The 141,657-nt window shown below is 44.1% G+C and overlaps 7 protein-coding genes, 2 long non-coding RNA genes and 3 other non-coding genes across 15 annotated transcripts in view; 7 read left to right on the forward strand and 5 right to left on the reverse strand.

Annotated features, from left to right (window-relative positions):
* Window positions 1-1,832: 1,832 nt before the first annotated feature.
* On the reverse strand, window positions 1,833-17,421 carry LOC115369786 (scavenger receptor cysteine-rich type 1 protein M130-like). The gene is made up of 10 exons (XM_030066453.1): window positions 17,343-17,421; window positions 16,918-16,950; window positions 16,507-16,806; window positions 12,596-12,901; window positions 12,192-12,500; window positions 10,271-10,576; window positions 9,864-10,175; window positions 5,664-5,969; window positions 5,266-5,568; window positions 1,833-2,103 (listed from the first exon to the last, which is right to left on the reverse strand). Exons 1-10 carry the CDS (start codon window positions 17,419-17,421, stop codon window positions 2,051-2,053), a joined length of 2,307 nt encoding a protein of 768 aa, XP_029922313.1. The 3' UTR covers window positions 1,833-2,050.
* Window positions 17,422-35,820: 18,399 nt separating this feature from the next.
* On the reverse strand, window positions 35,821-49,822 carry LOC115369861 (protein MB21D2). The gene is made up of 2 exons (XM_030066561.1): window positions 49,554-49,822; window positions 35,821-43,179 (listed from the first exon to the last, which is right to left on the reverse strand). Exons 1-2 carry the CDS (start codon window positions 49,804-49,806, stop codon window positions 41,915-41,917), a joined length of 1,518 nt encoding a protein of 505 aa, XP_029922421.1. The 5' UTR covers window positions 49,807-49,822; the 3' UTR covers window positions 35,821-41,914.
* Window positions 49,823-52,713: 2,891 nt separating this feature from the next.
* Window positions 52,714-62,474, forward strand: parlb (presenilin associated, rhomboid-like b). Its single transcript, XM_030066566.1, has 10 exons — window positions 52,714-52,848; window positions 55,999-56,197; window positions 56,426-56,566; window positions 56,985-57,033; window positions 57,158-57,253; window positions 57,853-58,002; window positions 58,705-58,775; window positions 60,823-60,924; window positions 61,074-61,171; window positions 61,871-62,474. The coding sequence occupies exons 1-10, from the start codon at window positions 52,781-52,783 to the stop codon at window positions 61,989-61,991; spliced, it is 1,095 nt and encodes a 364-aa protein (XP_029922426.1). The 5' UTR covers window positions 52,714-52,780; the 3' UTR covers window positions 61,992-62,474.
* A 6,196-nt stretch (window positions 62,475-68,670) lies between these two features.
* Window positions 68,671-78,329, forward strand: cldn15lb (claudin 15-like b). The gene is made up of 5 exons (XM_030066580.1): window positions 68,671-68,887; window positions 71,719-71,883; window positions 73,423-73,504; window positions 75,392-75,505; window positions 77,599-78,329. The coding sequence occupies exons 1-5, from the start codon at window positions 68,671-68,673 to the stop codon at window positions 77,693-77,695; spliced, it is 675 nt and encodes a 224-aa protein (XP_029922440.1). The 3' UTR covers window positions 77,696-78,329.
* LOC115369885 (uncharacterized) lies at window positions 72,043-72,525 on the reverse strand. The gene is made up of 3 exons (XR_003929199.1): window positions 72,493-72,525; window positions 72,274-72,341; window positions 72,043-72,190 (listed from the first exon to the last, which is right to left on the reverse strand). It is a non-coding gene; the product is annotated as an uncharacterized LOC115369885 (long non-coding RNA).
* LOC115369887 (uncharacterized) lies at window positions 72,963-79,373 on the reverse strand. The gene is made up of 3 exons (XR_003929200.1): window positions 78,848-79,373; window positions 75,344-75,625; window positions 72,963-73,547 (listed from the first exon to the last, which is right to left on the reverse strand). It is a non-coding gene; the product is annotated as an uncharacterized LOC115369887 (long non-coding RNA).
* Window positions 79,374-79,483: 110 nt separating this feature from the next.
* On the forward strand, window positions 79,484-112,970 carry atg16l1 (ATG16 autophagy related 16-like 1 (S. cerevisiae)). 4 transcript variants are annotated; one of them, XM_030066555.1, is made up of 22 exons: window positions 79,500-79,586; window positions 80,970-81,255; window positions 83,722-83,833; window positions 88,325-88,418; window positions 92,667-92,772; window positions 93,051-93,124; window positions 93,605-93,674; window positions 94,119-94,300; window positions 96,505-96,570; window positions 97,460-97,546; window positions 97,818-97,877; window positions 98,006-98,050; window positions 101,577-101,679; window positions 102,911-103,016; window positions 104,702-104,772; window positions 105,375-105,446; window positions 106,447-106,567; window positions 107,524-107,629; window positions 108,729-108,878; window positions 109,129-109,176; window positions 109,572-109,673; window positions 110,471-112,970. In XM_030066555.1, the coding sequence occupies exons 3-22, from the start codon at window positions 83,728-83,730 to the stop codon at window positions 110,562-110,564; spliced, it is 1,863 nt and encodes a 620-aa protein (XP_029922415.1). In that variant the 5' UTR covers window positions 79,500-79,586; window positions 80,970-81,255; window positions 83,722-83,727; the 3' UTR covers window positions 110,565-112,970. The 4 variants fall into 4 exon arrangements, with proteins under 4 accessions (XP_029922416.1, XP_029922415.1, XP_029922417.1 ...); XM_030066556.1 differs by lacking the exon at window positions 80,970-81,255 and having other exon boundaries at window positions 79,484-79,586; XM_030066557.1 differs by lacking the exon at window positions 98,006-98,050 and having other exon boundaries at window positions 101,574-101,679.
* On the forward strand, window positions 102,506-102,801 carry LOC115370824 (small Cajal body-specific RNA 6). The gene has a single exon (XR_003929303.1).
* Window positions 103,747-104,037, forward strand: LOC115370823 (small Cajal body-specific RNA 6). Its single transcript, XR_003929302.1, has one exon.
* Window positions 105,514-105,787, forward strand: LOC115370825 (small Cajal body-specific RNA 6). The gene has a single exon (XR_003929304.1).
* A 4,245-nt stretch (window positions 112,971-117,215) lies between the features above and the next one.
* Window positions 117,216-136,725, forward strand: LOC115369864 (S-arrestin-like). Its single transcript, XM_030066565.1, has 16 exons — window positions 117,216-117,340; window positions 119,440-119,510; window positions 121,040-121,100; window positions 121,512-121,556; window positions 121,798-121,997; window positions 124,822-124,881; window positions 125,177-125,244; window positions 125,536-125,671; window positions 125,791-125,875; window positions 126,681-126,753; window positions 127,637-127,774; window positions 130,831-130,908; window positions 131,153-131,167; window positions 131,405-131,457; window positions 133,753-133,762; window positions 136,380-136,725. The coding sequence occupies exons 2-16, from the start codon at window positions 119,463-119,465 to the stop codon at window positions 136,468-136,470; spliced, it is 1,161 nt and encodes a 386-aa protein (XP_029922425.1). The 5' UTR covers window positions 117,216-117,340; window positions 119,440-119,462; the 3' UTR covers window positions 136,471-136,725.
* A 4,413-nt stretch (window positions 136,726-141,138) lies between these two features.
* The window catches only part of LOC115369787 (inner ear-specific collagen-like), a 4,101-nt gene continuing 3,582 nt past the window's right edge, over window positions 141,139-141,657 (reverse strand). Inside the window, exon 4 of the mRNA XM_030066454.1 lies at window positions 141,139-141,657. This exon is cut by the window's right edge and continues 395 nt beyond it. Coding sequence (XP_029922314.1) covers window positions 141,139-141,657 — 519 coding nt within the window.

The following is a 141,657-nucleotide window of genomic DNA, read 5'->3' on the forward strand; positions in this document are numbered from 1 at the left end:
TACCTCATGTAGGTGTCGTTCTTCCATGTATGATGATGTTGTTTTTGTGCTACTGTGGCTGCTGCACCGACCTAATTTACCCTTCAGAGGATCAGCAGTTCTCTCTCTCTCTCTCTCTCTCTCTCTCTCTCTCTCTGTCTCTCTCTGACGTCTCTCTGAAGATGTTCAGTCGTCTTAATGTAAAATATCGCATCTTCTCTTTTGCATTACACAGCAAAGCCAGTTAGCTAAACGTTACAGTCACTAAACATCGTGACGCTGTGGTGGTTTCAGTATTTTTCGTGATGCTGGGCAGTTCTCCGTCGTGTCTGCTCAGGACGTTGGACCACACAGTGATGAGCGTCGTGCTGCATGACTAAAATGAAAGCAGATTTTATCATTTCACTCTTTCACATGAGTCGGACAGGACAGGACAGGACTTGACTGGACTGGACAGGACTGCTGGTTTGAGAGGCTCAGGTTCTCCGCTGAGGTGGATCAATGAAGCTGAACCTGAAGTTGAACTGGTGCGTTTGAATGTGCAGGTGGGCGGAGCCTCTTCCAGTGTTGTGGCTCTCATGTGAGTCAGAAATGACAGACCAGATTTAAAAAAAAAAAAAACTAAACTCAGATGATGGTGAAATGAACACACATTCACATTGTAGCCTGTAATATTTCTGTAATATCCCTCTACCAGTATCAGAGTCAGAAACACTTTGTTGATCTAAGAGGGGAAACTGGGTGGTCGCTCAAGTGCGTCTGAGGTTAGAGGGAATATTTAAGAAAGGCTGCTGACTCTGAACTTTATATGGAGAAAAACAACACCTGCATATTGTCAATACACCTTCTAGAGACCTCATAAAATTTCTCACATTTGTAGGGGAGCTCCTGTCTTATGAAGGGCCGCTGAGCTCCTCCTGCTCCCCTGTAGCGCCCCCTGCAGGTGGACAGTTTGTGTTGTTCTTCATGAAGCAGCTGCTTTATAGCCGAGCTGCACTTCACTTTAATTTGATCCATCAGCTGACAGTTCCACAGGAGAGCACAGGAAAGCGTCCCAGGCCTCCAAATGTGTCCTGAGCGATCGGATGTCAAGACGCTTTGAGGACAGGGCCTGGTAGTGATGCTCTGCTGAAGCATGAGAGGCTGAGCAGTAAACTGATGTGTATTCATGCCTGGGTGAAACGTGTACATTTACAGGCAGATGCATGTGCAGTAGCATTCCACTTCCTGTTCTTCTGCCTGCAGGGCTAAAAAAAAAAAAAAAAAAAAAAAATCTGCATGTTCTGCTGATTTGTAGAAATTCACAACGTTCAGTGTTACAAATGTATTTTCCTGTGTTTGGAAAATACAAAATACATGTATTTGACAATTCCCGGCATCAGTATTTTGTATTTTATTTTGATACTGTTGTTTGCATTTTGTATTTTGCAGCAAGATGCACTTTGATGCATCTTCCTTCCACACTGCAGAGAGGCTGCAACATAATGGACTCTTCACTCTCAGCTCAAAGTCAGTCTTTACGTTACGCACCTACTGGTTAAATGTGGTGAGTGATAAAATGGATGGTTTCACCACATGTTGGACGGAGCTTGATTAACACGAGGTGCTTTCACACCCCCAGAATCACACCTGTGACCTTCGCCTCACAGGGACCCACTGAGCTGGTGAGGTTTTTATTTCCCAGAATTTAATTTAACAAAAGCAAAGTTTGAAAAGACAGTGGTCTTAACATAACAATGGATTACTGAATTCTTTTTTTTTTTTTTATAATTCCACTTAAAACACCACACCAGTAATTTTGAATATTTTGACCATTTATTACAGCTTTACATTTCAGCAAAATGTGTTGCAAATCGTGCAGAATTATTAAAGATTTCACAACTTGAAATGAAAATGCGTTGATTTTCAGACAGTGTGAATAAATGGAAACCAGCTGGCTGATACAAGGTAAGAAAAATGCTTTCAGAGTTCTAAAATACAACTGCTTGATCTAGGAAAAGATTAGCAGAAACATTTTGTAGATATTATGTTAAACCTGCAGCATCACTGGCACGGGCCTTTAAATTCTTGGTTATGTGGAAGCCGGGCGACCCGTCTGGACGCTCACTGCTGCCCCCTGCTGACCTGCAGAGACATGGCAACAACCAGCTTTACATGACTGTAACACACCTCTCTTCTAGAAAAAAAAAATATATATTTTTCTTTCTCTTCTAGATAATACACACACACACACACACACACACACACACACACACACATATATATAAATATGTGTGTGTGTGTGTGTGTATATATATATATATATATATATATATATATATATATATACTTTTTTTTTTTTTTTTTTTTTTTTTTGGGTCGACTATCTGCCTCCTTTAAAGCTACTGTCCCAGACCGATATCACAGTGTGTCCCGCTGACATCACTCCACCCCGGCTCTGTGCTTTTTTTCATAAAGGTTGCTTTACATTAATGTATAATAAGATGTTAGTTAGACTTCATGTTCAGAAGTTAAATAGTTCATAATTCTCCCTCTTTTTACTGTGCTGTGAAGACATGAACAAATTTCTCCTTCATTTATCATCCTCCCTCCATTCATCCTTCCTGCATTCATTCAAGTTCTCATTTTTACTGAATCCTCTCTCTCTCTCTCTCTCTCTCTCTCTCTCTCTCTCTCTCTCTCTCTCTCTCTCTCTCTCTCTCTCAGCCCCTCTGGTTGAGGCAGATGACCGGGTTCTGCTCGGGTTCATGGGATTGGCCAAAATCTGTTGGCTCTCTGTAAAGTGCCTTGAGATAACTTCTGTTATGATATGATGCAAAACAAATTGAATTGACTTAAATTGAATTGGATTGGATTGGATTGGATTGAATTGAATTGAAATGGATTGGATTGGACTGGACTGGATTGGATCGGATCAGATTGGACTGAATAGAGCCGGACTGGGAATACGGTGTGGAACAGCAGTGAACCAGCTCTCACTAGCCCTCAGCAGTCAGCAAATATTTTTAGCAGTACCTCCTGACCAGTGCAAAAAAAAAACCTGGTTTGATATTTTGTACTTAAAAAACTGACTAAACTAAAACAAAAACATACAAAGACCGTCTGTGGTGAATAAACTGCTTTCATAAAGTGTTGCGGTTTTATTCTGATACGTATTCTGAATTTCTTGAATGTAGACCCTAGACCTTGACAAACATCCACATCTTATAATAAAAAATAAATAAACAAAATAAATAAAACTTAAACTAATACTGAAAATAATAAAAACTAAACTAAAAGTAAACATTTTTAAATAATAAAAACTAAACTGAAATGAACAAACCCACTCTGGAAAACAAACTGAACGGAAAACAAAAAATAAAAACTAATGAAAAATCAAAACTATAGGCGTGTCATTGATTGTGCTATCTGAGCAGATCCAAGAGGTTGAACTGGACTTGTGTGCAGATGCTTGAAGATGTATCATCTCCCATCCAAGAGACTTCCTCAGCTCTGACTGACTGGCGGGGATTTGAACCTCTGCAGGGACGTTATCCAGCCCACCGGTACCACGGCCCGGTTGGTGCTCCTGGCTGTTGTTGGAGTCACAAGAGGGGTCACCAACCTGAGTCTTTAGTTTCACTGATGTGTAGCCTCAGGATGGTATGGAGAATAAGACAGGACAGCCAGAAAACTGCACCACTTATCTAGACAACCATCAGGTCGGGACTCTATAAAATAGTTGAAAAGAGGAGTGAAGGTAGTGATCTATGTGAAGCCAGAGAAACCATATCCCAACAGAGGAGGAGGTCTCAGACATCATCTACAATACTGTCCTGTCATTCCCTCACAGGAGGTTCAACCATTCGCTCTTGGCCTCTTGTGACACCAACAACTGTCGTTCCCTCCTAAGCCCACCCAGGCTGACATACACTATATTACCAAAAGTATTCGCTCACCTGCCTTTACTCATACTATGAACTGAAGTGCCATCCCATTCCTAACCCATAGAGTTCAATATGATGTCGGTCCACCTTTTGCAGCTATTACAGCTTCAACTCTTCTGGGAAGACTGTCCACAAGGTTTAGGAGAGTGTTTATAGGAATTTTTGACTATTCTTCCAAAAGCGCATTGGTGAGGTCACACACTGATGTTGGTCGAGAAGGCCTGGCTCTCAGTCTCCGCTCTAATTCATCCCAAAGGTGTTCTATCGGGTTCAGGTCAGGACTCTGTGCAGGCCAGTCAAGTTCATCCACACCAGACTCTGTCATCCATGTCTTTATGGACCTTGCTTTGTGCACTGGTGCACAGTCATGTTGGAAGAGGAAGGGGCCCGCTCCAAACTGTTCCCACAAGGTTGGGAGCATGGAATTGTCCAAAATGTTTTGGTATCCTGAAGCATTCAAAGTTCCTTTCACTGGAACTAAGGGGCCAAGCCCAGCTCCTGAAAAACAACCCCACACCATAATTCCTCCTCCACCAAATTTCACAGTCGGCACAATGCAGTCTGAAATGTACCGTTCTCCTGGCAACCTCCAAACCCAGACTCGTCCATCAGATTGCCAGATGGAAAAGCGTGATTCATCACTCCAGAGAACGCGTCTCCACTGCTCTAGAGGCCAGTGGCGGCGTGCTTTACACCATTGCATCCGACGCTTTGCATTGCACTTGGTGATGTGTGGCTTGGCTGCAGCTGCTCGGCCATGGAAACCCATTCCATGAAGCTCTCTGCGTACTGTACTTGGGCTAATCTGAAGGTCACATGAAGTTTGTAGCTCTGTAGCAATTGACTGTGCAGAAAGTCGGCGACCTCTTTGCACTATGCGCTTCAGCATCCGCTGACCCCTCTCCGTCACTTTACGTGGCCTACCACTTCGTGGCTGAGTTGCTGTTGTTCCCAAACGCTTCCATTTTGTTATAATAGAGCTGACAGTTGACTGTGGAATATTTAGGAGCGAGGAAATTTCACGACTGGATTTGTTGCACAGGTGGCATCCTATGACAGTTCCACACTGGAATTCACTGAGCTCCTGAGAGCGGCCCATTCTTTCACAAATGTCTTGTTTCACAGTCTGCATGCCTGAGTGCTTGATTTTATACACCTGTGGCCAGGCCAAGTGATTAGGACACCTGATTCTGATCATTTGAATGGGTGAGCGAATACTTTTGGTAATATAGTGTACCTGGGACTCCCCACCAGTCTGTCAGAACTGAAGAAATCTCTCAGGTGAGAGGTGAAACATCTTCAAGGACCTACACAAACATCCAGTGGCCTGACCTGGATGACTGAGAACCTTCACAGATACCTGAGCAGATGATCTCCAGGTAGAAAAAGGGCTTCAATTCTGGTAAGTAGACACACTCCCTCAGTGTAGATCCAGACAGTAAACAGGAGGAGCTGAGATACCACTTATATTCCTGCGAGGGATCCTTTCTCCTCTCTGCTGAGACAGCAGAGCCACAGCCCAGCTGTCTGCACACTGCAGTGGCTGCCTTTAGGTTCAGCTCAAAACCTGATTCATCCACTGGCCTCCAGACTCCCAGGTGTTTCACCTCCAGTGTACCAGCACAGCGGCTGTCTCCTCCCGCCAACCTGACATGATCAGGCTCTGATCGGAGACAAGACAGTAATTAGTAAAAGCATTAAAGTTCCTTTGATGTGAACATGAATGAAGTCAGATGGGAGCTGCAGCTCCTCTTCTACCTGAGCAGGTGAGTCCAACAGCTTTGCCAGGTGAGCAGGTGTTTCTAGCTGAGCCTGAGCTTCCACAGTCCAGGAGAGAGGACTCACTGCCTTCACACTGGAACTCTTTGGTCCCCATTGGAGCCTCTGCTTCTCCATAGAGCGCCCCCAGGAGGACAGAAGGAGCCCCACAGCCAAGCTCCCTACAGACCACCTGTGCATCCTGCTGGTCAAAGTCAGCTTCACACACTGAGGACCACGACTGGCCAGACTTCACCTCCACTCTGCCTGAGCACAGACTCTTCCCATTCACCAGCCTCACAGACTCTGGAGGGAGAGAGAGAGAGAGAGAGAGAGAGAGAGAGAGAGAGAGAGAGAGAGAGAGAGAGAGATTGGTGACTCCAAATATTCACATAACAGAAGTGGATGGAAAGCACATAAATTTGCATTTTGTTTCAGTAATTTTCTGAAAATTTGTTTAAAATTTGTGATATATTTGGATGGAAACCCGACTATAGGCAGTTTTTTGATGCCACTGTTTTGTTTTTCTGTTTCATTTTTTTTTCATCCATGCCAATGTCTTGTTTCCTAGATCTGAATCCCTGTTTGTTTTCCTCTTGAGTTTCAGCTCTCTGAATCTCAAATGTGTCCTCTCAGGGTTTGACCGGGACAGAAGAGCCTTGGCCTTCCTCACCACAGGCCTCTTCATGATCCCAGTTAGTTGTGTCTGCTTTACACCAGTAACCTCACTGGTTGATTTCACCAAGCTGCCCAGTCTGCTGTTATTCTGCCAGACCAGGTTCAATATAAAATGTCACAACAGATTCAGTGTCACTGGGGATAAAGTAAATCAGAATTTCAATGTAAACCTAAAAACTCCAAAGCAAAGTTTGCAGACCACAACAGCTGTCAGATATTTTCACTTGCCTACCAGTTCAGTTTGCTTGTGTTTTATTACAGCAGGATTGTAAATGAGTCGGAACCTCCTGAAGTCTCTTCCCATGTCCTGAGATCTGACAACATTCAGCTGCAGGAAGAGTTCATCACACCCTGACACAAAGTCATCAACAACATGACTGTCCACTGGATTTTACTGGGAGCTGCACCGCAAAAACTCAATATCTTACCAAGAATATTTGTCTTATTTCAAGTCAAAATATCTCATTAGCCTACACTTAAAAAAAAAATTGACACAATCACCTCAGAAGTAACTTGTTTTTAGACAGTTTTCACTTGTTTCAAGTGAAAATTTGCTTGAAATAATTGAAAATTAGCTTGAAACAAGTGAATATTGTTATTTCTTCGGTGATTGTAAAAACGGCCATCCTACTGTGTGTTTTCCCCCCTGAACTCAGCATTCAGATTTCCTACCCTGCATGGTAATAATAACAATAATAATAATAATAATAATAATAATAATGTATGTTCTGTGTATGTACGACATAAATTTTAAAAAAAATTATTAAAAAAAAAAAAGACAAACACTGTATAACAGGTATTACTGTAACTTTGGAAACATAAATTAAAAATCAACACACTGTCAAAAAAAAATTAAAAAAAAAAGAGATAAGAAGGTTAAATGTAAGTGTCTATGTAATGATGAAACTATATTAGATGGTCATAAAAAAAATAATAATCATAATACATGACATTTGTATAGCGCTTTTCAGGGTACCCAAAGTCGCTTGATGTTCCCCTGAATGCAGCAGAGTGCCTCATGCTGAAGATGGCTGCATGGCAAGATTCTAATTAACTCTGAGTTTGGTGATTCCTTTTCCTTCAGTGTGCGTCCATATTTTTCCATATTTGCTAGCTACAGTTTATCTCTATGCTGTGTATTTTCTTGCCATTTCCTAACGTTTGTACACTTATACACTAGATGACAATTGATTAGTGACTGTTACAGTGTTTGGGATCCACATATTGTGCAGTTTGGAGTTCAGATGTTGGATGCTAGTTGTTAGCAATTCTCGTTTGCCATGGTTGATATGTTATTTGTTAACTGGCTAGCTTCGTATGCTAGCTGTTAGCTGTATATGTCTATGCCTACAAGGGATGTCCCCAATCCGATACTATGATCGGAAATTGGGCCCGATCACGTAATTTTCAAAGGATCGGAATCGGGTGGAAAAGGTCCGGATCACTGATGTAGGCCTATTAATGTAATGTTGCATAATTCGTGATGGGTCGTTCGCGAACAAGTCGATTCTTTTGTACGGCTCTTTGAAGTGAACGAGCCAGTTCCCAATTTCTTTGTTTTTTGCTTTAATTCACTCTGCTTCCATTAATTTCAGTGCATTTGGTCATTTTTGCATGTTGTGAACAAAAAGAAAGAAGAAGGAGTCGTGTGTGATTTTTTTGGCCAGTCCTTACTGGCCAAGAATCTTGTGGAGCTTACAGTTTCGGACAGTCGTGGAGTGGTTGTTCACCAGTTATGTTCAAGGCATTGAGCTCTAGGCCAATCAGAGACAGGTAGGGCGTGTCTAAGACAGGTCTTGCCCTGGTTCTGCTATCCTCACCCTCTTGGCAGGCATAGACCAGTGGTATTTGGGGAAAACTATACTTTATTTTCTAATCAAGCTTTGAACATAATGACACGGATCAGAAATTTAAATCTAGCTGGTGCAAAATTTAGTCCACCTCTTATGGACTTGTGCAGGTTTGTTCTTTTTCTATTTTGCAGTAAAAGTAAAAGCTGTTTTACATGGGACTTCATTGTACCCTGCTTAGCTTTTTTAGGTATTGCATGGATAACATTAATTCAAGGTTTATTTACACACACACACACACACCCATTTAATACAATGGATAAATCCAAAATAGTGATCTTATTGTCAAAGCAGTGGGATGTGGTGCCGCGCCACCCTGTGGAATGTTTACAAATGTCCACACAGACCTTTGCCAAATTAAATTATCATTATTTCAGGATAAGTCAAAATCAGATATCCCACCAATAGAATATACATGGGATATCCAAGTTTGAATGATTCTGATCGATATATTAACCCACACCTTCTTAGCATCCAGTACAGTCTGATACCACCCTGTTAGTCTCATGTGGAATGTTTAGGTCTTAATGGGTTAAAAATAAATAAATATAAAAATGAGCCAGTCTTTTGAACGGCTCTTTGAAAGGAACGGATCCTCAAGATCCGGCTCCCTTCAAAGAGCCATAAATCCCATCTCTATGCGTAATGTCACGTCCATGTTGTAAACACTACACGTGTGGAGAGTGGGCGCATAGAAATACACAGACTAGAGCTAGTCGCGTCAGCCCTATGCCACATATTCAATGTCACGGAGTCGGCAACGAAGCTTCTAGCACTGTGTATTTCTATGAGTGGGCGTGCCTTCATGCGTCAGTGGCAGTGAGCTGAGCCATGAGCTGCTCACAGGTATGAGGCTCAGAAAGCCGTTTTGAAAAACTGACAAGACAAGCGTCTCAAATGTCTGCCGTTTGGAAATATTTTAAAGCGGAAAGCGAAAGCAGTGCTACAGCAACATGCAATGTCTGCAAGATAGAGATTTCGCGCGATGGGAAGGAAAAATGCACCTTCAACACAACAAACATGATTCGCCTACCTGAGAAACATACCGCATTGCCAAAGTATTGGATCGGGACTCGGTATCGGCAGATACTCAAAATCAAAGGACTCGGACTCAGGGGCAAAAAGTGTGATCAGGACATCCCTAATGCCTACCTTAGATTCACAACTACCGTCTGTTCTAGGCTTGAATTATTCATAAGTCTGTATTGTTGTTTTTTCTTGTTTCATAACCACACACATCCGTACTTAATTCAAGATAAATCATCTAAACTCTATCTTCCGGTTCTGCATCTCATTTCCGCACTCCACCTAAACACCAAATAGTGTCCTGACCCGACACCCTGAAGTGATTGCTATCATACATATTGAACCACATTTTTAATCATACAGTGATCATGTCTTTTTTTTTTTTTTTTTAAGTGTAATGAGATATTTTGACTAGAAATAAGACATTTTGACTGGAAACAAGACAAATATTCTTGGTAAGATTTTGAGTTTTTGCAGTGTGACCAGTACAACACAGTCTCTACTGCAGCAGTTAGACTGCTTACTAAAGGACACATCAGGAGAAGACTGTGTGTGTGTGTGTGTGTGTGTGTGCGCGCGCGTGTGTCTGTGTGTGTGTGTGTGTGTGTGTGTGTGTGTGTGTGTGTGACACCATTGATGATATTACCTGAGCAGGTGATGCCAAAGGTGTCAGTGGACTGATACTCCATCTGTAAACAATCATTCAGTGAGGATCCAGACTGATAACATGAATATCTTACATGCCACACAGTTTTTGATAAGGAAACACTTCTCCTCTCTGATGAAACAGGAAAGCCACAGTCCAGCTCTCTGCATATGGCAGCTGTTGTCTTCAGGTCCAACTCAGACTTCACACCCAATGGAATGTATGAGACATCCACTGGCCTCCAGACTCCCAGGTGTTTCATCTCCAGTGTGCCATTACAGCGGCTGTCTCCTCCCGTCAACCTGACAGGCTCTGATCGGAGACAAGACGGTAATTAGTAAAAGCATTAAAGTTCCTTTGATGTGAACATGAATGAAGTCAGATGGGAGCTGCAGCTCCTCTTCTACCTGAGCAGGTGAGTCCAACAGCTTTGCCAGGTGAGCAGGTGTTTCTAGCTGAGCCTGAGCTTCCACAGTCCAGGAGAGAGGACTCACTGCCTTCACACTGGAACTCTTTGGTCCCCATTGGAGCCTCCGCTTCTCCATAGAGCGCCCCCTGGAGGATAGAAGGAGCCCCACAGCCAAGCTCCCTACAGAGCACCTGTGCATCCTGCTGGTCAAAGTCAGCTTCACACACTGAGGACCACGACTGGCCGGACTTCACCTCCACTCTGCCTGAGCACAGACTCTTCCCATCCACCAGCCTCACAGACTCTGGAGGGAGAGAGATTGATGCGCTTAACCACAGTTACAGTGTCAAAAGGCTTCAGAGACCCACAGTTTATAGAAATACCACCCGATACACACACACACATACACACATACACACACACACACGCGCGCATTACTCTGATTTGCAGTGGGACAGTAATGTCAGCTCTAGCTCAGCTAAGTTTCTCTGGTTATAAGATCAGCTGGAAGGTTTTCTGTTCCCTCCTGGGTGCCATGGTCTGCCTCTCCTCCGCTTATCATCCCAGTCTAACGCCCAGACGCAGCGGCTGAATCTGGGGCTGGAAACCACGCTACGCTGTCTCATTTCCCAGAATCCCGGTCACCTGGAGTAAGAACTTCATTTGGGTTGAGTACGCTCACAACTCGCTGTCTACCTCTGCATCTGCTTTGTTTTGTTTTTTTTTTTCAAAGTGTTTTTGGTTGCCAGTCCTGTCATGGGATTACTCCATGCCTGCTAATAAGTAGGTTGCACCCAGGTTAGGGTTAGGGTTAGACCCTAACCCTAACTTAACCCTAACCCTAACCCTAATCCTGGCCCAGATCCTCAGGTCACAGCTCATCACAACAGGGAGGAGCACGAACGATCCAGTGGTTCCAACCACCTGGAGAACGTCCCCGCAGGTTAACCAGCTGGGACTCCCCACCCGTCTGTCAGAGCTGGAGAAGCTTCTTTGAGGAGAAGTGAAACAACTTAAAGAGTGAAACAACTTAAAGAATCTACAAAGAATCCAGTTGATCTTGATTCAACCCTACATGGACAGCAAAAGCTGAAACTCATTCTTGAAACTAATTATATGAGAAAAATGTAAATGTCTGAACACTAGGGTTTGCAATTCTCAACCCAAACCCTGTCAGACTCAACCCGATTGCATCGGTTCAGGCTCAGTTTATTCCATTATTCCTGCAGGGTTGAGAGGGCTGGGCTCTCTGCTGCAGTGGATAAATGAGTTGAACCTGAAATTGAAGTTGAATGTGCAGTTTGGGCAGGCAGGGGCTCTTCCACACTTGTGGGTCTGGTGATATGTGTCAGAAAATAGAGTATGTGGGGAAAAAACGACTTCCACCAAGGATGCACCTGTTCCTCCTCACTCATCGCTCCTCCAGATGCACCTTAGGAATTGAGGCATCCTCAAAGATGGCGATTGAGATTCTGGGCCACAGGCAGGAGGAAAGAGGAGAGAAGGGGCAAGGAACTGCCTCTTGCCTGTTTTCGGTCAGCTGTGTGTGTAGAAAATAAACCAACTAGCCAACAAGGCAGGGGTAGAGATGCATTCACAAAAGAAAAGCCAGGATTTCTGGTCGGACGGAGAAACACACCTGATTTTAAACAATATGAAAGACTCTGGTGTCAACAGGTTTTCAGATTTGCGCAAATATCGCAACGTTGACATTTTCAATAACGTGGTTGAAGGAATGAGGGACGGAGACTATGTTCACACCATCAAGCAAATCGAAGTTTGCATGGCTGCATGTAAACGGGGATATTAGTGGAATATTCACCTTCATTAGCCACATAGACAGCTTGGAGGGAATATTGTGTTTTTCACAATAAGGGTAAATATTTTGCACATGTAAACATAGTCATTGACGATATTACCTGAGCAGGTGATCTCCAGAGTGGAAGAAGCAGTTGAAGACCTCATGTCTATACATTCCCTCATTCTTGATCCAGACTGAAGACAGGAGAATGTGAGCTCCGACACAGGTATAAGCCTAAATGACGGGTCTGTTTTTTTTTTTTTTGAAACAACAGCACCACAGTCCAGATCTCTGCACACTGCAGCTGCTTCCTGCATGCTCTGCTCTGAGCCTGAAAACAACACTGGTTCCCACTCTCCAAGATTTTTCACCTCCAGTGTACCAGCACAGCGGCTGTCTCCTCCCGCCAACCTGACATCATCAGGCTCTGATCAGAGACAAGACATGAATTAGTAAAAGCATTAAAGTTCCTTTGATGTGAACATGAATGAAGTCAGATGGGAGCTGCAGCTCCTCTGCTACCTGAGCAGGTGAGTCCAACAGCTTTGCCAGGTGAGCAGGTGTTTCTAGTTGAGCCTGAGCTTCCACAGTCCAGGAGAGAGGACTCGCTGCCTTCACACTGGAACTCTTTGGTCCCCATTGGAGCCTCCGCTTCTCCATAGAGCGCCCCCAGGAGGACTGAAGGAGCCCCACAGCTGAGCTCCCTACAGAGCACCTGTGCATCCTGCTGGTCAAAGTCAGCTTCACACACTGAGGACCACGACTGGCCAGACTTCACCTCCACTCTGCCTGAGCACAGACTCTTCCCATTCACCAGCCTCACAGACTCTGGAGAGAGAGAGAGAGAGAGAGAGAGAGAGAGAGAGAGAAAGAATACCATATTAGGATACCAAGACCTTGAGGAACACCACAGAAAAATTCATGCTTTGATTTGGTGTCAAAACCTCAGGTAGATTTCTGTAAGAACTGCATTTTTCAGCAGTTGGGTGGCGTGCATTTTGTCCAGGATATGTGTCAGAAACTGATCCTTATTGTCAGTCCAGCTGGAGAGGCAGAGCCTCTCTGAACGGCCTCGCTCTCTAGTTTGTGTCTGTAAAGTTTGATGAGGCTGTGATTCTCCTAGAGGTCACTAGAGGTCATTTTCTACAGGTATCCTAAAGAACGCCTGCAGTTTCTGTATACATTCAGCAGGTGGTTCCATGCCAGCAAACCTCACAGATAGTTAAAACCATTTCTTTTTTTGTGATAAATTCCCTGTCAAGCTTTTAAAAAAACAAAAAAACACCAGTCCTATTTCCAACCGCTAATGCTTCACAATGCTTTTCCAATTCGTCTGCAATGAAAGAAAGAGAGAAGGTGTCTTGCTGCTATTTGTTTGTTCATGAACTGGCTGTATACCCATCAGAGCTGTTGGAGGCAATGAACGACATTCCATTTCAGAAGTTTTTTTTTATTATTTGTCTGCAGCTTTTGATAAATGATTACTTTATGTGTTGTTTGGTAACTGCTGCTTACACAATGTTTGTCTAACTTGTACTTTGTTCTTCTTCAGTGACATTTCAGAATACTCCCTCATGTATTCCCCTGTATTTGTATTTTACACCTTTGCAGAAATCACACCGAATTCATTAAATTCATTATTTAGTTTTTCAACATCTGCTTAACTTCTTTTGACAAAGACAGTTAAATCATCTGCATAAGCTTTCAAATAGGTTTTCTCACACAGTTTGGTAATAGCAATCCCTCAATACAATTCCTAATTTGGTTAAATTGTTTGTTGTATTAACACTGGTTCAATAGAGATTGCATATAACATTTCCGAGAAAGAGCAGCCCTGTGAAATGCCTCTATTTACTTTGCAAAGGGCACTCAGATCTCTGTTAATCTTCAGTACACTCAGTGTTCTGGATACAAAACCTTGATCATGGCAATAAAACCTTTGCCTGAAGCCAAAAAAAAAAACAAACTCCAGAGTCTTCCAGCAGTAGAAGTGTTCAATGCAATCAAATACCCTTTCTTGGTCCAATGAAATGAGACCAATATCTGTCTTGATAATCTGTCAATATCTGTGAACGATAAAGTGAACACACATTTTGACGCGGAAGTATCTGTGATGATCTCCTGTATACATTCTGAGGACAGGGAAAACATTGCAGGTTTGGTGAAGGACCTGCTTGCTGAGGGATTACAACTGGAGAGCTCCTGCAGAGTGTTAGCAGCAGAAAGGCTGAGAGAAAGGGAAGGATGAAGGATGTGATCAAGCTGGAAGTTGGAATTTGGCTCTGTACAGGACAAGGTAAATATGTTAAAACTATGTTTTATGATTGCAATTTTTGAGTTTTGCTCTTTAGAAAATTGCTTTTTAGAAAACTGTAAATACAAGCAACAGATATACTTTCCATACTCGCTCTTCTTTTTTCATAATTGTCACGACTTGGACATAATCAAAATCACTTTCCATACTTTTTCATGCTTTTCCAGACACCATAGGAGGGAACCCCATATGAGTGTCCAGTGGGCCAGATCTTCCTGGGTCTGACACCAGCGGCAGCTGGATGTACAGTACAGGCCAAAAGTTTGGACACACCTTCTCATTCAATGCGTTTTCTTTATTTTCATGACTATTTACATTGTAGATTCTCACTGAAGGCATCAAAACTATGAATGAACACGTGGAGTTATGTACTTAACAAAAAAAGGTGAAATAACTGAAAACATGTTTTATATTCTAGTTTCTCCAAAATAGCCACCCTTTGCTCTGATTACTGCTTTGCACACTCTTGGCATTCTCTCGATGAGCTTCAAGAGGTAGTCACCTGAAATGGTTTTCCAACAGTCTTGAAGGAGTTCCCAGAGGTGTTTAGCACTTGTTGGCCCCTTTGCCTTCACTCTGCGCTCCAGCTCACCCCAAACCATCTGGATTGGGTTCAGGTCCGGTGACTGTGGAGGCCAGGTCATCTGCCGCAGCACTCCATCACTCTCCTTCTTGGACAAATAGCCCTTACACAGCCTGGAGGTGTGTTTGGGCTCATTGTCCTGTTGAAAAATAAATGATGGTCCAACTAAACGCAAACCGGATGGGATGGCATGTCGCTGCAGGATGCTGTGGTAGCCATGCTGGTTCGGTGTGCCTTCAATTTTGAATAAATCCCCAACAGTGTCACCAGCAAAACACCCCCACACCATCACACCTCCTCCTCCATGCTTCACAGTGGGAACCAGGCATGTGGAATCCATCCGTTCACCTTTTCTGCGTCTCACAAAGACACGGCGGTTGGAACCAAAGATCTCAAATTTGGACTCATCAGACCAAAGCACAGATTTCCACTGGTCTAATGTCCATTCCTTGTGTTTCTTGGCCCAAACAAATCTCTTCTGCTTGTTGCCTCTCCTTAGCAGTGGTTTCCTAGCAGCTATTTGACCATGAAGGCCTGATTCGCGCAGTCTCCTCTTAACAGTTGTTCTAGAGATGGGTCTGCTGCTAGAACTCTGTGTGGCATTTATCTGCTCTCTGATCTGAGCTGCTGTTAACTTGCGATTTCTGAGGCTGGTGACTCGGATGAACTTGTCCTCAGAAGCAGAGGTGACTCTTGGTCTTCCTTTCCTGGGTCGGTCCTCATGTGTGCCAGTTTCGTTGTAGCGCTTGATGGTTTTTGCGACTCCAGTTGGGGACACATTTAAAGTTTTTGCAATTTTCCAGACTGACTGACCTTCATTTCTTAAAGTAATGATGGCCACTGGTTTTTCTTTAGTGAGCTGATTGGTTTTTGCTATAATATGAATTTTAACAGTTGTCCAATAGGGCTGTCGGCTGTGTAGTAACCTGACTTCGGCACAACACAACTGATGGTCCCAACCCCATTGATAAAGCAAGAAATTCCACTAATTAACCCTGATAAGGCACACCTGTGAAGTGAAAACCATTTCAGGTGACTACCTCTTGAAGCTCATCGAGAGAATGCCAAGAGTGTGCAAAGCAGTAATCAGAGCAAAGGGTGGCTATTTTGAAGAAACTAGAATATAAAACATGTTTTCAGTTATTTCACCTTTTTTTGTTAAGTACATAACTCCACATGTGTTCATTCATAGTTTTGATTCCTGCAGTGAGAATCTACAATGTAAATAGTCATGAAAATAAAGAAAACGCATTGAATGAGAAGGTGTGTCCAAACTTTTGGCCTGTACTGTACATGCGGATGCTTCTATCGCTAAACGCAGCTCTGTTAAAGGAATGGTCATTGTGAATTCATCCCAAAATATGGAGATTCGATGCAAATGATGCCCCAACCCCTCCCATTTTTCCACAGTTATTCCATATCACTGTCACTACTACAGCAGTTAGACTGCTTATTAAAGGACACATCAGTAGAGGACTGTGTGTGTGTGTGTGTGTGCGTGTGTGTGTGTGTGTGTGACGCTATTGATGATATTACCTGAGCAGATGAGGTCTAGGCTGTTAAGACTAACTTGAAGCTGAGGCTCCAAACATTCCTTCAGAGCGGATCCAGACTGCAAACAAGAAGCTATGATCATCCACACAGCTCTATATGAGGACTGTCTTCTTACTGCTGAGACAGCAGAGCCACAGTCCAGCTGTCTGCACACTGCAGCTGCTGTCTTCAGGTTCCACTGAACTTTTGAGACATCCCCTGGTTTCCAGTCTCCCAGGTGTTTCACCTCCAGTGTACCATTACAGCGGCTGGCTCCTCCCACCAACCTGACATCATCAGCCTCTGAACAGAGACAAGACAGTAATTAGTACAAAAAGAAATATTTTTCTCATTTGGAAAAGACTGCTATTTCTTCTTTTTAATCATGTCAGTCAGTTTGTTTTCTGTGTTTACCTTCTAAACTGTGTTCTCCTTCAGCGTGGAGTCCTGAGGAGAACAAGCAGAAAGTAAAGCAGTGGTAATTACCCCCACAGATATGGGTTGGTACAGTCGTTCTCAAATGTTTTTCAGTAATGTAACCCCTTTGAAATATTTTTTCAGCCAATTCCGCCCGACTAGTGTAACAGACACACACGCACACACACACACACAAACACACACCACACACATATATATAAAATATTTAAATTCCCCACTGGCCCCATTGGGAGGTCTTGTGTCTGTGTCTCCTTCAAGTTCGGGTCCTGGGAGCCTGAGGGTTCTGCGCAGTATCTCAGCTGCTCCAAGGACTGTGCTCTTCTGGACAGAGATCTCAGATGTTTTTCCTGGAATCTACTGGAGCTGCTCTCCCAGTTTGGGGCTTGCAGCCCCGATAGCACCGATCACCTCTGAGACCACTGTAACCTTCACTCCCCACATCTTCTCTAGCTCTTTCCCACGGGATCTTGGCTCTGTCATTCTCAACCACCTTTATAGGTGCTGTCCATTTTAACCCTGGGACTTCCAGTCCCAGTTTGGCACAGATATTCCCCACACTATGCCAGCCACTTAGTTATGGCACTCCATGTGGTCTGTACCTGCCAGCACCTTGTATTCTGCATTACCACTATATACATGTCATAGTTCCAGTAGAGAGAGGCAGGAAGGGCAGGAGAGAGAGAGGAATACATGCAGCAAATGGCCTGGGCCCGGATTCAAACCCAGGACACTGCGATCAGGACTCAGCCTTAAGTGGTGCACAGTCCAGCCCAGCCCCAGCAGTGAAACAACAAACTGATACTGAGGAGATTTGGTTGTTTCTGTTTCTGTTTCTGCTTCTTCTCTTCTTCCTCCTTGTTTTCAGCTTTAACGCTGCTATGTTTCAACCACGGATCCATTTTTTTTTTTTTTTGTCGTCTTCCCGGTCAGAATGAACATCCTCGCTTAACGACCACGGCAGCAGATTTAAACCACAAACACACGCATCTGACACCTTCAGGAAATCCGTAGGGAAAACTGAATATTAAATGTGGTTTATCAAACTGACATTTAGCCCACATTTTTATTGTACTTAGTATAGCATAGGCTGTGATATGGTTTTACAGGAGTGACTCTGCATAAGGAGGTTGGTGGGGTGGAGGATGTGTCAATCAACACAACTTTTTTTGCTGAGTTCAAATCCAAGTAAGGTGATCGATGATCACGACAGCATAAATAAAGCAGAAATGCCAAAAAATAATCTAAAAAAAAAATGGGGACCCCACATTATCTAACATTACATTGACCTATTTCATCATTTCAAGATTGTTGAAGGGTTGGTAATCAATTGAAGGAATTCCAAAGTGCAAATAACATTTTCACCTCATAACTGTCCGGTTTCAGCAAATCACTTAGTACCATCATGGCATCACTAAACCACATCAGCTTGAATCAAGATCAACTGGACTATTTGTAGATTCTTGAAGACTTTCACTTCTCCTCCTAGAACCTTCTTAAGTTCAGAACTGAAGCGTCTTCAAGAATCTATAAATAGTCCAGTAAACCTCAATTCGACCTGGATGACTGAGACCCTATACAGATGGCTTCAGTAACGTTGTTAATGGCATAAGTGATGCATTGGATAACAAGAAAACCTGTGCAGTTCTCTTCACTGATTTTTCAAACTACTTCTCAGAGAGAACTCAGTGCGTTCAATTTGATGGTACCTTGTCTAGTGAAGTACATATTACAGCAGGGGTCCCCCAGGGCTCTGTCTTCGGTCCACTTTTATTTTGTATTCATGTGAACAATCTAGGCCCAGACATTCCAAATGCATGTTTTCATTTCTATGCAGACGATATAGTCATTTACCATTGTGTAACAATCAACCTTTGCGATAGCATTGGGGCTGCAGGGGAGGAGTCGCAAAGTTTTATACAATCCACACAAAACTCTCACTACATGCCCTACCTTCCTAACTAATAACTACCGGCAATATGTAAACAAATAAATAAGGTAAAAAATGTAATTTAAGGTGGATTTTAACTTGTAGGCTATGGTTGAGTATAGCCTTGAAATGAAAAAAAAATTGTAGATTTGTGAATATGAAAAATAGGTAACATAATTCTCCAGTCAGTGTTGTAGTTCCACTGTAGGAACCAGACCGCTCTGCATGAGGAACAAACCACAAGGGGACAAATAAGAACCCGATGGCAAGGGGTGACAAGCCACTGGACCCCGAAAGGTACAAATATGGGCTTTATTTGTAGGAGAGTGTGAGTGGGGAACACTCTCATTTTTCTTTTAGCTGGGACTCTAGAAATGAGACCTTTGAACTGTCCCACCCACTGTGAGACTGACGCATGTTCATTCCTCTGGAGACACGACTGAGATGGACAAACAAATGGACAAAATCTCTCTCGGGTCTGGACTAATGCTCATGCTCGTCTAGGAGATGTAAATGCAACAAAAACGAGATTTCATCTTGATTTTTACATTGCTATGAGCATGCACTGATATTATCTGAGTTTTGTTAAAAATGACCATGTAATAGTATAGCTCTTTACGTTTATGCAAGCAGAATTTGGATGACATGATGATAGCCATCTAACTGTAGTGAGATGATTTGTCCATGCATTTTATTTCAGAGAGGACCCCAGCATTGAACTTGTTTTGCTTCAGTTAGAGTTTTAGATAAGCAAAACCTGAATTGACAACAATCCACAGGAAACCCAACCCTTCCTAGCTGTTACTGGTGTTGGTATGAGATGAAAGTGGTACCTGAGCTGCAGAGCAGCAGCAGCAGCATCAACATGTGATCCATATCCAGTCTGTTTGTCGTCTGAACTCTCTCTGTCTTCTTTGTGTTGGACACTCAGCTCTCCTCTGCTGCTCAGACCTGCTGCTTCCTGTCCATCTAGTTTCTCATCAGCTGGGGAGTCACGCTAACATGTTATAATCATACCAACTGTATAGACTAAGAAATTAAATGGTAACACTTTACAATAACAGTACAACAATTAATGTTACTTAACATTAGTTACTATTAGTTAATGCTGTAATGGTTAATTAACTGTTAGTTAATGATTATTATGGCATTTACTAATGTTAATAATATCTACAATAACCCTTAAATAACATATAAATGAATACCTTAGCATGAACAGCATTAGTTAAGGGTTAGTTAACTGTTACTTAATGTTTATTAACTGTTAGTTAATGTTTATTATGGCATTAACAAACGTTAATTGTTGTACTGTTATTGTAAAGTGTTACCAATTAAATTATACAATAATATTAATAACAATGATAAATAACATCTTTTACCTCAATGCTTCTATTTGTTGGCAAAAGACAAAGTTGTACAATAGAAGAATAACTCAGCAGCTCTGCTCTCCAGGCTGCTGCCTCCTCACCTGCTCCCCTCAAAGGTTTGAATCATCAGCTCAGTGCTCTCCTCTCTCCCTGGTTTCTGCCCCCTGGTGGCCTGAAGAGGCATGGCAGCAAACATCTCTTATTGGATCCAACTTGTACTGAGGCTAAAGAGCTGCAATCTAAGTCCTCCATTAAACCCCTCAGTTAAATAAAGATGTGTGCAGGATATAGTGTTATGACTGGGAGTCATTTATTTGTTGTGTTTACATTTTTTGTGTGCTTACAGCTCTTTCTCTCCCCTCCCTCTCTGCATCAGCAATCAGCTGTCTGTGTGTATGAGCTGCAGGTGTGTGAACCTCTCCAGGCTGACCAGGTGACCGAGCTGCTGCCTGCTGATTGGCTGATCCTCCGGTTCAAATACCAGCTGATCCCAACCGTCACTCTCTCTGTTTTCCTACTCCCAACTGACAGCAGCCGGCTAGTTAGAGTGTGATTTTGTTATCTGGTGCTAGATAGACCTTTGTGTGTAGAATAGTGCTAACAATTTGCCTTTAGCATTGAGGGTTTTGCTGTGACTTTGTCACAGACATTTGTAAATATTGTAAATATTTGTTAAAGCCGCAGTAGCAGACCTCAGTAGGAGGGAGAAGCCATTTTTGTTATCATTCTTTTCTCCTGTTTTACTTGTGTTCAGAGGTAAGTTTCATTGTCTTTTGTTTACATTGTTTTCTTACAGGTAAGACAGGGAGTTTTGGTTAGTGGTTTTTGTTTATTATTTTGGCTGTACTCCCCTCTGAACCAAATAAACTGCTACTTTGATGTCAGATCTGTGTATGTGGGCTGTTGTACTTGGGAGTGGGAAGAGCGGGGGCAAATCATCGTGTGTGACCCTGGTGCCCCTAGGCCAAGGTCATAACAATAGCAGTGGCATATAGAGGAGTAAAAAGGACATTTATGAACATATATGAACACACACACACACACACACACACACATATATATACACTATATTACCAAAAGTATTCGCTCACCTGCCTTTACTCATACTATGAACTGAAGTGCCATCCCATTCCTAACCCATAGAGTTCAATATGATGTCGGTCCACCTTTTGCAGCTATTACAGCTTCAACTCTTCTGGGAAGACTGTCCACAAGGTTGAGGAGAGTGTTTATAGGAATTTTTGACCATTCTTCCAAAAGCGCATTGGTGAGGTCACACACTGATGTTGGTCGAGAAGGCCTGGCTCTCAGTCTCCGCTCTAATTCATCCCAAAGGTGTTCTATCGGGTTCAGGTCAGGACTCTGTGCAGGCCAGTCAAGTTCATCCACACCAGACTCTGTCATCCATGTCTTTATGGACCTTGCTTTGTGCACTGGTGCACAGTCATGTTGGAAGAGGAAGGGGCCCGCTCCAAACTGTTCCCACAAGGTTGGGAGCATGGAATTGTCCAAAATGTTTTGGTATCCTGAAGCATTCAAAGTTCCTTTCACTGGAACTAAGGGGCCAAGCCCAGCTCCTGAAAAACAACCCCACACCATAATTCCTCCTCCACCAAATTTCACAGTCGGCACAATGCAGTCTGAAATGTACCGTTCTCCTGGCAACCTCCAAACCCAGACTCGTCCATCAGATTGCCAGATGGAAAAGCGTGATTCATCACTCCAGAGAACGCGTCTCCACTGCTCTAGAGGCCAGTGGCGGCGTGCTTTACACCATTGCATCCGACGCTTTGCATTGCACTTGGTGATGTGTGGCTTGGCTGCAGCTGCTCGGCCATGGAAACCCATTCCATGAAGCTCTCTGCGTACTGTACTTGGGCTAATCTGAAGGTCACATGAAGTTTGTAGCTCTGTAGCAATTGACTGTGCAGAAAGTCGGCGACCTCTTTGCACTATGCGCTTCAGCATCCGCTGACCCCTCTCCGTCACTTTACGTGGCCTACCACTTCGTGGCTGAGTTGCTGTTGTTCCCAAACGCTTCCATTTTGTTATAATAGAGCTGACAGTTGACTGTGGAATATTTAGGAGCGAGGAAATTTCACGACTGGATTTGTTGCACAGGTGGCATCCTATGACAGTTCCACGCTGGAATTCACTGAGCTCCTGAGAGCGGCCCATTCTTTCACAAATGTCTTGTTTCACAGTCTGCATGCCTGAGTGCTTGATTTTATACACCTGTGGCCAGGCCAAGTGATTAGGACACCTGATTCTGATCATTTGAATGGGTGAGCGAATACTTTGGTAATATAGTGTATATATATATATATACATATATATATATATATATATGTATATATATATATATATATATATATATATGTACAGTACAGGCCAAAAGTTTGGACACACCTTCTCATTCAATGCGTTTTCTTTATTTTCATGACTATTTACATTTTAGATTCTAAAATGTGAGAATCTACAATGTAAATAGTCATGAAAATAAAGAAAATGCATTGAATGAGAAGGTGTGTCCAAACTTTTGGCCTGTACTGTATATATATATGTATGTATATGTGTGTGTGTGTGTGTGTGTGTGTGTGTGTGTGTGTGTGTGTGTGTGTATTGTTCATGATCACTTAAAAACATTAAAGTATAAGTTTAATAATGAGAGTTACAGTTAAATTACAGAGCATGACGTCATTCTGTCTGGAGTCGAGGATAGATCAAGAGATGAAATTACAGAAAACACTGGATTTTCTATTCTATTCTATTGTCTTCTATTCTGCTCTTTGCTTGTTATAATGTCACACCTGTCTACACACAGCACCACAATAAAAGCAATTTAAAAAACAAACTAAAAGACATAGAAAACTTAATGAAGGCGATGGGGATAACAAAGCAGCACATTATTGATTTTTTCTTTCTTTCTTTCTTTCTTTCTTTTTTTAGATGTGGTACAGTGTTAGCAGGTTACTTTATTGTTAAAATAATACTGTGCTGTTACTGAACAGTTTTCCCTCTTTAAATGTGCTTCCCCATCATGACACTTTGTTTTTGACCCCTTGTTACCCTGTAATGTAAATTTCAGTCTAATAGTACCCACATATACCCATTTTTAATAATGGTAATTACATGGTATTACTTTATTATTATTAGGCCTACTTCTTTTCAAACTGTTACTGCACTGATTTGAGATTCCAGAAAACAGATGAACACATTGTGATTTTTTGTTATTTAAAAAAGGTCTCTTTCTTTCACTCATTTTATTTGTCTTTCACAGACACGAAACCACAAACACATACATGACACATAACAGTCAAACAGCGAACAACAACAGCCCGTAGGCCTATAAGTTAAAAAAAAATGACAAGAAAATTAGAATAAAACAAAGACAAACGAGAAAACAAACAGTGAAGTAAAGAGTAAAACACCGGGGCAGAGGGAATTCCAGGTCAGCCTTAATACTGGAATAACAGTTATTATGTGTATGATTTACACTCATATTGAAGGAATATTCTAACATTTTTGCAAAGTATGCTTTTCCTCTACATCCCCAGACTGAGACCTGATGTTGGACACCATGTCCACCTCTGGACATCCAATGGTTAAGTTCCTATGGGTAGCATTTCCTGTTAGCTTAGCATAAAGACTTGAAGTCTATGGGAGTTGTTAGCCTGGCTCTGTCAAAGTGAAAAAATCAACCTCCCAGCAGCTCTGAGGCTGTCTGATTCACACAGAGGATCATGTGGATCTGAAACACACAGCTTGGAAGTGTCTTTTTAAAAACTGCAGTTGGTTTGAGGAGCAGTCAGATGGTGGCGCTGTAGTGTTAGGGTTAGGGTTAGTATAATATAATATAGTATAGTATAGTGATTTTTTAATTTTTAGTGTTTGATCATTAATGCAGAGCGATTTAACACCCAGCTGGGATGAACAGATGAAACGTTGGGGATGTGCGGTCAGGGGGAAGCTCAGCTGACATCACACTCACTGAGAGAGCAGCAACAAATCAATCAGAGCTGGAATAATAATCCAGATTAGTTCCTCTGATAGATATTGCCGTGACAACCACAGGTATTGATCAGCAGGATCAGTCCGAATGGCAAACTGAGCTGAAACGATTCCAGAAGGCCGAGTGTGAGAGCAAACTGGGATCTGAGACTGAGACGGGAAAAACACACGTTGTCATCTCCTCCATGAAGCACTGGCAGCTGGTTTTGTTTAATCTTGCAAAGAAATGACTTTTGTGTCACTTTTTGTTTTCCTAATCCACTTCTCCTTCAGCTCTCCTCCCTCGGTGCAGCCCGGTGGTAAAGTGCAGTCGTGCTTTCAGAATCAAAACAAATAAATGGTAGAAAAAGCAGGAAAAGTCTTCAGTTCAAGATGTTTTCACAGGTTTTCTGTGTGTGTGTGTGTGTGTGTGTGTGTGTGTGTGTAAACCTGCTTAAACAATAAAGAAGACCAAATGTACTTATATAACATTACATCATAAATATTCAGCTTCTCTCATGAATTGTGATGTTTTTGTCATCAGGATCCACCGCTGCTCGTCTCAGACGGAAACTGGACTGACCTGTAACACACACACACACACACACACACAGACACACAGACACACACATGAAGCACTGAAGCTTTCCTATACATTTGTGCCGAAAAAGATTCAAAGCTTCAAGGCTTCAGTGACGGTGACATCTGGTGGACAACTGAGGCCATAGCAACCTCAAGAACACGACTGAAGCACTGACACTGTTTCAATCCCATGTCAACAATAAAAGTTGAGAAAAAACTGCGTGGTCATTCACGTGTTTTGTTCATTCATACCAAATAATGATTACATCGTCATTACACATCAGCACAACTAACATCTTTGCTGTAAGACAACTTTTGTGTACAGAGCAAACACCGCACCTACAAGTAATTGGAATTTTGAGGCCTATTTAGGCCTAAATGAAAAATTAAATTAAAAATGAAAAATACAATTCAATAATGGAAACATAAAATGTGGGCCATAAACTGCATAATTGTACTCGATTTTTGACTAAATTAAATTGTACAAGTAGTGTTGTAGTCAAGACCGCACCAACCGAGACCAAGATATTACTGAGACTAGAGAGTACTGAGACCAAGACGAGACCAAGACATTTGGAGGTCGAGACCGAGACGAGACTAAGATATTAAAGAAAAATCCTAACAAAATAGAACAAAATGACAGGTATCTCTTTTAAACTAAGTTTGCTTTTAAACAAATGCAACAGCAACAAAAACAAAATGCTGTTGTTTTCTAACCAGCACAATGAAACATATCTCAAATCTAAGGAAATTTGTTGTTTGACTTCTTATAAAAAAGTATGCCATCTTTTTAAAACTGCATTGACCTGACAAGCAATGAGAAATATGTCATTTCATAAAGGAAGATTAAAAGAAAAAGGAATAAGACCTACATTAAATGAACTAAGTGGAAAAAAACATTTCTGCAAGGTTTCTTGAACATGGGTCTTTAACTTAAGCACTTTGAGAACATTTTGCATTTTGGTGCTTTGACAGCTATAGTTTGACTCATTTCAGGATGATGAAATTGAATACTGAATATAAAATTCCGTTGATGAACTTCATATTTGAATGAATATTTATTAGGCTAAATAATGATTGTTAAGGAACCTTGCATGGATGCTATTTTTAACATATATTTAAGCATTACTACACAAGGAGGTGTGAAGTTAGAATAATGACGGTCAAAGCACACCCTCCAGTGTAATAATGCGATTATACAACTATTACCAATAAAATAAAGTGTATAATCAAAATGTATTCATACTGTGGGCATTTCGCTCTGAAAATATAAAAGTTTTTTGCTAGTATTCTCTCCGTTTCAGCGGAAATAAATGAGATCTGACGTTAACTAGTCCTTGTCAGCCAGCCAACTTGAGCTTATCGAAACTGAATAAATATCACACATAGCAACATGTTACATCCTCTTTTAAAGCAGCAACACAACAACCAATAATGTAATGAGTCAAAGCAGGAGTGAAGAGTATTAAAGTTATTTATTTACACTAGGTTTTGTTTACGCAAAAAAAAAAACACAAGGTTCTTTAAGTGGGGGGAGGATGGATGGGAAAGGTTGTGCCAAAGCAATGAAATTAAGAAAACAAAACCAGGCCTGTCTCGACTAACTCATACAAATCATAAAAAGAAAAAGGCCTGACTGACTTACCTATGAACAAGAACGTCTCAAAACATACAAAAGTGGCACCAACCGCTAATCCTGGTGTACATAGACAATTTTTCCTACGTGCGTGAATAGTGTACAGGGTACCCCGACTTACCTATGAACCAACCTCCCCACCAAATACTTATTTAACCGAGTCAACCCCTCAAACAATCTGGTTGACAGCAGGACCACAATGGACAAAGAGAAAAAAAGAGCGACTCCTGCAGGAAGGCTCCTTTTATAGAGATCTCCGGAGTTGTGGATTGGCCACAGCAGAGTCTAGATACCCAATAGGCTGCAAGGGCAGGGCATCACAGGTGGAAACCAATTCCCTCGTTGACACCTGGAGAAAGAGAACAGGGGAGGGAGAGAGCAACAAGAGAAAAAAAAACAGCAGGGGGAGCAAAAACCACACCAACTCTCCATGTGCCCAAACCTGGCACATAACACCCCCACCCATCTAAGCCCAAACAAGGTTTGGAACAATAATACCACACTATGCAGCTATACCGCACGTGATAAGGCATCAGCAAGTACATTTTCGGACCCCTTTTTATGGGCAAGTTCAAGGCTGTAATCTTGAACAATCATAGACCAACGCATGAGGCGTTGGTTATGGTTGTACATCCTGGAGAGAAACACAAGAGGATTATGATCTGTGAAGACCTTAATAGGTTTAACACTTGACCCAAGATAAACTTCAAAATGTTGCAGGGCGAGCAATAATGCAAGAGTTTCCTTCTCAATGGTGGAATACATGAGCTGATGTTTGTTAAACTTGCGTGAGAAGTAACTCACAGGATGATCAATGCCCTGTTTGTCCTCTTGCAGAAGAACAGCTCCGGCCCCAACCGCACTAGCATCCACCTCAAGCTTGAAGGGCTTTGAGAAATCTGGAGCAGACAGGATTGGAGAGCAACACAGTATACTTTTGAGACTTTCAAAAGATTGCTGGCACTCTCTAGACCACACAAAGGGTTTAGAGGGACTGGTTAAAGCAGTCAGGGGTTCTGCCACAGAGGAAAAGTTTCTACAGAACCGGCGATAGTATCCAGCCATTCCAAGGAAACGGCGTAGCTCCCTCCTGGTAGTTGGCACAGGAAATGCAGCAATAGCCTTGACCTTGGCATCTACCGGGCACACCCGTCCCTGACCAACCTGCTGACCAAGATAAAGCACAGTGCCTTTTCCAAATTCACATTTGGCCAGATTGAGTGTGAGGGATGCATTCGACAGGCGCCTGAAAACTTCTCTTAATGTAGCTATGTGACTAGCCCAGTCATCAGAGTAAACAACTATGTCGTCCAGATAAGCTCGGCAATTCGGAACATCTCCCAATACTTTATTCACCAGCCTCTGAAAAGTAGCAGGAGCATTGCACATCCCAAAAGGCATGACAGTGTACTGGAGGAAATGATCAGGGGTTACAAAAGCGGAAATTTCAGAAGCGCGAGGGGTCAAAGGAACTTGCCAATATCCCTTTAACATGTCAAGTTTGCTGACATGGGTTGCAGGACCAATTTCATCAATACAGTCATCAATGAGGGGTAAAGGATGTGCATCTGGGACTGTTACAGCATTTACCCTGCGAAAATCCGTACAGAACCTTGCACTCCCATCAGCTTTGGTATCAAGGAGACAGGGGGAACTCCATGCACTAGAGCTTGGTACTGCAAGTCCATTTTCCACAAGATAGGCTACTTCTTTTCTCATGATTTCTCTCTTGACTGGGTTTACCCGATAGGCGTGCTGCTTAATCGGCGTTGTGTTAGTCAGAACTACATCATGAGCTATCACAGAAGTTTGGGAAGGAACATCATTAAATAGATTGGAAAAGTCAGATATGAGTTCCTTCACGTCATTACGCTGGTCTTCAGGAAGATGAGACAAGTACTGGGCCAAGTTGGACAATATTTCACCATTACTCAATCTTGCTCCTTGTTGTGTAGCACCACGCATTGCCAACCCATCATTACCATCACCAGTAGTGCTCACCTTTGATATAGAAGCCATAGGTGAGACAGCCATTTTAACATGGTGAGATGAGTGTGACTCTTCCCTGGAGTGGTATGCCTTCATCCTGTTGATATGACAAACCCTGGTCCGTCGCCTGCGATCAGGAGTTTGGATGACGTAGTTTGTTTCATTGAGTTTCCTCTCTACAACATAAGGACCAGAAAATTTAGTGCAGAGGGTAGAACCAGGTGTTGGCAAAAACAACAAAACTTTGTCACCAGGCTGAAATGAGCGGGCAACTGTTTTCTGGTCATAGTGCTGCTTCATCCTCACTTGGGAAGAGTCTAGAGCATCCCTAGCCAATGAACAGGCTAGATGGAGGCGGTGTTTGAGCTTGGCCATGTATTCTGGGATGCTTTTTACTTTTTGCTCTGGGTTGACCAGTTGCTCCTTGAGGACTTTCAAAGGGCCCCTTACTTCATGTCCAAACACTAGCTCAGCAGGGCTGAATCCTAGTGACTCCTGCACAGCTTCACGGACAGCAAATAACACAAAGGGAACACAATCATCCCAATCCTTCTGAGACTCATGACAGTTTTTGCGTAACACCGACTTCATAGTCTGATGAAACCTCTCAAGTGCCCCCTGGCTTTCTGGATGGTAGGGGCTGGAGGTTACATGTCTAATACCTAGGGTATTAAGGACTTGAGCAAAGACTTTAGATGTGAAATTTGTGCCTTGATCAGTTTGGACTACTTTTGGCAGACCAAAAACTGAAAAGAACTTTACCAAAGCCTTGGTTATGACAGGAGCTGTAACCTTTCGCAGTGGGATGGCTTCTGGAAACCTGGTAGAAGCACACATAATGGTTAATAAAAACTGATTCCCGGCTCTGGTTTTTGGTAATGGCCCCACACAATCAACAATGACCCTCTCAAATGGCTCACCCATCACTGGAATAGGGGAGAGTGGAGCAGGAGGGATTACTTGATTCGGTTTGCCCGAAACCTGACACACATGGCAGGTACGACAATGCTGAACAACATCTGATTTGAGCCCCGGCCAAAAAAAATGTCTGAGGACCCTGTTATAAGTTTTTGTCACTCCCATATGCCCTGACCAAGGGCGGTCATGTGCTAAAGACAACACTTGGGAACGGTAGGCTGTAGGCACAACAACCTGAAAAGTCTCATTCCCCTCCGCATCCTCTGAGACATCACAAGTCCAACGACGCAGCAACAGGCCATCGTCAATAATGTAAGCCATTTTCTTCTTGTTGGCTTCTTCCTGGCCAAGAACAGGGTGCATCACCTTGTTGCGCTGCAATGAATTCTTCACGAGTGGTAGGCAGTTTGACATCCTCAAAACTCAGGGAAGACACAGCACCAGCAGGCAGGAGTTCAGCTTGACTGCTTGACCTGGTCACACCAGTCCCAGGAATCTGCTCGTCAACAAGAAAAGAATCAGATAAATCAAGCCCATGTTTCTTTGATTGTGCCCTTGTAACTGCACAGGCAGGAAAGACACCAGGAACCATTTGGGCTGTGTTGTCACACTCCAAGTTTAAATCAGGACTGTCCAGTACTTCAGGGACTGGAGGCATAACCTTGTCCCCCGCTAGGTCATTGCTTAGAATGAAGTCAACGCCTTTAATGGGTAAGGCAGGACGAACAGCAACCTTAAAGAACCCAGTGACCAGTGAAGACTGAACATGAACATTGTGCAGGGGAGCAGGTACAAAACTCATTTCAACACCCTGAACAACTGCACTGGAGTGACATGATGAATCAGCTGACAACGGTAAAATGCCTTCCCGAATAATGGACTGGCCTCCTCCAGTGTCTCTCAATATCTTTACAGGCTGCTGGTCTTTTGGATCTCCTGTGAGTGAAACAAAGCCACTGAAAATGAAGGGTTTAAAACAAGAATCAGTTTCACAGTCCTCACTAGAGGATTCCGGAGGAGTCAGGGTTATACTCTTAATCAACCCCATGCCTTTTGGTTGAGGTAAATTAGGCGCACTCTGGTGTTTACGTTTCAGTGAAAAACAATCAGCAATAAGGTGACCCTTCTTATGACAGTAGAAGCATTCACGGTCCCCACGTGGGGGTGACGGGGGTCCCTTAGTCTTTTCAAATGAGGGGCCTGGCTCATTTCTCCCAGGGCGTGGAGCTGAAACCCTGTCCAGGCGAGAGGAAGACACAAACACATTTTTGTGTGTTAGAACAAATTCGTCAGCCAAGACGGCTGCCTTAGACAATGTAGTCACCTTTTGTTCATTTAAGAACACCACCATCTTCTCTGGTAAAGAATTCTTGAAATCTTCCAACAGCATTAACTGACGAAGAGATTCAAAACTATCCTTGACCTCACTAGCAGTACACCATTTATCAAAAAGGGCTGCTTTTTCTCGTGCAAATTCAACAAAAGTTTGACCACCAGTCTTTTTATGGTTTCTGAATTTTTGCCTGTAGGCCTCTGGCACCAACTCATATGCACGCAAGATTGTCTCTTTAAGAACATCATATTTCAAGCTCTCCTCTATGGAAAGAGACGACACAACCTCCAGTGCTTTGCCTACAAGCTTACATTGAAGTAAGATGGACCACATGTCCCTAGGCCAGTCTAGTGCGGTAGCAATTCTTTCAAATGCATTGAAATAGGAATCAACCTCTGATTCCCGAAATGCGGGCACTAAAGCAATATTCTTGCTGACATCAAAACCTTGTTTGCAAAAGACTGGCTGTGAAGGTGCAGACTTCTCAAATGAATGTGAAGATTTCTGTTCAGAAGAAATTCTCATGGCTTCTACATCAAGCTGTTTTAACTTGACTTCTTTCTCAGCCTCTATCTCTAGCCTACGAACCTGCAGGCGGAGATCATAATCTGCCCTACGCACCATCTCCTTTTCCTGAGCTTCCAGCTGAAGGCGGGCTAGGCGAACCTTTAATTTGGCATCTACACTAGACCCACGGAGCTCTGATGGAGAGAAGGGCTCAAAACGAGGCAAGGTTGCAGGAGAAGGAGCCATCTTTTTAGCCAAATCCACTCGGGGTGAAATTGGTGTGGCCTGTATAGCCTGCCCCCCTTCATCTTCTAGAACAGAAGAAGCACATGGTCCAACAAGAGGAACATCATCTGAAGAACCCTCATCCTTTGATTGAGTAGGATTGGTAGAGACTACAAGGACCCCTAATTCAACCAATTTCTCCAGCACAGTATTTTTAATTTCCTTTTTGACACTAGACTTTTTAACAGGAATGTCAAAGTGTGCCGCAATACACAATAAATCATCTTTGCGGCATGAATCAATCTTATCACAGCTGGGGTGGTCAATAAAGTCCTGCAAATCAAAACTCATCCTTAACTCTTATGTCAAAACTACAATGACTCATTAATAATGATTGTATTACAGCTCAGGGACAAAAGAGATCCCGGACGAGCCCCCATTTGTGTTACATCCTCTTTTAAAGCAGCAACACAACAACCAATAATGTAATGAGTCAAAGCAGGAGTGAAGAGTATTAAAGTTATTTATTTACACTAGGTTTTGTTTACGCAAAAAAAAACACAAGGTTCTTTAAGTGGGGGGAGGATGGATGGGAAAGGTTGTGCCAAAGCAATGAAATTAAGAAAACAAAACCAGGCCTGTCTCGACTAACTCATACAAATCATAAAAAGAAAAAGGCCTGACTGACTTACCTATGAACAAGAACGTCTCAAAACATACAAAAGTGGCACCAACCGCTAATCCTGGTGTACATAGACAATTTTTCCTACGTGCGTGAATAGTGTACAGGGTACCCCGACTTACCTATGAACCAACCTCCCCACCAAATACTTATTTAACCGAGTCAACCCCTCAAACAATCTGGTTGACAGCAGGACCACAATGGACAAAGAGAAAAAAAGAGCGACTCCTGCAGGAAGGCTCCTTTTATAGAGATCTCCGGAGTTGTGGATTGGCCACAGCAGAGTCTAGATACCCAATAGGCTGCAAGGGCAGGGCATCACAGGTGGAAACCAATTCCCTCGTTGACACCTGGAGAAAGAGAACAGGGGAGGGAGAGAGCAACAAGAGAAAAAAAAACAGCAGGGGGAGCAAAAACCACACCAACTCTCCATGTGCCCAAACCTGGCACATAACACAACACAAAACTGCTCTGCTAGCTCAGTCATGTTGTAACTAGAATATCCGCTGGAAAAAAAACATTTTTTTCATGGGCTGATAGTTATACTTCTGCCGACTTCTCAGTCATTTTTTATCTAACAGTTGCCGTGACAACGACTCAGCAGCACAGCTGATCTTTATCTACAACCAACTTATATTAACAGTTATATTTAAATACAGGCTACTGCTTTCCAGTGTCGGCGCCACAACAAACATCTGTCTTTTCATAAACTCACTGTCAGATGTTTTATTTCAGCTGGGGGTGTGTCACTCCAATTTAACGTCAGCTCCTATTAATGTGGCTAAGCAGCAAAAGTAAGGACAGTAAGCAGTCACATTAAGGCTGAACAGAGTTATAGAATCACCTGAGAGCCGGCCAGTGCTCCCTCACATGTGGTGGTGTGCAGATGTGGAAAGCCAAAGGACAAGTCGTCAAGAGCTTGTTGTCTTCAGGAGATTTTAAAAGGAAATCATCATCACATTTCATTCATTGTGTCAAATTATTTCTTGACGTGTATTCATGCTGTTCATGTGTTTCTTTGCTTTTCATTGGATCGGCGTCTGTCTGGTTGGTTTTTCTACTAATTTTGTGTGTAGTGTTGATTTTTCGGTTGTATTTTCCTAAATTATGTCAGCTTAGTTTTTTTTCCCAAGTTGAAGGGAAGTCTGTTGCATAGGTCTGTTGCATGTGTCATAAGACATATGTTGGAGCTATTTATTATTTTTGTAATACTGTTTAAATCTTCATTCCTTTAGTTTAGTTTCCACATTAGTTTTACACATTAAGTAATTCCATTGGGCCATTAGCACTATTCTGATTTAGATTATTGTTTATGCTTTTATTTTGAAAGTTGTAGGTAACAGGGCACGCCAAGTTAATTTATAAGCGGGCAATCTGGGACAGGTGAGCTAGGCACTGGGAAGGGTCATGGTTTTTTACCAGGCTGAGAGAGAAAGAGAGGTAGCAGAGGCCATTGCTTTTGATTGCCGATGGAAATAAACCACCAAACCCTAATTTTTGCCTGGACAATGGACTCATTTCTCTCTCTGCGTGATTTTACTCCCTTAAGTGCCTCAGTAGCTGTTTGATTGTTTTGATTTATTAGGATACGTTTTCTTATTCTTTTTCATTTGTTTGTTTGTTTGTTTAAGACAAATAGCCACTACAACATATTTTCCCCATGCAATCTTGTGCAAATAAAATAAATGAATAAAAAATAAGTAGAACTGAAAAGTGAAGTGAGGCCACACCTGGTGGTAAGGTACATTTAATACTCAGCATCTTTCAAATGTTAGCATTTACATAACCATCATACAAAATCCCGCTGTGTGATGTTGGTGATGATCTGGTCTCGTCTGCAGTCAAAGTCATATACAGTGATGCTTTGTTGGAGTGTTTTCAGAGGTTAGCTCACATGTAACGCAGAGCCACGCTGCAAATCTTCCATCCTGCATCACTTCTACAGTTTTAGCACTAAATGATGCAACTTCCTCACTAACTGTTGCACGTGGGTCATGTGCACACAACTTCCTCATGATATGGTTCGTTCCCAGGCCGTATTTTGCAGCCTTTTATAATTTTAAAGATGACAGGATTGAACCCCGGTCCTCCCGTGGGGGGGCAGGGCGGTGGCTCACTGATGCAGGATGGAGGACTTCCATCGCGGCCACTGTAGTCAGAAAATGCAGCAGAGAAGAAAATACAATTCAAAAGCGTATCAGGAGTGATGATCGGCGGCCTGACCGTCAGACTGAAGCCCCGCACGTTTCTAACATTCAGAGAGCTGTGAGTGTGTTGGACGAGCCGTGACGTCACCACCCAAACTGCCTTCACACTGTGAGCAGCACCGGAGACAAGTCAGCATCACACCAGCCGCTGTACGCTGAAAGAAAAAAAGCCCACTCGGCTAAAGCTGCACCAAGCAACTTCTGACCACTAGAGGGCGTCAAGGGCTGCTCTGAATGAGCCGTTTCTGACAGAGGTACTCGCACCACCGATCTGGCATTTGGATTGGTTAATCTGCAGAGGGTGACGGTGCGGAGACGCCTTGAATGAAGCTGGCGGTGAGAGGTGGGGGTGCTGTAAGAAAATAATGCATGTCATGTTGCTTAATGTGGCTTTAAGGTTCAGGTAATGGTTGGCTGGGGGATTTATGTATTTCCTGCAAAAAAGTCACAACTTGCTCCCGCACTCACATTAAAGCTCTGCTGTTTATTGGGTCAACGTTTCGGTCTATCAACCTTCGTCAGGACTGCTGCTCCTAGCACCACCCATTCCAGGAGAATGTGCACGTTGATCAAGCTTTAATAGGATTTATGTATTTCACCAATTAATCACCCGGCCACAAATAGCCGCCTGGTTCTTTTAATCGCCTGGGGTCTGCACCCATTTTGCGTATTAAACGCCCACCCGAATAACCGCCGGGCCGATTATTTGCATTATATTGAGGTAACTCAAAATAAGGCTATTCACCTTATTTTTGCAGCAGTAAACAGTTAGCCGCACAATAACTGTGCGGCACTTCCGTTTTCTGTCAAAATAAGAGCGCTAGCTAACGTTAGAACAAAAGGGTGTAGGCTACCGTAATCTTAAATCGACCGACATAAATATGTTGGACAGTAACTGTCATCACAACAATGGCCTGGTGCAGGTCTGTGCAAAAATAAATAAAGGCCTGCAGTGAATAGCCGCCTGGTTCTTTTAAACGCCTGGGGTCCAAGTTGATTTTGCGTATTAAATGCCCGGGCGATTAATTGGGGAAATACAGTATGTCAAGAATGCTCTAGGATAGGCAACGGGCCTGCAGGTTTTCTCACCAATAACAGCGCTTGTGGGCGCATCTAACTCAGAGTGCTGATGGGGTTCATAACAACGCCAACCAACCAGCTCATATTTTCACTGCCACTGTCCTTCAACTGCCAGTCAGATTTCTGGACGGCCTTGCTCAGCTACACATGTGATTTAGTTCAGCGAGCAACAGCTGGAAATGGAGAAGTTGATTACAACATTCAGCACTTCCATGCTTGTTGTTGGACTACCTCTAGTGGAGGGGAAGGCTTTGAAGGTCTCACTGTTACTTACTGACTGGAGACCCCTGGTGGTGACGACTAAACACTGCAGGGACAGAACTCATGGCCACGCGGCTTTATTCCCAAAACCAGATTAGGCTTTTGACCAAACAACTTTCCCTGAAGCAGTTTTCTTCAAGATTCTTCAGAACCTTGATGTTTTCGCTTCTTTCTTAAGGTTACAAGTGGGACATTTCACCAAAAAAAAAAAACAAAACAAAACTGTGACCTCTGGAGCATTCCCAAGCAATGTCTCTGTGGGGTTTTAGTCTTCAGGCAGTGCTGGTGCCTGAACAGAACTTTCCTGAACTGTTGCCATGGCAATGGAAATCAAAAAGGGTTGTGGGCAAAGAGCAGCTTGTGCCTATTGCAAATATTGAGAGAATCTGTCAAAAATTACAGCCTCAGCAGGTTTCCATGAAAATCTCTACAGACGTGGCAGGTGCATGACGATCGCAAATCTATAGTCGCCATCGTACCTAATCCAGAGTGTTGAAGCAACTTTCTGGCGCCCCCTAGTGGTGACAATATTTCTCTGGATGAAGTCCAGCAAGCACTGGCCTGGCTGTGCTCGTATTTTAAATAGGGCGGGAATAAACACCTCAAAAACAAAGCTTGCAGAATGACGTCAAAGCGACCTGTCAACCATGTCGCTCACAGTGTGAACAAGCAGTCACTGGGAGGGAAAAACAACCATGTCATTAAAATTTCACATCCAAAGATAAAAAGGGAATGGAACCGGAGGTGAAGTGTTAACCTGATAACAGTGATCAGTGTGTGAAATCAGAAAAATCTGAGCAAACACACAGCAACACATTCCTTGGGCCGCTGCAGCAAAGTGACTGGTCAGACCGGGTGCTAAGGCAGTGAGAGGACGCATTTCATTTCCTGACCTGGACAGACCCATGAGGCCGCTTTTAAACTAACTTTACTGTCACTGAAGTTGAGACCAATGCTGACAAAGAACCATGATAAAAGACAACATTGAAAAAATCTGTTAAGAACACATCCCTTAGTAAATATTATGGGGTGACTCAGCAGGCCATGGTTCACAGCCCATACCTGTAAAACTGAGGGTCCAAATCATGCACTTTGTTGCATTTACCCACTTTTTCTCCACTGTCCACTGATGAAGGTAATAAAGGTAAAACTTCAAAATATGTTTTTTTAATGGAATGTCTACTGTGTTTTAAGTCTTTGCACCTCATTCACAGCAGCATGTCCTTCCATCTCTGCTGTGTTGATAAGATCAAGTTTAGTTTTCCGTTCCGTCAAGTTGAATTCCTCTCTAATCATCCGTGTTCAGTGGAGAAAGAGGACAGGGGAAACCAATACACATGCAACTCTGGCCATGAGCTAGACCTGAACGCGTGTCATTACAAGTACATGGCCCCGCCCCCAGGACATAAAAGGAAACATGGTTTGATCCCTGCAGACACTGAAGTCACAAGATTGGGCCACTCTGATTGGTCCATGATAGGATTCGTTCAAAGGGTTTTGTCTGACATGGAGGCCAGCCATTGGCTCGAGCCAAAAGGGACAGGGCCAGACCGACTGGTTGGCATAGGAACAAACAGGCGGGGCCAGGATTAATTCACTTACAAGTGATTTCAACGGGCAGAGACTGTCCATCATAACTCATCTGCCAGTGACAGAGCGTTCCTCGACAATTACCATTGAACTGATGTGTAGAACAAGCAGGATCAAGCTTTTTGTAACGTGATTTAGGAAGAAAAACTTCCTGAAATAAGTGAATTGAAAGTGAACAGGACCAAGACCTGGAAAGGATTATCAGGCAGGATCTCATGTTACATAACCAGTGCTATTTACAACAGTAGTTACACATAGATGGAAAATAAAGTCATCAACCTCCAACAAACTGCAGCCCTTCAGGTGGCAGCATCTCTGTTTGAAAGCACAGTATATTCAGAAAACTGCACGTTGATTTGAAGACTGACTGATCAGACTGGTGGGCCTGGTAATACACTGAGCTGAGGAACTGATAACTAGCTGACAGCTGTACTAGGCCGCTTCGCATGATGCTAATTTCATGTATTTTAACAACTTTATCACCCAGAAATCCAGGGGTGAAGCAAGTCCCAATGCTTGTGTGTTTACGTTACCAGCGCACCCTAAGAGCTGAGAACTGCGCAAATTAGGTCATTCGGTGTGACTGATAACAGCCGAACAGTAAACATGGAGAGATGTCAAAGCTGTCGTTATGTTCATGATTATTTACTGCTGTGATGCTGCGTTTGGTTGAAGAAGAGAGGTGGAAGTAGAAAATGAGACTAACTCAGAGTCAGAAAAGCAGGAGCTGAAAAGACAAAACTACTCGCAACTGTGAAATGGTGTGTAGTCAGAAACGGAGTCAAACATGAAGTTTTCCCTTAATTACTAGCAAAATAATCTCCTGCTGGGGTGAAGTTTTTATAATTCCCTCCACCAAAGAGGTGAAACCTCCAGCAGGGGCCATGTAATCACCCCTGTCTGCCCATCTACCAGCAGCATAACTCAAAAAGTTCTGGACAAATTTGCATAAAGCTTGACGTGAAGGTTGGTCACGGGCCAGCAAAGAAGGGGTCAAGTTTTCAGGCCAGTCATTTTCAAGAGGGCATGGCTTCACACAAACAATGCTGTATTTACCTAATGTGTCCATTATGAAACCCTGTGGGACAGGTGCTCAAGCACCCACGGTCATGGGCCGACAAAGAGGCCACTGGCCTTCCTGAATAAGCTGGTTTCAAGAAGCCATGGAAATGGGTGGGTCTTCACATAACAGAGCTGTAGTTTGTGTCATTGCTCTATCCTGGTATATATATATATATATATATATATACAAAACAAAAATTTAAAAAAGGTGTTGGTGATGCTGTTGCACCGCTTTGGGATATTCACCCCCCAGGAATTCCAAGGGTACTGCCTTGATCGCAGGAGTGTTTTGGGGTTAGGAACTAAACTCCCAAGGCGAAAAGAGGCTCTTAAAGAGGCCTTCAAAGAGGCCCAGGATCTGTTAGCCCTGTTTCCACTGCAGGAACCAGTGGACTAGGTCTTCAAAAGGGTTCCTGTGTTTGGTGGACAAGTTCCTCTTGGGGTATTCCTGTGAAGATTACCCACCAGTGACTACACTGACATACTGACACTGACATTCTACAGTCACTTGCTCAAGGACACTGCAGCAGGACGGACAACATGCAATCAAACCTGAGACCTTCTGCTTACAGGACATGAGCCCGCCTTTCCAAGTTAAGACTGTTCCAAAGTTTCCTACGTAGCTACAGACAGAGAGGAGCTGCCACCTGAAAGGGCCAAACCAAGTCAATGGTGCATAACGAAATCGATCAAACGGTTTGATAAAGTAGAGCAGCAGGATCAAAAGGAAAAGTAAGAGTCACAGTTCAAAGGTTCAGAACATAGAGAACAAAGAGAAGGTCAAAGTTCATAGAGTTCAGAAGAACAACACATTGATTACATTTCCACCTAGCAAGATCATGTGTGTGGCACTTTGTATGATGTGATAGTGGTGTCAAAACCTGTGTGTGTGTGTGTGTGTGTGTGTCACATACTACTGAATATTGAAGTTCCAGCAAAAACAGCTGAATTAGTGTTAAATCAAATAGAGTTTTAGTGTCTTATGGCCTAAATGCTGTTAATTTCCTTAATATTGATTCCATTGGAGAGTTTTTGTTTCCCATGGTCTGTATAGTTTGTCTCGTTAGAACTTATTTAAATGTGGAATTTTGTGGAATGCCCCATGGCTTAAATACCATCAGCTCAGGGGAAACATTAGTGTGTATGTGCATGTCCGTGTGTGTGCAGTATGTGTAGTACTTCCACTAATTGCACTTGAGGATGAAGATGTGGAGATCACATTGCCGGTCAGATTTCTGCAAGGTTTTTTTTGGCATTTTTCTGGAAATGTCTGGGACTGATCACAATACAAAACAAGACTAGAGCCAAATCACCTTCAATCCAACCAGCTCAGGCTAGACACAGAGGCAAAAAAGTCCCTTCCACTTACTCTTCAGCATAGCCACAATATGTGAGAAACCCTCCACTGCAGTTCTGCGTACAGCGAGGTGCAGCAGAGGCTTGTCAGCAACGAGCATCACCAAGAGGCTTCAAAACAGACGCAATAAAAAGACAGCAGAATGCAAGAAAGCTCATTGAGTTCCCTGGTTACCTCAACATTTAGCACACCATCAGTGCCGGAACTGAATCTGTCATCGTAAGTTTTGACCAATGAGACTGCTTGTATGAAACGTGCCGTTGTCTAACAGGCTGGATAAGACAAACTTTTCCTATCAAATACTCATGTTCTTCTTTTTTCCCCATGTTCTGAAAGAAAATCCACTTCCTGAGTTGGTTGAATTGAGGGAGAATTTGATCCTTGACACCTAAAAACAAATAAACGAGCTGCACAGAAAATATCAAACAGGTTAGAAAACACATTAGGTCATTAAAATACAGTTAAGCTTATTCAAGTGTGTTCACTTTCGATAAAACAAACAAAAAAAATGGAGGAAAAGTGGTAGGAAAAAGTGGAAAAAGACACCAGTGATATCAGGTCTAGGGGAATACTGTGTAGCCCTTTACTTTTAAATGGTCATAATCCAGCAATTTAGCCTAAATTTAAAACAATGGAAAAGTTGTGGAAGGATATAAGATACCCGAGTCTCTTGGTTCGATCATTAAGGTATATTTACCTTAATAGATCCTCCTACGGGGAAATTCAAGAATGAACGGATGAACTTTTCTTGATCATCAACTGCCTGATGACCGTGACATGGAAAGCATCCAGAATATCTCCAGGTAAAGCTGCACATGCAAAAGTGGCTTTCGCTTTGTCTGGTAAGTACATTATGTAGGGAGATTTATGTTCTTACACAATATTATTGTCTACTAAATACCTTTCCACTGGTTAATTCCCATTCAAAACACTAATATGGCCACTTGTAAGTAAAGAGCTACCAATATTCCACCTCTATAGATATGATACATCACTTCAGAATCCACCTCAGACAAACACAACATCAATGATCAAGAAAAAAAACGAGTGTTTTTACATTCTGTGCAAAATAAGACTAAAGTAGTCCACATACCCGTCACTCTCTCTGTTAAGCTATCGATTAGTCTGTGTTTCACACTTCCCTTCAGTCATTTCTTCATCTATTTACAGTTAGTTCTAGGGTATTAGTACCATCAACCTCCCCTAAAGGGACTAAGACATTCCTCAAAAGGGACAATCCACCCTGAAACAGAATTTACTCATTGTTATTCCCGTGTTTCAATAATTGATACCAACTGGCATCCCCACCTCCAAGTCCTGTAAATTGCTGCTGATCAGGTTCTGTGACTCTTTTCAATGATGTGTAACATAATTTCTGCTCTAAATTCTTTACCATCTCTATTGAAACATTTCGGTCTTTTATTGAATTTGATGAATTTATTGAATTGAATGTCCCAGGTCTTCTTTTGGCTATGTTCACCTGGCACTTCTGATTATAAACATGTTACAGGAGTCTTTATGGAGTCTTTATTTCTTCAATGGTACTAGCTTGATGTAAACTGGATCAGCTAAACAAAATGCTGTGAAAAGAGTCAGATTTTTTCACAAGTTGTTGGATTGGAAGTTGTTGATCCCTGACAGTCAGATTAAATCTGGCTATTTAATAGCATAAATGTTTGTTGGATTCTGTATACTTACAAATGCTAAATGGAAAATCTGAATCAGCGCTACACTATTTTGACCCAAACCAATCACCCCCTCATCATTTTATCAGCTAACATGATGTTTTGAACAGGAATCCAAGCGATGGCTGCTTACTTGCTATGGTACCTTAACTTTAGATAAACTAAAATGCCACAAAGTGTTTGGCTGGTATTTAGTGGTAATGTTCCAGCCTGGTGAAAGGGAATAACATGAATTCCATTTCAAGGGGGATTTTCGCCTTCACCTTCACTTTAAAAGCAGAGCCTGTCACTAATCTGCTGTCTAGTAAAAAGGCATTCAGCAGGTAAAAAACACAGGGCACGCAGTGAGGAAGTAAGGAAAGAAGGCAGGAATGAAGGGAGGAAAGAAGGGAAATATAAAAATAACCAAGTGGCAGACACAACTAGACGGTCACCTGACTTCACTCTGTGGCAAAGAAACATAAAAAATAAAAAAATAAAGAACAATTCCAAAGATTAAAAAGAGGAGGGTTCAAAGAGGAGGAAGGACAGGAAGAGAAAGAGGTGGAAGGTAGGTAGGGAGAACGATTCCAGTCTCAGAAGAACTTGTCATCGATGCGAAAGTGTGGCCGTGTGACGTCGTCCGGGTTGATGAAGACCGAGATGGATTTTCCAGGGTTCTCGGTGACAAGCTGCTGCAGCTTCTTGGCCAGCCGGTCATCAGGCTGGTTCTCTCCACCGGCATCGGACTGCGGCGACGGCAGGTTGTTGGCGCTGCCTCGCCACTGCAGTTCCATGGTCAGCCTGTTGGCCGCTTTGGCGTGCTCGATGGTGGTGCGCAGGTGCTCGGCCGGGTCAGAGCGCACGGAGGAGAGTTTGCGGGCGTGGAGCATGGCCGTCTCGTCTGACAGGTGCTCCAGCATGTTGCACTGCGGGATGAAGTAATTGGGACACATCTTGTTGACAAGGCAGTGCTGCAGGTCGTCGATCAGCCCCAGCAGGAAGTGGGCAGAGAAGTCGTCCTGGGCCAGGTAGTTGGCAGGTAAGCGGTCGCAGGCCCACAGCATCATGCTGCGCAGGTGGTAGGGGCTGATGGCCTTGGGGCGCGACAGTAATTTGATAATAATTGCTTTGCAGGCCTGGTAGGCCTGCATTAGACTGGACGAGATGCACTTCTTGAGCTGTACCTCGCTGCGGGCGAATGACAGCCGCCACTCGTTCTCCTTGCGGCCCTTGAAGGAGCAGGCGGGGACAAGGTAGAACCCACTGATGACCTCCTCCTCTGTAATCTTCCCATCCCAGAAGTGGTTCTCCATCAGCCAACTCTGAGCCACAGCGGGCCAGCCTTTGAACGAAACGACAGGCACAATGTCATACAGCATGCGGCTGCTGCCTACACCCAGGATTACAGAGATGATGGTGCCGTTCCTCTCCACCTTCTCCACCCGTGGCATCCCTCTCTGTGGCTTCTTCTGCACCTCCAGGAGCACCAGGGAAATGGACTGGTAGAACCAGTCGGCCACCAGTGTCGGCGAAAAGAAGTAGTTGGTGGCTCCGTTGATGTGGTCGACAATGGTGCAGCAGTCCTTCCACTTGTTGATAGTTCCTTCATCAAAGAGGCGCAGGCTGAGCCAGGAGTGGCACAAGGCTGAGTGCCTCATGTCCAGGGTCACCGGCTGGTTGCGGTCGTGCAATTTCAGCGCCGGGACCAGCAGGGTGAAGTCCATGTCGTAGTCGGTCCCACGGGCGTAAACACTCAGCTCATCCAGGTCCATGTCGACCACGCCCTCCCGAACGCCTCCTGACAGCAACAGGTACTCGTTGGCCACCGGCAGCTTCTGGTCCAGCTTCTGAACCATACCTGGAGGGGGAGAACAGTCACCATAAGGCAAAGAACTCAATTTAGCTCATGATAATGGGAATCTATGTTTTAGAGATGCTGACTTAGTGACAAACACAAACTCTGTCACACTCAGGAATGTCTGCTTCTGGACTATAACAGAGGCACAGAAAGGCAGACAGGAGGAAAAGATGATTTCTGGGTGTGTGCTCCTTGGTTTGATCATTGTGTTGTTTATAACTGTTTTTTTCTAGAATTGGGCGGTATCAAAATATTAGTTACCACTAGAACTTCCTCATATTTTACCGACGTCCCAACTCAAATGCAGACAGCACCTGACCACACCCATGCAAGCAGGGAAAATCAGCCACCCAAGCAGTGTGGAAAGACACACCCTCACCAGGTGGAGCTACTCTAGGTTGTTAAACCTAAGGTGTACAGTTCACCTCATTGAATGTTTGCTTCTTTGCATGTTGGCTGCAAGACATGCATGTCCTGTGAGACATGCATGTCCTGCAAGTGTGCCTTTTAGTAGTTTTGACTATAAATTTAGAATTCAAATGTGTGCATTGGCAAAATCCAATTTGTGCTGGTACACCAGACATCAAGCAGCTGAGCATCCACATACGGGAAGCAGCTGCTGATTTTCTTGCTGTGGTGTCTAGATGTCAGCATCAACACTGTGCAGCAACAGCACTTTAACAAATGGACTTTTTAAAGGCTGTGCAGTTTCACTCACAACAGTCATGCTGAGCCCGTCCCACGGCCAAAGCTAATGTATTGTTTGTGTGCATGTGGTTTCTTCTGGTGTATTTCATCACTTCCATGGAGCCTCAGATCCATAGACAGCCATGGATCAAAAAGCAAGAGCCAATATGTACTTCTATTACAACTATTAACGATGATAAGCCTGAGTATAATCACTCGGTGCTATTCCCTTTCACAAAGACATCCAAACCCTATTGTATTGGATTACATAAGATTTTTCAGATTGAGTTAATGGCCTGAATAGTTTCTACTCAAACAGTTTCTAGACCATATTTGTTAGAGAAAAGTTAACGCAAGACATTAAAAACTGCTATTAAATGACAATATTGTGACCTAATCTGTTTTCTTCACCTGTGAAAATGTTCTTAATTGTGTTTGTATGTATCACTGTTATGTCTTCATGTTTTAACTGGTGTAAAAACCATTTTCTGTATCACAAATAAAGAAGAACAAGAGAGAAGAGTTTCTACGTTTTTTGTTTTTTTTTTTGAGCAAGATTACTTGGTTTTCAGCTGTCATGGTTCCTGCTGATGTTTGCATGACTTAATTTTATATCGGTAGGTACATATTTCATTATTAATTTGTGACTGGTCATCCATCAGTCAACAGCAGACAGACCAGTGTGCAAATCTGTCCACTAGATGGTGGTACATCACCACTCGGCTTTGATCTGCCACATGTAAGGGTTTGATGCACAATTTAAAAAATGAAAATTATACAATACATGGTACAGTATGAATTATTATTGACTTTAGATAAATTGTGCATTAAAGGCTAAGTTTCCATCCACTGAGTCTTGTAAGAGTTCCCTCACTACATTTATCTGCCAGCTGGAGTTAACAGCTCCTTTACAGAAGAAGCTTTTCCTTGCAGAACATCAGATGTGCTGCATTTGTTAGAGTGTAAATTAATAGTATTTGTAACAGTTAGAGCAACAACATAAAAATACGCCTTACAAGTTAATGCATCAATAATTTAACACTCTGACAGGACCCGTTGTTGACATTTTACTGGGAGTACTGGTGCACTTCCACTGAAGGCACATGAAGGAACGCAGGAACAGCTTTACCATATAACACCACCTCGGACTTCAGACAAATCATGTCAGTTCTTTATTCAGCCGTCAGAAACTAAAAGGAAGTAAAAGTTGGATTGCTGTGAAACCTTTTAAGTGAGTGTTCACACATCAGATGTGAACGTTCTCGCTCTCTCGGAGCTGTGAAACAGACTGCATCGACTCTCCGCTGATCTTTATTTTCCTAAAGGCCTGTGAACAACAGCTTTCACAAGCATTTAACCCTTTGAAAGCTGAGCTAGTTGGCTTGATTTCTTTCGTAAACAAGGGGAAAAGGCAATGAGCAGCTTAACAACAAATGAAATTTTAAACATTTAATTATAATAATTATAAAAATGTTTTTTCTGGATTTTTTTTTTCTTTTTTTGATAATTTTCTGATTTTCTTGTTTTTGGCACCAAAACATTTTACAAGAAATTTGTCAAAGAAATTATAAGAAATTTTAGATAAAATTAGATAAAAGATTACTGTATGTTCTATTATTTTCCATTTCATGATAAATTAAATATATTATTTAATAATATTGATAATAATAATACTTGTAATACTACAACTACTACCACTAATAACATTAATAATAATAATAATGATAACAATAGTAGCAATAACAATATAACAATAACAACAATAACTTTGCCGTGTTTTGTTCACACTCTGAAGATGTACTGCTGGTCTTCAAATTTTATATTTTTTTAAGTGCTTTTTTTATTTATTTATTTATTTATTTTTTACTTTACACTCACTGGCCACTTTATTACATGCATGTAGGCCTGCAGACATGGTCAAGAAACGTGTATGTGTGTGTGTGCATGTGTGTGTGTGTGTGAGAGAGTATAAAGGGGATTTGAGAGTGGTGTGTGGGTGTGTGAATGTTTTAATCTGCTGCTGGAGGAGATCCAGTTTTGAAAATGAGACTCCCCGTCTGCGCGCGCACACACACACACACACACACACACACACACACACACACACACACACACACACACACACACACAGACACCATGTGGCGGTGTCCCGAGGCCTGGCAGATGAAATCCCTCATGGTTACAGTTTCAGCCCTCCTCTCAGGCCGCTGCAGACGATTCGTTAATTAAACGGTTTGACCAACGACCAAACCTCCACAAACAGAGATGCACATGTTTTACAAACAACAGGGAGGGGTTTTAATGTTGTTGTTTTTAAATGTAGAGGCTAAAACGCAGTGCCCTCTCTTATCCTGCTCATCCCTTCAAAATAAAAGTGTGTTTCTCTCCCAAACTGAGATCCCGTTGGTTGATCCTTCCCTGCGCCGAGGCCCAGCATCAACAAATCGGCACCCAAGTATTGATACAGTACACAGTATCATCACTTTAAAGCAATCATTAATATAAAAAAAGGATTAGAAATCAAATTGCAAATAAATAATCACGATACTTAAGTAAATTAATCAAACCGGGCACTAAATCAAGCGCAGCCGACCCGTTTCCACTGAGCGTTTTGGTGGAGCATCACCTGGTGCCGTGTGTCCAGGTGATGCTCCCCGCCGCCTCCCCACCTCCGGCAGGTGAGGAGGGCAAAAAGAAAGAAAGGGAGAAGGCACATGCTCCAGTTAGCATATGGGCTCTGTCCAGTCATTCGTTTGTGCAGGCTGACGTGCGTTCAACATGGAAAACACCCCGTCTGAACCATGTGCCATTACCTAGACATGAACATGTGTGAGATTAATATCTCAAAAGGAACACGATGTGGACAATATCAAATTTAGGGAGAGCCTACGACACTGATTGATCTGTTCTGATTAATAAATACATTGTGAAATAAAATTCAAATATTGTTGAAGCACTGTGTCGAAGCAGAGGTTGCAGTAAAACGTTTGATTTTAATTTCTTTGGATTTATTTTAATGCAGAATATACCAGTGACCAGTCTGATATGATCAATAAAATGCTCTGTAAAGTAACTGCATTTTCTGCATCCATTTGGTATTATTATGACGTTGTTTTTCTGAAGAATGCCAAATTTTCACACCTTGACATTTATGGAATAAACATTTTATTATGCCTGCTCTTATTGTGAAGGCCCCACTGGCAGACGCAGACATAAAAGACGATGTTTTCCAAAATGTACACGTTCACTGGGCCAAACAAGGAAACCATATTTATGTTTTTTTTGTTTTGTTTTGTTTTGTTTTGTTTTTTCAAATAAAACTGTTCCCACCTGGTATTAAAAACTGTCCTGAGACACCTGAATACAGGCAGACAGCTGTCAGGCCGTCCGTACACACCTGGCATGCACACGCGTCTCACCTGCCCACCTGTGTTCAGACCTCACTTTCACGCCCTATGTGCAAATACACACATATCAGAGAGAGAGAGAGAGAGAGAGAGAGAGAGAGAGAGAGAGAGACCGTAAAATACAGTTCAGGTATCTGCAGGTATTTAAGAAAAAGGACGTCCTCTCTCACTGCAGCCTCATTTTACTGCAGCTGTCAATCACTGAAGACGTGTTTCCCATCTGTTACAGACCGGACCCGATCACCTTCAGCTCAGATTATGGAATTATTCCAGCAGCCCCGAGAGAGTTCTCCATGCCGGAGGATAAATCACTCTGTAATATCTCTGTGGAGTAACTTTATCGCGTCTGGAGTTAGAAAGAAGACTTCCCAAAATGCCTTATGTCTTATTAAATGCAGCTGAGCAGCTCCTCCTGCAGCGCCCCCTGCAGGCAGACAGTTTGTGTGTTACTTCATGAAGCAGCTGCTCTTCACTTTGATCTGATCCATCAGCTGACAGTCCAGCTGCTGGCAGGAGGCACACAGGAGAGTTTCTCTGTGTCGGGGCATCGGGCTGGACCACAGCTGAGGACAGAGGACGGCAGGTGAGTGGGCGGGGCTTCAGTCCGTCCTGGGTCACCTGTCTGTTTACACCTCTGATGCCATGTGGACACCCAGGCGTCCCAGGCCTCCAATGCGTCCTGAGATCAGATCACTCAGGACACATTGAGGACACACGGCTGCTGTTTACACCTGAGCTGAGAGCTGCCAGCTGGTGATTGGTTCACACAGGATGGATGTTTCTACCAGGTGGGAACACGTCTGTAAGACTGACCTGGATGTTGCTCTGCCTGAGAAAATCCTGACAACAGCCATAACCAGGGCAAACTGGACCTGTTTCACATATCGGCAGGTCATACTGGCTCTTCATTTCAGTCCCATGCTGATGTTTCATTTCTAAAGCCAGTGTCTGCCAATGCTGATGTCATGATGATGTCATGCCAATATTACCATGCATCCCTAGAAAAAACATGAATCTGGTGCAAGCAAGAGGGGAAAAAGAAACAAAAGAAGAAGAAGCAGGTAGAGCATCACTGGAAGGTGGGGATGTTGTTCAACTTTGTGCAGATTTTCCACTTCAGCTCAGAGAGTCCAGCTCTGTGTGCAGGCTGGGTCAGGGTCAGGGTCAGGGTCAGGGTCAGAGGCCCAGGCTCTGTGTGCAGGCTGGGTCAGGGTCAGGGTCAGGGTCAGGGTCAGAGGCCCAGGCTCTGTGTGCAGGCTGGGTCAGGGTCAGGGTCAGGGTCAGGGTCAGGGTCAGGGTCAGGGTCCAGCTCTGTGTGCAGGCTGGGTCAGGGTCAGGGTCAGGGTCAGGGTCCAGCTCTGTGTGCAGGCTGGGTCAGGGTCAGGGTCAGGGTCAGGATCAGAGGCCCAGGCTCTGTGTGCAGGCTGGGTCAGGGTCAGGGTCAGGGTCAGGGGCCCAGGCTCTGTGTGCAGGCTGGGTCAGGGTCATTAAATGTCCTGTTAACACCTTTACCTGCTCTCTTCATTCACCTCTGAAACAGGGCGGCCGCAGTTTGGGGCCCTAAACACACAGGGGTCTGGCTGCTAGTTTTCTTTTCATTTTCCAGGTTGACGTTTTTATCTGTTGTTGATTTTTTTTCGTTGTTATCAGTTGATGACCTAATTTATTTTTTAATTCAGATGTTTTTCATTCTATTAATAAAGATAGTGATGTTAAATGGCATTTTGTTATGCACTGATTTTGTATCTGTTGTACACCTGGCGGGTTGGAGGAGCGCACCCTGGGGGGCCTCAGGACAGAATCTGCTTGGGGCCCCAGTTCCGCTCTGGCAGTATGATATATGATAAATGATAAATGACATGACTGTGGGCTGAGACTTATTTGAAACTCAAAGTGCAGCAAAAGTCAAAATTAAGCATTCTTCAAAAAAACAGCATAATAATAATAACAGCCTACCACCTGCAGACACAAAATGCAATTACCTCACCAGGTGTTTTATTGATCAGAACAGACCGATCAGTGTCTCGGGCCAACACTAAATGTGATATCGGCCATGTCGTTGACTTTGGAAATGTAAATATCACGCATGTTCATAACTAGATAACAATATGATGACGGTATGTGTTGCTCAGCTTTAGAGAACACCCGCAGGGCTCCTACCGACACATGCTGGAGGGGGTTTCTACTCATCTGTGCACGACGCAGACCGACAGAGAGACAGACAGGCGGGCAGAGAGACAGACAGGCGGGCAGAGAGACAGACAGGCAGCCGCTCCTCACCCAGCATGGAGAAGATGAAGTCCTTGGCCGTGTGGATCTCCAGGGCCCGCTGGTCGTCGTACTCCCGCTGGTCGTGCTTGCTGAACTCCTGGATGAGGCGGTTCAGGTCCTCCATGCGGGCCCCGGACCTGAAGTCGAGCTCCGGGAAGCCGTGCGGGGCTCTACCGCCGGCCGAGGCGCTGGGGGTGGCGGTGGGGCTGCTGCCCAGGCTGCTCACCGAGCCAGCCCGACTGGAGAGAGCAGGGGCCGCCATGTTGTCCACCACGGAGTGTCTGCTGCTCCCGCACGGCAGCACGCGCCACTTCCGGCCGCCGCTTTCACAACAAAGGCGCGGGGTCCGGGGCTTTTATTTTTAATTAATTATTTCTTTAAAATGCATTTGCTTGTTTGTGTAGTTATTTATTTATTTATATTTATTTAGCTTTAATTTATTTACTTTTTTGGTTATTCATGTGTTATTCATTCGTTCGTGCATTAATCCATTTGTTTAGTCATCCCTTTATATGCTCATTTGTTTGTTTGTTTGTTTGTTTGTTTTTTTGTTCATTCGTTGAATAGTTCAAAGTGCGACATTTGTTTACATGTGATTTTCTTGGTCTGTGGTCACTGTGGCATCTCTTAACCTACAGTAATTGAGGTATCAGTGTATTTTTTTTTTTTTTTCAAAATTTAATACAATTTTTTGTACAAAAAAATTGTACAAAACATTTTTTGCACAGTGCAAATGTCTGTACCCTATTACTTAGATAAGTAACATTTACTAAAAGAAAATAGTAATAATAGCATAAACATAATAATAATAACAACAACTGTTATAATAATAATGATATAAAAGTAAAAAGCAAATAATTATCAGTTTGAAGTCATTCTTTTTTTCACCCATGAATTGTCATATGTATAGAAAATCCTGCCAAAAGGAGCAGGTAAACAGCAGTGAGAGCTGGGAGCAGAAATTAAACAATCACGGCAGACAAAAATAGAACTTCCGGTTCCAACTTTCAAAATAAATTCCTTATTGACAATATTGTGATAACGTTTGAAAATAAATCGAATTATGAATGAACAAACCTTATTGATCCATTCGCGGCAAAACTCCTAATCATATACGATATACCACAGTGTTATGAGCAGTATGTTGCCTAATAAGAAAAACATCAATGTTGCATGTAATATCAAATTAGAAGAAAATACGTTACAATAGCCCATGTGGGCTTCTTATGCAGAGTGAGTTAAGGTGCGATGATGTGGGATATAAAATAGTGGTGTTCAATATGGGGTCCAGGCACCCCTAGGGGACCCTGAGGGTCTTCCAGGGGTCCACAGCAATGGTTAAACGCTTGTTTGTATGTTTATACACTGATTTCACACTTCTTCTGTTTTATTATTTTATTCTGTTCTTTTATAAATTTGTTTTGTTTTTATGTTCTCCCCTGTTTTTACATATTTAACTTTTATTTTGCTTTTTACTTCATTGTGAAGCGCTTTGGGTTACACCCCGTGTGTGAAAGATGGCTGCATAATTTACAAACACAGATATACACTATATTACCAAAAGTATTCGCTCACATGCCTTTACTCTTACTATGAACTGAAGTGCCATCCCATTCCTAACCCATAGAGTTCAATATGATGTCGGTCCACCTTTTGCAGCTATTACAGCTTCAACTGTTCTGGGAAGACTGTCCACAAGGTTGAGGAGAGTGTTTATAGGAATTTTTGACCATTCTTCCAAAAGCGCATTGGTGAGGTCACACACTGATGTTGGTCGAGAAGGCCTCGACCAAGGTCTCCACTGCTCTAGAGGCCAGTGGTGGCGTGCTTTACACCATTGCATCCGACGCTTTGCATTGCACTTGGTGATGTGTGGCTTGGCTGCAGCTGCTCGGCCATGGAAACCCATTCCATGAAGCTCTCTGCGTATTGTACTTGGGCTAATCTGAAGGTCACATGAAGTTTGTAGCTCTGTAGCAATTGACTGTGCAGAAAGTCGGCGACCTCTTTGCACTATGCGCTTCAGCATCCGCTGACCCCTCTCCGTCACTTTACGTGGCCTACCACTTCGTGGCTGAGTTGCTGTTGTTCCCAAACGCTTCCATTTTGTTATAATAGAGCTGACAGTTGACTGTGGAATATTTAGGAGCGAGGAAATTTCACGACTGGATTTGTTGCACAGGTGGCATCCTATGACAGTTCCACGCTGGAATTCACTGAGCTCCTGAGAGCGGCCCATTCTTTCACAAATGTCTTGTTTCACAGTCTGCATGCCTGAGTGCTTGATTTTATACACCTGTGGCCAGGCCAAGTGATTAGGACACCTGATTCTGATCATTTGAATGGGTGAGCGAATACTTTTGGTAATATAGTGTATGTAGATATAGATATAGGTGTATGTATAGACATATAGGTATATAAACAATTTATTTTCCTGAGTGTATTTTTATCAGCTTTGTGTTGTAATGTCACTTGGTATTTGTTTTAAAAGCTTAAACAAGGACGTAGTAGTAGTAGTAATAGTAGTAGTAGTTCTTGTTCCTGAGGGTATGGGAAGAAGAGATGTGAAATACCTCTTAAGGATATTGCTCACGGCGGTATTAAAATGCATAACTGTCAGATGGTTAAAGCCAGATCCTCCTTCTTATAATGGGTGGATTCAGAAAATATGGGATATTTACCAGATGGAGCAAATCACATACTCATTAAGACTCCAAAAATCTGTCTTTATTAAACGATGGAAACCTGTCATAGCTCTGCTAATACAATAAGTCTGTGGCCTAACACTCCTGGCCTAGTAATGAGTACATTAGCACCTCACACCATGTCTTTTGATACCTAGAGTGGAATTTCTTTTTTATTCTCTCTCTCTCTCTCTCTTTCTATTATTATTATTATTATGCTCTCTTGCACAATTCTTGATTATAAGTGTTAAGATTATGTGCAGCTGTGAAAGGGGTAAAAAATGTAAATGAAGGGAAATGTATATGTCATGTTACCATTGTGGGAAAAAAAAATCAATAAAAATTAAATTAAAAAAAAAAAAAAAAAAAAAAAAAAAGCTGTTGCTGTTGCAGGAGAGCGTGCATCACTGTCACCGGAGCTGAACGTGCAGTACCTCCTGCGGCCTGTAGGGGTCTCTCTTTCCTTCCTACTGAGCGTCGCAGCCGCGGGTTGTTGACTCGACCCGGATGTGACGGGGCTGCCGGGGGTCGTGTGGGTCACCGGGCCGTAAGATGGCGTGGAGGAGCTGTTTGTTCCCTCTAAGCAGGGAGGTTTTACACGGCACCGCGAGAGGAAGCAGGTACGGACACCGGGCACAGCCGCCGCCCGCCTCACACGCACCGTGGGTCGGCCTGGCGCGGCCACGGCCCGCCGCTCGCTGGCGGAGCGGCTAGCGGAGCGAACAGACATTTGTCCCACATCATGTTTACTCAGGTTTAATAGGGCTAATTTTAAAGGGGTAACTTTAGTTAGAGATTCGTCCCTTGTTGTTGTTGTTGTTGTTGTTGTTGTTGTTGTTGTTGTTGTTGTTGTTGTTGTTTTTGGTCCCGCTCCTGTTTGCTGTGCGTTAAAACCTCCACAGCTGCTGCGGTGTCAGGGATTCACACTTTAGCCCTCCTCACATCATGTTAGCCCGCAGCTAGCAGTCGTCTCAGCTGCAGCTTCACCCCCTTACCATCTGCATATGAAACCTGACAACCTAAGGGATCGATCGATGTCCCACATGTCGTGCCTGGTCGGCAGTGAGGGGGATAAATGTCGCTTCAAAGTTTGGCTAAATGTCAGCGAGAGGAAACATCTGTCATGTCTGTTTCCAGCGGGGTCCTTTGACCTCTGACCTCCAGATGTGTGAATGAAAATGGGTTCTCGCCCCTACTGGCAAGAAATACATTTGTTAACAATGTATTTGGTAGGCAAGGCAAGGCAAGTTTATTTGTATAGCACATTTCAGCGACAAGGCAATTCAAAGTGCTTTACATAGAGCATAAAGGCATTAAAACAATATAAAAGCAACACAGGAAAACATACATAAAAACAATTAATAAAAAGAAGCTAAAAGGAGAATAAGATAGAACAGGAAGTTAAAAGTTACAGTGCATTATAAAATATTAAACCTTAATGTGGTTTAATGGAAGGCAGCGGCAAACAGAAAAGTCTTCAGCTGTGATTTAAAAGAAGTGAGAGTCGCAGCAGATCTACAGTTTTCTGGGAGTTTGTTCCAGATATGTGGAGCATAAAAACTAAACGCTGCTTCTCCATGTTTAGTTTTGACTCTGGGGACAGAAAGCAGACCTGTCCCAGACGACCTCAGAGGTCTGGATGGTTCATAATTTAGTTTAGTTAGTTAGTTAGTTAGTTAGTTAGATACTTTATTCATCCCAAAGGAAATTCACAGAATAATTTAGCAGTAGATCAGAGATGTATTTTGGCCCTAAACCATTTAGTGCTTTATAAACCAACAGCAATATCTTGAAGTCAATTCTTTGACACACAGGAAGCCAGTGTAAAGATCTGAGAACTGGAGTGATATGATCCACTTTCTTGGTCTTAATGAGGACTCGAGCAGCAGCATTCTGAATCAACAGCAGCTGTCTGATGGATTTTTTAGGGAGACCTGTGAAGACAGCATTACAGTAGTCAAGTCTACTGAAGATAAATGCATGGACAAGTTTTTCCAAATCCTGCTGAGACATAAGTCCTTTAATTCTTGATATATTCTTAAGGTGATAGTAGGCTGACTTTGTAACTGTCTTAATGTGGCTGTTGAAATTCAGGTCTGAGTCCATGACTAAACCAAGATTTCTGGCTTGGTTTGTGGTTTTTAACATTATTGACTGAAGCTGAGCGCTAACTTTTAATCTTTCTTCCTTGGCTCCAAAAACAATTAATTCAGTTTTGTCTTTTGTTTAACTGAAGGAAGTTCTGACACATCCAATTGTTGATTTGTTCAATGCACTTACTCAGTGCTTGTACTGGACCATAGTCCCCTGGTGTTATGGTTATGTAGATTTGTGTGTCGTCTGCATAACTGTGGTAGCATATTTTGTTGTTTTCCATAATCTGAGCTAGCGGGAGCATGTTAGTAGTAGTAGTAGTAGTATTCCTCTCAGATGTGATACTGTTTTCATGGGTGATATCCAGTTAGATAGACGGAACAATAATGACAAGAAACTTGCTTATAAACTTTTGGCAGCAAACAGAAAGCTGTCACAAGGAGATGGCTAAAACCAGACCCACCAACTATAGAAGAGTGGATAGAAATAATATGTGAAATTTATACTATTGAGCGACAGTCATTTCCCCTCAGGATCCAGAAAGAAAATTTTGACCTGATCTGGACCGAGTGGACTGAGCACATCAAACCAGTCAGATCAGATTTGAACTGACTTGATAATATGGTTGAAGAGATGTTGACACAATTAACGGATTTATGCACTAGACACAATAGGAAATGTAGGTATGGACATCAATAAGAAACGATGTGTATGTAAGTTTCTGTTTGATCTTCTTTTATGTAAGCATGTATGTGGATATGTAGATATGTGTGTGTGTGTAGGTATATATGTAGATATACATGTGTGTATGTATACGGGTGTGTGTATTCCTTACCATAGAGCTCTGGAAAACCATGGAATGAAGAGCTTCCCATGTTCGATTATATATAGTTAACTATGTCCTACTGTTTAAAAAAAAAAAAAAAAAAATACTTTGGGAGGGCAACATTTGGATAATTGAAGAAGGAAAAGTCTCAAACATATGTTCTGTGACTTTATCAATAGTACAGATGTAACTGTGTGAGATGATATGTAAGATTGTATTTGCCAAAAAAAAAAAAATAGAAAAAGGGTTCTCTGGGCAGCCACGGCTCTCCCCTCTGCAGACACGCCCACCTTCTGCTAATCCCATGCAGTTTGGGCCCCAAAGCCTGCAGTCCACATGTGTTCTTGTGGCCTGTTGTAAAATGGTGTGTGTGTGCAGACTGGGGCCTAAACAGTCTTGGAGCTGCATCAGTTGGCTTTGACTGGAAAAAAAACAAAAAAAAACAAGAGTGAGCTGAGACTAACTTTAGACCAGGACACAGCAGAACCTTTTCCTCCGGTATCTGTCCAACTCTCTAATCCTGGTTTGTGGATTAGCCTCCTGGACCTCAGTAAAACCAGGGCTCAGAGGTCCCACTCTTGTTTTTTTTTTTTTGTGTTGAAATGACTGAGAAACTGTTTTAAACAGAAAAACATACAAACAACCAAACAGTTTTGCTGTGCTGCAGCTTGATATTACAGTCGTTTAAATTCATTTGAATACTTTCTGAATGCACTGTGTCTGTCTGTCTATATGTGTATATAGAGAACAATGAGCATTGCTTTAGCTCGGCTGTTTTGCTCGAGCTGCAGGCGGAGGCTCGATCCACAAACAGCCGAACAGAGACTCTGTGCTGCCCGTCTCTCTGCAGGCTGAGCCTCAGCTTCCAGCAGCGATGTGGCTTCAGGAGAGCCGCTAAGAAGGCGGAGCTTAAGCGGGCAGAGGAGGAGGTGGCCCCGCCCCAGCCCGAGCCCAGCAGGGCCCCCCCGCCCCCCTGGGTCCCCCGGGACCCCCCCGGCCCCCCCAGATCCTTCGGCAGGCTGCTCAAACCGCTGCTGTTCACTGTCGGGGTAGGTCTGCCTGCTCCGTCGCCATGGTGACACAGGCTGTGATGTCATACGTCTGATAACGTGCTATTGGCTAAATGGAACTGCATTCAGCTGGGGCTCAGGGGCGCTGAGGCAGTTTAGGTTCAGGTCAAAGTGTGTGTGTGTGTGTGTGTGTGTGTGTGTGTGTGTGTGTGTGTGTTCAGTGCTGTGCTGTGGAGGGTGACGGGTCACATGCTAACTCCCCGTCAGTTTACAGGCTGCTCGTTCGGCTCGGCGGCGATCTGGCAGTACGAGTCTCTGAAGTCTCGAGTGCAGAGCTACTTCGACGAGGTGCGAGCTGATTGGCTGGAGAAGCTGCGTCCTCAGAAACAAGGAGACTTCCGCAAAGAGGTGAGCAGCAGAGCGCCTCAGTCTGACGTCTGTTTACGTTTGACTGTGAGCGTACGGCGGCGTGTTAAGGCCACTGGAGGGAGGAGAGGGGAGTAATGTAGAAAAAAAACTCAGATTTTCTCAGATTAAAATTGTAAATTTGCAAGAAAAAAAGCTTTTATGAGAAAAAAATACTGAAAATACTTTTTATTATATTTATATAATTTGCCAGTTTAATTTCACAGAATATCCAAGTTTTTTCCGTGTAAATTCACGACTTTAATCTCAAACATTCTGAGTTTTTTTGTCTTGGTATGACCTCCTCTCTCTGCTAGATGAACAGACAGACAGACAGACAGGTAGGCAGACAGACAGACGGATGCTCGATGGAGGGCACTGATGGTGTCATCTCGGCTCTGATTGGCTGTTTGTGTTCCAGATCAACCAATGGTGGAACAGCCTGAGCGAGGGCCAGCGGACGGTCTCAGGTCAGTTTGCAGCGCTGCGTTCAGGTGTCGGAGAGATTGTCCGACTAAACGGCGGCGCAGCAGCTCTGGGTTTCCTGGGCTTGGTCGTCACGCTGACCGCCTCCTGTCCGTCTGTTTTTCCCAGGGATCATTGTGGCGAACGCGCTGGTGTTCTGCTGCTGGAGAGTCCCGTCCCTGCAGCGCTCCATGGTCAAGTACTTCACCTCCAACCCGGCCTCCAGTGAGCCGCACACCGACTCTCACCCCCTTTCCTCCTGCTGAGCAGAGTCATCTGCTTGGTTTCAAAAACAAGAGAAAATGGAGCAAAGCAACTGAAGAAGAAATGACACAAAAATGTGCAAAAAAAACAAAAAAAAACAAAACAAATTAAAACAAAAACAAACAAGGAAATTACCTGAAATTAAGCAACCAAAAAAATCCTGGAAATAATTTATTTCCCTATTTTTACAGCAATGTCCCAGGCTGCTTTTTCTTGAAATCTTTTTCTAATTTCTTGCAAAAGTTCATGTCATTTATTGCTCTTTCGCCTGTGTTTTTGAAAGAAATCAAGCCGTTTGATTCGAGTTAGAGTGTGGCTGGATGCTATGTTGTAATTTCAACATCTTCTCACGTTGCTGCAAAAAAAAAAATATGATATGATTGATTATTTCCCACAGAGAAGCTCGTTAAATATCGACAAGTAACATCTTTTAATTACAGGGAGACTTTTAATGTGAAGGAAGGCAGGACGTTTACACAGTTTTGTTGTTGTTGTTTTCGTCGTGGTTGGTTTGTGACCCTGTGTGTGTGTGTGTGTGTGTGTGTGTGCGCGCGCTGCAGAGACGCTGTGCTTGCCCATGCTGCTGTCCACCTTCAGCCACTTCTCCTTCTTCCACATGGCGGCCAACATGTACGTCCTGTGGAGCTTCTCCAGCAGCATCGTGTCCATGCTGGGCCGCGAGCAGTTCATGGCCGTCTACCTGTCTGCAGGTACCGCGCTCCGCACCGCTCACACGAGCTGAGAGAAAACCCTCAACTGACAGGACAATAAAAACAAGGCCTCAGGAAGAACTGCAGACCAACTGAAGCGATGTTGTGCAGAGAACACAGTGATGTGTTTTGGTTTTTGTCAGATTGATCGAGCAGGACGAGGCTCTGGGGTTTATGGAGAAACATGAGGAAACTAGCACCAAAAAAACAAGGAAACTACCTGAAACCAAAAAAGTCCTGAAAATTGTAAATTGTAATACACATATATAGATATAGATAATGATATAGATAGAGAAAGATATAAGGTTATATATGTGTATATATAGATATACATATATACTGTAGATATACAGATTTTTTTGATCTGTGATTCTGGCGTCTGTGTTGTTTCACATTTCACAAGCAACAGGAAAGTGATTTCTCCTCTGTTGGTTGATGGATATGTGGATATATGTGTGTATATATTTATGAACTGAACCATCGACTCAAATTGCTTTAATTGTTCCAAAAAAGAAAAAATATTCTTAAATCAAACAACTAAATAGTGAATTGTGAGTCAAACCAAACCCATAAATCAGATCAGGTCAGGTCAGGTCAGGTGAGGTCAGGTCAGGTCAGGTCAGGTCAGGTCAGGTCAGGTGTGTAGCTCTCTCTCTCTCTGTTTGTTTGCACTGATCAGTTTCCTGTTGTTTCTGTTGTCAGGTGTGATTTCTACGTTTGTCAGTTATGTGTGTAAGACGGCCACGGGGAGGCTGGGCCCGTCGCTCGGAGCGGTGAGCAGCTCATCTCTGTTTGTTCTGTGTTTCCTCCTGAACTCTGAGCTCTGCCCTCTGAGCTCTGCCCTCTGAGCTCTGACCTCTGAGCTCTGCCCTCTGACCTCTGACCTCTGAGCTGTGTGTCAGAGAGGAGGCCAGCGGGCAGGAGGGGAGCGCTCACAGCTGCAGCATGAAACACTTCTGCCGTTTTTCCACGAGCACCTGCTCAGCTCGACTCGGCTCGACTCGGCTCGACTCGACTCGGCTCAGCTCGACTCGACTCAGCTCGACTCAGCTCGACTCAGCTCGACCCGACTCGACTCGGCTCGGCTCGACTCGACTCAGCTCGACTCAGCTCGACTCAGCTCGACTCGACTCAGCTCGACTCAGCTCGACTCGACTCGGCTCAGCTCGACTCGACTCAGCTCGACTCAGCTCGACCCGACTCAGCTCGACTCGACTCGACTCAGCTCGACTCAGCTCGACTCGACTCAGCTCGGCTCGACTCGACTCGACTCGGCTCGACTCGGCTCGACTCGGCTCGACTCGACTCGACTCGACTCAGCTCGACTCAGCTCGACCCGACTCAGCTCGACCCGACTCAGCTCGACTCGACTCGACTCAGCTCGACTCAGCTCGACTCGACTCGACTCGACTCGGCTCGACTCAGCTCGACTCGACTCGACTCGACTCAGCTCGACTCAGCTCGACTCAGCTCGACTCGACTCGACTCAGCTCGACTCGACTCGACTCAGCTCGACTCAGCTCGACTCAACTCGACTCGGCTCGACTCGGCTCGACTCGGCTCGGCTCGGCTCGACTCGACTCGGCTCGGTGTGTAAGCTTTCCCATCAGGTGGTGGTACCTGGTGCCAGGTACTGTTTTAGGACCTGCTCGGCTGTTCCAGTCGAGCCGAGTCGAGCCGAGGAGGTTCTCGTGGAAAAACGCCATCAGAGCTTCTCACAGCTGGAAAACAATGAGAACATGAAGCTGACTCTGTTTCACTGTTTGGCTCTCAGTGCTGTTGCTGCAATCTCTCTCTTGCTGTGTCTCAAATCGCGCACTTCTGCACTTACACTTAGTATTTTGAGTGCATAAGTGCGTTCACACTGGAAATACTAACAAAATACTAACAAAATTAAGTGCACTGTAAATGCCCGGATTTACACTCAAAACGGTCAAAAAGTTGAGTGTGGAACGATGGACTCTTCTCACCCTGACGGCACCACTGACCGGAAGCAGCTAGCTATAAAAGCTGAGTTTACTTTTTGTTTTACGACTGTTAATATGTCACTTTATTAAGTTTTAATTTTTTTCCAGGCGAGAAAGTAACTACGTAGATTCCAAACATGTGGTTAGTTTGTCCAAAGAACGCCTGTTCTGAAAATTGCTTCGACGTTTTCGGATAACTCTCAAGCTAGCGATTGTGCAAAGTGCAGTGACTTCCGGTTGTTTACAAAAATAAAAACCTAATACATTAGAAGCAGTGGTGATGCTTTTATTTTGAAGATAGGATGTGTACACGTCTACTTCTGGATAACTTTACCACCGAAAACCAAAGCCGGCCGCGGCTCCGGTCAGCATCAGGCGGGCCGGCCGCCGCTCCGGCTGGTACCGCGCCCACCCGGTCGGGTCTGCCGGATCTGACAGGTGAGCGGCCGGTGCCGCAGTCGTGGGATCGTCATTTCCGGTAAGTGCACAACGAGAAGTGCGCCAGTTGAGACACCCTTCACTGTCGAAATTCGTGCACTGTCAGCTAAGTGTACTTACAGACAGGGCACTAACGGAAGTGCACGATTTGAGACACAGCATCTGTCTGTCTCTCCCTCTCCCCCCCCCCCCCCCCCCCCCCCCCGTCTCTCTCTCTCTCTCTCTCTCTCTCTCTCTCTCTCTCTGACCTGATGATAGCACTACAGTTTATTCACAAAGCGCTGAAACTGTGAGAAATAAAGAAGTTTGAAATAAATGGTGATAATGCCACGCTGAGGTCATGCTGATGTCACCCTGTGTGTGTGTGTGTGTGTGTGTGTGTGTGTGTGTGCGTGTGTGTGTGTGTGTGTCTCAGTCAGGAGCCATCATGAGCGTCCTGGCTGCCGTCTGCACCAAAATGCCAGAAGCTAAACTGGCCATCATCTTCCTGCCCATGTACACCTTCACCGCCGGCAACGTGAGACAGGAACCTGTCTGTCTGTCTCTGTGTCTGTCTGTCTGTCTGTCTGTCTCTCTCTCCCTGTCTGCCTGTCTTCGTATCTGTCTGTCTCTCTGTATGTCTGTCAGCATCAGACTGACCCAGACTGCCTGTCTCTCTCTCCCCAGGCGCTGAAAGCCATCGTTGCCATGGATACCGCCGGCCTGGTGCTGGGATGGAAGTTCTTCGACCACGCCGCTCACCTGGGCGGAGCCTTGTTCGGCATGTACGTCTTTTCAGACAGACAGGCAGACAGACAGGCAGACAGACAGGCAGGCAGACAGACAGTCAGACAGGCAGACAGACAGACAGACAGGCAGACAGGCAGACAGACAGACAGACAGGCAGACAGACAGGCAGGCAGACAGACAGACAGGCAGGCAGGCAGACAGACAGGCAGACAGACAGGCAGGCAGACAGACAGACAGACAGACAGACAGGCAGGCAGGCAGGCAGGCAGGCAGGCAGACAGTCAGGCAGGCAGACAGGCAGGCAGCAGCCAGACAGACAGACAGACAGTCAGGCAGGCAGACAGGCAGGCAGGCAGGCAGGCAGGCAGGCAGACAGACAGACAGACAGACAGACAGGCAGGCAGGCAGGCAGGCAGGCAGGCAGGCAGGCAGGCAGGCAGGCAGGCAGACAGACAGGCAGGCAGGCAGGCAGGCAGGCAGGCAGGCAGGCAGGCAGGCAGGCAGGCAGACAGGCAGGCAGGCAGGCAGGCAGGCAGGCAGGCAGGCAGACAGGCAGGCAGGCAGGCAGGCAGACAGGCAGGCAGGCAGGCAGGCAGACAGACAGGCAGGCAGACAGGCAGGCAGACAGACAGGCAGGCAGGCAGGCAGACAGACAGACAGACAGACAGACAGGTGCTGCTGCTGCCGGTTTGTTCTCCTTTACCCATCATGCTCTCTGTTCCCCTGTCCCACAGCTGGTACGTCCTGTTCGGCCACGAGCTCATCTGGAAGAACCGGGAGCCCTTCGTCAAAGTTTGGCACGACCTGCGGACCCGGCGGCCGGGCGGGGGGGGCAACGGGGGAGGCTCCATGTAGGCCCGCCCGCACGGGACCGACGGGGGCGGGGGGGCAACACTCAGAGTAAAAACAAACAAACAAACAAACATCAGGAGCCACAGGACAGACTGGACTCCGCCCCCCCCCAGCTCACACAGGCAGCCGCCGCGAGCCCAAACGCCCCCCCGCCCCGCCCCACCCCGGCTCGCCCGGCACCAGGTACCCGTCTGCAGCGTGAGCCCTCGGGCCGGGCCGCCGTCCTCTGGCGGCCATGTTGGAGGTCCTCACCTGAGCGTCTGGGCCTCAGCGCTCAGAGCCGGCCGCCGTCTGAGCCGATCACCTGATCTCAGACCCGTCTGATCGGAGAACACAGAACCCTGAGAACGTAGAGACGACTCTTCAGTCATTTTAGGCCAAAACTGGGGTCAACCCAGGACAAACTGCAAGAGAAGCTCCTCAGTTTGTCCTGAGTGAGGGGAAAAAAGTCCCAAGGAATCCCATTGGTGGAAAGTTTTGAAAATCACCTCTATATGACCATATAAAACCAAAAAACACTGTTTTTAACACACAGGGGAAAGGGGTTCAACATTTGACTTTCAGATATCACTATAAAAATTCACAAGTTGATTACACACACAAAGACAAGAAAAAAAGTCAATTACAAGTTCTTTGAATTATTCTGCATTATCTGATTTGATATGCGCTAATAAGGAATATAAGGAATAAATGCCAGAACAGATATTACTATATATATAGTAACCTTTTAATTCACTGTTTTAATATCTGTGATAAAAAAAACACCGATATATAGGTTACTATATAGTTACTATATAGTATATAGGTTACTATATAGTAACCTTTACATGCATATGTAAACAGAATAATTCAAAGAACTTGTAATTGACTTTTTTTCTTGTCTTTGTGTGTGTAATCAACTTGTGAATTTTTATAGTGATATCTGAAAGTCAAATGTTGAACCCCTTTCCCCTGTGTGTTAAAAGGCTGTTTTTGGTATTATATGGTCATACAGAGGTGATTTTCAAAACTTTCCACCAATGGGATTCCTTGGGACTTTTCCTCACTCAGGACAAACTGAGGATACAGAATCAGTCGAGTTTGCTTCTCTTGCAGTTTGTCCTCGGGTTTTTTTCATAAAATGACTGGACTACTTCAGCAGCTAGCGTTAACATATTAACATTAACATGATTAGCCTGCGTGTACACTTGTTTAGCCAGCAGAGCAGGCTGCTGATGGAAGTGCAGGTCCTGTGTCAGGATGAGTGTGGTGTCAGGCGCGGCTCAGGTGCTGCTTCCAGGCTGATGCACCTGGGAAAAGAGGTTTGCAGTACCTGGTTCTGCACCGTGTTGGCTACACCTGCAGGTCGGCTGAACAGGTTTATTCCTGGGATACGAGACGCTGGAGTCGGCCTTTTACAGCCTAAAAGCTCCAGAGAGCTGAAGCTGTTTAGTTTTCACCCGGTGGGACACGGAGGCTGAGAAACACCCAGAATGCAAAGCTGGTCGTCTGTTCTTCTGCTGCGTTTGTATCTTGGTGGCACTTTTAATCACAGCCACAAAAAAAAAAACAAAAAAAAAAACCAATGTCTGTTGTGTTACGGCGGTCCTCAGTTTGAACTCTTTTTGTTTTGCGTCTTCATCTGCTTGTAGCGCCCGACGTGTTCATGTGTACAGCAGCCGTCATTTTAAAAGGATTTCTTATATCAACCAAATAAAATGTTTATTTAAATTTAAAGATGACTGGAAGAATCTGTGTGTCGTGCCGGTCAGCCTGCAGGACGATGGCTGAGAAAGCAAACTCACCGTTTACCAAATTAAATCTGTAAATGAATGGGGAAAAAAATCAGATATTCTGTGAGATTAAAATGGTAAATTTATGAGAAAAAAAGCTGGAAAACTGAGATTATAAAGTCACAAATTTGAAAAAAAAAAATCTGAGTCCTGAATTTATGAGGAAAAAACTCATTTTTATTATTATTTTATTTATATTATTTTGATTTTTTTCATTGTTATTTTTTGCTAGTTTTCTAGTAATTTTATTGTTTTTTTTTCTTTCTTTTTTTTTTTTTTTTTACTTTTATTTATTTATTTATTTAATTTTTATTTTATTTTACTGTTTTGCTATTTTTCTGTTAATTTTACCGGATTTTTCAAAGTCCAGATGCTGATGATAATGTTGTGACTCGGGGCTCAAATCACCAGGATTTTGGTCTTACTAAATCCCATAGTTCAAGAAAAAAAATATTCATATGTATATGTAAACATATATAACATATATATTCAAGTTTTTTTCTTGTAAATTTACCGCTTTAATCTCAAAGAATATCCTAGATTTTTCCTCACAAATTTAGCAGTTTGGAAATTCTGAGTTTTTTTTTTTTTTTTTTTTCTGGGAATATCACCTCTTCTCCCCTGGTTCTACAGTGGCCCTAACACACACCGTCATAGTCTGGACAGGGAGATGCTCCACCTGCAGGGGGCGCCACAGAGGCTCAGACTGGGCTAAACAGAAACTCAGCTCTGTAAATGTGTGTAAATGTGCTGCTCTGTCAGTGTGTGTGCACACACAGCAGCAGCCGGAAAACAGAAGCTACTGTCTGTAGAGTCTGAAGTCCAGTAACTGACACACACACACACACAGAGGGCTACAGTGTGATAACAACCTATCTGTTGCTCTCCTCAGTGAAAACACACACGTCACTCTTCCTTTGTTCAACCCAAACACACGTTCCTCTGGCAGTGCCGGTGCTGCCACCTCCAATCCAACGAGCTTCACACACACACACACACACACACACACACACACACACACACACAGACAAAAACACAGCAAAGGGACAAGATTTACGATTCAGGAGTGCAAATGTACAGGCGGGCCACACAAGAGATACCAGAGTTAAATGTTAACCTGTGCAGCTTAAATCAAGTGGAAAAACAAAAAGCTCTGGAGGCTGACTGTGAGTGACCGGAGGCCGGCGTGAGGATTTTACAGCTGGTGTGATGTGGTCACATTTCCTAATTTTGGTGAACAAACTGTAGCTGCCAAAGAGCTTTTGCTGAAATCCCTGTGAACAGAGCATTGTGATAAACCAATCTACTGGAAATTAAAGCGTGGCTAAGCTGTTCTAGGTCTTTCTTGGACATTATTCCTCTAATTCTCACAGTATTTTTTAGATGGTAGCACACAGACGATGTGGCTGCTGAAATTTAAATCTGAGTCCAAGATAATTCAAAGATATGTTAGTTATGAGAGACAGGGAGTTAATGCGACAGCTGCTGTTCTGTCTTTTCTTTCTGTGCTCCAAAGACAATTATCTCAGTCTTTTCTCTATTTAGTTGGGGAAAGTTTTGCTATATAGTTAGACAAAGTTTCATCAGATCCATGACAGACATGTAGGTTTGGCTGTCATCTGCGTAACTGGTAATTTGTGTTATTATTTTGTGTAATGTGGCCCAACGGAAGCATGTACAAGTTCAACAGGAAGGGTCCCAGGACGGAACCTTGTGGAACCCCGAGGTCACGGCCATTTGCTCGGACCTACAGTTTCCACTGGAGACCAAGAACTCGAAGCACCTGAGGACACAATGACAGTCCCACACAGCTTCTCATCTGTGCAATAAAATTGTGTGCCAGAGTAATAGTACTACTACTAATACTGCTTTTACTATTAGTGTACTACTAGCGTAGCGTACTACGACTGTCACTATGAAACACAAAACCCCTCGAGTCCTCAGTTTCCCTCAACTTTCACTGTCAACATGGAAACCCCTTCAATTCTATTGAAAATTATAGTCAATAAACCTCAAAATTTCTTAATCCATTCAAAAATCCCCTTGATTTTTTAATTTTAGTTATTTTAAAACTCACAATTATGATTGTTCTCAAGACCAAATTAAGGTATTTTATTTGATGAAGCAGAGCGTATATTGAACACCTGAGATTTCCAGACACTAAAACCTCTTTAAAGGGAATATACTCCCAAAATTTAGGCTTATTTTTTCACTTTGACCGAGTCAGGCTAATGACTCCCATAGACTTTAAGTCTTTATGCTAAGCTAACAGGAAATGCTACCCATAGGAACTGAGCCACTGGACGTCCAGAGGTGAAAATGGTGTCCAACATCTGGTCTCAGTCTGGGGAGGTCGCGGAGGATGAAAAAGGGGATTTTGGCCAAAAACTTTGGAGCGTTCCTGTAATTATTTTCAGGTTCCAGTTGAAGGATTTCTTTGTGTTCTGTTGCCGCCGTTACAGTCAGGACTGTGACGTGTCCGTTCAGGAGCCTCTGAACTCTGAATTTGTTTCTGTCTGAGTTGTTTTGAGAGGTTTGTGTGGAGATGAGAGGCTGTGACGTGTCAGCAGCGATGTGTGTGTGTGTGTGTGTGTGTGTGTGTGTGTGTGTGTGTGTGTGTGTGTGTACACACTGCGGCCTTCCCCAGGGTTCACTGACCCCTTTAACAAAACGCCTGGCGGGGAACACGCTGCTGTTCACTGGATCCTGCCGCTCGCCGCCGACAGAGCCGGACGCCTCAGAAACATCTGGAAGAACAACGAGCCGAGACGACGCCGACGCCGAGCACGAAGTTCACGCCGAGCCCCGTCCCCGAACCCTGCCCGACCTTTCAGGTAAGAACCGCAGCTCTTTTTCTTCTTTAGAACACCAGAACCCAGGAGGTTTGGAACCCAGGAGCCCACAGCCCGTCACTCTGCTTTTTTTTTTTTTTTACCCTATGAACAAAATTTCCTTTTATTTTTTCTAAAGTAATGAAAAATCTCTACTTTGGCTTATGAAAATCAGTATTTGGGGCAAAAGTAACAAAAAAAAAAAAAGTAAAAGAAATAAATACACTTAAAAAAATTAAACGTATTATTAATGTATTTTTTTTGCTTGGAATGTGAGAAATCTGATCTTTTTTTTAAATAATTAAGTAAAGAAATATACAGGGCAAAAGCAAGGAAAAAGTGAAGTAAAAATTAATTAAACACAATACAAAAAAATAATTTATTATTTATATTTATATATTTTTTGCTTGGAAAGTGATAAATCTGATCAAAAGAAAAAAAAAATTCTAAAAATTCTAAATAAATTAGTAAATGTACAGGCCAAAAGCAGGGAAAACGTCAAGGAAAGTAAAAAATAAAAGAACAATAAAAAAATTGAGAAATATGCGGTAAATCCCTCCCCTACCCCCCCCACCCCTTCCAAAAAATAAATAAATAAATAAAATAAAAGCCATATATACAAAGTATCAACAATATAGCAAATATTTTAAAGGTTTTTTTTCTAATCCTGAGGCTTCTGATCAAAATAGTAATGCTCAAAGTAGCGAGTGATTTTTTTTTCTATATTTTTGAAAGAAATAAATCAAAGTTGGCTGAGGTTTCAGAGGTGACAGAGGCTGAACCTGCGAGCGCTGCCTCATTGATCCGCTTTGATCGTCCGTCACAAAGCCAGCAACAGCAAGCAGAGGTCACATGATCGAAACAGGAAGTAGTTTTTCTTGCCGCCTGGTGTTGCTGCCAGGTTTCTCTCCGTGTCTTTCCCACAGAGAGGGAGGCTGCCTGGCTTTGAGCTGTGAGCTTTATCAAAGTCCAGAGTCACACTGATCCGCTCGGGAAACCGGCTGCAGCTTCTCAGTCAAACTGCAAGACACACAGAAAGAAAGAAGAAACAGAAAAACATGTATAAATATGTGCACTAGTAATACCTGTGCAGTAATCATAGTTTAAAAAAAAAAAAAAAAAAGTATGTGCATTATGTCTACATTTGTGCATTAATCCTACAAAACAATAAATAAAACAATAAATACAGAAATAAGAACAAGAACTTTGAAAATTCATAACTCCTACGCCGTATGTTGGTCCAGACCTGCATGAATCCTCACTCCACAGATTTGCCTCATGATTTGCCTGCTATTTTGAATTTTGAGGAACAGTTTGACGTCTCCTCCTGGGCCGCAGGTCTGATTCCCTCCAGATCCTCAGTGGATCCCCAGTGGATCCTCAGTGGACCAGCAGGCTTGTTGATCTTATTAAGTTTTCAAGATATTGACCAATGAACTTCAAAAGGGGTGTGGCTTAGCACATAAATAGGCAAAAGTCAACAACCGGTGGACCAATCAGCATGAAACCCGCAAAAAATGAAAATCACATCAGCATCTGGAACAGACCCTGAAAGGTTGATTCAAATTGAACTCTAGGGGGCGCTACAAATGAAAAAAAAAAAGTCATAACTCCAATGAGCCTGTAGATCAGAGGCTGTGTGTCCGGTGGTTCCAAACCTGCAGGATCTGTCCACATGAGCAGCTGACACACACCTGGCAGGTGTTTGTACTGAAGCTGCTGAAGCTTTTAACCTCCAATGGCCTTTGTCGGTTTGAACTCTGGAATCACAGCTTGCGGCTATAATATTTCTTTGTATAGTAACACTTTACAATAACCATCATTAATGAATGGTAAATTGGAACAGGCCAAACATTGAAAATCAGCGGGATGGAGTTTTGAATGCAGCCAGTCATGCTGCAGGTGTTGACTCGGCCAGGTGTCAGCGCCGGGGTCTCACACCTCAGGCTCATCTTGTTTTAAATGTGAGAGTGATGGTGCCTTATGGAAGAACAGAACAACAGCTCTGTCCAGTCTGGGAGCTTGAGGAGTGTGTGTGTGTGTGTGTGTGTGTGTGTGTGTGCAGTGAGTAGTGGTGTGATGGCACAGGTGCTGCAGGTGCTGGGGCTGCTGCTGGGCCTGCTGGGCTGGTGCCTGCAGTCCAGCTGCACCAGCTCCCAGCTGTGGAGGGTGCGCAGCCAGGCCGACTCGGTCAGCAGCAGCCTGTGGCAGTTCGAGGGGCTGTGGATGAGCTGCGCCGCCTCCAGCGTGGGCTCCGTCCAGTGCAACAGGTACAAGACCCTGCTGGGACTGCCAGGTGAGACACACACACACACACTCACACTCACACACACACACACACACACACACACACACACACACACACACACAATGACGTATGGTTTAAACCAAAACTCAGAACTTATTGCCAACTAAAAAATGTTTGCTGCCCAGAACCATATGTAACCCTTTCCCTGGACAGAAGTAAAAGGTCCCTGTGTGCCCAGTTGAGGGCTGGGATTCTCCCCCGGCATTAGAAACGGGTAGATTCAACTCCATTCCAGAGGAAGAGAGAACTTGTTCATTATGTAACTTAAAGGTTACTGAAGATGAAATGCATTTTGTGTTCCATTGACCTCTGGATAATGAAGAGAGGCAGTTTCTTTTTCAAAAAATGCAGTATGTTAAACCCGAGTTGTTTTGGCTAAATGATGAAAGTAAACTAGAATGGTTATTCAGGAAGGATGTATTTGCTTTAGCGAGGTTTATAAAAAATGCAGGGTCATTAAGAAAAAAAGAATTATTTGTATGACCTTATTACTTGTTTACTAGGCGTGTTTTTCAGGATATTTGATTTTTGACTTCTGATGACTCTGACTTGTGTCTTGTAAGCCTTTATGGGCTGGGCACCTGTGTGCATGACACACTAATAAAAATCAATCAATCAATCAATCAATCACACACACACACACACACACATGGGTGTATGGGAGGGGAGGCGCGGGGGTATTCAGAGAAAAAACTCAAAATTTCAGAGACTGGAGTCATAAATTTACAAGAAAAACTTGGATATTCTCTGAGATTAAAGTGGTAAATTTACAAGAAAAACTCAGATATTTATGACATGAACGACTTGAAAATTCTTGGATTCTAAAGTCACAAATCAAAGAGAGAAAACCTGTGAAAACGAAAAATCAGCAGGATCTCCTTGTTCCTGAATCCCATGTCAGAGTAGAATCTGCCGAGGGGATCAGCTGCAGGCCTGAGACACGGCCAGCAGGGGGCAGCACAGGTGGAGCCGCTGACAGAAAAATAAAAGTTAAAATAAAATAAAACGTTTTTTTCCATTTTTTTTCTCATAAATTTGTGACTTTATAATCTCAGATTCTTCGAGTTTTTCTCATAAATTTACAACTTTAATCTTGGAAATTCTGAGGTTTTTTCCTCATAAATGGCTTCCTGGTGCTTCGGGTGGCGAGGACGTTTACCACAGCAGGAATCATAAAAGCCACAGCGTTACGCAGGTCACACCTCAGCACTGTCAGTATGACGACCGCCGTCACGAGTTCAGAGGAGGAGCGGCAGGTTTTATGACTTCTGGTCAAAGAGTGAAGTTCCCGTCAGGAACCTGGATGGCAGAGGACAGACGGAAGCACATGATCGCACTCCGAGTCGCCTTGATCCTCACCATTTAAGCTCTTTAAAGAGTCCAGAGAGGCCGGATTGTCCTCGACGTCGTCCCGGAGCGCGGCGCTGGCATGGCGACAGGGCGGGAGCTGACGGCGTTCCTGCTGGGTGTCGGCAGCTGGCTGCTGGCCGGCGTCTGCCTGGCCAATGAGAGCTGGAAGCTGTCGACGGTTTCCGGCAGCGTGATCATCTCCACGCGCCAGTACCAGAACCTGTGGCGCTCGTGTGCCGAGGACAGCACCGGCGTCCAGAGCTGCAGGGACTTTGAGTCGCTGCTGGCCCTGCCCGGTAGGTCCCGCCAGTCAGAGTCCGCTCAGGTAGAGGAGGGAAGGTGGACGCTGTCCGATGTGAGAAATGTGGTAAAATGTCCTGCTGAGGGTTCAAACCTGCGGCAAGACCTGCCAGGGCCATAAACCACCAGTTCATGTATGAGCGTCCTCAGTCTGATGCACTGATACTGAATCATTACTGCTTAACGACGACTACAACTAATGATTATTTTGTCAAGTAACTCACTGATTCTTCCTTTCAGTTAAGTGTAATAATTTTGTGTGTAAAGTGTGAAGAAGTATTAATTTAATAAAAATATGGACAGCGAAAAGGGAAAAAAAGAGGACAATACGAGCACCTTAGTGAATCAGACAATTTTTGGGATGATTCAAAAAATTAAGGGATTGTCAAAATTGTAACCAATTCGTTTTTTTTAATTGACTAATAATTCATTTTTTGTTATTATTTGTTGTTATTTCCTGCCGTGATCTTTGTAAATGCATCGCCTCTCCGGCTTCATTCACAGCGTCTCTGAAGTGTCTCATTCTGCAGAGAAACAGCTCCACCTGTCGGGCCTCTGTCCGAAAACAGTCATTCAAAGCGGTTCGAGCTCTTGACTCCCTCTAGTGGTCAGGAATCGCCTCCTGCAGCTCTGAGATGAGACCCTGAGGCGGAGGATTTTAAAGCTGATATTTAACTAAAATGTTTCTTTTCACACCTACTTTTAGTTTTTAGTTTCGTTTTAGTTAATTATGACGGACTGCGTGTGGTAGTCTGCAGCGTCTGCAGGCCAACAGCGTGAAGGACGGTGGAACTGGAGTGTGGATACCCGACCTGAGCCCGTCGGGACCCAGCAGGTCCGGCCAAGTTCAGACAAAAATGTAGAAATTATGTTGAGGTTCTGCTCGGGTTCAGTTACGTCAGTTACGTTACCTCAGGCTTGGGTCGGGTTCACACAAAAATCTGACTGCACGTAGGCGGTGCTCTGAGCCACGGACTGCAGAATCCCAGTTTTCAGGTTCTGTAAATGGTGGAAATCTAATTTTGGAATTAAAAAAAAAAAGCTTGTCCCAAGGCCTTGCAGATCTTTGATGATCCTGTTTCATCTGCAGTGTTCTCGCACGTCTTCACATTCACAACCTTCTTCTCTTTAACTGAGTGCTGTCCTCTTATCTGTCCTGTGCGTCCCAGCTCACATTCAGGCCTGCAGAGCTCTGATGATCCTGTCCCTGCTGCTCGGTCTGGCCTCCATCATCATCTCTGTCCTCGGACTCAAATGTACCAAGATCGGCAGAACGACGGACGAGGCCAAAGGCAAAATCGCCCTGACTGGAGGAAGCCTGTTCATCCTGTCAGGTGTGTGTGGATCCATGCCACTCTTCTGATTTCATTTACAGCCACAGCTCTGATTGGTGGTCATTTGGCGTCCATCTTAATCCCAGATCAGACCACAGGAGTTTTAAAGTCCTGACTGATTTTTAAATCAGGTTGCATCACACACATCCGGAGAATCATCCAGATTTTAAATCCTAAATATCAAACATGTTTGAAAATTATTGGGGCGTGGCCCTGATCAGTCTGTGAGCTGCCAGGAGGTGTAAGATTGGATCTGTAAAGCCCTCACATTACCTGATAATCTGGATCTGTAAACCCCTCACATTACCTGATAATCTGGATCTGTGCTCTCACATTGCCTAATAATCTCAATTAAACATTGGGACCCATAAAGGACCCACACCTGATTACCCGATAATCTGGATCTGTAAACCCCTCACATTACCTGATAATCTGGATCTGTAAACCCCTCACATTACCTGATAATCTGGATCTGTGCTCTCACATTGCCTAATAATCTCAATTAAACATTGGGACCCATAAAGGACCCACACCTGATTACCTGATAAACTGGATCTGTAAACTCCTCACATTACCTGATAATCTGGATCTGTAAACCCCTCACATTACCTGATAATCTGGATCTGTAAACCCCTCACATTGCCTAATAAATCTGGATCTGTAAAGCCCTCACATTGCCTAATAATCTCAGCTAAACATTGGGACCCATAAAGGACCCACACCTGATTTGTCCTCCAGTCGTTGGGAGGGTTGAGTCGGGGTTAAATCGACCCGAAACTCAGTGAGCGTTTGGGCACTTTGGGATGAGGAGCTGTAAAAGTAACAGCAGACCATATTTACCATTTCTCACTTCCTTATTACCATCTCCTGATCATCTCAAAATGCTGAACTTTGGTCTTCAAGTATGTTTGAATAATGTGCGTTTTGTGCATGATTGGCCTGTTGTGGGCGCTTTAACTGAGGGGCGAACAGGCGAACTTGTTCTGACACGTCTTCTGGGGCCAAAAATAAACAAGTGTCCAGGGTCTATCTTTGGATTCAAGATCCATTTATTCACAGTGAGGAGTAAACATGCTCACCTTAACACAGGTAATAATGTAATTGTCCATATCCCGTCCAAACAGTAAAGTTTCCATTCATCAACTCAAACATGAGAGCAAAAAACCTCCAGCCTTCCCACAGAGACACACCTGACTGTTGGCATCCAAAGCTCAACTACAGGCACGCCCTTCATTAATTCTCCCCCTTGTGTTCAGTGTAAGAACTGCATGTACACACACACACGGTCAGTGTTTCAGATGGAGAAAGGAAGATAAATAAGACAAATAAAAAACTACATTATGGCTCCAATAAGGGTTAACTGGGAACGTCCGATGGAGGATTTTTTTCTGGAAGACCTTTAACTCACACCTGAAGAGGAGCTTCAGTCGGGGACATGGAGCCTGGGCCCCGTTCACACACACACACACACTTTGTATCAGTCTGTAAGTGTGAGAGTAAAGCAGGAGCTGTGTGTGTGTGTGTGTGTGTGTCCCTCAGGCCTGTGCACGCTGACAGCGGTGTCCTGGTACGCTGCCCGGGTGGTGAACGACTTCTATGACCCGTACTACGGAGGAGTCAGGTGGGTCCACGCAGCGCACCGTGTCCTCTGGGGCAGTGTTGACCTGATTTTGGTAGAGAACAATATTGATAAAATGTATGCTTGAAATTCAATTTTTTTAAACACAAACGAGGCATAACAGACAGATCATGATCTTGACAACATCATCAATTTCAAGTACTCAGATAATAGCCTAATTAGAATGGAATACGAAAATGATGAAATAGGAGGGCCTTCGAAGTAGAAGAGGTTGAGGACCCCTGCTCTAGGGGCTAGGGATGCACCGATCCGATATTAGCATTGGATATGGACGCTGACATCAACATTTTACCTGGATCGGGTATCTGTAAAAGCAGCCGATCTGTCAGACCGATCCTTCTCCTTTAAAGCTTTGTGACAGGGGCTCCGTCATATGGCACATGGGCGGCACAAGCAACACGGAGCGAATGAAAGGGTCTGCGATATGGAGGTATTTCATCCTTAGCACGGCGACTAGCTCGACGGCGGTTTGCAGTGTATGTAAAATGAATGTTGCCGGGGGTAGCACTGCCAGATATAACACCACAAATTTAATCAGGCCCTTCCAGAAACACCACTAACCCTAAGCCTAACCCCAACGCCAAGGAGCACGAGGAGCTCCAGCAGCTGGACGGATCAAAGGGAGCCGCCGCTGCTGTCGAGGTTTATAGATTCTTTTTTTTTTTGAACAGTTTATTTATTGAAATTTTCAGACAGAATACATTGTTTCAGAGTGAATACAACATTAATTGTTAACACCCCCCTCCCTCCCCCATGGACAAGAGTGGGACAAAAAAATTCAATAGTGATAATTAAAATAATGAGAACGAAAACAACAACAACGACAATAGTAGTAATAGTAATAATAATAATAAAAAATAAAATAAAATAAATAAATAAATAAGTAAGTAAATTAAAAAAAAAAAAAAAAAAAAACTAAAAATAAATGAGAAAATCAAAAACGATATCGGATCGGTATCTGGTATCGACCAATACGTAAGACCCCAGCGTCGGTATCGGCATCGGAACTGAAAAAGTCGGATCGGTGCATCCCTATCAAACACACGAGCCATAAACAACAACAGGGACTGCAGATTGGTTTGAGCAAACACACAAAGCATCTGCTGCTGATGCTACTCAGAATAATATCATTACTGATAAAACTACAAGGGTGTATTAGGGCCACTGTAGGGCGAAAAAAAAAAAAAAACCTTTCACTGTTTTTTTCTCATAAATTTGTGACTTTAGTTTAGATCCCCCGACGGATTACAGCAAGATTTTTTTTTTTGCGTCTCTTGCAGCACTTTTCTCCTCGCGTTTCGTTCCCTCTGCGCCGTCGGTCTGTTTTCGCTCAGAGCATTAATCACATGACCTGCTGAGCAGCAGCCGAATCAACAGCCAGTTCAGTCCGGTTCAGATTCAGTCCTCTGATCCAGACGGGGGCGCTGCGCTGGGATCAGCTGAGAGGAAACAGGCTGACGGCTCAGAGGGAACGGGAGGAGGAAAGGATTGGAAAAAGAGGGGAAAAAGTCTCACTGTGACCCTTCCTGGGCTCCGTACTTTATAATCTCAGAGTTTCCAAGTTTTTTCTCTTAAATATGTGAGTTTTTTCTCATTCATTTATAACTTAAATCTTCTTAAATCTTAAATTTCTGTGTTTTTTCTTGTAAATTTATGAATTTAATCTTGGAAATTCTTAGTTTTTTTTTCTCTGAATATTACCCTCTTCCCCCGGCTCCATGATTATTTCTCTGGCTACAGTGGCTCTGACAATACTAATATACTGATATACAATACTAATACAATACTAATATACTGATATACAATACTAATATACAATACTGATATGAAACGCTGTGCTGCCTGTGCCCCCCCTCCCTGTGGCTGCAGGTTCGAGCTGGGCGCTGGGCTGTACATGGGCTGGGCTGCAGCCTGTCTGGCTGTGCTGGGAGGCTCCATGCTGTGCTGCTCCTGCAGGAGGGGCCCCGCCGGCCCCCCACCCGGGTAAGCTGCCCCGCTGCCTCGCTCTGACGTGCTGCTGTTGAAGGTTAACGAGATAGTTGTGGTGTTTCCTCCTCCGTACGAGCGCACCAGATCCTCCAGGTTCGCCCCGTCAGCGCCTCCCTGTGGAGAGAACGAGCGCTGCACCTCGACTGTTCTGCTCTAACAGGAGCAAAACGGATCTGGAGCAGAAAACAAAATCTGTATTTTGAGCTGAAAAAATGTTTGGATTACGTCGGCTTATTGGGGCCAGTGTACAGAGAATAAAAATACAGCGCCGGTGGAGGGAGGAGGTGGTGGTGGTGTTGGGGGCGGGGGTTAATACTGCAAGAAAAACCCCAAAATTTATGAGACAAAATCTTGGATATTCTCTGAGATTAAAGTGGTAAATTTATGAGAAAAAACCCCTCAAATTTATGGAAAGAAATCTGAAAAACTGTTTTTCTTGTACTGTCTTGTACTGTTTTTCTCATAAATTTATGAGTTTAATCTCAGAACATTCAAGTTTTTTCCTTATAAATTTGTGAGTGTTAATTTGTAAATTTATCACTTTAATCTCAGAAATTAGTGTTTTCATTAGAATATTAGCCCACAACCCAACAAAACCCAACAACATGGCCCTGGTACGCCGTCGTATTTGCAGGATGCACAACAACACACATTTGTTTAGGATTCGTTGTAGCAGCCCCTCTGGTGGAACTACTTTGTCTGTGTATCCCTACGCAGCGCTGTGTGTCTGCTCCTGGCAGTGATACAGACACAAAGTAGTTCCACGAGTGAGGAAGCAAGAAGGCTAGAAAAATGTGTGGAGAATGGATCCTGAACAAACGGGTGTTGTGCATCCTTCAAAAAAATAATTTCTGCTCAAAATACAGATTTTGTTTTCTGCTCCAGATCCACTTTGCTCGTGTTAGAGATTTGATTTACACAGATTTACACAGTCGATCACGCGTCTTTTTTACTTTGACAAAGTCAGGCTAATAACTTCCATAGACTTCAAGTCTTTATGCTAAGCTAACAGGAAATGCTACCCATAGGAACTGAACCACTGGATGTCCAGAGGTGGAAATGGTGTCTGGTCTCAGTCTGGGGAAGCTGGGAAAGGGGATTCTCCCCAAAACAGTGGAATTCTCCTTTAAGCATCATGGCACATATATAAAACATCATATGGGCTTTATGGGTGATTCTCGTGAAATTCAGATTTAAAAGGTGTCATACAACAAAAAATTTAAAATGCCATTTTGGACATAGTTTTCCATCAACATTTGAGATTAAGGTCTGAATTTACCATAAACATTATTTTTGGAAGACTTTGTAAATATTTCATTCATTCATTTCATTCCAACCAAGACCTCCACCAGGTGATTTCACTGATCACCTGGAGCTAATCAGTGAAATCACCTGGTGGAGGTCTTGGTTAGAATGAAAACCTGCAGCCTCTCGGCCCTCCATGGCACATGATTGGTGACCCCTGCTTTATGTGTCCAAGGAGACGTCAGTCAGCATGACATGTCACGTATGATGGAAATCTCAGGCCTATCACGTTTCATTCATTCATTCAAAACGGAGGGAAAATATCTCGTTATCACGAGAAAACGGAGGAAAATTATCTCGTTATCACGAGAAAACGGAGGAAATTTATCTCGTTATCACGGGAAAACAGAGGAAATAAAATATATGTATGTATGGCCCTTGAGGGCTTCCGTAATATATAACTTTGGAGAGATCATTTTTTCATTTTTATTATTTTTCATTATATCCGTATTATTTCTCATTACTGAAACATACCTCATAATTTACAACCTTTATTTTTATCATCTTACTAAAAAATAACATACACATTTTTATGAAGCAGATCTTAGATAAGTACTGTTGGAAAATATGTATATACATTTTCAAACAAAATATTATTATCTAATAAATATGAATTTTGTAAAAAAAAAAAAAAAAAAAAAATGAGAAAGACATTTTGGAAATGTGAATGAGTTTTATAGGTCAGTGGCTGAAGCAAAGGCACAAACGCGGGGCGTATCGCTCATTTGTTTCACTAAAGTTGTGGTTCTCTGTTTTGAAAGGCGTGTTCTGTCTGTTTCCAGGAATTATTCCTACAACTACTCGGCCAGCAGCCAGGGGCACAAGATCTACAGGGCGGCTCCCGTGTCCGAGTCCGGCAGCTCCAAAGCCTACGTTTAAAACACACAAATACCTTTTTGCTGTTTCATTTTGGTTGTTTCCAGCTGTTACCGTGCTGAGGGCGGAGCCACCAGGGGCGGATCTAGACAAACACTCACGGGGGGGCGAAAGGGTGGCAGGGAAATTTTACAGGGTGGCAGATACGTTTCCCACCAGAGACAACCACTTTAATTTTTTTCTATCAGATTGCCCAAACTGGGGTGGCACGGCCTGTCCCACCCAGGCCACCCTGGTGGATCCGCCCCTGGGCGCCCCCCTCAGGCCTCAGGGAAGAACGACAGAACACAACCACACTGTGATCCTCTGTATGGCTTTCTTAGCAAGAGCCGGAGGAAAATCGTACATTGTTTGTTTATGATACAGAGAGGCATTTTGTTTTTTCTGATTATAGAGAGGAGAGGAGATCTTCATCGTGTGATTTAAACCTAATTAATTGATTTTTATGTCGTGTTGCCTTGTTATGTGACTGAATCACACCACCCGACCAAAAAAGACCACACGGCTCAAAGTACTTGGACACCTGAACGCCACACCTGCGTGTGTAGGGGGTTTTCACACTGTGGACTTGAACCTGACCTTTTTCTTTCTTTTCTTTTCAAGAAAAATGCGGAATGTCTGTGATTAAAATTGTAAATTTCGGAGAAAAAAAATACAAAGTTTATGAGAAAAACACTTGGAAAAATTAGTTGTTTTCTCAAATAAAAATTCTCAGAGATGACTTTATTATCTCTGAATTTTCCAGTTTTGAGAAATTTTTAAGAATTTGAGAAATTTGAGAATTGAGAAAAGATTAAAGCTGTTTGTTTATCAGAAAAAAAAATCACACATTTTTTAAAAAAAAAAACCCTGAAAATTCAGAGATTATAAAGTCACAAATGTACGAGAAAAAAAACTCAGAAAATAGTTTTTATTTTTCTTTCTTTCTTTCTTTCTTTCTTTCTTTTTTTGGCCGGTTGTCGCTCTGGGCTCCCTCTTCCCTCACTGCGATTAAAGGGCCTGAACCGGGACCAACAGGTGAGGCGTTCAGGTGTCCTCGTGCCGTTTGCCCACGTGGTGCGGCTGACCCGGAGCCGGTGAGGTCAGAGGTCAGCAGCAGGACCGGCGCTCGGCTCCGTCACACCTGCACCTCACCTGTGTTTTGTGTCGCCTTACCTTTGACTTGTGTTGTAAATAAAACGACTTCCTGAAGCTGCCTGGCTCGTTCCTTCTTCACTGTCGGCTGTTGTGTTTTTTGTTTTTTTGTTTTTAATCAGGATCCCAGACGTTCTCATGTCAGTTTCCCCACACAGATGCACATCAGACCACGTTTCAGTTAAAAACATTTAATCCCGAGGAGCCTCATCTGACAGGATTTAAATCAGCAGACACTGAGCAGCTAACAGTAATATGATACACCGTCGTAGTGTCCAGCCAGCAGACAGCTAAAGAACAGGCAGAATCCACGCTCATCACACATCACAGCTGTAAACAGACATTGGGCACATCAGAGACGTGGACTGCACCTTTAACACTTAAAAACATGAAGCCTCCTCATACGCTGCTGATCAGCATTTCACTTTGTGCTGGAGTCTGCAGTCGTCAGTCACAGAAAACAAGTCAGGAAATTTTGCAGATATTTTTCAAAAATACCTGACATTACGATTATACGACCTGGACAAAGTCCTGTCCTGCAGTACATACTTAAGTAAAAAGTATAAGTATGCGATTTGGAACGCAGGGTTTGTGTCCTCCTCTGAATCTGGGACACTCCCACCTCAGCTGCAGCCACTTACCTGATCATCATCATCATGTGGCACCAGGTAAAGCCAGCGGCAGCGAGGTGCTCAGATCCTCCAGGCCTCTGAAACTCTGCAGCGATGGACCGACGCGCTCCCCGTCCTCCGTCCTCGAGGTGAGGAGCCACGCCTGCAGGACGCTGCCGGCTGTAAAGTTACATTACACTCATTCTATTCTTTTCTATTCTATTTAGTGATTTGTTGGTTAGACAGCTCTGTGGCAATGATCAAATTTCAGCCCATCAAGAGAAGCATTAATGGAAAGTACAGATTGTACACATTCACTGTAACATCACATATACATACACACAGGCCCATATGGCAGTTCTGAAAATAAATTGTAAAAGTACAATAAAATGTCTTAATTGCTTTTTTATTCAATTTTTTTTTTATCAGACATTAAGTAAAATATATCTTAAGTGTTTTTTATGTTCTTAAGACATTACATAGAATGTCAATGCTTTTTTAAATATATAAGACATTAAAATAATGTGTCTTGATTTTTAATGATTTAATTTTGTTAAATTTATTATTACATTTAATTTATTAAAATGTCTCTTAATTGCTATATTATATTTCATGATGTTAAAACGTGTCTTGCGTTTAAAAAAAATAACAGTAATATTAAATAAAATAATGATGATATTCTGATTTAAAAAAATGGGATTTTCTGACATTAAAGTGGTAAAATTTATGAGGAAGAAAATAACTTATCTTTTTTGTTTTTGTTCAAAGAACCACATCGCTTTGCTTCGCTTCATGGTTCTTGCTTTATGACAAAAAATAAAAAAGTAAAAAAATATAAACATTTTTTTCCCCTTAAATTCATGACTTTAGAAATTCTACTTTCACTCACAAATCTATCTCCTTAATCCCATTTTTTCCCTCAAAAAAATTACAATTTTAATCTGGGAAGCTGAGTGGCCCTAACAGGCCGCCGTATCAGAGATAAACATTTACCTTTTTTTTTTTTTTTTTAAACCTTCAGCATCAACAACAACCACAACAACAACAACATTTTTTTTAATGATTTTTATTGAGCATAATTACATTGACAGACATAAACAAGGGGTGAGGGAAAATTAAATAATCCCAGTTAAAGGTTACATGAAATCCTAAAGCGCAGGAGAAGAAAACAGAATATACAATATATTTCTGGTAGGCCAACACATAATCAGTTCAAAAACATGGAAACATAGAAAATAATTCTACAATCTTAATGGCTTTCTTGTTTTCAGATTGAGAAATTGTATTAATGTATTGTTTGATTTCCCTTTCAAGACGGTAGGTACCATGGTATTTGATTAGTACATTTCCGGTTATGGATATGAGCTTTGGCTAAAAATAATATTAAATTAATTATGTAATATTGGTCTATTTGGGGTGGGGGGGTGGGACTGAAAAGAAACCAAACAATACATGTTGATAGTCCAGAACAAAATTTTTGTCAATATGTTGACGGATGAAAGTAGTGACATTTTTCCAAAAAACATCTGCAGGTGGGGACATGACCAGAAGAGGTGGTGAAGCTCTTCTGGAGCCCACAACAACAACAACAACCCCACCCTGCTGCTCACCTCTGACGTGTATTTCACGCGCCGCTCCCGGAAGTCCGCCGCAGAGCCAAAATGGACATGAAGTCGAGCGAGCCGAGCGAAGAGGCAGACGTTGGCTAGCGACTGAAACCGGAGCGTTTGACACCAAAACACCGCGAAGCAGCGCCGGCGGCTCGACGGCACACCGGCAGGGGGACTTCAGCTCGCCGCCCGGGCTCCGTTAGATGCTGTGAGTGGTCACATTTCCTCTGTCCGGGCCGCTGCGAAGCTCCGGGGCTAGCAGCAGCGTTAGCATGCTAAGCTAAGCGGCGCTAAGAGACATGTCAAGTCACGGGTGTTTGTGTCGCCGTGCGCCGGGCTGGGCGCGCCGCCGCCCTGCCTCCGCCCCGCCGCCCCGCCGCGCCCGGTGCCTCTCGCATCGGAGAGGCACCGGGCGCCGGTCGGGTCGGCTGGCCCGGCCGAGGGGCTTCCTGCCGGGGGGGCTCCCCTCCCCAAGCAGCGTCTGAAGCGGAGCGGCTAACGCTAGCTAGCCGCTGAACGCGCGCTGCGTGCGGGGAGGCAGCGGCTCGGAGGCTCCGCCGCTCCGCCGGAGACTGAAACCCTTTAAAACCCTTTAAAACCCTTTAAAACTCTGTAAAACCCTTTGAAACCCTTTAAAACCCTTTGAAACCCTTTAAAACCCTTCTCCTCAAGGTTGTTTCGCTCAGGTCCTTCACTCTGACTGCATGTTTGCTGAGTGCCATGCATTCCCCTCATGCAGCCCTGCAGAGATTTATGCCTGCAGGACACAGCTCTGTGCGCGTGTGTGTGTGTGTGTGTGTGTGTGTTGTACATATGCTCAATTTCTCATTACTGTATTTTATTTTGTAGAGGTCATTGCACATTGAGACATAAAATACATACTTCCTTAAAACAAGGATTAAAGCACATATTTATATGTAATGCACAGATTTTTTTTTTTTTAGTTTTCAGTTTCTTATAATTTTACTTATGCTTTTTGTCATTTATACCTGTAGGCCTTCATAACAGTTCAACAGTGTGATATCCCTGTGTGTGTATGTACAAGTAGAATTTTTTTAACATACATTTTTAACATAAGCTCAGTTTCTTATTTCTGGAATCACTTCTATAATACAAGTAGGATTCATGCATATTCATACATAATGCACACTTTTTTAAAACAAATTTCTAAGGCGTGTATTTTTTTTTTTTTTTTAATTTCTTCTTGAGCAACAGCAGGTAACAGTTTTTTTTTTCACCCTCAGGGATCAGTAAGTTTTTCTGATTCCAGAGAACAAATTTTGGAATCAGAACGTGGCAAAACTGTTTAAGGGCTGGGCGACTTGGACAAAATCAAATATCATAATTTTGTCTTTAATAATTATGTCTTTATTTTGTAGAAATGAGTGTTGGTGCTTTCATAAAATATTTGCATAGTTAAATAATCATCACTAATAAAACCAGGAACCAAACCACCCTGATGCTCTGTCACCGGTTTACCTTCTGCAGAAATACACATTATAGTGGTCTTATATCACGACAGCGATATCATATCTGTTTATTTCCCAGCGTTGCTGTGTTTCCTCTCCCAGCCAACAGTCGGTAAGAGTCAGCTTTTCCACACTTTTCACTGTCAGGCAGGCTTTTACAGCAACACCTCTGCTTGTTCTTCAGTAAAAATCAAACAACACGACTTTTCTGAGTGAACACCTCAAACGTCGAGATTGTGACGATCCTGATTTTACACAGGTTTAATATTTTCTTCAGAAATGTTTTCCTAAATTCTCGTGAAATGATAAATGGTAGTCACATGAAGTTTGACCCCTGTCGGCCTGATGGGGGCGCTACAATTAATTTGAACTTTAAAATCTCTTCCACTGTAAGTCCGAGTGACACAGACCTCAGTCCAGACCTGCGTGGATCCTCTCTCTGCAGATCTCAGAGCCCAGAAGCTCCACCACGTCGCATTTTCCATCATTTTGAATTTTTTGAAAAACAGATTTTTGATGTCTCCTCCTGGGCCGCAGGTCTGACTCCCTCCAGATCCTCAGTGGATCCTCAGTGGATCCTCAGTGGATCAGCAGGCTTGTTGATCTTTTCATCTTTCAGTTTTCAAGATATTGACAAATGAACTTCAAAAGGGGCGTGGCTTAGCATCTGAATGGACAAAAGTCAACAACCGTTGGACCAATCAGCACGGAGCTGGCAGGGTCTGTCCACAGCAGCTGGAACAGACCCTGAACGTTTCATTCAAATCAAGCACTAGGTGGCGCTGTAAATGCAAAACTAGGCGTGGCAGAACAGAAATCAGACAGATGCAGGTGTGTTTCCTAGCGGTGTTGAACCACGTGTGTGGAAAACTAGTTGGAATCGCTCAACAGGGGGCGCCACCCGCTCCAGATATGTGCATGTGCATGTGTGTGGTGTAGATTTGGCCGTAAATCAGTGACAGTTTGTCTTAAAACCATCAGAATGTTTTTAAACGAAGCTTCAGGTGGATTCTGTCGGCGAGTCACAGCTTCTGCCTGCACTGTTTTTGTTTTCCTGTGTCTCAGCAGCCGGCGGACGAGGTTTAGATCTGTTGGCTTTGCTGTGGATGCTTACTTATTTTCCTGTGTGTGCGTGCGTGTGTGTGTGTGTGTGTGTGTGTGTGTGCGTGCGTGTGTGTGTGTGTGTGTGTGTGTGTGTGTGTCAGGTGGTCATGGCCGAGCGGCGGCTGGAGTGCACGTGGAAGAGACACATCGCCGAGCAGCTGAAACACCGAGACCGAGTGCAGAGACACGCCTTCGAGGAGATCATCCACCAATGTGAGCTCCTCCTCCTCCTCTTCCTCTTCCTCCTCCTCTTCCTCCTCCTCCTTCCTCTTCCTACTCCTCTTGCTTCTCCTCTTCCTCTTCCTCCTCCTCCTTTTCCTCTTCCTCCTCCTCCTCTTCTTCTTCCACCTCCTCCTCTTCCTCCTTCTCTTCCCCTTCCTCCTCCTCTTCTTCCTCCTCTTCCTCTTACTCCTCCTCTTCCTCTTCCTCTTCCTTCTCTTCCTCCTCCTCCTCTTCCTCTTCCTTCTCTTCCTCCTCCTCCTCTTCCTCCTCCTCTTCCTCCTCCTCTTCCTCCTCCTCCTCCTCCTCACCTCAGAACATTTATATCACAGTCAACAATGAGGAAAAGTTCCTGATAAACCGTTTTCTGTTTTAATTTTTCTTTTCACTGTTTTGGTTTCAGTTTTCTGAATTTCCTGCTGAATATTGTTTTAAATTTTGCTGAAATGCTGTGAAGGTGCGTCGCTGAGCCGAGCCTCAGAGCGAGCTGTGTGTTTTAAATGTCACAGTCATGACGCTGCAGCTTTCAGATTCACTGCAGATGATCGTCGCTGAATCTTGTTGCCCTGACAAAGTCGACATCGATCGAGACGAGTAAAGGGCTAATCCGTAAATTTGAGAGCTCATGCTCGACCTCCCGGCCTGCCGCTCAGGGCTCAACAACAAACAACAAACAACAAGTTACTCAGAGCCGAGCCCCCAGGAGCAGCACCGCGCACTGAAGCCAGTTTTACCTAGTGGCCAAACGTGGAACTGCAGCATCACGTGACGCTCTGTGGCCCACAAAGCATTTTTCTCAGAGACGGTAACGGGAAAAGAAGCGGCTATAAAACGGTGGGTACATGTTTTTGAGCGTCACCGCCCCAAACGCCAAACGACTTGTTTCACAGCAGAATTTGATCCATTCAGTCCGATCACGTTTGGAAAGTCTAGAAGAGCCGCACGATTCAATTATTTTATTCTAGTTAGCTGAGAGCTAAACCCGAAGTTAGCCGGCGAGCTTGGCGGAAGTCTCTAGTGCGCCCACTTCCGCTTTCTTCCCGAATCCGAATAACAAATCCGAAGTTTTTTTTAAAAGCCCGAACCCGAATACAAACAGTGCAGTGGCTGTACAGCCCTGTTAGTCATATTTTGTATTTTGTGTCCTGGTGCGTAGGGCTGGGCAACATGGACCAAATCAGATCTCATAATATTTTTAACCAAATTCCTCGATCGATTAATACTAACGGTCAATTTTGTTTTTAAGCTACGTAATTCAATCAACTCATGGGGGCGTGTCGACAGGTGCAACACATGCCATCACGTGCTTTCCATCACAGCCCACTTTACAGCGAAGATGAAGAGAGCAAAAAGGTGTACGCAGTGCTGTTTGAGATGAGAAAAATCCTGATATTTTGTTGTTTTTGTTCATTTGGTTGATGTTTATTTGGCTGTTTTTGCACATTTAAAAATAAATAAATAAAGCCCATGAGAATTTTTTTGTCACGGCACTTTTGAATGGGTCACAGTACTCAAAAAAATAAAAATAAAATAATAGGGGAGGCAACCGCCATTCCGACATCCCTCCAATCTATTATTAAAAACTCCTGAAACGGGAAATATAATATGTCTAGTACACGTATTAATGAAACTCGGGCTAGTGTGAAACATGTTAGATTCATGTCTGAATCTCAGGGATCACTGACTGTAAGCAGAAACACAGTGTCAGTGACCTGTCACAGCAGCCAGCTGGAGCGCAGCTCTCCATTGAGCCCGTGTGTCTCCATGCACGCTGGCATCATATGCAACATTAATATTACAGATATCAATGACGGCTCTGCAGATGACACCTGAAGTCACTGACTAATTCCAGTCTCCTTCGTGTTGTACAGTAGGGGAGGGTGTGTATCCTTGTATGCAATTACGCACAAAACACACATTACATTGAATATTATTTTTTTTTATCTCCAGACACGTCGCGGGTCGTCCAGGTTTACAGTAAAATTGTTCGGAATGAAGCCGCATCATCCAGATAAACATTGAGCTCCATCAGAACTGTTTAAAAATCAGATTTCAGAAGCTCAAACTTTATTTTGGAAATGAAGCAGAACACACAATTAAAGAAATCAAAAAGCAATAGCAGACGATTGAAGCCTACAGTACTGTTAATTATATCTAAAGCTTGTAGCTTTTTTTTTTTACATTTTAGATGAGTAATTTGCCGTCATTGTAAATCTGCAGTTCAGCACCGGACAGCGCCGAGTCAGTGACTCTCTGGGCCCTATCTTGTGTCCGCTGCCACGACCCGCTACCCGCAAATTGCGGATTTAGGAACTTCCGCTATCCCTAAACGGTATCTTGCGCCACCCGCTACCCGCTGTCCGTTATGCCGACTCGTCATTTGCGCCTGGAGGTGTGTCCGTGGGTGTGTTTCATGCGCTATCCCTAAACTTGCTATCTTGTGCACACGCTATCCGCTATCCCTAAAGTTTGGGCTGTTAGGAGAGCGCGCCCAGGCGGCTTCAATGCACGCCCCGACGGAGCCTCGCCACGCACACGGTCGGACTGATACCGGGACGCCGCCGGAATGGACTGAGTATATTACTCATATAGACTGTTTAGAGGAAAGACTGTTTTAATTGGACACTTACGCCAGCACGTTTTATTGTTTTATCATAAGCCAGCAGCTGTGCTATATTTTTATTTTTAATATTTTATTTGCCCAATCTACCTTGTCAATAAATTAGTTCACACATAGTTCCACCTCTGCCTCTTGTGTGTGTGTGGTGTGGCCCGGGGATTTTACTCAATCAGTACAACCTTGTGACACGTCCACTTGGACACATGTGGCTCCACCTCCCGAATTAACTCGCCTATAATATAATATATAATATGTATATAAAGCCAACTTGCTTTAGCCTCAGTAGAAGCCCTGAGAAAATCTACCTCCCTCTCTCCATCGCGGGTTTAGGATTTAGGATTTAGGATAGCGCAGCCTGCCCTTAAAGGCAATGGCACCTGGCACACTGATTGGTTTAACTGGCGTAACGCCCAAAACAGGCCTATGCATAATATAGCGGGTAGCGCAGGTGTTTTGCGGATAGTGGGAGGTGCACAAGATAGCAACTTTTACGGGGGAACGCCTCTTCCTAAATCCTAAATCCGCAAATAGCGGGTTTAGGGAGTCTGGCGCAAGATAGGGCCCTCTGATTCCAGCCTTTCCTTACATGGAAAGTCTTGTCGGAATGGTGGGATGTTTGTGTGTCGGAATAGCGGTATTTCGGGATGGTGATATGTCTAAATGGTGGTATGTCGGAATGGCAGCATGTCGGAATGACGGAATGTCGGAATGGCAGCATGGAAGGGCATTTAAATCTTATCGGTTAACGGTTATTAATTGTTAAAGGGCGTCGGTTAACGGTCATAAAAAAAATCCAAAATGTGCATCCCTAATATGAAGTTCTTACTGATCTACCTCAAGGAGAATTTGCTGTATGGTTATCAGGATCTGAGGCTCTGAGGTTGGGTTCATGTTGCGCCGCCTCGCTGCCAGACGTCAGGGAGTTCACCGTGAGAAATCCTGGACTTTCTCTTTCTCTTTCAGGGAACAGAAACTGGTTTGTCCGTTTTTTGTTGTTGTTGTTTTTAATCTGCTGTGTGAAGCTGCAGTGACGCGGAGCCGCCGCTCCACCTGCTGCTTCTTCTGCTTCACTTAAAGGCAGAATGAGATTCGTTAGTTTGCAAACGCAGCATTCAGGCCCCTCCTCCCCGACTAAGCTGACCGCTGAGTTTTCGTTTCCTAGGATGGCGATGGAATGAAATGGCAGCCCAGAATGTATAGAGGTGGGAGAAAAAAATCAATTTTTAGATGCATCTTGATGCGGACGTGGGGCGAGCCGGCATCGATGCATTAATGTCAATCGATGCTTATAAAATGATTAAAAAATGCGAAGCTGAAGTTGATGAGCAGCGTCCAGCCGGGCAGCTACAGGACGCACACGACAGAAAACAGTCTGAACGAGCCGACAGAAACATCAAACCTCTGCATTAAAAACGAGTGTTTGGAAACACTTTGGATTTTATGACGAGGAAGGGACAAAAGATATTCTGGCAGCATGAAATTACAGGAAATAACAGTACATTATTTAACGTTCTTTTCAATCATAGTTCACTACAAACACACCTTGTTTTAGCTGTCGCACAGTAAAAAAAGAAAAAAAACAAATTGTCTGAAAAATTATGCAAAAAATGATTCAATGACAATCACAAAAATATCCATCGAGATGCATCGATGATCGCTTTATAATCGCATCGTTGCCTCATAATCGAATCAGGGAAGGAAGTGGAGCGTCTGAGCTGGTTTAGAGGAGCGGGCTCGGGGTCGGGGTCGGGGTCGGGGCGGAGGCTGGCTTTGACCAACATGTCCTCAGCTCTCCTCAGCGGGACGGGACGGTCCTGACCTGAATGTGAGCGTCGGTTTGATTCCTGTGTTTCCTTGTTCCTCAGATAATCGCCTGCTGGAGAAGTCGGACCTGCAGGCCGTGCTGTCGGAGAGATACCAGACGGACAAATACGATGTGCAGAGAGGACACGAGCCCAGGTGACGCCCACAGCCTTTATTTATTTACCAAGAGGCAGACATTCATGTGCACGTTCATTTTTATGAATTTATCCGGGACGGTCCCGTTGAGATAGAAGCCGTCTCCGTCCGGCGGGTCCTGGTCGAGCTGGATCATAATGTAGATCAGTTCAAAACAGCTGAGCCGGCCTCTGATTGGCCAGCAGGAGCAGCTCCTCTCTTTCAAACATTTTTTTTTTGTCCTAACACGTCCAGAGTGACGTTTTTCTTTTTTCTTTTTTTCTTTTTTTTAACCATATGTTTATTGGTATTTTGATTGAGGATGTACTTGGATACAGGACATATAAACATACAGTCTCACCCAGTATCTCATCTCTCAGTAGTTATAGAAAGAAACACGAAAAGGGAAGGATAAAAAAGAAAATTACAGATTTATATACACTACTCACAAAAAGTTAGGGATATTCGGCTTTCGGGTGAAATTTCAGGATGAACCTAAAATGCATTCTAACCTTTACAGGTGAACTTAATGTGACCTTCTGTAAACTTTTGAATGCACATGTCCAACTGTTCAGTGTTTCAGTACTTTTTGCACAAGTTGCTGTTCTCTAACAAGGAGTTTAACGGCAAAATTCACATCAGGTGTTTGATCCATGAATCGGCCAATAAATTTCCTGGTTCAATTAGAATTGGTATTTAAACAGTCCTCCTCATCATGCTGTTCACATTTTGACATCATGAGACCAAGACGACACCTAACAATTGATCAGCAGCACCTCGCCATTGCGAGGCTTCAAACAGGATGTCCTCAGATGGAAGTGGCCACTGAGCTTAGAGTGTCAGAGTGTCATCAGCAGGTTGCAACAGAGATACAGAGAGACTGGAAGAGTCACAGAAAGGCATAGAAGTGGACGTCCTTTGGCCACATCCCACACTGATGACCGCTTCATTGTGAACAGTGCCCTGCGGAACCGGATGATGAATGCCACTCAACTCCAGGCACGTTTAAGGGAGGTGAGAGGCACCCAAGTGTCACGTCAGACCATTCGAAACCGTTTACATCAGCATGGTCTGCGTGCCAGACGACCTGCAAGGGTACCTGACCACACCACCAGGCACAGGTGTCATCGTCTTGCATGGGCCAGGCAGCATTTACGCTGGACGAGGGACCAGTGGGCCTCAGTGCTGTTCACTGATGAAAGCCGATTCATGTTGAGCAGAAATGATGGCCGCCAACGATGTTGGAGACATCAAGGAGAGCTCTATGCATCAGCCACTGTTGTCACCAGACGAGCCTTTGGTGGTGGTGGTGTTACTGTGTGGGCAGGTGTGTCTGGTCAGTACAGAACTGCCCTAATGGTACAGTGACAAGCCCATACTACCTGAATAACATCATTAATCCAGTCATTGTGCCCCTGCATGAACAACACAGGCCTAATTTCATCTTCATGGACGACAATGCTCCAGCTCATCGAGGTCGTATCATTAGGGAGCGGCTGCTGGAGACTGGGGTACCTCAAATGGAGTGGCCTGCACTTTCTCCAGACCTGAATCCCATAGAAAACCTATGGGATCAGCTGAGTGGCCGTGTAGAGGCTCGGAGCTCTGTACCCCAGAACCTCAATGTCCTGAGGGCCGCCCTTCAAGAAGAGTGGGATGCCATGCCTCAGCAGACAATAAGTCGACTTGTGAACAGCATGAGACGTCGCTGTCAAGCTGTAATTGATGCTCAAGGGCACATGACAAGTTATTGACACTGACATTTTTTGTTGTGGTATACCCACCACTGTTGTTGGCTTTTGTTTCAAGAAATTGTTTGAGATGAGGAAATCACCAGTGTATGCTTCTACTTAAATGCCCTACTTTCATGATATAATATCACTGTAGCGTGGACTTTTTACATTTTCCATAAATTTCACCCAAAAGCCAAATATCCCTAACTTTTTGTGAGTAGTGTAAATCTGAGTACAAAGTGCAATTCGATGAAAGTAAATTGAATATGACAAGTGCAGCGACAACAGAATGGAGTATGATGTCAGTAAAGAGCGGCATGTAGGTATTGTTGCTCTGCTTTCAATAGCAAATAGATTTACCAGATAAATGAGTGATGAATTTTTCAGATTAATACAAGGTGCATTTACAGGACGAGTTAGGAGGGAGTTCAAAGGTCAAGAGGAACTTGCGGATCTGTTTGTTTTTTTTTCAAGAAATTGTAAGAAAAGGCCCCAAATTTCATAAAATTCATCAGGCTTATGTCTGAGACTATAAGTCAGCCTCTCTAATGCCAGACAGGATGATCGTTCTTTAAGCCGGTGACTCATGTGGGACCTGACATGTTTAATTCTTCCAGCACACGGCGATCAGGCGTTTTATATGGACCAGGCAGATATTGATCAGTTTGATTCATGTTGTTTTTTTTTAAGTAAAGATTTTCAGGGCAGAGGCCTGAAAGTTTAGGAGTGAGAGGAATGAGCTTAGAAGTTATTTGGGAAATTAAGTTTATTACTACTTTCCAGAACGTCAGTATTGTCTCACATTCCCAGACACAGTGGAAGAGGGTGCCTTTGTGAGTTTGAGCTTCACACGAGCATCCGGAACGTCTGGATTAACGTTTTTCACGTTGTAATGAATCTGACCTGATTTTATTCTATCAGATACTTTAATGAACTCACTTCCTGTTGTATCACAGAACAGTTTGATCAGAAAACAGTTATCAAAGTCGATCAATAAATAAATATCTGTAAATGTTTTAACGGCTGAAATCTTTGCTCGGGGCAGCGGGAGGTCACCGCTCAAGTTCCTCCGTTTTCCAGGAAGTAGAAGTCAGTTTGCCACATGGTGTTTTTTTTTTTTTTTTTTTTTTTAATGTAAACTGAGGAGGTTTTATTCCAGAATAATCCCGTGTGTGTGTGTGTGTGTGTGTGTTTTGGGGTTTGGCTCCAGAAGGTGAGGGCAGGTCAGTGAACGCCTCACTCGGCTGACGAGGTCGTGTTCACCGCCAGAGACTCTCTCTGATTGGCTCATCAGTCACACGGCCTCACTTCCTGTTATCACTCTAATCTGTGTGTGTGTGTGTGTGTGTGTGTGTGTGTGTGTGTGTGTGTGTGTGTGTGTGTGTGTGTGTGTGTCAGCTTCCCCTCGTCATGGTAATCAGTGTGTGTCAACTTCCTGTTGTCGTGGTAATCAGTGCAGAGCGTCTCGTCTCGGGCCTGAGCGCCACATTTTGAGCGATTCTTCTTCTCATTTCCATTAAAAGCAGATTATCGGTGTTAGTGCCACTGCTGGATTAAGACAGAAATTATAGGAGAGGGGCAACATTCAGAGGGGAGAAAACTCAAAGATCAGTCAAGTCACAAATTAGGAGGAAAATAGTTTGACTTTTTGTCCAAGGAGCCACAAGTGATAAACCTTTTTCCTTGTTTTTCTTGTAATTTTTTGAGTTTGAGGATTTGAGGGTTTTTTTTTTCTTATAAATTCACCACTTTAATCTCAGATTATCCACGTTTGTTTTTTCTTTCATTATCAGCTCTCTCCCCCCGGCTCTGTAATTTATTTTTCCCTACAAAGGCCCAGATGTGTTTGCTCATCGGCTTCCTCACCTTGGCCGCAGCGCCACCAGCAGGCGGAAAACAGCAGGACGTCTCCTCTGCTGTCAGCCGTTTGGGAATATTTTGGATTTCAGGGAAAAGAGTCGCATGCAGACGATGGCAGACCGAGAGAACACATGAGGGACCCGCCGAGCGGCTAAAGCAGAAACACGGCAGCGTGATGTCACCGACGCAGTGACATCATCTCATGTCGACCGGCGCAGTGACATCATCTCATGTCGACCGACGCCCGCTTGATTTAGTTACCAGAAAATATCACATCGCCCCCTGCTGGCTGCAGGCTTCATCATCTTGTCAAGAGCTGCAATAACTGGTGTTTTTATTTACCACCGTCATGCACGCTCACACACACACACACACACACACTTTGGTTCCAGTCCAAAAGCCAGCCGAGGTTAGAGCTGGTTTGCTCGCTGGCACCTCAGTTATCACAGTTCACTGAAACTAAACTAAACTAAAACATTTTAACTGAAAGAAAAAAACAAATGAACTAAAACAATGTTGTGTAGGAATATTATGTTATTAACAATAAAAGTAAAAACTAATGAAAACTGCAAAGCTTATTTTTTGTTTAAAATAAAGGTATGAAGTGTGTCATCTTTATTTTTATGGTTGTGTGTGTGTGTGTGTGTGTGTGTGTGTGTGTGTGTGTGCGCTGCAGCTCGGGCTCAGACTCCAGCCGGGGCGACGCCCTGCAGCAGGAGATGGCCCAGATGAGGATCCGGCACCAGGAGGAGCTGACGGAGCTGCACAAGAAGCGAGGCGAGGTCAGTCCCACAGGAAGTGATGTCATCAGCGTGTGTCCCACTAAACCAGAGCGAGGTCATGTGACAAGCTGACAGCTGGTTGTCGAGGTGTTCTCGGTGGTTGCTAAGGTGGACCACGTGGTTGCTAGGGCGCTTATGTTTATAATCTAAATGTATTTAGTGTCTAAACTAAAATAATTGATATTTGAAAATTGTGACGTTTTAAAGAGTCAGTGAGTCTCTGTGTGTGTGTGTGTGTGTGTGTGTGTGTGTGTGTGTGTGTGTGTTTTCTGTCTCAGCTGGCCCAGAGTGTGATTGAGCTGAACAACCAGATCCAGCAGAAAGACAAGGAGATCCAGAGCAACGAGGCCAAGTCAGTGCACACACACACACACACACACACACACACACACACACACACACACACACGTACTGCGTGATCTTAATATACCTCAGAAAACACTCACCTGTCTGTGATGCACCTGTGTGTGCTGGTGCCGCCTCAGCGCCCCCTGCTGGCAGCTCCTCTGCTCCTGCATCCTGATTCGCTGCCTCTCACTTTCACCTCCTCACACACAGACCTTCACAATAAAAGCCTTGAGCTGTGTTTCACCTCTGTCCGGAGCGCCGGCGTTTGATTGGACTGGAATCTGAGCGAGACGCCTGATTGGCTGAGACAAACAAAGATGGCAGCAGGGTTTTTTTTATTTTTTTATTCTTCAGTTCTTGGTAAATGTTAGCCTGCAGATAAATTAAAGGATGAACAGTCTGACTCTGTGTGTGTGTGTGTGTGTGTGTGTGTGTGTGTGTGTGTGTGTGTGTGTGTGTGTGTGTGTGTGTGTGTGTGTTTCAGGATGTTGGAGTACCAGCAGCAAATCTCCAGTCTGGAGGGAGACTGCAGAGAACTGAGGAGCTCCCTGCAGGTACCACACACACACACACACGAGCAGCTGTGTGTGTCTCTGTTGGATGTGTGATGTCAGCTGAACCAGCTTTTTCACTTCTTGCTCCTTAATCTGTGTGTTTGTCCCCCCCCTGCCCCCCCGCTGGCCCTGCAGGGGCAGTGAGGAGGCTGGGGGCGGGGCCTGTTTGTCCTCACCTGGGCAGGTGTGGATAAGGGCAGCGAGCCTGTCTCCTCAGGGAGGCTGCTCTCCTTGGAGCTTTGCTTTTTGAACTCCTCCCTGAGATTTTAACTGAAGTTATTTATTTAGTAATTGAAATAAAATGATGGCTGATCTGACGTCTGCCTCGCACGCCAGGTGTGTTTACACCTGGCCTGCGCCTTTAAAATGTCCGTGACCCTGAAGCCTCGCTGGTCACTCACATCAGAAACCTCTGATCTTGAACTTTCCTGTTTCCTGTTTCAGGACCTGGAGCGAGCCAACCAGACGCTGAAGGACGAGTACGACGCCCTGCAGATCACCTTCAGCGCTCTGGAGGAGAAGCTGAGGAGAACCACGGAGGACAACCAGGAGCTGGTGTCCCGCTGGATGGCCGAGAAGGCCCAGGAGGCCAACCGGCTCAACGCCGAGAACGAGAAGGACTCCAGGTGGGACCGCGAGCCTCAGCGAGACTCTGCACACCCAAACGTGTCCAAACTGCACGCCAATAAGAGAGCTGGGCTGAAAAAATCATTTAAAAGTCAGAGAGCCAGTGAGTCAGTGGATACACAGAAACTACATAATAGTTGATGAATAGTTTGTCGTTTTTTTAAAAGGCAGAATCCCAACCATCTGTGTGACCCCAACCTCACTAACTTCTCTCTGGTCATCTTTATCAAAGTCTTTTCTTCTTTTTTTTTTTTTTTTTTCTTGGCTTCTGGTCAGACTGAGGGAAACATTTGAAGAATCACTCCCGTAAGAGTGTGGCTTTATGTTTTCACGCTTTAAATATCAAATGGTAAATTCAGTAGTTATTGAGAGGTGAACTGAAAGAAGAGCCGTTGAATAGTCAAAACAAAGTCGCGTGTCCTCTCCTAAACACTTTGTTTCTGTGACCTCCATGGAAAACGTCACGGCCAAAGACACAAATCTCATGTCAGGCGCTTGGGTCTGTGCGTTGGCACCGTGTTGTTTCATGCAGGCGATATGAACGCAAAATATGACGTCATTACCAAGGCTGGATTCGATTAAAGTAAAAAAAAAAACAAAACAAAACAAAGGCCGCTGGTCAGAAGAGAAACCAAACAGCTGTCACATTAAAAGGAACCCCGACTATGATGACATGTAGGCTTTATGAGATTAATGTTGGTATCTGTCATATTAATGTGATACGGAAAACATTCCAAATGTCTTCGTTTTTATAAAATTTGAAATTATAATTTCACTCGTAGGTCGCCATTGTTGTTGACGTCGCACTGCATTCTGGGTAGTGACGTCAAATGGTTGTCCGCTTATTCCACTGGGCCCGTTTTTATGACTTTACAGCAACAAACATGTCATCTGTCCAGCCTTTTCAGTTTGAACCCAAACGAAATGTTTACTACTCCTACCCCCCCCGCCCCCGCGGGACCGTCAGTCGGCATCAGGCCGCTCACCTGTCAGATCCGGCAGACCTGACTGGGTGGGCGCGGTACCGGCCGGTGGTGATGGTGCCGCCTGATGCCGCCTGACGGTGCCCCGGTGCCGCGGCATGTGCGGGTCACTACGGTAGTCTAGAAAACTGGCGATTTTTTTTTTTCTCGTGCGCCCCAAGTAGATTGCGCCCTGGTCGGTTGCCCACACTGCCCATAGCAAAAACCGTACCTGATGAGGCGAGAGTGGGGCGAAATCGATGGCGTCTGTACAACAACTGCGTCACCATGACAACCGAGAGAGAGAGAGTGTTGTCGAGAGCTCCAATTTTTGTCAGCAGCTGTTCAACGTAAGCATATAGATCATATAAGCATATAGGGAGGGAAATACGTGAAAAAGAAAAACCCCGACGAGCAGCCGATTCAACATGTGTAATAATAATAATAGTAATAATAGGCGCAAAAGCTACCGCCGACCACGTACGACGGCTGAAATCGCGTGTGTGTCAGGGTCATAATAGCCAAGCAGACCAAACATAGCCAGTACTTTTTTTATTTGACTGTATTTTCATTATTGAAAACACAGTCAAATATAAAAATACAGAAAATACAGATTCCTCTACCTGTTCCACTGGTGCTCTTCTCCCTAGTGCAACCTTTTTACGTCACTGCCCCCAGGGTGCATTGCGCAGGTAAAATAATGGCTGCCTCCGTAGGTAAAATATGTACTAAACAATGTGGATTTTTAAAGCAATGGCCATATTTTATCTGTTTCTAAGAACATATTCAAGTATAAGAGAACAATCGTGGTTTATTAAGGCCTACAAGTCATCATAGCCGGGGTTCCTTTTAAGGACAGCAGCTGTAATCCACAGGAATCCCAGGTCGTTTGACTGCAGAATAATAATCTGTTAGATTCCTGTGAGGTCATCGGTATAATATGTACGCCTGTTGAAAGACAGATTTCAGTGTTACGGTTTATATTCTGATTATGATGATTATAAGCCTGAGGACCCCCCACATGCAGTGCTGCTTTAATTATCGCTGCCGCACAGCATTGTGGGACGGCATCGCCTCCTTTCCTTCGGTAAAGGATGCTGCAGCGCCTCAGGAGAGGAAGCCCTGAGGAGCAGCTCTCATCACGGCTGCCTCTTCCACTCAGATAAAAGAAAAGTCCACCACGGCCCAGGAGTTTGTTCCTGTCAGTGCTGAGTCAGTGACCTTTGACCTTTCCCCTGCAGACGCAGACAGGCCAAGCTGCAGAAGGAGCTGGCCGACGCCGCCAAAGAGCCGCTGCCCATCGACCCGTGAGTACATTTATTAAACCGCATTTCTCCATGAAGACAAGGGCCGCCGAGCGCAGCCGCAAGTCTGAGAGCCTGAGCAGCAAACAGCAGCTCTGAGGACAGAAGCTCATTATCAGAATGCCTTTATTGTCACTATACACATGTACAATGAGATTAAGAGCAGCTCCTTTTAGTGCAAACATGTAATAATAAAGAACAAAAAATAAAAGATAAATTACAATATAGATAAAAATAAATAAAAATAAGTTATATATACAGTAAGTAGTTCTATATACAGTAAGGATTTAGTGGTGATATTGCACAAAAAAACCTGATTATTATTATTTTACAGACTGGATTTTTTTTTTTTTTTTTTAGTTTGATTTTCAGTTCCAGATTTATTTATTACTTTGACTTTGACGTTGAGTGATCCAGATTTATTCATACATGTATTTAGGTATTTCTGACTTTCATATAGACATATTATAACATTTAGATATGTTCAACAGTTGATCCAGTTTCCAATATAATTAATTCTGGACAGATATGTTATATTGGCCGATTAATCAGCTCTCTGCTTTTTCCTTCAGCAAACTATGATTATCATTATTATTATTATTATTATTATTATTATTATTATTTAATTATATTGGTCTTTTAAAATCCACTATGAGGAGACCCACAACACACCTATGATTAATGAAGAGAGCCAGGCGCCTGGAGCCACCGGCCTTGTTTCCTCTGTTAAAATAATAAGAGTGGACTTGGACTCGGCGTTAGAGCCCCTGCGCTCCGTAGGGCGGAGCTCAGCCCGTTAAGCCCCGCCCCTCGCTGCTCCTGTTTGGTTAATGAGCCTCCTGTTTCCTGTCGTCTGTCTGAGACGCCGCTGACCGCCTCCTGTTCTCCTCAGGGACGACGACATCGAGGTCCTCGCCGAGGATGCTGGGAAGGGAGCCGGAGAGGTTTCCCCGAACCGCCCGCTCAGCCGGACGCCCAGGTGAGGCCGCTCGCCGGAGGACACACCTGTCCTGTTTGGTTTCCTCCGTGTGTTCAGGCCCGGCTGCAGGGTTAAGATGTGCACTGTGCTCCACACGGAAAACAGATACACAGAATTTAATTATCAACAGATGATTAAAGGAATATTAGGATGCATTATTTACATTTCAGCACAAAGTCTTAGACAGCGTATTGACTGATTGATTGGTTGGTTGATTGATTGATTGATTGGTTGGTTGATTGATTGATTGATTGATTGGTTGGTTGTGCAGTAAGCGGGTGTCCCAGCCTCCCCCCGGCGGCCTCCTGGACTCCATCTCCAACATATTTGGGTAAGTCATTTTTAAAGTGGCCTCCTGTCTGTGTGTGGTGACGTCATCGTCTGGGGCGGGGCTGTCGGAGTGGGCGTGTCCATGTTGTGATTGACGACCTGTCTATCTGCCTGTCTGTCTGTCTGCAGCGTGTCTGAGTGTGCTCAGCCTGGACTCCTCCCTCCGCTCTCCAGGTGAAGGACACTGTCTGTGCCGAGCGTTCGCACCGCCAGCAGAGCGCTCCGCCTAGTGGGCGGGGCCTAGTGGGCGGGGCCAAAGCCGCTTTTTTGTGGCTTTGGGGGGGTTTACCCGTTGCAGACGTGTTAGCATTGCGAGCTAGAAGGCGCTAACTTGGTAGCATTTGTGAAAAATCTGCAGAATAATTCAGCAAAAGGATATTACAGTTTAATGTCAAGCCTGTCACCACAGAAAAAGGTGTTAATATTTTTATCCCATCAGGAAGCCGTAGACAAGCGGGAAGCTTTGAAAGTCTGCAGCCTCCATTTTTTTTTTCAAATCACATCAGCAACTTTATTTATTTAGCAGCTGTCATACAATCTTGTTGCAATGCGAAGATTCAAAGAAAAACAAAGTCTGGTAAACTAAAATACAACAAAACTTATTTTTTAAAAAAACAAATAAATAAAAGCCAATAAAATAAACACAAAGATAAAAGTAAATAAGAAAACCAGTGATTAAACTGGAAAAACTAAGGCTAGAACATTCCTCCAAAATAAAAGCCTGATTGAAAAGCTCACGAGTCGTATCTCCGCTGTTAATAAGTCGGTTCATGATCATTTATTTTCCTGTTCACATGATAAATGAAGACGAGCGTTGGTCATCAGGATCTTGGTGAATCGTGGCGTTGGACTTGACGCGGGTCGGCTGATTTTTAAAGGGCGAATTCACCCAAAACCCTCACGTCGGACGGCTCTGCAGTGAAGCTTCAGTTCAGGAAAGAGTCGATTCCAAACTTCCATCGACAGATTTAAATAAACAGCAACATGCCTGCAGAAACATTTAGGAAACAAAGATGTTCTCCAGGATTCAATCAAAGGGGCACTTCAGACCAATTATGTATAATTTTATTTTTTTACAGAACGCTCGCCGTGTGGTGCCTTTTCTTCAGGGTGAACTTCAGTTACAAAAACCGCACACAGCTCCTGATCAGGAGAAAAACTGAGGTGGCAGTTTTACAACAAAACGTCTTTGCATTGAGATTTGAGCGAGAATCCGTGTGTTTGAAGTCGTGAGCGTGCGACTACATAAACACACATACTTTAACAGCCCCGTTTCTCCCATTGGATCAGAGACGGCTGGTGGTTTTGGAGCGCGAGTTCACCATGAAGGCTTGAGAAAGTGTTAATGGGAGGCTGAAGGCGGCGCAGAGCGAGTACTGCATGCGAAAATGGTGCATTATGGGTGAAGCGTCCTGTTTAGGGGAACTCTGGGAAAAGTTTTCCAAGCCGACCGGACGTCTGGCGGCGATCGTTTTCCTGGCGGTGTGAACGCTCGGTTAGGTCTGTGATTATTCTTGGCAATAATCTCACTACTAAACAATAACCTGTTGGACGAGCCGTGTAGGTAGGCGTGGTTGCTGTGTGGTTACCTTGTGGTCTGTCTTGTAACATGTGACTTAGTGGAAGGTGTTACAAGGATGTGAGAGTGGCCATGGCTTGTTTTGAAAAAAAGTCCCGGTACAGGAAATCTCCAGCGTTTGGGACACAATCCCTTTTTCCTGACGTCCTGAGACCAGATGTTGGACACCATTTCCACCTCTGTTCAGGTTCTATGGGCATCATTTCCTGTTAGCTTAGCATAAAGACTTGAAGTCTATGGGAGTCGTTAGCCTGGCTCCATCAAAGTGAAAAAACAAACGTGAAGCTGCATGAATGAGATGGCTCGAGAGCTGCTGCAAGGTTTATTTTTTCACTTTGGTGGAGCCATGCTAGCGACTCCCATAGACTTCAGGTCTTTATGCTAAGCTAAGAGGAAATGCTAACCCCATAGGAGGGGGGATTTGCCCGAAAAAGTTGGAGTGGTCCTTCAGGGTTTCTGTGCTTCCAGTGGTGGTTGTTGTAGCCGAGGAGGTTGACCTGACAGCTGGGACAAACCCGATCCTCCATTTTTAAAGACGATGTGAGAGAAGTCGTCAGTGTCATTACAGCCAATCAGATCATTGAATCCAAAGCAGGCCGACTGCACTGGCAGGTTCATTCTCGGTTTTCTGTATCAAATCATTTAGTGTGAAAACGAAGCCCAGGTCTCAGCAGGAAGCGATCAGAGCCCTGAGTGACGTGTGAGGTGCTGCTTCGCTCCGACCAGCAGCAGAAAACCTCACATCTCTCAGGGCTGCTCCGCCTCTGAAGCTCCGCCTCCTCGCAGCAGAAACTCAACACCAACACACTTCAGCACAACACCAAATCCACTTTTCTCTGAACGCTTTAAGAAAATGTTGGTAGGTGATATCGCTAATATTGCTGGTGTTTTTTGTTTGTTTTTTGATGGCTAAAAGCTTGAGCTCACGGCCGGCTGACTGACGGGCTGAGGCCGCTCTCACATGCTGATGTGGACCAGCTGGCTCATGAAATGACCTCTGACCCCTGAGCTGCTGCTGCTGCATGTTGTGTTGTGTTGTGTGTGTCCCTCCAGTCCTGCAGGCGGTTTTGTTTGTTCACAGATGGAGTTTGAGCTCTCGATGCCCTCGAAATGCTCAACATTGCTGCTGCTCAGTGTGGCTTTAATGCTTAAAGGAATATTCCAACGTTTTGGGCAAAATCTCCTTGTTCCTTTCCCGACTTCCCCAGACTGAGACCGTCCCTGCCTTCCAATACTCATACTACCATACTATTTAGCAGGGGAAAAAGAATTAGCATGCATATTTCATACTAAACTACATACTTTGTAAGGGCAGCTGCAGTACATACTAAAAGTAAAAAGTATGCGATTTGGAACGCAGGGCAGATGTTGGACACCACCAGATGTTGGACGCCATAACAAATAAAATGTATTATTATTTCCACCTCCTACGGGATAGCATTTCTTGTTAGCTTAGCATAAATACTTAAAGTCTATGGGAGTCGTTAGCATGGCTCCATCAAAGTGAAAAAATAAACCTTCCAGCAGCTCTCGAGCAGTCTTATTTATGCAGCGTAAGGTTTGTTTTTTCACTTTGATGGAGCCATGCTAACGACTCACATAGACTTTAAGTCTTTATGCTAAGCTAACAGGAAATGCTACTCATAGAAACTGTACCAGTGGACGTCCAGAGGTGGAAATGGTGTCCAACATCTGGTCTCAGTCTGGGGAAGTCAAGAGAATAATCCATACATTTTAGCCTAAAACCCCTTTTCCTAACAAAAATCAAACTGTGAGGCTCCCCTGTGCTCGTCCCAGCAGGGCCTGAGGGTCAGTGAGGGCCAAGCTGAAGGAGCAGAACCTGGAAAAGCTGGAAGCCTCATGTTGTAGGTGACTGTGTCAGTCCGAGGCTCCTGAACCTTGTTTGGGTTGAGTTTCAGGACAAAGTGCAGGAATATTTATTTTAAATGGTGATAGTGATGAGCTGGTTTATCACCGCCATCCCTGTGAAGCGGTGGCGTGTGTGTGTGTGTGTGTGTGTGTGTGTGTGTGTGTGTGTGTGTGTGTGTGTGTGTGTGTGTGTGTGTGTGTGTGTGTGTAGGCCAGGTAACCGAGTCAGACTGTGATGTTCTTCCTCAGCAGACGTCGAACCGCCAACTCCTTCAGCACGTCACCGGAGAACACGGAGGCGCCGACAGGCGTGTGCGCCGAGGTCCGCGTCCCGTCCACGGCGCTGCACGTCTTCGTAAGTACTTCCTCTTCCACGCCGCCGACACGGACCCGACACGACGTGCTGCCCCCTGCTGGCCGTGTCTCAGGCCTGCAGCTGATCCCCTCAGCAGATTCTACTCTGACATGGGATTCAGGAACAAGGAGATCCTGCTGATCTGAGCCCAGAATCAGCAGATTGTTTTCTTCTGAATCGGCCCAAGTCACAGCAACGTCTCTTCAGAGTCCAGATGCTGAGGAGGAGGTTGGGGTTCTGGACTCAGACCAGCAGGATTTCCTTCAGACTGGATCCCACAGGAGGAGGAGAAATAGTTTTCTCATAAATTAACGACTTTAATCTTTGAAATTTTGGCTGCAGTTACTTGAAATCATCTTGAAATCACAATCTGGAGAAGTGCGATATCCAGATCCCAGCAGCTGTAATTTTTTTTAAATAAAGGTTAAATGTGAGTGTAAATGTGTTGTGGAGTGGAGACGCTCCGGCCCACAAATAATTTTCTCCACATGAGAAAAAAATCCTGTTTGATGCAGAAACCAAGAAATCTCATCCTCATTTTACTGTTTTTTTTTTTTTTTTTTTTTTTTTTATTAATTAAAATGAAAATTCCAGTGCAAAAATGAACCCACTCACTGACATCGCAAATGAAACTGCAATAATTTTCAAAGTAATCGCAATGTTTTATTTTTCTTTTGTTTTTTTTTTTAATAATGTCATGCAGCTTTTGTTTTATTTTTATTTTTATTTTTTTATTTTATTTATTTATTTTTTTTTGTGATGTGAGTTCCTGAAGGGACTCGGCGTTTTGAAACAGAAACCACCGGGTCCCTCATGTTGCCTGGAAGGTCAGTGATGAACTGTAAAAGGTCTGATTACCCACAATCCCCTGCCAGCCGCCCCTTTGGCTCCCAGCGGCCCCTGCTCTCCTTTACCCATCATGCTCTAGTGATGCAGCGCTGGGTCCAGGAGCCGCTGACAGACAGACAGACAGGATGTGACATCACAGCCTCGAGTCTGTGGAGAGAGATCCCATTGGCTCAGAGTGATGAGGAGGCATCCGACAGGAACCAATCAGCACGGAGCGTCGGGGCGGCGGGGGGGCGGAGCCGGGAGCTGATCTCAAGTTTTCAAGCTGAGACCAAAACACAACCTGAGTCGACACGGAGGAGAAGATTCAGCACGAGCCTGACCCGTCTCCTGTGTGTGTGTGTGTGTGTGTGTGTGTGTGTGTGTGTGTGTGTGTGCGCAGGACGCCCATGACGGCGAGGTGAACGCGGTGCGGTTCAGCCCCGGCTCTCGTCTCCTAGCAACGGGAGGGATGGACCGCAAGGTGAAGCTGTGGGAGGTCGTCTCAGGTGGGTTCAGCAGGGTTTTGTTGTTGTTTGTTTGTTTGTTTGTTTGTTTATTGTTGTTATGGATCCCCAGACTTTCCCTCCTGGGTCCACATGAAGACAAACATACGAGAGAGAAAACAGCATCAAACTCACCTCCAGCTGTTAAGACTTAACATTTAAAACAGGAAAACTAAAGCAGCGTCTGCTCGGAGGTGATCAGAGCGACGGGGAGGAGGAGAATCTTTGTTTCTGCAGCCGCTTTAAAAACACAGTAAAAACACAGCAGCAAAGAAGAATAACCAGGAAGCAAAATAACAATAAAACGAAGCATGAAGATCAAATCAAAACAGGGAAACGACGCAGAAAAAAAACGACACCAAAGACAAGATTTTACATGTTTATTCACACGGTGTCACTTCATCAGCTCCACCTGTGTAATCTAATCTAATCTAATCCAGTCTAATCCAGATGTTGTGCCGTAGAGTTTTCTTCGTAGTTAGTGCTGCGGTTGGACTGCACTGCACTTTACTGACAGCTGTTTCCACTATTCTGTCCCCCCTCATGTTACATGAATAGGGAGGACAAAAAACTGGAAACCCCTCTGTAATGCAGAGCCTCAGTAACAAACAGAGTCAATGGATGATTATTAAATATAAAAGAAACCATCAGAAAATATGAAGCAGAACAATAATAAACTTTATTGATCGAGGAAGCAGCGGCTCGTTATTGAATGTATTGATCAGCCGTCGAAGGTCAGTGATGAACCGTAAAAGGTCTGATTACCCACAATCCCCTCCCAGCCGCCCCTGTGGCTCCCAGCGGCCCCTGCTCTCCTTTACCCATCATGCTCTAGTGATGCAGCGCTGGGTCCAGGAGCCGCTGACAGACAGACAGGATGTGACATCACAGCCTCGAGTCTGTGGAGAGAGATCCCATTGGCTCAGAGTGACGAGGAGGCATCCGACAGGAACCAATCAGCACGGAGCGCCGGGGCGGCGGGGGGCGGAGCCGGGAGCTGATCTCAAGTTTTCAAGCTGAGACCTTCGACAGGAAACAGGAAGTTGGACCGAGCGACGCCGCGCTAGGAAGTTTATTTTAGGATCTGAACAACAACTAACCCGGCGTCTGTCGCCATGGTTACCAAAAACAACTGACTTGATTTCTCTGAAATATAAAGGACAAAAAGGTAATAAGCAGCTTATCAAGAAATGACGTGAAATGTTGCCAGAAAAAATGCACGAGATCTGAAAATCAGCAAAAATACAAGATGAGTAATAAACAAAAACAAATGAGGAAATGACCTGAAAATAAGCAACCAATAAAACATCCTGACATTTAAAAAAGAAAAAAAGAAAATGACATGCAAATTATTCCCCCAAAATAAAATCCCTTTTCCTGTGACTTGATTTTAAAATATATAATTATAAATATAATTTTCTGGACATAAGTTTTTGTTGTTTTTACTGTTTTTAGCTGATATTTGTGTAAATACCAGATTTGTTGGGGCTGGGCATTGTGCTCTGACGTGTGTGTGTGTGTGTGTGTGTGTGTGTGTGTGTGTGTGTGTGTGTGTGTGGTGTGTGTGTGTGTGTGTGTGTGTGTGTGTGTGTGTGTGTGTGTGTGTGTGTGTGTGTGTGTGTGTGTGTGTGTGTGTGTGTGTGTGTGTGTGTGTGTGTGTGTGTGTGTGTGTGTGTGTGTGTGTGCAGGTCGCTGTGAGCCTAAAGGAGCTCTGACGGGCAGCAACGCCGGCATCACCAGCATCGAGTTCGACAGCGCGGTGAGTTGAGCCGCTCAGAGGGTGTTTACCTGCAGACAGGTGCTCTGACCTCTGACCTGCCGGGGAGCGCAGCCTCGAACTGTGAACCCTCTGAAAGGTCAAGCCAGTTTGCTCAGGTTTCACACACATCAGGGGGAAAAATCTGTGCAGCTCAGCGAAAAATGACCTGAAAATTACAGAAAAACATAAAAAACATGTATATATGTGTGTGTTTGTGTATCTGTCTATATAGATAGATAGATTGATAGATAGGTATACTTTATTGATCCCAAACTGGGAAAATATATATGGGTGTGAATACATGGATGTGTGTAAATGAGAAAATATATTTTGGTTCTTTACGAGGCTAATTTCCAGGTCATTTTCTTGAATTTTTTTTTACTAATTTCTTTTATGTTCAGGTTATTTCTTGTTTTTTTTGTTTTTGTTTTTTTTTCCCGTGGTTGAAAGAAAGCCAGTGGTTCTGTGTCAGGTTTCAGAGGGTTAGAGGTGTGTGTCGAGCTGGGACGTCCCACCGGCTGTCAGGGTTAAAGGTGTGTGTCGAGCTGGGACGTCCCGCCGGCTGTCAGGGTTAAAGGTCATGTGGTCTGTTTGTGTGGCAGGGCTCTTACCTGCTGGCCGCCTCCAACGACTTCGCCAGCCGCATCTGGACTGTAGACGACTACAGGCTGAGGGTGAGCACACACACACACACACACACACACACACACAGCGTCTCTCCTCAGAGGGTTAGCAGCTTCTGGTCGATGATGTGATGTAAAAGGTCTGAAGCCCTGATCTCCGCCTCAGCGGCCATTTTGGCTCCCAGCAGCCCCCGCTCTTCGCCCGGCGTGGCTCGAGTGAGGCGGCGCCGGTCGCGGGGGGCCGCTGACACACACAGGATGTGACATCACAGAGCCGGCGAGAGACTCCGCCGGCTCGCCGCGATGACGCACATCCAACACGAGCGACCAGCAGGGGGCGTGTGGCGCTGGGGGCGGGGCCTGGCCGGTGATCTCACACCTCCACTGAGACCGCCGCACGTTTACGCCGCCGCATACGCCGTTTAATACGACGCAAACAAACAATAAAAGTGAAAAGAAAAAAGAAACAAACATTTAAAAGAAATAAGAAAATCCATACAATTTATAAAAAAAATTGCAGAAGAAAATAATAAATTACAATCATTATCGTTAATAAATAGATTACAAAAGTGCAGAGAACTAGAAAGAAAAAAAAACAAGACTAAGCAGCAAAAAATAATGAATTGCTTTAAAATAACAAAATAGTAAAAAGCTTTGAAAGAGCTCAGCCAGAAGCTCCTGAGCCTGGATTTAAAAACAGGCTCATTATCGCAGGAGTTACGCACGACTGATATTTTTTAAATGAATATAATAAAGTCTTGCATTTTCCCTGCAGCACAGCAACGCACCTGAGATCCACGTCTTCAGAAAGTGAAGGCGACTCGGAGCGTTTCGTGTTTCACATCTTCATGCAGGAAGGAAGAAACGAATATTGTTTAAATTAAAAAACAAACAAACAAACAAAAAAAGGAATTAACCCTAACCCTAAAACATCTGAAGACACTTTATTCACTAATTAACTACCAAACAGCAATTCATATATCAAAGTGCACACTAAGTGATCTGTGTGTGTGTGTGTGTGTGTGTGTGTGTGTGTGTGTGTGTCCTGCAGCACACCCTGACGGGACACAGTGGGAAGGTGCTGTCCGCTCGCTTCCTATTGGACAACGCCCGCATCGTCTCCGGGAGCTACGACCGCACGCTGAAGCTGTGGGACCTGCGCAGCAAAGTCTGTACGTGATTGGCCGCTGCAGCGCCGCGACCCTCACACACGCTTTCTAAATGTTTTCATTCCTGAGGCGACATGTTGATGAAGCTTTAATCTCAACACACACACGGATTATATTCCTGTCCGCCGCTCAGCTGGGAGTTTACTAACTGGTGGCTGTCGTCTCCTCCTCCTCCTCCTCCTCCTCTTTGTCTCCTCCTCCTCTCTGTCGCTTCCTCTTCCTCCTCCTCCTCTTCTTTGTCTCCTCCTCTTCCTCCTCTTCATATCCTCCTCCTCCTGCTTTGTCTCCTCCTCCTCTGTCTCTTCCTCCTCCTCTTCTTTGTCTCCTCTTTGTCTCCTCCTCTTCCACCTCTTCATCTCCTCTTCCTCCTCCTCTTTGTCTCCTCCTCCTCTGTCTCTTCCTCCTCCACTTTGTCTCTTTGTCTCCTCCTCCTCATCTCATCCTCCTCTTTGTCTCTTCCTCCTCCTCTTTGTCTCCTCTTTGTCTCCTCCTCCTTTTTGTCTCCTCCTCCTGTCTCTCCCTCCTCCTCTTTGTTTCCTCTTCCTCCTTTTCCTCCTCTTCATATCCTCCTCCTCCTGCTTTGTCTCCTCCTCCTCTGTCTCTTCCTCCTCCTCTTCTTTGTCTCCTCTTTGTCTCCTCCTCTTCCACCTCTTCATCTCCTCTTCCTCCTCCTCTTTGTCTCCTCCTCCTCTTTGTCTCTTCCTCCTCTTCATCTCCTCCTCCTCCTCCTCTTTGTCTCCTCCTCCTCTGTCTCTTCCTCCTCCTCTTTGTCTCCTCTTTGTCTCCTCCTCCTTTTTGTCTCCTCCTCCTGTCTCTTCCTCCTCCTCTTTGTTTCCTCTTCCTCCTTTTCCTCCTCTGTCTCCTCCTCCTCCTCTTCCTCCTCCTCTTTGTCTCCTCCTCCTCCTCCTGTCTCTTCCTCCTCCTCTTTGTCTCCTCCTCCTCCTCCTCCTCCTCCTCAGGTATGAAGACGGTGTTTGCCGGCTCCAGCTGTAATGACATCGTCTGCACTGAGCAGTGCGTCATGAGCGGCCACTTTGACAAGAAAGTCCGTTTCTGGGACATCAGGTGGGTGTCCGTCCCAAAACAAGCCCCCACCAGGCTCCCCTAATCCCTAATCCCTAACCCTAACCCCAACCTTAACCCCGCCAGGCTCCCCTAACCCCTAACCGCTAATCCCTAACCCCAACCGTAACCCTTGCCAGGCTCCTCTAACCCCTAATCCCTAATCCCTGATCTCTAACCCCAACCATAACCCCACCAGGGTCCCCAATCCCTAATCCCTAACCCCCGCCAGGCTCCCCTAATCCCTAACCCCACCAGGCTCCCCTAACCCCTAATCCCTAACCCCGCCAGGCTCCCCTAACCCTTAATCCCTAATCCCTAACCCCAACCCTAACCCCGCCAGGCTCCCCTAACCCCTAATCCCTAACCCCAAACCCCAACCCTAACCCCGCCAGTCTCCCCTAACCCCTAATCCCTAATCCCTAACCCCTAACCCTAACCAAGTCTGACAGTTCCTGAATCCCAGTCCCGGGCATCAGGTTCTGCCACATGGTATCACACTAACCCTGAACCTTGGTTAAGACGTGTTGTTCTTCAGGGTTTTGGCAGTCCAGTAACGTGCGAGGGCCAGTGCCTTTTAACCCGAAAACTCACAACTATGCTGCTTGTACTACCGAAATTGGAGATGAAGTTGGCGTGAGATATCGAGTTCCATCTAACCCTAACCTAACCCCGCTAGGCTCCCCTAATCCCTAACCCCAACCCTAACCCCCGCCAGGCTCCCCTAATCCTTAACCCCTAATCCCTAACCCTAACCCCGCCAGGCTCCCCTAATCCCTAACCCCTAACCCTAACCCCCGCCAGGCTCCCCTAATCCTTAACCCCTAATCCCTAACCCTAACCCCCGCCAGGCTCCCCTAATCCCTAACCCCTAACCCCTAACCCTAACCCCCGCCAGGCTCCCCTAATCCTTAACCCCTAATCCCTAACCCTAACGCCCGCCAGGCTCCCCTAATCCCTAATCCCTAACCCTAACCCTGCCAGGCTCCCCTAACCCCAGCTCCTAATCCTTAACCCCTAATCCCTAGCCCTAACCCCGCCAGGCTCCCCTAACCCCTAATCACGTTGCCGTAACCCCCCCTCTGTGCCGTGCTGCCTTCAGGGCCGAGAGCATCGTGCGGGAGCTGGAGCTGCTGGGCAAAGTGACGTCTCTGGACCTGAACCACGACCGCACCGAGCTGCTCACCTGCTCCAGAGACGACCTGGTCAAGATCATCGACCTGCGCACCAACGCCGTCAGGCAGACCTTCAGGTGAGCGCGCCGCACCTGTCGGCCCCGGGGACCCAGGCGGCCCCTCAGGAACCTGCACATTTATATTTTAAGTCTGTAGTTATTGTTTGTAGGATTAATGCACATATTTATACACAGTGCACATATACTTTATTACAAATATTACAAAAGGCACATTCTTTTAGTTCTTCTTTTTCTATTTCTTAAAATGAAATACTGTGTGTGTGTGTGTGTGTGTGTGTGTGTGTGTGTGTGTGTGTGTGCTGCTCAGTGCCCAGGGCTTCAAGTGTGGAGCGGACTGGACCAGAGTCGCCTTCAGGTTGGTTTAACACACACTTTAACACACTCTGTTCACACACCCCCTCTCCCCGAGACGTCCCCGCACTGGGACCAGATGTTGGACACCAGTTCCACCTCTGGACGTCCACTGGTTCAGTTCCTGTGGGTGGCATTTCCTGTTAGCTTAGCATAAAGACTTGATGTCTATGGGAGTCGTTAGCCTGGCTCCGTCTCTGACTTGGGATTTAAAAAAATAAACAAAGAAAGAAGTTCGATGTTTGGAACTAGAACGGCTGGGCGGAGGGATACGAGGATGTTTCAGGTCAGTGTGATCAGTGTTGGTCCCTAACGGATTTTCTCCCGTGTGTGTGTGTGTGTGTGTGTGTGTGTGCGTGCGTGTGTGTGTGTGTGTGTGTGTGTGTGTGTGTGTGTCAGCCCTGACGGCAGCTACGTGGCCGGAGGCTCCGCTGACGGGACGCTGTACGTCTGGAACGTCCTGACGGGGAAAGTGGACCGAACCCTGGACAAGAACCACAGGTAGACCCACACCTGGAGCAAACACCACTGCTCAGTTCATTCCACATATTATTACATTAATATTAAGATATTAATATTTAGATATTAATATTCAGACATTAATATTGAGATATTAATATTTAGACATTAATATTATTACATTAATATTCAGACATTAATGTTTAGACATTGTTTAAATATTAATATTTAGACATTAATATTTAGACATTAATATTTAGGCATTAATATTATTACATTAATATTTAGATATTAATATTTAGACATTAATATTAAGATATTAATATTCAGACATTAATATTTAGGCATTAATATTATTACATTAATATTTAGATATTAATATTTAGACATTAATATTAAGATATTAATATTCAGACATTAATATTTAGATATTAATATTTAGACATTAATATTACATTAATATTTAGACAATAATATTTAGATATTAATATTCAGACATTAATGTTTAAACATTGTTTAGACATTAATATTATTACATTAATATTCAGACATTAATATTTAGACATTAATATTCAGACATTAATATTCAGATATTAATGTTTAGACATTAATATCAGACATTAATATTTAGACATTAATATTCAGATATTAATATTTAGACATTAATATTCAGACAGTAATATTTAGACATTATTATTACATTAATGTTTAGACATTATTATTACATTAATATTTAGACATTAATATTCAGACATTAATATTATTACATTAATATTCAGATATTAATATTATTACATTAATATTTAGACATTAATGTTTGTGTCTCTCCTGTGTTGCAGCTCTGCCATCAACTCGGTGTCGTGGTCTCCGTCGGGGGCGTTCGTCGTCAGCGTGGAGAAGGGCAGCAAGGCCGTGCTCTGGTCCGACATGTGACCGGCTGAGGCTCATCACGGCCCGGCGGGGGCTGGACTGCGGGGCGGGGCGGGGCAGGGCGGGGCGGGGGGGTCGAGGTGTGGACGTCAGCCGGGGGGAGGCGGTCCACTAAAAAAACAAACAAAACAAAACACAACCCCGTGGGGCGGGGTCGGACGTTTCTGTGTGTGATTGGCCGGCCGGCGGGTTTGGGTTCAGGTGGAAGGACACGGAGCGGCGGAGGGGCCGGCTCGCCGCCTCAGGAGCCGGACGTCCCGCGGAGACGTGTGGACCTGGACTCACCTGGAGCTTTTAAACGGCTTCCATCCTGTCACCTGTTTTTACCGCCGAGGACGGCCGTCTCCCTCTTGGACTTTTAATCCGCTGCTTCGTTTTGGCCTTAAAGAAAAACGGTTGTCCTTCGTCGTCACGGCGACGGCGGCGGCTCACTGCAGCTCTGAGCAACACAGCGACTCTGTGCTCCTGCAGCTTCAAATCAATAATCTGCAAATTATCCTCCACTGTTTCCAGGTCAGTTTCACTTCTTTCGGGATTTTTTTTTCCTGGGAATAAAATCTGAATCGAGGCGGCGGCCATCTTGCCCTGCGTCTTTCCCACCAAAACTGTCTTCAGTTTCACTTCCCTCCTTTCCAACATAAAAAATAAAAGAGTTCAAATCCTGTTTTTCTTCAAGCAGGGGAGAAAATCCAGATAATCCCACTTCCTCCCAGGAGGAAATTCCTGAAACAAGTGAAACTGACCTGCAAACAGGAATGAATGTGTTGCAGCCAGGAGGATCAAGAAAATCACTCCCGGTTCAAGAAAATTCCCAAAACAAGGGATTATCACAGATTACCACATGTGACGGTGAGTTAGAGCCTCTGAAGGGGGGAAGATGACAGAGCCGGTGGAGGAGGGTAATCTCAGAGATTGAAGCCCAAACTTCACCAGGAAAAACTCACATTTAGGATTAAAAAAAACAGTGAAACCAGTTTGTCCTCCTGTTGGATCCAGTCTGAAGGAAATCCTGCTGGTCTGAGTCCATAATCCCAACCTCCTCCTCAGCATCTGGACTCTGAAGAGACGTTGCTGTGACTTGGGCCGATTCAGAAGAAAACAATCTTATTTTCAGGTTTTTCTTTTTCCTCATAATTTTGCGACTTTAATCTCAGAATTTCTGATTTTTTTTCTCACAAATTTGTGATTTAATAATCTCATACATTTGATTAAAAACCTTAAATTTCTGAGTTTTCTTCCGTCCCGTTGCCCCTCTGCCGGCAAAACGCTGTCATGGAATCCCTTGTGAACATGGAGAATATTTTTAAATGTTAAGACTCTTAACTTTAATGTGCGGCGTTCAGTTTGCCGTGTCGCGGCTCTGCGGACAAAAAATGAAAAGAATTCGACCTGAAATGAAAAAATGCGACTTGGTCCAGATCTGTGGTTTTTGTTTTTTTACAGGAGATTTTTAGTTTTTCTCTGCAGAGCGTGTGTTCGCTCGCACGACCAGATGAATTTGTCCTGAGCGACGGCGGCGTTTCAGACGCTCGGTGACTCAGGATCAGACAGGAAGTGAAAGAGCAGGAGGGGGGCGGAGCCAAAGCCTAAAGAGGCCTCATCCTGATGTTCTGGAGAAAAAAAAAACTTGACCACTTTAATCTCAAAAGTTTCGAGGAAAAAACATTTCTGAGACTAAACTCCGAGTTCTGTTCTCATATTTGTGACTTTATAATCTCAGATTTTTTCTCATAAATTGACCACTTTAATCTCAGATTACAGGTTTTTCTTCTCTTGTATTTCCGACTTTAATCTTAAATTTTGCGGTTGTTCTTTTCCCCCCTCGGCAGCTCCAGACTCACCTGTCGGCTCTCCAGGTGAGCAGGAGGGACAGTCTTGACTTCTTAAAAATGGGTGGCGTTGCCCTTTAACTGCTCCTCTTCTGTTTAGCTGAGCTCGCTCTGCGCAGCCGGACGTCCCGTCAGCGACGCTGTCCATCGGCCGCTTCTCCGTGGCCGCTGACCAATCACACGGCAGAATGAAGGAGCGAGGCGGCGGCCGAGGCGGCGGGCTCTTCTGGAGCTTTAATGAAAGAGCCACAAATCTCTCGGTTCAGTCGATGTTTCTTTTTTATTTTAAATTTTTTAGATTTTTATATTTCTTTGGCCCCGCCCTCGGACGCCAAGGAAACCGCTTCGGTCCGGTTTGTTTCCCGTGATGCCGCCTGCCGCCGGGGAGAGGCCCCGCCCCCTCCTCTCTGTGCTTCCTCATCGGAGGCCAGCAGGCGACCGCTTGCTGCTGATTGGCCGGCCGGCTGGTAGCCCCGCCCCTCGGGGGAACAGCAGAAGATTGTAAAGTTTAAGTTAAAGTGTCTGTGAAGCTTCTGTGTCCCTGTGAACGTCTGCACTCTATAAAGCAGGTGGAGACCAACACGCCTCCGTGTGCCTCTGTGTGTGCGTGTGTGTGTGTGTGTGTGTGTGTGTGTGTGTGTGTGTGTGTGTCATTTTTACACTCAAACTTTCACTTCTGATGGAAAAAAAAAAAAAAAATTCAGGTTTTCAGAACTTTACCAGTTTAGCTTTTTCCTCAACTGGGAATCAGAAGATGGAAAGTCTTTATTTATTTATTTATTTTTTTTTTTTAATTTTGTTTGTTTTTTTTTTATTGTGCTGAAGGTGATTTAAAAGAAATCAGAGCCGCTGCAGGGAGAAAAAAAACACGTCTCTTCAAAGTCCAGATGCTGATGAGAAGATTAGGATTCTGGGCTCAAACCATCAGGATTTATAATCTTAAATTTTTAGTTTTTTTCTTTCATAAATTTGTGATTTTTTTTTTTTCATAATTACAACTTTAATCCCAGAATTTTAGTTTTTTTTCCTTGTAAATTTGATTTTTTTTTCTTATAAATTTACAACTTAAATCTCCGAAATGTTAAATATCAGTTTATTTTTTCTGTTTATATCACACACACACACACACACTTTTTTCTCTCCCTGCAGTGGCCCTGACACTCTGAAGAAAACCAGTCAAATCTCATGACTTTTTATTATCAGCAACATTTTCTAGAGATGTTTAAAAAAAAAAAAAAAAAAGATTGTAACAAAGAAGAAATGTAATGATCAAATTTCATTTTGCTTTCCACAGCCGTTCATCAGCTGTGTGGTTTCTGAGTGTTGAGGAGCAGAACATTATGAGGCGGCTGCTTCAGCCACAAACTCACAGTCTGACTCTGTGAAATCTTTATTGATAAACGGTTTGTTGACACTGAGAATGTGGGGGAGACTGGAGTGAACGGGACAAACACTGAAAATCAGTGGAACTGTCCTTTAAATAATTCATGTAGACTCATAGGTACAGTGGGCAGGGCAGCACTGAGCCCTGATCTCCAGCAGGGGGCGAACTAACACAGTGGACTGTGAGTGTGTGTGTGTGTGTGTGTGTGTGTGGAATATCCTGTTTCATTGCATTTTAAGCAGAGCCCCACAACCAACCATTTAATGTGAATTTCATTGAACTCACTAAAACTAAGACAAACTCACTTGATTACAAAGCAAAAAAAAAAGAATAAAACCTAATGATAAGAAGAAGACAAGAAAATAAATTTACACAAACTGGAGAAAACAAAAAGAAAATCAAAAACTTCCACTGAGTAATAAAAATGAAAAAGAAATGAAATGAAGTCGGCTCGTGTGTCTGCAGCCCCGTGCTGATGATCCTCCTGTGGTGGAACCCAGGGGCCCCTGAGGGCCTGTCAGCTGTTTGGGGGTCTGGGGGCCCCTGAGGGCCTGTCAGCTGTTTGGAGGTCTGAGGGCCCCCGGGTGCCGTCCTGCAGGAGGAGGAGCTGAACACGCTGAGCTCCACCTGAGAAAACCCAGAACTCTCAGACTGACGTCCCAAATGTGCGAGGAAAAAACCTCAGAGATTCTCTGACATTCAGGTGGTGAGTTTGAGTAAAAATTCACATGAGAAAAAAAAAATGGAAAATTCACCAACGTGCTCGTCACAAATTTGCTAGAAAAAAATTCTTAGATTAAAATGATAAATTTATAAGAAAAAAATGCACAAATTTACACGGAAAACAGAAAATTCTGAGATTTTCAAGAAACAAACCTTCAGGAGCAAATTTTAATACAGTGTTTGGTAGTGTGTCCTGCCAGTGTGCCTTTGAGCAGGGCACTGTCTGTGTGTGTGTGTGTGTGTGTGTGTGTGTGTGTGTGTCAGCTGTTCCTCAGGTGCTTAGCGCTGCTGAAGTCAGCAGGCAGACTGCTGAGTCTGTCAACGCAGCATTTAGCGCCTCAGATCCTGTTAAGCGCTGATGTAACCACAACAGGCCGCCGCCCCGCCCACAGCCTCCTCAGGCACGCAGGACCCGGCCGGACGTCCCGCCGCGGGGCTGAGATCACAGCCCCGCCCTGCGGCCCCGCCACAGCAGCAACACCTCACACTGCGTTCACAAAAACACAAAATAAATAACATAAAAAATACATTTCATTATTAGAATATTTATTTATTGAAATACTTCAAATAACATTTAAAAAATATTTCAAATAATATTTAAAAAAAATTTCATTATTAAAAAACTTCAAATAACATTTAAAAAATATTTCATTATTAGAATATTTCAAATAATATTTAAAAAAATTTTCATTATTAAAATACTTCAAATAACATTTAAAAAATATTTCATTAGAATATTTCAAATAAAAATTTTAAAAATATTTCATTAAAATATTTCAAAGTACATTTAAAAAATATTTCATTTTTAAAATACTGTAAATAACATTTTTAATAATTCATTAATATTTCAAATGATATTTAAAACATATTTCATAATAAAAAGATTTCATGGTGTCTCCGTGCTGCAGCCTCGGCGGCTCCACAGGATTTCTTCCAAAAAGGGAGGAGAGCAGAGAAGTGGAGCTGCTGCCTCGTTTGGGACTCATCATCAACACTTTATGATCCAATCAGCTGATCGATCAGCTGATCGGGCCAACAGGTGCATCCGGGCAGGTCAGCTGTTCACATGAGACTTTCTGATTTATTATTTCAAAATCAATCAATTTGTAGCTGACCAATCACTGAGCAGCTGCGTGTCGCCTCATGAAAACGACTCAGAACGTAGAATTAGATCAAGCAGAAGAGACAAACACACCGAGGAGGTGAGAGACGGAGGGAAGGCAGCGGCCAGGTGGCGGCTCGGGGCCCAAACCCCCGGAAACGTACGGTGGCTCGGGGTCATCAGGGCCATGTAGGAAACATGTAGTTTATTCTGGGGAAAAAACAACAACAACACAAGTATTCTGTAAAGCAGTAAACGTACAAGAAAAAAAACACAAATTCATGAAAGAAAACTTGAAAATTCAAAGATCACAAAGTCACAAATTTACGAGAAAAAAAATCTGAATAATAGTTTTTCCTTTCTTTTTTTTTTTCACCTTTTCTGAATCCAGTTGTTGGTTCTTGGTTCCTTGACTGAAAAAAATAAACCAAAAAATTTTTCCAAGTTCTTTTGTCAAGTATTTGTGACTTCATAGTGTTACAGGGCTGATGATCGCCAGTCATTTGTTGAAACGTCAGAAAACACAGAAGCGTGTTCACACTCCAGGCTCACGTCTGGAGTTCAGAAAGCTGCGAAACAAAAGGCAAGGCAAGGCAAGTTTATTTGTATAGCACATTTCAGCGACAAGGCAATTCAAAGTGCTTTACATAGAGCATAAAGGCATTAAAACAATATAAAAGAACACAAGAAAACATACATAAAAACAATTAATAAAAAGAAGCTAAAAGGAGAAAGGCATTAAAACAATATAAAAGCAACACAAGAAAATATGCATAAAAACAATTAATAAAAAGAAGCTAAAGTTAAAGGAAGTTAAAAGTTACAGTGCAGTGTAAAATATTAAACCTTAATGTGGTTTAATGGAAGGCAGCGGCAAACAGAAAAGTCTTCAGCTGTGATTTAAAAGAAAGGCACCACATAATCAGAGTTCTTGTGGTTTCACAGCTGGAATAAAAATAAAAATCCTCTCCAGGCACAGACATGCCCTGCCTTCCAATACTCACACTACCATACTGTTTAGTAGGGAAAAAAAGAATCAGCATGCATATTTCATACTAAACTACATACTTTGTAAGGGCAGCTGCAGTACATACTAAAAGTAAAAAGTATAAGTATGCGATTTGGAACGCAGGGACAGTGTGCACGTCGTTTACCGTGAAGCCTGGAGGGGAAACACAGACGACTGCGTGCTGAAATGATGCATTCTGGGTGAAATGGCCCTTTACTCATTGTGTCATATTAATGAGTGGCTTTGGGCTCGGCCGGAGACGAGAAGGAGGAAGAGGAGGAGGAAGAGGAGAGGTTTGGTGTGAGAGCAGCAGCTGTGTTGTTGTTGTGTTGTTGTTGTTGTGTTGTTGTGTTGTTGTTGGTGTTGTTGTTGTGTTGTTGTTGTTGTGTTGTTGTTGTTGTTGTTATCATCATTATTCTTATCATTAAATTGTCTGTGCAGGATAATCTGCTGCTGCGTCCGGCCTGTAATGACCAGCACGCTGACGGAAAGCTGACAGCACCTGTGTGTGTGTGAGTGTGTGAGTGTGTGTGTGAGAGAGAGAGAGTATGAGTGTGAGTATGAGTGTGTGTGTGTGTGTGTGTATGAGTATGAGTATGAGTGTGTGTGTGTGTGTGAGTATGAGTGTGTGTGTGTGTGTCAGGTGTTCCTAGGTGGATTATAAATGCAGTCCTCTAAAGTAGATCTGCTGTTATAACCTGCTGCCAGCGACCAGAACCACAGCTCCCACAGGTCTGTCTGACCGCCTGTCTGTCTGCATTTCTGTCTGTCTGCCTGTCTGCCTGTCTGTCTGTCTGTCTGTCTGTCTGTCTGACCGCCTGTCTGTCTGTCTGTCTGTCTGTCTGCCTGTCTGCCTGTCTGTCTGTCTGTCTGTCTGTCTGTCTGACCGCCTGTCTGTCTGTCTGTCTGTCTGACTGCCTGTCTGCCTGTCTGTCTGCCTGTTCTTGTGGATTAGTTTGTTTTTTATATTATTTTGTTGAGTAGTTATAAGAAAATGACCTGAAAATTACAACAACAAAGAAAGAAAGAGACAGAGCAGCTGTTGTCTTGTGGTCTGCTGGGTGTTTTCTGGAGTCTGTCTCCCTGCCAGCCTGTCTGCTGCCTGCCTGCCTGTCTGCCTGTCTGCCTGTCTGCCTGTCTGCCTGCCTGCCTGCCTGTCTGCCTGACTGCCTGCCTGCCTGCCTGCCTGCCTGCCTGCCTGCCTGTCTGCCTGCCTGCCTGTCTGCCTGTCTGCCTGCCTGCCTGCCTGTCTGCCTGACTGCCTGCCTGCCTGCCTGCCTGTCTGCCTGACTGCCTGCCTGCCTGCCTGCCTGCCTGCCTGCCTGCCTGCCTGTCTGCCTGCCTGCCTGTCTGCCTGTCTGCCTGTCTGCCTGTCTGCCTGCCTGCCTGCCTGTCTGCCTGACTGCCTGCCTGCCTGCCTGCCTGCCTGCCTGCCTGCCTGTCTGCCTGCCTGCCTGCCTGTCTGCCTGTCTGCCTGTCTCCCTGCCTGTCTGCTTGCCTGCCTGCTTTAATTTTGTTTTTTCTTTTTCACGTTGTGGTTTTTAATGTCATGTTTTGGAGGGAGACGGTGCCCGTCTGTCTGCTCAGGTGTTGAAGGTTAAACAGCAGAGACCTGAGCTCCGCTCGGCCTGCGGGGTTAAAACAAGCCCACCTTACCAGCAATAAACAGAGGAACAGTGTGTGTGTGTGTGTGTGTGTGTGTGTGTGTGTGTGTGTGTGTGTGTGTGTGTGTGTGTGTGTGTGTGTGTGTGAGGAAGCTGGTGTGGCTCAGTCACTGCTGGCTAATGTTAACCCCAAAAAAATTAAAAAACCCTAAATAACAAACAGTCTTCTAAACCGCTGATCCTCACTAGGGTCCCCTGTGACCCTAACGCTAACGCTAACCTGAACCTAGCTGCTGCTAACGCTAACGCTAACCCCAACCTGAACCCAGCTGCTGCTAACGCTAACGCTAACCCCAACCTGAACCCAGCTGCTGCTAACGCTAACGCTAACCCCAACCTGAACCCAGCTGCTAACGCTAACGCTAACCCCAACCTGAACCCAGCTGCTGCTAACGCTAACGCTAACCCCAACCTGAACCCAGCTGCTGCTAACGCTAACGCTAACCCCAACCTGAACCCAGCTGCTAACGCTAACGCTAACACCAACCTGAACCCAGCTGCTGCTAACGCTAACGCTAACACCAACCTGAACCCAGCTGCTGCTAACGCTAACGCTAACCCCAACCTGAACCCAGCTGCTGCTGGCTAACGCTAACCCCAACCTGAACCCAGCTGCTGCTGGCTAACGCTAATGCTAACCCCAACCTGAACCCAGCTGCTGCTGGCTAACGCTAATGCTAACCCCAACCTGAACCCAGCTGCTGGCTAACGCTAACGCTAACGAGTCCCAGCAGACTTCAAACTGCAGCTCAGTTTAACCTGAAGCCCCTGAGGGCTGAGGGGGGCGGCTGCACCGCACCTCGCCTCAGTGATGGGATGTTACATGTTACATGTTATGTTACATGTTACATGTTACATGCTATATGTTATGTCAGGTGTTACATGTTATGTTACATGTTACATGTTATGTTAAAAATTACATGTTACATTTTACATGTTATATGTTACATATTATGTTGCATGTTAGGTTATGTGACATGTTACATGTTATGTTAAACATCACATAAATATGTTATATTACATGTTACATGTTATGTTAAACATCACATTAATATGTTATGTTACATGTTACATGTTATGTTAAACATCACATAAATATGTTATATTACATGTTACACTTTACATGTTACATGTTACATGTTATGTGACATGGTGTTTTCTCTGCAGGTTGTCACGTTAAGAAAATCAACATGAGTCCCAAACACGTCGTCTTCAAGAAAGTGTCCCGCGACAAATCTGTAAGTCAGCAGGACTGACAGCAGTATTTAAAGTAGTACTGACAGGAGTATTTAAAGCAGTACTAACAGGAGTATTTAAAGCAGTACTAACAGGTGTATTTAAAGCAGGACTGACAGCAGTAGTTAAAGCAGTACTGACAGTAGTATTTAAAGCAGTACTGACAGGAGTATTTAAAGCAGTACTGACAGGGGTATTTAAAGCAGTACTAACATGAGTATTTAAAGCAGTACTAACGGGTATTTAAAGCAGTACTAACAGGAGTATTTAAAGCAGTACTACTAACGGGTATTTAAAGCAGTACTAACAGGAGTATTTAAAGCAGTACTAACAGGAGTATTTAAAGCAGTACTGACAGGAGTATTTAAAGCAGTACTGACAGCAGTATTTAAAGTAGTACTGACAGGAGTATTTAAAGCAGTACTGACAGGAGTATTTAAAGCAGTACTGACAGCAGTATTTAAAGCAGTACTGACAGAGTATTTAAAGCAGTACTGACAGCAGTATTTAAAGCAGTACTGACAGGAGTATTTAAAGCAGTACTGACAGAGTATTTAAAGCAGTACTGACAGGAGTATTTAAAGCAGTACTGACAGCAGTATTTAAAGCAGTACTGACAGGAGTATTTAAAGCAGTACTGACAGAGTATTTAAAGCAGTACTGGCAGGGGTATATAAAGCAGTACTAACAGGAGTATTTAAAGCAGTACTAACGAGACTATTTAAAGCAGTACTAACAGGAGTATTTAAAGCAGTACTGACAGCAGTATTTAAAGCAGTACTAACAGCAGTCTTTAAAGCACTATTAACAGGAGTATTTAAAGCAGTACTGACAGGAGTATTTAAAGCAGTACTAACAGGGGTATATAAAGCAGTACTAACAGGAGTATTTAAAGCAGTACTAACAGGAGTATTTAAAGCAGTACTGACAGGAGTATTTAAAGCAGTACTGACAGCAGTATTTAAAGCAGTAGTAACAGGAGTATTTAAAGCAGTACTGACAGGAGTGTTTAAAGCAGTACTGACTGGAGTATTTAAAGCAGTACTAACAGGAGTATTTAAAGCAGTACTGACAAGAGTATTTAAAGCAGTACTAACAGGAGTATTTAACGCAGTACTGACAGGAGTATTTAAAGCAGTACTGACAGGAGTATTTAAAGCAGTACTAACAGGAGTATTTAAAGCAGTACTAACAGGGGTATTTAAAGCAGGACTGACAGCAGTATTTAGCAGCAGTACTAACAGTAGTATTTAGCAGCAGTACTAACAGCAGTATTTAGCAGCAGTACTAACAGCAGTATTTAGCAGCAGTACTAACAGTAGTAGTAGTATTTAGCAGAAGAAATAAAGTTTTAATGGATTTGACCTGAGCTTTTCCCCCCAAATGTTCAGATTTCTGTTTTTTTTTTAATTAAAAAAAAAAAAAAAAAGGTTGGGCACTGATTATTGATTATCGGTCTCCTGGATCAGTGATGATGGCTGTGTGTGTGTGTGTGTGTGTGTGTGTGTGTGTGTGTGTGTGTGTGTTGCAGCTGGCCGTCTACATGGCCAAGAGAGACTTTGTGGATCACTGCAGCTTCGTGGAGCCAGTAGGTGAGTCCTGCAGGGACTGTGTGACATGGTGTCATATGATGCAGGTCATATGTTTAAAGTTTTTATGAGGTGCCTCTGTTCATTAAAGAATATCACAAGTCTCTCTCTCTGTCTCTGTCTGTCTCTCTCTCTGTCTCTCTCTCTCTGTCTCTCTCTCTCTATCTCTCTCTCTGTCTCTCTCTCTGTCTGTCTCTCTCTCTCTGTCTCTCTCTCTGTCTCTCTGTCTCTCTCTCTCTGTCTCTCTCTGTCTCTCTCTCTGTCTGTTTCTCTCTCTGTCTCTCTCTCTGTCTGTCTCTCTCTCTGTCTCTCTGTCTCTCTCTCTCTGTCTCTCTCTCTGTCTCTCTCTCTGTCTCTCTCTCTCTCTCTCTCTCTCTCTCTCTCTCTCTCTCTCTCTCTCTCTCTCTCTCTCAGATGGAGTTGTGTTGATTGATCCTGTGCAGCTCAAAGGAAAGAAAGGTCAGTGAACACCACACACACACACACACACACACACAACCACACACACACACGCACATGCACACACACACGCACAAACACACACAAAACCCCAGCTGGTCTAACGTGACCAGTTTATCTCCAGTCCAGTTCAGTCTCTGGGTTCTCTGGTCCCAGCTGTGTGAGTTTAGTCTCAGTGACCTGTAGTAACCCCGGCCTGAGCTCCTCAGCTGCTGATTGGCCACCTGTCCGCCTCCCTCAGTGTACGTGATGCTGTCGTGCACGTTCCGGTACGGCCGCGACGGCGATGACGTGCTGGGCGTGGCCTTCAGGAGGGACCTGATGGTGGTGACGCGGCAGGTGTTTCCCGAGCTGCAGGACCGCGGGCGGCTGACCCACAGCCGCATGCAGGAGAAGCTGCTGCGCAAGCTGGGCGCCAACGCCTACCCCTTCTTCTTCGAGGTGAGGACGCAGCCTCTGCACTCATAATGAGGATTTATCATGATTTATGTTGAAACGTCAGATCAGAGAGGCTGAGCGACGGCAGGTTTGTTGAGTTTAAAAGCTTCTGAGAGGGAAAAAAATGACCTAAAAATGTAAAAACCAATTACAAACAGGCCTAAAAAAAAAAAAAAAAATCTAAAGGAAATTCCACCAAAACAAAAGAATCAAAGCAAGATAATGAAGCGCCTTGAGAGCTACAGTGTCATCACTTTTACACTGCAAAAACTCAAAATCTTACCAAGAATATTTGTCTTATTTCTAGTCAAAATATCTCAATACACTTAAAATAAGACATGAACACCTAAGAAATAATAATAGACAATTTTCACTTGTTTCAAGCTAATTTTCACTTGAAACAAGAAGTTAAGAACAACAAGTTACTTCTGAGGTGGTCATGTCTTATTTTAAGTGTAAGTGTCTAGTCATTAACAAGGCTAGTTAATGTGACAAGTTAACACAACAAGTTAAAATGACTAGTTAATGTGACAAGTTAACACAACAAGTTAACACAAATAGTTAATGTGATGAGTTAACACGACAAGTAAATGTGACGAATTAACACAACAAATTAACACGACTAGTTAATGTGACGAGTTAACACAAGTTAACATGACTAGTCAATGTGACAAGTTAACGCAACAAGTTAACATGACTAGTTAATGTGACGAGTTAACACGACTAGTTAATGTGACGAGTTAACAACAAATTAACACGACTAGTTAATGTGACGAGTTAATGTGACGAGTTAACATGACTAGTTAATGTGACGAGTTAACAACAAATTAACATGACTAGTTAATGTGACGAGTTAACGCAACAACTTAACACGACTAGTTAATGTGACGAGTTAACAACAAATTAATACGACTAGTTAATGTGACGAGTTAACGCAACAAGTTAACACAACTAGTTAATGTGACGAGTTAACACAACTAGTTAATGTGACGAGTTAATGCAACAAGTTAACTCAAATAGTTAATCCAATCCAATCCAATCCAACTTTATTTATAAAGTGCTTTAAAATAACCACAGAGGTCCAAAGTGCTGTACAGTAAAATAAAAACATAAAATACATAAAATACATAAAAAGACATAAAAAGAAGACATAAAACACATAAAAACATAAAATACAGTACATAAAACATAAAAAACAGTAAAATACAGACATCACAGAAGACAGTATATATAAGAACAGTATATATATATAAGAACATAAAAAACAATAACTTACACGGTGTTAAAAGCCAAAGAAAAGAGGTGAGTTTTAAGAAGAGACTTAAAAATAGAAAGAGAAGGAGCCTGTCTAATGTGCAATGGCAGATTGTTCCAAAGATTCAGAGCTGCAACAGAGAAAGCCCGATCCCCTCTGTGCTTGAGCCTGGTTTTTGGCACCACTAGGAGCAGCTGATCGGCTGACCTGAGCGAACGGGTTGTGGTGTAAGGGCGAAGCAGTTCGGTGAGGTAAAGCGGGGCAAGACCATTGAGAGTTTTAAAAACAAATAAAAGAATTTTAAAATGAATCCTAAAATGTACAGGGAGCCAGTGGAGTGAGGCTAAAACCGGGGAAATGTGCTCGTGCTTACGTATGCCAGTTAAAAGATGTGCAGCAGCGTTTTGGACTAGCTGTAGACAAGCTACAGAGGACCCACCAACCGTGGGTTGGTGGTGCAGTAGTCAAGCCGGGTAGTGATAAAGGCATGTATTACTTGATCAAAACGCTTTCTTTCGAGAATAGGCTTTATTTTGGCCAGCTGCCTCAACTGATAAAAACTTGATTTTATTACAGCCTTAATCTGACTGTCAAGCTTTAGGTCTGCATCAACAGTAACGCCTAAGTTTTTGACGGTAGGCTTGACGTACTGGGCCAGAGAACCCAGATCTATATGAGGGGTCACAGATGGGGATGAGCTGCCAGAAACCATCACTTCTGTCTTTTTTTCATTAAAATTTAAAAAGTTCACAGACATCCAGGCCTTAATGTCATCAAGACAGCTGAGAAGAGGTTTGATGGAGTAGGCGTCATTTTTGTTCAGGGGTACATAAATCTGACTGTCATCAGCGTAACAATGAAAAGATATACCATGTTTCCTGAGTATTGAGCCTAGTGGCAATAAGTAAAGGGAGAAGAGCAGCGGGCTCTTCTAAAAAAGACATCAGTTGTGAATAAACAACTTTTTCAAGTATTTTTGATATAAAAGGCAGTTTGGAAATGGGCCTAAAGTTGGCCAAAACCGCAGGATCCAGACCGGGCTTTTTTTAACAGAGGTTGAACAGCTGCGTGTTTCAAATTTACAGGAACCACACCTGAGGAAAGACTGCTATTTATAATTGTCAGTACAGATGACCCAATAGTGTGGAAAACCTCTTTAAAGAGTCGTGGAGGTACAACATCAAAAGGGGAACCTGAGGGCTTCAGGTGATCAACAATGTCCTGAACAAAGGACAGAGTTACAGGCTCAAACATATCAAAGACACCAGGGCAGTGACAAGTTAACACAACAAATTAACACGACTAGTTAATGTGACGAGTTAACACAAATTAACAAGACTAGTTAATGTGACGAGTTAACACAACTAGTTAACTCAATATTTTTTCTAGTCAAAATATCTCATTATACTTAAAATAAGACATGATCACCTCAGAAGTTTTGCAGTGTAGGATTTGACGATATACAAATAAAATTGAAAATTGAAGATGACAAGGCCACAGGCGCACAGGAGTCTGTCAGTAAACACTGATACAGTCTGTGTTTGTTTGTTTGTTTGTTTATTTGTGTCTCAGTTCCCGGACAACCTGCCGTGCTCCGTCTGCCTGCAGCCCAGCCCCAACGACGTCGGCAAGGTCAGTCAGGCCTGCAGGGCGGCGCCACACACACCTCACACCCACGCTCACCTCAGCACCTGGTTATCTCTCCTCTGATTGGCTGTTATCAGTGGTAACCCCGCCCCCTCAGGGCTCAGAAGCCGTTACCATCTCTTCCTGTCATCAGTCTGTCTTGACCAATCAGATGTTAGGTTTCCTTAGCCTTCGTTAGCTGCTTGGTTGAGGTTAGGAAAGGGTTTGTCGTCATGGTTACGCTGCCGCAGGGGGCGGGGCCAAGCCGCCGTGTGACTGAGCGCTCTGTGTGTCCGGACAGAAATGTGCCGTGGAGTTCGAGGTGAAGGCATTCTGCGCCGAGAACCAGGACGAGAAGATCGAGAAGCAGTGAGTCCACGCCTCCACACCTCCACACCTCCACAGAGACCAGAGCACCTCCGGGGGAGGCGGGGGCTCTTCCTCCTGCTCCTCCTCCTGCTCCTCCTCCTCCTCCATCTCCTCCTTGTCCTCCTGCTCCTCCTGTTAAATTATTTTTTGTTTTTTTCCTCAGAAAGAAATGTCAGATTGTTGTTTTCTTAAGATGTTTTGTGGCTTTTTGTTCAGCCACTCCTGTTAGTGTGACTGTCTCACACCCCTCTGTCTGTCTGTCTGTCTGTCTGCCTGTCTGTCTGTCTGCAGGACCTCAGTCCGTCTCACCATCCGTAAGATCCAGTTCAGTCCAGAGGTCAGTAAACTGGTCCCAGTAGTAGAATCCACCTTCGAGTTCCTGATGTCCGACAAACCACTGCGCCTCAAACTGGGCCTGGAGAAAGAGGTCTGTCTCTACCTGTCTGTCTGCCTGCCTGTCTGTCTGTCAGTTACCTGTCTGTCTGTCTGCCTGCCTGCCTGTCTGTCAGTAACCTGTCTGTGGCTCTACCTGTCTGTCTGCTGCAGATCTATTACCACGGTGAGCCGATCAAAGCCAGCGTTGAGATCACCAACTCGTCCAGCAGAAACATGAAAGACATCAGCCTGTCAGGTGAGCCGCCGAGCCCAGGACACACCTGCTGACTCGAGCCGTGACGAGTCAGCGTGACGAGTCAGCTGAGTCAGCATGACATAAAATAGGTTCACATTAACTAGTCGTTAACACGAGTAGTTAATGTGACGAGTTAACGCAACAAATTAACACGACTGGTTAATGTGACAAGTTAACATGACTAGTTAATGTGACGAGTTAACACAACAAGTTAACACAACAAATTAACATGACTGGTTAATGTGACGACTTAACACGACTAGTTAATGTGACGAATTAACATGACTAGTTAATGTGACGAGTTAACACAAGTTAACACAGCTAGGTAATGTGATGAGTTAACATGACTAGTTAACACAACTAGTTAATGTGACAAGTTAAGACAACTAGTTAATGTGACAAATTAACACGACTAGTTAATGTGACGAACTATCACGACTAGTTAATGTGACATGTTAACGTGACAAATTAACATGACTAGTTTATGTGACGAGTTAACGCAACAAGTTAACAAGGCCAGTTAATGTGACCAGTTGACACAACTAGTTAATGTGACGGGTTAACACGACATGTGAATGAGTTGTGTTAACATGAGGCATTAAATGAAACTGAAACCACAGAAACTAGAAAATATTCAGAATTGAAAGGATGGAAATTTCCTTTCTGAAAATATCTCAAAATGATGAATTAATTTATACTTAATAATCAAAATAGCTGATTAATCATTGCAGCTCTAAACATGTCCTGTCCTGTTGGTCTGATATCTAAATCCATATCGTGTGTGTGTGTGTGTATGTGTCCTCAGTTGAGCAGGTCACCAACATTGTTCTTTACTCCAACGACAAGTACGTCAAATCAGTGGCCAAAGAGGAGACTGAGTGAGTGTCTGTCATTTACTGTCTGTAATTCTGAAATTTATTCAGGAACCTGACATGAACATCAGATATTATCACTTACCACTTATCATTTATCATTTATTATTTATTCATTATGCTTTTCAGTGCAGCAGCAGTTAGTGGCAGCTGAGCCTGACGTCATGCTGGTGCTTTCAGAGAGTTCTGGTGGCCCAACAGAAATTTGATAAATGTGTTATAATAATCAAATATATGATTATCATCAATCTAATCACATTAATCTGTGCAGCGCGGTGAACCCTTTCAGACGTCATGTTCAGAGCAAACTGACTCGACTTCTTTCAGAAAGCATGGGCAGAAAGGCAGCAAGTAACTTAACAAGAAACGGCCTCAAAAGTTACAAGAGATTCAGGAAACGTTACAAGAAAATGACCTGGAAATTAGAAGATAAAAAACAAAACAAACAAAGAATTGGGGAGAAAAAAAAAGAGGGAGTGACAGAAAATTATTAGAAACTGATCACACAAAAATTGGGGGGGAATTTTCAAAAAAATGTATTTGTATTAATAATTACTTAAAAAGATGTTACAGGATAAAGCATGTATCTATATAGACAGATAGATAGATAGATAGATAGATAGATAGATAGATAGATATTTGGCTAATTTTCAAGTTATTTCCTTGTTTTGCTTTGTTTTGTTTTGTATTTATTTTTTCATTCATTTGTTTTTTTTATTCTTTCTTGTAACGTTTCACTTTTTTTCTGTGTTTTTCAAAGAAATCAGATGAATCCTCTCATTTTCAAAGGGTTCAAAGTGAAATATGAACTGGTGAATGTCAGGGAGCTCTCCTCATGTACACTGTGTGTGTGTGTGTGTGTGTGTGTGTGTGTGTGTGTGTGTGTCAGTGACGCAGTGCCCAGCGGCACCAGTCTGAAGAGGGAGTACACCCTCCTGCCTCTGCTGGCCTACAACAAGGAGCGGAGAGGCCTCGCCCTGGACGGCAAGCTGAAGCACGAAGACACCAACCTTGCTTCATCCAGCATGTAGGACCACACACTCTCTCACACACACACACACACACACACACACATACTCGTACACTCACACTGGGTCGCTCCAGTGTTTTTCGGCTCTGATCAAAAACAAGGCAACCCTGTCAAAAGGGCTGCAAGAAATTATTTAACAACAACAATAATAATGATAATAATAACACTTTATTTCTATAGCATTATTCTTACAGGGGGTGCAGCTGAATGTGCTTCACAATAAAATAAAAAGAGAATAAAATAAAAACAGGCAATTTGAAACGGACATGATGAGGCAGGACAAGCCAAGCTCAGTCTCAGAGCCACAGCAGAGCCAGCTTATCAATATTGCTTATCAATAACAGACTCATTTACATGTTGATAGAGGGAAGTGTTGATAAATAAAAATGAATGAATGAAGTGTTTATTGTTTGGATTGATGCTTTGCTGCCGTGTGGCGTCTCCAGGCTCATCCCTCACATCGTGTCATATCGTGTCACGTCCTGTCATGACATGTTGTGACATCATGTGATGTGACGTGCCGTGACCTGTTGTGTCGTGTCGTGTTATATCACATTTCATATCACATATCGTGTCATGTACTGTTGTGTCACATCATGACACGTCCTGTCATGTTGTGTCACATTGTGTCACGTCATTTCGCGTCGTGTCATCTTTTCTCATGACATGTCGTGTCATATCATATCATGTCATGTCGTGTCGTGTCATATTGTGTCGTGTTGTATCGCGTTGTGTTGTGTCATGTGATATTGTGTCATGTTGTGTCATGTCATGTCTTGCCATGTCTTGTCATGCCATGTCTTGTCGAGTCATGTCATGTTGTGACATGTCATGTCGTGTCGTGTTGTGTCGTATCGTGTCTTGTCATGTCTTGTTATGTCATGTCGTGTCATGTCATGTCTTGCCATGTCTTGTCATGCCATGTCTTGTCGAGTCATGTCATGTTGTGACGTGTCATGTGGTGTCGTGTTGTGTCGTATCGTGTCTTGTCATGTCTTGTTATGTCGTGTCGTGTCATGTCTTGTCATGTAGTGTCATGTTGTGTCGTGTCGTGTCTAGTCGTGTCGTGTCATGTCATGTCTTGTCATGTCTTGTCATGTTGTGACGTGTCATGTCTTGTCATGTCTTGTCGAGTCGTGTCATGTTGTGACATGTCATGTCTTGTCGTGTTGTGTCATGTCATGTCGTGTCTTGTTATGTTGTGTCTTGTCATCTCTTGCCATGTCATATCTTGTCATGTAGTGTCATGTTGTGTTATCTCTTGTCTTGTCTTGTCGTGTCATGTCATGTCGTGTCGTGTTGTGTTGTATTGTGTCGTGTCTCGTCTTGTCGTGTCGTGTCGTGTCATGTCGTGTCTTGTCATGTCATGTCATGATATGTCGTGTCTTGTCTTGTCGTGTCTTGTCATGTTGTGTCGTGACATGTTGTGTCTTGTTGTGTCATGTCGTGTCATCCCGTGCCGTGCCGTGTCATGTCATGTCATGTCATGTCTTGTTATGTCGTGTCGTGTCATCTTGTCATGTAGTGTCATGTCTTGTCATGTAGTGTCGTGTCGTGCCGTGTCGTGCCGTGTCGTGTCATGTCTTGTTATGTCGTGTCATGTCATGTTTTGTCATGTAATGTCGTGTTGTGTTATCTGTTGTCTTGTCGTGTCTTGTCATGTTGTGTCGAGACATGTTGTGTCTTGTTGTGTCTTATTGTTGTGTCGTGTCGTGTCGTGTCGTGTCGTGTCGTGCCGTGCCGTGCCGTGCCGTGCCGTGCCGTGCCGTGCCGTGTCATGTCTTGTCTTGTGCCATCTCTTGTCGTGTCATGTCATGTCTTGTCATGTCCTTTTATGTCATGTTGTGTCGTCTTGTTATTGTCGTGTCGTGTCGTGTCGTGTCGTGTCGTGTCGTGTCGTGTCGTGCCGTGCCGTGCCGTGTCGTTTCGTGTCGTGTCATGTCATGTCTTGTCTTGTTGTGCCATCTCTTGTCGTGTCATGTCATGTCTTGTCATGTCCTTTTATGTCATGTTGTGTCGTCTTGTCATGTCGTGTCGTGTTGTGTTATCTCTTGTCATGTCTTGTCTTGTTGTGCCATCTCTTGTCGTGTCGTGTCGTGACATGTCATGTCTTGTCGTGTCGTGTCATGTCATGTCTTGTCATGTCGTGACATGTCATGTCTTGTTGTGCCCTGTCTTGCCATGCCGTGTCGTGTCATCTCATGTCTTGTCTTGTCGTGTCGTGTCGTGTCGTGACATGTCGTGTCTTGTCTTGTCATGTTTTGTCTTGTTGTGTCTTGTCATGTTGTATCGTGACATGTTGTGTCTTGTTGTGCCCTGTCATGCCATGCCGTGTCGTGTCATCTCATGTCTTGTCTTGTTGTGTCATCTCTTGTCGTGTCATGTCATGTCATGTCTTGTCATGTTGTGTTATCTCTTGTCATGTCATGTCTTGCCTTGTCTTGTCGTGTTGTGTCGTGTCGTGTCGTGTCGTGACATGTCGTGTCGTGACATGTTGTGTCTTGTCGTGTCTTGTCATGTCTTGTCGTGTCGTGTCATGACATGTCGTGTCTTGTCGTGTCTTGTCTTGTCATATTTTGTCTTGGTGTGCCCTGTCGTGCCGTGCCATGCCGTGTCATGTCATCTCATGTCTTGTCTTGTTGTGTCATCTCTTGTCGTGTCATGTCATGTCTTGTCATGTCATGTCATGTTGTGTCTTGTGGTATCATCTTGTCATGTCGTGTCATGTGTGATGATACTGTGGTTTGTGCTGTTGTACATGTCTGTTACTAGCTCGTGTCATTTGTATGTTCTTGTCACTGCAAAACTAATGGGGGACATAATGAATAAAGTTGAGCTGAGTGTGTGTGTCATCTTCATGTCGTGTCGTGTGATGGGTGCTGGTAACATGTAGTCTGATGGGCGGCTCTGTTTCTGTTCCTGCTACTTTTGATGCTTCAGTGTTAAAGACCTGCTCCAACTTAAAATAATAAATCTCTCTTCCTTCTCTCTCTCTCTCTCTCTCTCTCTCTCTCTCTCTCTCTCTCTCTCTCTCTCTCTCTCTCTCTCTGCAGAGTGAAGCAGGAGGTGTTGGCGGAGGTTCAGGGGATTCTGGTCTCCTATAAGGTCGTGTTGAGGATGATCGCATCCGGGTGAGTCAACAACACAAACAAACAAACAAACAAACAGTCACACCACCGCTCGTCTGTTCACTGATCATGTGACTTTCCTGCTGAAATCACGAGTCCATTCATCAGTTCATCAGAAATCATCCATCCATCGAGTGAAAATGAAATCAAATGGTTTTCTGCTTGTAGAAAGTCATAAATGAAATAAACGAGTTGTAAACATCAACACCAGCTGATGTTGTTGTGTTTGTCTCCTCTGCTTCAACAGGACCATCGGATCCAGGTAACACGTGTGTGTGTGTGTGTGTGTGTGTGTGTGTGTGTGTGTGTGTGTGTTGATAATTCTGATTCAGTTTCAGCCTTTTGATTTAAATGCATCGTAGTTTTTGTCACCTTTTAGTCATCAGACTTTTCTTAGTTTTTGTGTTTTGTTGACAAAAGCGACAGTATTAAACAAATCTGTGTGTGTGTGTGTTTGTGTGTGTGTGTGTGTGTGTGTGTGTTTGTGTGTGTGTTACAGCGAGGTCTCTCTGGAGCTTCCATTCAAGCTGATGCATCCTAAACCTGAGCCAGGTAGGCCTGCAGGACGTATCCCTGCTGTTGCTGTTGCTCGGTCAGGTTTCTGCCGGGTGGCGAGCGCCGGCGCTCACCTGGCCTGCAGGTGACCGGTCATACTCTGGACGTGACGATTCATATTTTCATCGACTTATTTATTTGACTCTAACCACCGAGCAGCCGGTCCTGCAGAGAGAGGGAGGGAAGTGTCGGTGCTGTGGTGTAAACATCACTGTGTGCCTCAGGCCAGACAACATGCAGATTTTGCAACAGTCATAAAACAATTTTAAAATTTTGGACATAATTTTCTATCCACATACAAGATTAAGGTCTGAACTTACCATAAACATTATTTTTGGAAGATTTTGTAAATATTTCCTATGTATTTATTTACATTTTTGAGATGAAGACCATAAAAAAATATCATTTTCTTCTTTTATTTATTTATTCATCAATTTATTTGTTTATTTACACAAACAAACTCTTTGTCAGAAGATGTGTTTGTCAGTAGCCATGGCAACAGCTGTTTCCCGCTTCAGGTGATGAGTGTGTCGTGTTTTCTCAGCGAGGAGTTTCCTCCTGAGCCGCGAGTGTGAGTCACTCCTCCTCCTGTGTGTGTGTGTGTGTGTGTGTGCGTGTGTGTAATCAGCTTGCTGTGTACTATCGCTGACAGCAGTAAAGCGCAGCTCTGATCTGCTTACTGCAGTGTATCAGCCTCACAGGAGCTGTCACGTCCACCAGATTACTTCCTCTGCAGGACTGCTGATCGGTCCAGATTAGTTCTACAACACACACGTGCACACACACACACACACACACACACACACACACACACACTCACACCCCTGCTGATGTGCAGTGTATCCTACTCAGACTGGACTGAGCCTGTGTTATAATCAGTGACAGAGTATCAGATGTTTTCCAAGTGAATCAGTGAACAAAACAAACAAACAAACAAACAAAAAAACACATTTTCAAACAAACTTCCTCCTCTGTGCTCACATTTCACATTTCAACCCCTGAAACATCACTAACATGTGGAGACCTGGCGCCAGACGCTGGATACCTTCAGTTATGTTCACTTGTGTGTTTTAACAGAACTCGACAATAAAGCGAGGACACGTGTGTGTCCGCCTGCAGGGGGCGCTGCAGGGGCTGAACCTGGGCTAAACAGAGTCAGCTGAACAGCGGCCCATAGGACGTTTCCAGAGTGTCGGCTCTGTAGATGATAATCCTGCTCCTCCTGCAGGGGGCGCCGCAGAGGCTGAGCAGAGTGTCGGCTCTGTAGATGATAATCCTGCTCCTCCTGCAGGGGGCGCTGCAGAGGCTGAGCAGAGTGTCGGCTCTGTAGATGATAATCCTGCTCCTCCGCTGCTGCAGAAGCTCCACATTTCTCTGAGCTCAGAGGAAGGAAATGTGGAACATTCAGGAAGCAGATGATTGGTTCTCCTGTGGTTCTGCAGCCAGTCAGCAGCACAGAGCCTCAATGCCAGTGCTAATCTGCTCCAACTCACAGCATTTTACAGCCATGGATTATAATCTCAGTTTATAATCCTGTCTGCAGCAGAAATATGGATAGGAACAGTCCAGTTACTGATCAATATCTGGATCAAATGGACTGATCAGTTTAGAGAATTGAGCCCCACTGACCCACACAGATTCTGCTCTGTTTAGCTCAGTGCTGCCCCCGCTGGACACAACACTGACCTGCAGGCTGTTTAGCTCAGTGCTGCCCCCGCTGGACACAACACTGACCTGCAGGCTGTTTTTCTGCCTCACAGCAGACAGTGGACATGGGTCAGGTTTAATTCTCTTTCAGTTTTGGTTTCTTCATCCCAGAGATCATGTTGCTTTTTCAAATCTAATTGAATGTAATTGTTGAAGCTGCGGGCTGCAGCTCGTATTCAGTCTTCATGAGCCTGTATCTGGTCTTGTCCAGTAAACAAGCAGCTGCTGAGTCGGTGCTCACTACAAACCCTGGCTGGCTGATGATTGGTCCATGTTAAGCGAAACAAACTAACTACAGAAATCCAGCAGCTGGACACACTGAAATCACAATCACAATCAGAATCAGAAATACTTTGTTGACCCCGAAGGGAAATTGGCAACATGGCTGTTTTATGGCAAATGGGTTTTGGATTTTCATGTTTTAAGGAAAATCCAGATCCTGATTAACTGAAATAAAAGTGAGATGAACCGTTCTGGCTGAGAACAAGTTTGTGAAAATGAAATGTTCATTTCTCCTCATGAGTGACGACTTTTCTCTTTTCCATTTCCTTTCCTGTCGGCCCGTTTCTTACCTCTGGACTTCAGCCAAGGAGGGGTGAGATTTCTTCATTTCTTCTTCTCTTTTTTTTTCTTTTATAATTCATTCTGACATTTTATAAATTATCTGATCTTTGTTGAATAATTGCTGCAGGATGATAGCTGTTCTGAAAGTGAGGTCCTAGGTCCACCAGGAAGGTTCTGGTGGTTCTTGAGGGGGTTCCAGTGGCTTTGAGGAGTTCTGGGGTCCTGGGGAGGGTTTCAGCGACCACTGGATTGTTGAGGAGTTTCGGGCGTTGCTGAAAATGTTCCAAGGGTTCCTCAAGTGCTCACAGGGTTTTTTTCAGGTGTTTTGAGGGTTCATGGGAACTTTTCATGGGGTTTTTGAGGAGGTTTTAGAAATCCCTCACGCAGAGCTGCAGGTGCTTGAGGGGAGTCCCCAGCAAAGTGAGGATTATTTTCCCAGCGAGCGTGGAGACTCGGGCCGGTGGTGACCAAACACCGTCGGACGTCACCTTCAGGTTCCTTTGGAGAACTTGGAATTTCCTTTTAGCTGTTCCCTTCTGGACAGAGTGAGGGTTTTACACAAATTCTAAGGTTTGATTCTGGCCCTGCACCAGTGATGCTGGTGAGGATTTGGCTACAGCATTCAGCCCTGGCAGATTTGGCTTGATTCATTTCATCTGTTATGTTTCGAATTGATTTACTGATTGATTGATTGATTGATTTATACTTTATCGTCCACCAGGGCTGAAATGTTTCATCAACATGTTGCATCAACAGCAGCTCAGTCTCAACAGGACAACCTGATCTCACATGGCAGCATAGAACAGACCCGCTGGTCCACCAGAGGAAGCCATGTCAGTTTCACGTTTTGCGTCACAGCAACACGCCTTACGTGGACTCTGTCGCCCCCTGTAGACCACGTCACGTTACTGCTGCTTCAGAAAACCCTGCAGTTTTCAAGCCTCGGTGACACAAAACGTGACACTGACACGCTTCCCGTGGTGGACCGGCGGGTCTGTTGCACGCTTTGCCTTCATACTGGGCTGAGCGAGATGCATCCATTCACACACCATTACAACCAGTGAGGACAACGAGACGATGTTGTTGGCCTGCCTCGGTATAGGCCAGTTCATAAAGTGAATGTCATGTGAACCGGGACGAGACCCGACTGTTTTCTGCTAACTGGGTTTATTTGACTCACTGCTTTTATATATCTGATGTCTGATATGTTTGGGTTTCGGGGTCCATATTATCTCACAGCACCTCCTGCTTTTAAACTCTGGATAGATATCTCTGAGCTGTGTGTTTCAAAGAGCATCAGTAATATTCAGCAGGAACCAGCCGTCGTTTCACCAGTGAACAGCAGGGGGCATGTTTTACAAACTGTAGATATGAGACAGAGGGATCTGGTCCAGTCTCATGTGGTCTGTTTGTGCAGTTGGGGGTCAAGTCAGTGGGAAGCCCTGCATCTGATAGTGAGATGGAAATATGCAGGAGGATGTTTGATTATTCACTGTCATCCTGGGTTTCAGTGAAGAATTTGCGTGCCCGGAATGCCATGTTATATTTTGGCATGAAAATGTTAAAATTTAAAGGCATTGAATTCCAGCACAAAGTATCAGTTATCAGAACCTGCAACACAAGAATGTAAAAATAAATAAATAAATAAATGAATAAATAAAAACACTTGAGCTTGGAAGCCACCCAGAGCCATTGAAGCCTGGTGGATATCTCTCTTTGTAGGAACTGTACCGCTGTTCCTGACATGTGACCGGCGCTTTGGGGTTAATTTCTCCTTCTATCTATTTCTATCATCCACCCTCTATTCATGTTTTATCAGATCTCGGCGCCTTCGTTGGGGTTGAGTTCCTCGTCCATGAAAATGTACCTGTGAATAACACCCTCCTGCCTCCCATTATCCCGGCAGGGCCGCCTTGTGTTGTGTTGTGAAGTTTTATATCGCAGGTGGATACTGATGTCCCACTTTTTTCACAAGCTTCCTTTTCAAACCCGTTTCCCAATATGACAAACACAAAGGCTCTCTGGAAATCAGGACGCGATTACGAGGTTTTTGGAGATGCACTGATGGAACAAGATGGAGAAAGTTAGGTTACCTGAGGCGAAAACAGACTTTATTTCTGAGAAGTGATAACACATCTCTGGGTCATATCAGGACACAAATACAGAGGGTTAAATATTGGTTCATAACTGATTAGAGATCATTTATCTGGAATTTAAAAAAAAAAAAAAAAAAAAAAAAACATTAGCACCCAGTTTTCTGGGGTTTCATCAGTGTTATCATTTTATCTTGTTATGTAATAACTGATCATGTAAAAGACAGTGATACAGTATGAAGACGCTACGGGCCAGTGTGTTTCTCTGGCTCTTTATCCATCAAGATGTTGGGTTTTCTCCTCTGGACGTCCAGTGGTTCAGTTCCTATGGGTAGCATTTCCTGTTAGCTTAGCATAAAGACTTGAAGAGAAAATGGTGTCCAACATCTGGTCTCACTCTGGGGAAGTCAGGAAAGGGCAGTTGGAGTATTCTAATAAGCCAACATTGGTATCCACAACAAGAGCAGCAGCTTGACCTTGGAGAAATGGCTGCCGGGGGCGGGGCTTGGTCACCTGAAGGTTCTCTAATCCGTCCCGCTTTCTGTGTCTCTGCAGTGAAACAGATGACATGGTGTTTGAGGAGTTCAAGAGAGCCTACCTGAAGGGAGTGGTTGGCGACGATGACGAGTCGCCCACTGAGGCCTGAGCGATGAAGATGGTCACCGTGGGGCGATGGCTGCCCCGCCCCCCGCCGTCCCGCTGCCGTCCAGAGCCGTAGAGAAAACAGAGCTTGAGCAGCGCAGTTCCATACTGCTTCATGTTTTGCTGTCGACCTCCTCGTACGCTGGACTTGAGAGCAGAGATACTAGCTAGCATGGATAAACTCCAAACTGAGTACTTCAGCTGTAGGTTAAACTATAGAGCTTGTATATAACTTGCTATCCTTAATAAAATTAACTGTAAAAAAAAAAAAAAAAAAAAAAAAAAAAAAAAACTGGCTTGTGTTGTTTTGTCATTGAAAAGCCTTGGAGAGATGGACGTGGTGGACGTCCAGCATGATGCTGCTAATGTTCAGGTACCCTGAACATTAGCAGCAGGGTAACGTCAGCAGGGTAACGTCAGCAGGGTTACGTCAGCAGGGTAACATTAGCAGGGTAACGTCAGCAGGGTTACGTCAGCAGGGTAACATTAGCAGGGTAATGTCAGCAGGGTAACATTAGCAGGGTAATGTCAGCAGGGTAACATTAGAAGGGTAACGTCAGCAGGGTAACGTCAGCAGGGTAACGTCAGCAGGGTAACATTAGCAGGGTAACGTCAGCAGGGTAACATTAGCAGGGTAATGTCAGCAGGGTAACATTAGCTGTCCTGCTGGGTTTTCATGTTCTGCTGAGCTCAGGAACGTTCTGTCATGTTCTCACTGGAACTCAGGGTTCTGTGAGCTCCAAGCTCTTCAGCAGTGTGTGTGTGTGTGTGTGTGTGTGTGTGTTCTGTGTGATGGAGGCTGCCAGGACAGGCCTGCTTCCAGAAGTTTCCCCCAGCTGCTAGCTTCATCATCTTATATCCGCTGTTTCAGATGCAGTTCAGTTCCTGTAGTATTTCTATAATATTCCAGTAATATTTCTATGATAAATCAGGTGCATCTATGGACACAGGGCCTATGAATTTCAGCTTCTGTAGATTGTAAATTGAAAATTATGATGATGCATTTTTTTTTTTAACTCTAGAAGGCCTATAAATTAAAATAATAATGTTAATAAAACTCCAATGAAGTCCAGCCTTATCTCCCCTGCAGTACATCCTCAAGGTGTGCAGCTCACTACCACACACACACACACACAGATAGATAAATAGATTTCCTCTGTCTGTGGCTCCACCTGTGCTGCCCCCTGCTGGCCATGTGTCAGGCCTGCAGCTGATCCCCTCAGCAGATTCTCCTCTGACATGGGATTCAGGAACAAGGAGATCCTGCTGATCTGAGCCCAGAATCAGCAGATTGTTTTCTTCTGAATCGGCCCAAGTCACAGCAACGTCTCTTCAGAGTCCAGATGCTGAGGAGGAGGTTGGGGTTCTGGGCTCCTGTGGTTCAGCGAGCTCTCACTCTGACACCAGTCATTTTACTGTTAAAAATGCAGGTAATAGTTTAATGAGGCTGTAAGAATAACCCACAAGATGATTCTGTCAAAAACTGAATTATGAATGTTCGGGCACAGGCTTTTGTACAAGCAGCTTTTTTATCGGACAGGTTTTTGGTTTATGGGAGTTTTGGCTTTAAAAAAAAAAAATCAAAAAAAGGTAAAGGAGTCAGTGATCAACCAGTCAGTGATTGATTTATTAGTCAATAACCTCCCAAAATGAGTTCGTTATAGTTTTCATAGTCAATTCATTTTTTAACCATCCCAAACATTGTCTGATTCACTAAGATCAGTCGGTTTTCCTTTCCTCCGTTCATCTTTATCAAATTAATACTTTGTTTTTTGTTTTGTTTTTGGCGGCCGGTCAGACTGAGGAAGACTAAACTTTGCTCACGTCTCATCTCATCACTTTATACACAAAATGATTAAAGTTAACTGAAAGGAAGACTCAGTGAGTTACTTGACAATGAAAATAATCATTAGCTGTTGTCGTCATTAAGCAGTAATGATTCAGTATCAGTGCATCAGACTGAGGACGTTCACACATGCACCGGTGGTTTATGTCCCGGGCAGGTTTTGCTGCAGGTTTGAACCCTCAGCAGGACGGCAGATTAGAAACTGCAGCTGCCGACAGGACAGAGGCTTTTACCACGAGCACAAACATAATGTGTGTGATCTGTCGGGGCACGAGATTTAAGAAGAGCCGCCGCCTCCAAGTTTTATATGGAAGAAAAACCTCCTGCATGCTGTCAGAGACCCCCTTTCTCTTTTCCTTTTTCCTTTTGTTGTGTTGCTGAATGCAGAACAAACCGTAAGCAGCTCCCAGGTGTGATGAAGGCTGAATGACTCACACAGACCAGGAGCGTTTCTCAAAATTTGTATTTATTTAATTTTTAAATAATGAAGATGTGCTACCGAGAGACAGAGAGAGCAGGACACACAAACTAAAAAAAAAAGAAAAATAAAGTCGGTTTTTCAGAGACGGCCATATTAGCTCCACAGTTCGGCCTCGTTGCTGTTGCTATGGCAACCAGTGACTTCCTCTCTCTCTCTCTCATCCTCGTTCCCATGGCGATGTGAGGACACTGTTCCATGTTTACAGCAGCACTCGGCCTAACCGTGTTGGTTTCTGGCTCAGATACATTCATCGTGAAACAGAGAACCAGTTCATACAGGAGAACCTCCCTCCTCCTCCTCCTCCTCCTCCTCCTCCTCGTCACATCACTTGTTTCTCCTCAGATCAGCCACACACACACACACACACACACACACACACACACACATGAAATTGTCCCGCTCAGCTTTCACACCTTCACCAGTTGAGGCTGCGTTCTTTCCCCTCGTGAGATTCTCACGGCTGTTCTGGGGATTCGAACCGGCGACCTTCCCGATACGTGACAGGACCAGTTCACGACAAATCAATAATGAAAAAAAAAGTGAATTATCTGGTTATCTTTGTGCACTTCCTCTGCAAACAAAACAGGTGAGGTCGCATTGAATTTTCACCGAGGCTGGCAGGTGAACCCACAGCTGTTTTCATTTTCTTAATTTTGGTCACTTGTGATTACCTGGCGTACTTGTTGAGGTGTTGGCATGAACACTGGACAGAGCTTGTCACGCACTTGGTAAATTGACTGCTGGCCCAAAAAAAAAAAAAAAAGACAGACTGGTCCTTTATAAGTGCGCTAAGGCCATGATCTCAGCTCTGAACAGCTCAATGAAAACAGCGAGGTGTCTGTGATCACCCCACAGGGCGGGGTCCCAACAAAACATTTCTCTTTGTTCCCCTGAGCGTGAATGGAGCAGAGATGTTTTTGGGAAAGCCAGCCCCGGTGTGACAAAGCAGATCTGAGGCGAGGCCGTGGATCCCCTTACACCGATGATGGTGATCTGTGTCAGGGGATTATCGGGTGTCTCGCTCGCCGTGAAAACCGGTGGAAAGTGTGGAAGCTGCACACAAAGTCACACACAAAGAGAGAGATGGGACCGGGTTAAAGCATTCACACCTACTGGCAGACACACACACCCACACAATGACTTGCAAGAATCACTGCAAACACAACGCCCAGACGTCTGTAAGGTAATCGCTGCTGCGGCACACCTGAGCAGGATGTTGTTACTGCAGAGGGAGGGAGCGTTCCCCCAAACAACCGGCCCTCTATCTGAGAGAAAAGAGAAGACCTCTTGCAGTTTCACTGAAATAAGAATTCTATACGATAATGATTTGAATGTGATTATGCTGAATGCAAATACATGAATGAATGAACGGCATGAAGAAATACAAAGGCAAAAAGAACACACAAAAAAAAAAATACACACACTGAAACACTGAAAGAGAAAGCAAGAGTCAGAAATATCAGCTACAGGTCCGACATACAATACGCTGCAGAGTTATACTTCAGGCACAGCAGGAACAGCACTGACCACGGAGTCAAAATATAAACATTTTACCTGCAGACACTAATTCTGTAATCAAACTGGTTGCTACAGTTGAAATTCATCCTAGTTTAAAGGGACATTGGCACTTCTGTCTCGGCTGAGAAGGGACTTCTGGAGGCTAATCTAGGGGCTGCGTTTGTTGGCGCCGTGATGGATCGCCACGGGAATTATGACAAACCTTACCGGGAGGATCAGCTGCAGCTGGGAACTGAGACACCAAAACTAATTTATCATCTGATCAGAGGGACGTTTGCTCCACACGACACCGCGATACACACCTTTCAGCAGCCGACAACGCCCCCTACAGCGCACGGCCACATGAAAACACCATGCCGGCGTTTTCAGATGTACACATTTTGGAGAGCGTTTTGTTTTTTTTGTTTTTTTTTAAAGCTCTGTTTTCATGGACGGGAAACACTGCCTTCCTGTTGATGGAGGGCTAAAACACATTCAGCTGGTTTAAAGTGGACGTGGCCTCAGTGGTAACATGCTCTACTCGCCATCTGAGGCCAATTATTCATCAGGGACCGCGACTTTCCTTGTCTTTGGGGTAATTCATTAATGTACGTAATCCACCAGTGGCACAATCTGGTAACTGGTTTTGTAATTTAGTCATCAGGGGAAAATATTTACTGGTGGCTTGGGCTGATTTAACATCTAATTGTTGCTGGGTGTGATTTATTCATTAAGGACAGCATTTGTTGGAGGCCAATGATAACTGATTAGACCCTGAATGTTTCTAAGGTAATTTGTGCACAGCATCTATTGGTGGCATGCAGTAATTTATTCATCAGCGAGGCCGTTTACGGGCTAGTTGGGGGGGCGGGGGTGGTTTTATTCCAGCTGTATCCCCCTGTAGGTTCTGGACTTATACGCTCCCTCAACATGATCATGTCACATCTGTCTGGGTGCAGCAGGAACCCAGAGAAGGTGCTGCTGCTCTCTGACAAAGCTGACATGCCATTAGTGGTCTCATCCTTCACCTGCAACCAGACCCGGTCGCCCCTGGCCAGGTGGAGGACGAGCTGGTGCGAGGTGGTGCCTAGCTCTTGTATGTTGGTAGTTCTCACCACCGGGAAGAAATTATGGAAGAGTCCGACTTTCAGGATCCGACGGTAGACGGAGAGGTGGTAGCTGAAGACGTAGGTGCCGTTGATGGGCGCGGTGTACAAGCCGGACGAGGTGTTGAAATGGCCCTGCACGTTGTTGAAGACACGCGAGAAAATCACGGGCGTGTTGGGCGGGGGGAAGTTTTCTGTCAGCCCCACAGAGAAGGACGACTGGATGGCAGGCATGCAGGGACCAGGTAGACCCCGCTGCCC

This window comes from Myripristis murdjan, chromosome 13, assembly GCF_902150065.1.
Source record: "Myripristis murdjan chromosome 13, fMyrMur1.1, whole genome shotgun sequence".
Lineage (NCBI taxonomy): Eukaryota > Metazoa > Chordata > Actinopteri > Holocentriformes > Holocentridae > Myripristis > Myripristis murdjan.

Bases quoted from the DNA above. Each gene is read 5' to 3' on its own strand.
- atg16l1 (XM_030066556.1), top strand. From the start codon at position 83,728: ATGGCCGAGCGGCGGCTGGAGTGCACGTGGAAGAGACACATCGCCGAG. The intron at 101,680-102,910 runs GTAAGTACTTCC...GTGTGTGCGCAG, and splicing joins CCACGGCGCTGCACGTCTTC to GACGCCCATGACGGCGAGGT. The intron at 106,568-107,523 runs GTACGTGATTGG...CCTCCTCCTCAG, and splicing joins GGACCTGCGCAGCAAAGTCT to GTATGAAGACGGTGTTTGCC.
- LOC115369861 (XM_030066561.1), bottom strand. From the start codon at position 49,806: ATGGCGGCCCCTGCTCTCTCCAGTCGGGCTGGCTCGGTGAGCAGCCTG. The intron at 43,180-49,553 runs GTGAGGAGCGGC...CTCCCCCTCCAG, and splicing joins CTTCATCTTCTCCATGCTGG to GTATGGTTCAGAAGCTGGAC.
- LOC115369786 (XM_030066453.1), bottom strand. From the start codon at position 17,421: ATGACAGAGCCAAGATCCCGTGGGAAAGAGCTAGAGAAGATGTGGGGA. The intron at 16,807-16,917 runs GTAAACACAGAA...GTCTCTGTTCAG, and splicing joins AGGAGAACACAGTTTAGAAG to AGGCTGATGATGTCAGGTTG. The intron at 10,176-10,270 runs GTAGAAGAGGAG...GTCTCCGATCAG, and splicing joins TGTTGGACTCACCTGCTCAG to AGCCTGTCAGGTTGACGGGA.
- LOC115369864 (XM_030066565.1), top strand. From the start codon at position 119,463: ATGAGTCCCAAACACGTCGTCTTCAAGAAAGTGTCCCGCGACAAATCT. The intron at 119,511-121,039 runs GTAAGTCAGCAG...TGTGTGTTGCAG, and splicing joins AAGTGTCCCGCGACAAATCT to CTGGCCGTCTACATGGCCAA. The intron at 127,775-130,830 runs GTAGGACCACAC...CTCTCTCTGCAG, and splicing joins AACCTTGCTTCATCCAGCAT to AGTGAAGCAGGAGGTGTTGG.
- parlb (XM_030066566.1), top strand. From the start codon at position 52,781: ATGGCGTGGAGGAGCTGTTTGTTCCCTCTAAGCAGGGAGGTTTTACAC. The intron at 56,198-56,425 runs GTAGGTCTGCCT...ACTCCCCGTCAG, and splicing joins CGCTGCTGTTCACTGTCGGG to TTTACAGGCTGCTCGTTCGG. The intron at 60,925-61,073 runs GTGAGACAGGAA...CTCTCTCCCCAG, and splicing joins ACACCTTCACCGCCGGCAAC to GCGCTGAAAGCCATCGTTGC.
- cldn15lb (XM_030066580.1), top strand. From the start codon at position 68,671: ATGGCACAGGTGCTGCAGGTGCTGGGGCTGCTGCTGGGCCTGCTGGGC. The intron at 68,888-71,718 runs GTGAGACACACA...TGTGCGTCCCAG, and splicing joins GACCCTGCTGGGACTGCCAG to CTCACATTCAGGCCTGCAGA. The intron at 71,884-73,422 runs GTGTGTGTGGAT...TGTGTCCCTCAG, and splicing joins AAGCCTGTTCATCCTGTCAG to GCCTGTGCACGCTGACAGCG.